Below are 143,018 nucleotides of genomic sequence, written 5' to 3'. Positions count from 1 at the left end.
CGACGCGATCGCCGAGGCGCTTGAGGAGCTGCGGCTGCAAACACCAGAGGCCCGCGCCCTTGGGAGCGACCAGCTTCTCGGTTTCGATTACAGGAGGCTAGAACACCAGCTCGACGCCTTCCTGGGACCCCAACCATCCCCGGAGGACCTAGGCCGCCTCACCTTCTCGTTCACCAACGTCATGACGCAGCTTGCCGGAAGAGAGCCGCTTTCCCCAGAATACCTCATCCAGCATGCCCCGACAGCGCTCCCATTCGGTCTGCGCAATGTCGCTGAGACCGTTGGCCACCTTGTGGCGCAACGCACGCCCCCATCCCCCACGAATGACGAGTTCATGGGGATAACCGAATATGTTGCAGAATCTTTCCACGACCTCCTCGCAGGAGAATCGGAGTCGCCCTCCAACTCTGACTCCAGTAGGAGGAGCCATCACCACTCTCATGAATGTTTTATGGCAGATACCCCTGAGGGGTACGTCGAAAGCATCCACGAGGGAGAGGCTACCCCAACGAACAGCTTCAACGACAAGGTCGAGGGGGATGCAGGGGGCCCCACCTCACCTGCGGGTAGAGCAGCTGAAGGCCCGGCACCAGGAGCTCGAGGAAGCACAACTCCAGCTCGAACAGGAACGCGCGGAGCTCGATCAAGAGATCAAGCGTAACCGAGACGGTGGATGTGCGCGCACCGTGGCCCGCGACGTGAACCAGAGGATCATCGAGGAAGATGAAGTCGTCCCACACTTCACCCGGGCAAGCTAGAACATCGCTGCTGCGGCGGCCTTGCTCCAGGGGCTTTCGGGCCCACAACACCCGAGAATCATCGGGCCCATCGCGAGATTCGCACTCTACTCGAGCATGCGGCGGCACAATAGGCCGAAAGCTCGCTGTCCCGACGACACGAGCTCGATGCTAGCCAGCGCGCGCCCTTAGAGCAACCCAACAGGGACGTGTCTGTCCACCAGACGCAGCAAGGCGGTAGGCCGTGCGCCGCGGTCCCGGTGCATGAGCGTCTCGGCTTCCACTGTGACGCGTGCGACACCCTCGATGCCCGTAGGTGTACCCTTGGCTATCACCCTCGTCGAAGCGGACGCTACGATAGCGGCGAGGACCGAAGCCCGAGCCCCGACTTGCTGGGACCTCAGGCCTTTGGCCGACACATCCTCAACACCGTCTTCCCACCACGGTACCGACCGGCGACCAACATCCCAAAATACTCTGGGGAAATGAACCCCGGACTGTGGCTCGAGGATTATCGGCTTGCTTGCCAAGCTGATGGAGCGGATAATGACGATTTCATTATCCGCAACCTTTCATTGTTCATGGCCGATTCGGCACGAACGTGGTTGGAACACCTTCCGCCCAACCAAAACCAAAGTTGGGTGGACCTAAAAGAGATCTTCGTGGGAAACTTCCAGGGCATATACGCACATCCTAGGAACCCATGGGATTTCAAAAATTGTCAACAGAAGTCCAGGGAAACTCTTCATGGGTACATCTGGCGCTTCTCTAGGCAATGCAACGAGCTGCCCAACGTCACCGATACCAACGTCATAGGAGCTTTTCTGTCTAGGACCACCTACGAGTCCCTAGTTCACAAGCTAGGATGTAAGGGCCCGTGAACCACCAAGGAGCTCCTCGACATTACCACCAGCCATGCCTCGGGCGAAGAGGCGGTCGAGGTGATTTTTGATAGCCTCAAAGGCAAGGCAAAGCCGGATGAGGACGTCGACGAAGGCGCGTCCAACCGTCCCAACAAAAAAAAGAACAAGCAGTGGCGCGAGGGCTTGCTCGTGGCCACTGCCGACTACAAAGGGGGTCGGAAGCCCATCAAGGGTACCCCAGACCACTTCTAGAAGCTGCTCGAAGGGCCATACTCGAACCATGCTTTCCCCATCAAGCACCTATACAAGGATTGCATCCTCATGAAGTGGTTCTTGTCTGGAGGCTCCAACAAGGGGGAGCATAGGAAGGAGCCCAAGTCGACCGTAGACGACGCCGAGGGGAAGGACGGTGGATTTCCGGCGCTGGATGGCTGCCTCATGATCTTTGGAGGGTCGGCGGCCTACGACTCCAAGCGTCGCTAGAAGCTTGCGCGCCGTTCCTACCTTCTTTTAATGGTCGAAGTCTGCCATAACCTTTGATCAGACCGACCACCCAAAAAGCATCCCACAGCCGAGAGGATATCCGCTCATGGCCGACCCAATCATTGGCATGAAGCGGCTCACCAAAGTGTTGATGGATGGAGGCAGCGGCCTCAACATCATGTACGCTGAAACGCTCAACGCCATGGGCATCGACCGAGCGTGCATCCAGCCGATCGGGGCGCCTTTTCACGGCATCGTGCTAGGAAAGCAGGTCGTACCACTTAGACAGATTGATCTACCCGTCACCTTCGGGGATCCAACCAATTACAGGATGGAGACCCTTACCTTCGAGGTGGTCGGGATCCACGAAACCTATCATGCCATCCAGGGACATCCATGCTACGTGAAGTTCATGGCCGTCCCCAACTACACCTATCTAAAGTTGAAGATGATGGGTCCACGCGGGGTCATCACCATTGGCACCTCCATCTAGCGCGCCTACGAGTGCGAGGTCGAGTGCTGCGAACACGCCACGCAATTATCGCCTCCAAAGAGTTTGCAGCCATCAGGAAGGAGATCGTCGAAGAAATGCCCAAACCTAAGTGGTTGGCCGGGTCTTTCGAGCTTGTAGAAGGTGCCAAAGAGGTCCTCATAGACCCTAGCGGCTCCGAGGGCAAAGTGGTGCACATTGGCACCACGCTTTCCTCTGAATAGGAAAGCGTGCTCGTTGATTTCCTCCACGCTAACAGAGACATCTTTGCGTGGAGACCCTCGGATATACCAGGCATTTCGAGAGAAGTCATTGAGCACACCTTGAAGCTCAGGCCAGGCTCCAAGCCGGTAAAGCAGCGCCTACGTCGCTTCGACAAGGAGAAACACAGGGCCATCGGTGAAGAGATTGCGAAGCTTTTGGTGGCTGGGTTCATCAAGGAAGTATACCATCCTGAGTCGTTAGCCAATCTCGTTCTTATATGAAAAAAGAGTGGAAAATCAAGAATGTGTGTTGACTACATGGGTCTCAACAAAGCGTGTCCAAAGGATCCGTTTCCTTTGCCACACATAGACCAAGTAGTCAACTCGACCTCAGGGTGCGAAACCCTTTGCTTCCTTGATGCGTACTCCGGGTACCATCAAATCGCGATGAAAGAGTCCGACCAGCTCGCGACGTCTTTCATCACCCCGTTCGGATCATTTTGCTATGTCACAATGCCATTTAGCCTGAAGAACTTGGGAGCTACGTACCAACGCTGCATGCTCAAGTGTTTTGGGGATCTCATCGGGCGGGTCGTTGAGGCCTACGTGAATGACATCATGGTCAAATCCAAATGGGCTGACCAGGTCGTAGCCGACCTAGAGAAGACCTTCGCAAAACTCTGAGCAAACGGCATTAAGCTCAACCCTGAGAAGTATGTTTTTGGAGTCCCAAGGGGTATGCTACTAGGTTTTATTGTCTCCGAGCATGGCATCGAGGCCAACCCGGAGATGATCTCGGCCATCACGAGGATGGGCCCGATTAAGAACACAAAGGGGGTACAGTGAGTTATAGGGTGCCTCGCCGCGCTCAGCCGCTTTATGAGGCACTTCGATGGATCACTGATGAAGAAAGGCGCCGGCACGGGGCTGGTCTTCGTTTCGCCCCTCGGGGTACGCATGAAGTACATGGTTCGCATCCATTTCCCCTCCTTCAACAATATGGCTGAGTATGAGGCACTCATCAATGGCCTATGCATCGCCATTGAGTTGGGTATCTGATGGCTCGAAGTCTGAGGTGACTCCCAGCTGGTCATCGACCAAGCCATGAAGGAGTCAAGCTGCCACAACACCAAGATGTCTGCATATTGTCGAGAAGTCCGCTAGCTAGAAGACAAGTTCGACGGTCTCGAGCTTAGTCACATTCGAGGCGTCTCAACGAAGCGGCCGACGCGCTGGCAAAAACGGCGTCCGGCCAAGAGCCGGTGCCAATGGGCATCTTCGCCAGTGATCAATACAAGCTCTCGGTCTGCTACGAGGAGCTGGAACAAACCGGTGACGGGCCACCTGCCCTAGGCTCAGGGGCTAACCAGCCGGTGGCTCCATCTGACCCTAAAGTCATGGAGCTTGACAAGGTTCCAGCGACAGAGCCTGACCCTTTGGCCGACTAGAGGACGTCCTACCTTGACTACCACCTCTATGAGGCCCTGCCGATGAACAAAATGGAGGCTCGACGGCTCACGCGTCATGCCAAGTCCTTTGTCCTTATTGAGGTTGAGCTCTACAGGCGAAGCCACACCGGGATCCAGCAACATTGCATTCCCATCAAACAAGGGAAGCAGTTGCTGAGTGATATCCACGGTGGGGTTTGTGGGCACCATGCCACGCCTAGGACCTTGGTCGAAAACATGTTTTGACAAGGCTTCTACTGGCCGACCGCAGTAGCTGATGCTGAACAGATTGTGCGCACCTGTGAAGGGTGTCAATACTACGCTCGATAGACCCACCTGCAGGCCCAAGCGCTCCAAACGATCCCCATCATGTGGCCATTCGTGGTCTGGGGGCTCAATCTGGTCGAACCTCTCAAGAGGGCGCCCGGGGGCTATACGCACTTGCTTGTCACCGTAGATAAGTTTACAAAGTGGATAGACGCTCGACCGATCTCCACGATCAAGTCCAAGCAAGCCGTGATGTTCTTCCTTGACATCGTCCATCGCTTTGGGGTCCCGAACTCCATCATCATGGACAACGACACATAGTTCACCGGAAAGAAGTTCCTCCGATTCTACGATGAATACCACATCCACATCGATTGGGCCACCATGGTGCACTCCCGCATGAACGGGTAGGTCGAGCGTGCAAACGGCCTAGTCCTACAAGGCTTCAAGCCTAGGATCTTCAACTGGTTGAACAAGTTTGGCGGACGATGGTTCGTGAAGCTTCCTGCGGTGCTCTGGAGCCTAAGGCTGACCCCTAGCCGGGCCACCGGCTACACACCATTCTTCATGGTCTATGGTTCCAAGGCTATCCTCCTGACACAATTATGGAGCGTCGAGGGTCAGGGCGTACGATGAACAGGGAGATGAGGCGTCCCTTGAGGATGCCATGGACCAGCTAGATGAAGCACGCGACGCCGCCCTCCTCCACTCGGCCAAGTACCCGCAAGCATTGTGCCGGTACCACAGCTGTCGAGTACGGGGTCGGGCCTTCAATGTCAGGGACCTTGTGCTCCACCTCGTCTAGAGCAACAAGAACCGCCACAAGCTCTCTCCGCCGTGGGAGGGACCATACGTCGTCACGGAGATGCTCTGACCAGGCACCTACAAGCACAAGACCATCGACAGCGAAGTCTTCATCAACGCCTGGAACATCGAACAGCTACGTCGCTTTTACCCTTAATTTACGCACACTTTCTCTTATCAGTTTTGCTATCAACTCCTCGATCTTTAGTGACACCTGACCCCAGCAATGGCAGGGGGTCGAGCCTCACTCGGGGGCTGATAAGAGCATATCTATCCTTAGACATTCTCTACGCCCGACCCTTTATCACGTTAAGACCTAGAAGCGAGGGTCGCGGAAACAAACGCTGAGTAAAACTAGTTGGACTGCAAGAAACCTACACCCTAGCGGCTACGATATTTTTGCTCACCAGCGTGATTAGAGTTTTTTCCGCACCATGAGCTTTTTAGCCTTAACTTTGGAAAGAGTCGGTATGCGTTTAAAAGTATATCCACCTGGCAAACATTCTATGTGCCCGACCCTCTCTCACGTTGAGACCTAAAAGCAAGGGTTGCAGAAACAAACGCTGAGTAAAACTGGTTGGATAGCAAGAAACATACGCTCCAGCGGCTACGGCATTTTTGCTCACCAGCGTGATCAGAGTTTGTTCACCCGCACCTTGAGCTTTACAGCCTTAATGACAGAAAGAGTCAGAACGCATTAACCTTTTTATACAAAAAGGGAGAAGGTCTAAAAATATGTTTGGCTGTAACGAAATTTAAGAACTTGTCCATTTATTACAAGTTCGCCGCCTGGATTATCTACCAAACTAATTTCTTGGGCGGGATGATCTCATCCTCTATCTCCATAGGTAAGTCATGTGCTTGCGGGTCACCCAAGTCGATCGGATGGCTCGGCCCGCTACCGAGAGATGGGTAAGGAGCAACAGGATGCCACATGCGGGTTACGCCAACTCCATCATGAACAACGGACCCAGATTCCACTTAGACATATCCGATAAGAGCTCCCCGAACCCGTCACTCGAGCCATCGAGGTAACTTTACCAACCCCCACTTTACTTTTCCAGTGCATGATCATTCATTCATCCATTCTCATACATCCAAGCATCACATATGCAATTATTGCATCACAATGCTTCGCGTCGCGTCATGAAGCGGTAGTCGTCTCATTCTATATGAGCGGCGACCGACTGAGGTTCGAAGGCTGACCCGCGAAGGGCTCGAGGCCACCTCGCGTCGAATAGAGCCAGGGGAGAAAACGCAGATGAGCCCAGCGGCCCTTGCTCGACTCGCTCAGAAGCGGACATGCTCATCTCGACCTTCTCATTCGATCCTAACCTCGAGCCATACCCATAGAATCTCCATCGAGGGAAAGCCAGCGGGCCACCTGAGTCGGTCTCTAGAATGACTCAGGCATCTGTCAGGAGGTAGGTTAAGGAGTAGTGGAATCCAACATGAGGGCTACGCCGACCCTGTTATGAATGATGGACCCAGATTCCACTCTGACATGCCCATTAGCAAGCTCACTGAGCATGACACTCGAGCCATCGAGGCAAGTGACGTTAGCTCAACCCCTCCGGTTGCGGAAACCGCGAACAGGGTGACGATCACAAAGACGAGCCAACCCTCAACCAGACCCCGCTACGCGCGGGGGTTTGAGGAAAGTTGGACTCGCAAGGAGACAAAATGCATGGTCGCAGAATGATGGCTTGGATCCTAGGGAGGGGGTACGAATGAAAACTAAGAATAACGTTTCTAAAACAAAAAAAATGCTTTCTCCTACCAGTTTCGCTATCGTCTTCTCAATCTTTAGTGAAACCCTACCCCGGCAATGGCAAAGGGTCGAGTCTCACTCAGGGGCCAATAAGGGTATATATATATACCCTTTCTAAAATAGTCGCCATGACCAACCCCTTTCTCACGTTAAAAACCTAGAGGGAAGGTTTGTGGAAACAAACGACTGAGTAAGGCTGGTCGGACTACAAGAAACTTATGCCCCAGCGGCTATGGCACTCTTGCTTACCAGCGTGATCAGAGTTTCTTGCCCGCACCTCGAGCTCTACAATCTTAACAACAGGAAGGGTCAGAGCGCTTTACCCCTTTTTACACATAAAAAGGGGAGAAAGAACAAATTTGTTCAATCGAAACGAAAGAACAGACTTGTTCAAATGAAACAAAAGGGATGGAACTTGTCCGCTTATTACAAAAATGACCACCCGACCTATTTAACTAACGAGCCCCTCCAGGGGAGATCTATGCCTTCTATCCTATCCACCAAGTCTTGCGAAAGGGGAGCCACCGCCGTTTCCATCTCCTCCAGCTCATGAACTTCATAACCGAGCGCGTAGCCATGGCTCATCGCCTCTAGATCAAAGTTGTCCCCATAATGAGACTGAGCAATCCTCTCGAGCTGGTGCACCCGAGCCGTGATCTCGATGGCACAAGCTACGAACGAGCTGGTCCCCTTCGACCGCACCACCTCAAGGTCATCGCAGACCACTATGAGGGCGGCACTCAGGATACCGAGCTCGTCACTCTCCGCCTGAAGATTTCTCCTCACCTCGACGAGATCCATAGCCAGCCCAGCAGAAACACTCTCGACCTCCAGCTTCTGGGTCGTCTCCCTTTTGAGCTCAGCCTAGAAGGAGCCAACCTTCTGCTACGCATCATCGCGCTTTTGGCAGGCCTAGTCACGCTCTCGGAAAGCCTGGTCACGCTCCTTGCGAGCTGCACCGCATTCCAAGAAGAGCCTCTCTGCGGTTTGGATCGGCTCATCCCGCTCCTTACGCAGTCGAGCGACCGCCGCGGCATCCAGGCTCGCCATTTTCTCTAGGGCCACGAGCTTCTCCTCGGCCCCCAACTTCAGATCCCTTTCTTTCTCAACCTCGCCCGGAAGGTAAAGGATCCGCTGGCGGGCTTTGGCGTCCTTCTGGACCAACTCATCCCGCTCCTTCCTTCTGCAACCTCGCTGATAGGGCCTCAAACGCCTTCTTAGCCTTGTTAGCATCTCGATGGGCCTCGACCACCCACGACCAAAGATTGGCCACCTACTCGGCGAGGGGAGTCAGCTCGACCACCCTCTATTGGGCGGCAATGAGCTGAGCTGTCAACTCCCCGTGTAGTCGCGCCTCCTCAAGAGGCGGTCCTAGGCTTCCTTTCGTTGATGAAGGAACCGAGATTTCCCACTGCTGCGAGCTATAAGGTACTACAGGGAGACGATGGTCAGGATACAAAAAGTATATAGAGGAAGAAAAGGGCAAGAAGTAGGACCAAGCAGTACTCGACCGGAGGGAACAGCAACATCGCGCAATGCGCCCGTGACATGGTTTAGGGCCTCGAGCATGGACGCGATCCCTACATCGAGGCTCTCCCGCTCCATGCTCTCTGCGGCATCATCAAGGGTAAAAAGTGTCGACACCGGATCCTACAGATCCGTCCACTGGAGTAGGGGCTCGCCCTGCGTGGGCGAGCCGTTGCCCACCGACGTTAGGGTCTGGGATGACTCCCCGCCGGCCCCAAGCGCCGCTGACCCATCTTGTCATGACGTCCCCACTGGGACGCCCCCTTCAGCGATGGAAGGGGTCAGTGGTGCGGACGCGAACCTCTCTCCCAGCACCACGACTCCCGAGGACCCCTTGGCTACGTCCCCCTCCATCCAGCTCATGCCAGGCGTCATCGCTTGGGCCGCCGATGGCAGGGGTCACGCTGATGCTTTAGGCAATGCAGCTGTTGCGCCCGGCTGTGAACCATTTGTCACGGCCGCTGCCACCTCCACCTGTGCCAGCGGGGTCACGACCGGCTGCATCGCACCCGCCATGGTCGGTGCCATGAGCGCGGTCGGTAGCCCCGTCTGCCCTACCGTCAGCAGCGGTATCGCGGCCATCACTAGCTGCTCCACAACCTCTGAAGGCACCCCTTGAATGCCCGCGTCCGCCTGTCGCACAGAGGGCACAGGCGCCACCGTGGGCGGCGCCGCACCGGCCGACGATACGGTCACACTGGTGCCGCTCCGGCCCGAAATGGGCGCGACACCAGCCGAGTGCCATGGGCATCCCGGCCCATGTTCGAGTCTCGGTCAGATACGATCCATGGTTTTTCCTCAAAGAAAGGAAGAGAGCCCTCGGGACCGGTCAAATGGACTCGAGAACTATATTGATTGACCGTTGAGAATCTAGAGTCGGTCACCAGCGGACCCAAGCCGGACCCCTACGAACGGGATGCCAGGGCCCCACTCGGATTAGCCCGTTAATAGCTCACTGAGCACCATGATTCCTCCATAGAGGAAAATCATGGCACGGCTCAGTCCCTCCGTTTTTATCGGAAAAACACTTGAGGGAAGACGATCGCAAAGATGAGCCGACCCTCGACCTGACCCCTGCTACGGGCGGGGGCTCGAGGAAAGTTAGACTCGCAAGGAGACCGAACGTGCGGTCACAAAACGACAGACCTCCGTAGGGGTCAGAATTAGGAAAGACCTTTTCCGACCCACCAAATCTCAAGGCTATACCCCCGAGGGGTCCAATCACGACGAAAGGGAATCACTGTCCCTAGGACACGCCGTGGACCACAAAAGAAGGCAAAGGCTCTTAGAGTCCTCACATTCGGAAAAGCCTCCGATGGAGTATTCTACTCCTCTGCAGGCTTGGGGGCTACTGTCGGGGACCAATACTAGGGTACCCGAAGAGAAGCAGCAAATGGTCATCAACATTGATTCATCCGAGCAGTCAAGAGCGCGACTACAGCTCCAACTGACCCCAAGTGCGCGGGCTCCGCCTCGCCCAACCTCTGGGTCGGAGGCCCCGTCTCACCCGACCACTGGGTCGGGGGCTCCGCCTCGCCCGGCCTCTAGGTCGGGGGCTCCGTCTTGCCCGACCCTTAGGCGCGGCTCCTAAAGGAAGCCTGTACCACCGCCAACCACTACGGGACAGAAAGTACAACCCAAGGTCAAACTTCTGGCATCGTCCAGGGAGCGGGCATATCTCAACATGACCCATGCCTGTGACATGTCACTCCAGGGAACTCACATCACCAACAGTGATGGACACGTGGTCACTATGCTGCCTACTCCCTGTAGGGCCGCTGGTTCGCTGCATCGCCCGCCGGGATGAAATGGGATGTCACGACCCACTGACAATACCGGGGCGTGGCATCAGCGACGAATAGGCGCCCGGCGTGGAGCCGTCCCTGTCACCATCTGTTGTGTCGGCGGGACCCGCATAAAAGAGAAGAAAGGCCTGGCGGTCCTAGAAGCCTTCCTCTCCTTGGCTCTTCTCCCTCTTTCACTCTGTGTAACCTGCTCTTCCTCTTCGTCTATAAAAGGGGAAGTAGGACGCCCCAGGAGATGGGACGGCGGTTCACCACTCTACATGGCTGTAGACATCAAAACACACGACCTAAAACGCCTTAGGAGCACACGCACATCAGAGACTTGGGACATGTCTCTCTCTCTCACTCGTTTGTAACCCCTATTACAAACTTTCAGTGCTAGTAACATGAGTAGCAGCGACAAACTGGACGTAGGGACTTTCTGCCCGAACCAGTATAAACCTCTTGTCCTCTAAGCACACCATCCAAGCCAAACGCGCAATACTAGAAATTTACTAGTTGGTAACTCGAAACACCGACAACGCGTGTTTAGTGCGGTCAACCCACGTGGCGTTTTATTGGGGTGAGTGTGTGTGTTCGTGTTGTTTGGCTTTTGTAGCCTAAATCCTCTTCTCTTGATGCAATGATATGCAGCTCTCCTGCATGTTCGAGAAAAAAGAAATTCCAGTCACAATTGGTGGAGCTTGTACCAGAGGGGCAGGAGCTTCATTTGCAACATCTCGCACTTCATTCTCTATATTTGGAACAGCTGGCTCAGTTTCATGAATTCCATTAGTTGGTTGCCCTTCGAGTGATTGGTGTGCACTAACAAGAAAAACTCTTAATTTGCTTTCCTCGGTGTATCTGCCAGGTTCTTTGGAGAACTGATAAGAAAGAATTGGTGAGCATCACAGTTACAACAAATGACATGAAAACAACACTACGCAACTAAAGGTTATAGCTAGGTGCATACAAAAGCAGGAACGAATAGCTTGTCAGATGTACCATGAGGAACAACGACTGTGGTCTGTACCAAAAAATTGTCTTTTAACTGCATGCCTGGTGGAGCAGTTAGGAGCCCTTGCATGGTAACTACATATATAAGTAAAAAGCAAACACAAATAGAATAAGAGGAAAGAATAATGTAGCCAATATAAGAAAGAAAACTGACGAGGTATACAAAAGACAGAAAAGTTTAATAACGACTGCCCTTGTACCAATAGCAAGCACAAGTGTTTATTTAATGGGCAGTGAAAGTAAAGAAGGAATCCACTTGTAATGCACATCAAACAAGAATCAGAATTACTACCTCCGGTCTGAAACTTATCACTTTAGCTTTATGCACACCGACACCGAAGCAGGACTGAATTGCCTATTTTTTTTCTTTACTTGAAAATATTATTGTGCTTCCACCTCTCAAACGCCAATACCTGTAACCACATAGTGAATTTTGGTGGAAAATGTTGCCTTGAAACTCCAAACTGACTCGCCAAAATGGCATCGGACAAGATGGCTATGACATATATCTCTTTTAACTTCTAACCCCCAAGTAAGCACAATTCTTAGAAGTAGGTTCATATGATATCAAAGTATTATCAACATGGTTCTACTTCAATAAACACAGCCATTATCAATAACAGTGAATGTGGTTGCATACCTGTGAATTCACATGTTTTCCTCGGAAGGATAACCCCGGTATTTGGATGAACACCGTATCTTTTAGGACATGTTGCTTTAACCTAGCCAATTTGAGGAAAGAGGAAAACAAGATCAGAATTTGCTCAAAACAAGAAGAGAACAGAATAGACAAGGCACAAGCAACAAAACATCTAGTTCTAGCTATAGCATCATCAGAAACCAATCACTTAATTGGATAATAGCTTGTACTTATCTACTCAACATTATATCAAGTAATGGATAATTGGATATTCAATATTTCGATGTCTACACATCGCATATCAGCCATTAGCGCGTGATTGGAGAAAGACTTGAGAAGAAAATAGGACTTGTTTAAGATGCTAACTCAAAGTTGTTGACAAACCTTAAAAGCAACATATTCGTTGGAGTTGTTGACTAGCTGGACAACACATGAACTTTGTTTCTTCACCTCAACTGAAAACAACACAGAATCGGAAAAAGGGGGTCAGATTTACATTTTAAAATAAAGAAGAACAGTTATAGAGGGCAGGGCTTGAAATGAAATGACAAAACTAGTGGGAACAAAATAATGCACTTTAAAGCATGATTAGAAGTCCAGAACAAAGATGTAGCAATGCAGAAATGTTAAAAAAAAAGGTAACCCTTGGATTCTGCGAGGTGATTAGATGTCCAAAACAATGCAGCAATGATTAAATGTTAAAACTTCTACTTCTTCTTAATGAAATACGTGTCCAAGGGCATGGTCATGAAAAAGAGTACAATAGCGAAGCTGACCAGCCCAACAATTTTAAGGTTTCAACATGCATGGTAGGTTAGGTATCTGTGATTGTTCGAGACAGTTAGATATTTCCTGTGAAAATCACAAAGTCCATTTGAACGCAGATATTTTGGCAAGTGTACTGTTACCTGCATTCACACAGAGACCAAAGCAAAAATAGGGATGGGAAAAACTCAAGTGCACTTTCTTATAGATAGATCAATAACATAATATTTCACTACAGGTCCCCCAACTATTACTTTTAGCATATTCATTGTGCCTTTTTTATTCTCTTCCCAAAAAACACTCATAGGACCATTTTTCACTTAATAGTGTAACCCAACCTTTTTGAGACAAAATCAGTTACAGCTATGATTGTACTCAATCCAGGTCCAGCCCAAGCGCACTGCAACACATTTGCAGTATGGATGCAAAATAATTTGTCAAGTTCATAAAGCTTAACACATTTCCCTCTCATCAAGGTCCTTCTCTCTCAAGTCTCAACACAATTAATATCAGGCGTAGTGTGAGCCATTAGTGCACTTTCATTCATGTTAACAAGAGCCAACAGCCAAGCAGATCCTTCCCTCCATCCTGCTGGACTTTACAACCACTCGCACCACAAAATCTACCTGTCTGTAACCAAACGAACAGAGTGGAAGCAACCAACTATAAAGTAATAGGCTGGAAGAAAAGTTACGGGCTCTACAGTCTACACTGTTACACATTACTGAAGAAGTAAGTAATGGTTGAAAAAGCCTAGGTTTATTGCCTCGATTGGATTTGGATCCTCTTAATTAAGCTCATGGAACCGTTACAATTGAGACTGAGAAAGCGGTGGGGGGAAATCACAAAAGTGGACGAAACCGTTTGCTTCCCAAATTGACAAGGGGTTTAGCTTGGCTGGCTCCTACTCCATCGAGTACATCGCAGCAGCAGGTTCGGTAGCCGATCCCCAAACCAAACGCAACAACAGCAGCAGTTCACGGGTGGCCGGGCTACCCTCTACGTCTATGATCAATTCAATTCAACGCACGCCACAGGAAACCAACAAATCGGCAAAAGTTAACTCGAATCATCAGACAGCGTCACGCATAAACCTTAGCTTGGCACGACACACACAGACGATTCGCAATCGCAACGGGGAGAGAAAACGTGAGCCACGCCAGCAACAGAACACGGAATCGAAGCAGACGAGCGCCCCCCCCCCCCCCCCCCCCCCCCCCCCCCCCCCCCCCCCCGACAAACACGGAGTCAGGCATTAGACAGCGGAGCGGGGACTTACAGGTGAACTGTAGCTCGTGCAGCCGGATCTCGACGAGGTCCTGGCCCATCGCCGCCGGCCGCTGCATGGTCTCGGCCGGCCGCCAGCAGACACGCCGCACCGACAGCACAACAAGCACAAGCGCTCCGGCCGCATGGTACTCGGGAAGGGGCTGGGCCGGCGTGGGTCTTGACGGACTCAGATGGGGCACGGGTGAAAAAGTTAATTAATTATAATATCCTCTCAAAAAAATTATAATGTAACAATATCGCTTTTTCTAAAAAAAAACAATATCGCTTTAAGATTTGTGCAGTTTATTCAAAGAGGAGCACCGGAGAGGTTCTACCCAATAACCATGTGTTTTATGCAGTTTCAACACATGAATTTTTTTGCACCATAGAATTAAGATCCAACGGCCTCCATCCTCCTTTTTCCTCTAGCCTTCTTCTACCTCCAGACTTCTTCTACCTCTAGACAATCACAAATCATAAGATCACAGATCCACAAATCCACATATCACAAGAAACACTTTTTTTTCTATGGAAGAACAAATCACAAATGACAGAGGAGGAAAAATCCTAACATGCGCAATTCTAATAGGCTGGAGCAGCCAGAGAGGTTGAGGTGGTGCACCAGCTTTCCATGTGCAGCATATGAACGGGGCAGGTGGAGTACTGACGACCATCCGGACAAGTCCAGGTGCCGCAATTTTATTGATCACCGGCGCATCTGGCAGTACTGGAAGGACGTGGGCAGATCTTCCAGCCTCGAGCAGCATGACAGGTCACAAGAAACAGGATGGCGTGGCGGGACCTGATGGGCGAGCTTGCCGGAGCCGGTGATCACCGGTGAAAAAAGAGAGAAAAAATCCATGTGTTTTTTTCCCCTAAAACACATGTGTGTTGTATAGCATTTCTAAAAATTTATCGCACAAATCAGAAACTTTCTGCAGCAAATTCACTAGATTCTAATTACTATCAATATAAAGTAACATCCATTGGTCCTTATATAAAGAGCTACAAAGGTGTGAGACAGGGCGACCCATTGTCTCCCATCCTTTTCAACTTTGTGGCTGATGGTCTTACAAGAATGATACTGAAGGCCCAATCCAATAATCTCTTTTGTGGGCTAGTTGATCATATCATTAGCAATGGCATTGCCGTGTTACAATATGCTGATGATACTATCATTTGTCTAAAACACAATTTGGTGGGGGCAAGGAACCTGAAGCTTCTGTTATATATGTATGAATTGATGGCTGGTCTTAAAATCAACTTCATGAAAAATAAAATTATGACTATCAATGATGAGGGGAACTGGGCAGCAACCTATGCTGAGATTTTTAAATGTCAGATTGGCACTTTTCCTATCAAGTACCTGGGGGTACCTGTCAGTCCTAGTAGGCTTCACATTGCTGACTGGTTACCTCTCATTGAGAAAACCAACAGATCTATGTCCATAGCTGGTAGAAAGACTTTGATTGATTCTAGCTTAAGTAATGCACCTATCTACCAGATAAAACAATTGTGAACAAGCTGGATAAGATCAGAAGATCCTTTTTTGGCAAGGGGGAGTTACAAAGAAAAAAAATATCACCTCATCAGGTGGACCAAAATTTGTAAGAGTAAGAAGAAGGGGGGTTTGGGTATCAAAGATATTAGGAAAATGAATGTTAGCCTGCTTTGTAAATGGCCATGGAAGTTAGAAACTAAAGCTGGATTATGGCAAGAAATCATCAAGTTCAAATATCTCAAACATGATTCTGTCTGCACTGTGAAGCACAGGCAGACAGATTCTGCTATCTGGGCTGATTTACTGAAGATCATAGATGTTTACCTTCAGGGTAGGAAAATTGTTGTTGCAAATGGACAAAACAATTTGTTTTGGAAAGATAAATGGTTGTATGATAAATCCCTAAGTCAATTGTTCCCTGATCTTTTTGCTATGTGCTTGCAACAGAACATAACTGTAGAAAAAGTAAAATTAGACCCCACTGCTGTAACCTTTTCCAGATGGTTGATTGATGTCTGGAGAGATAACTGGGAACAGATTTTATATGACACTTCCAGTATAAACCTAGGTGTAGGTGATGATATAATATCTTGGAGGTTTGGTCTTAAGGGCCTCTTTTCTGTCAAGTCTGTATACAATGCTCTCACTGTAAATGAGTCTGGCAAGTATCATAAGAAAATTTGGAAAAGTAAATTCCTGAGAAATTAAAAATCTTTCTTTGGATGGCAATGAATGATGCTATTTTGACCAAAGATAATATGGTCAAGAGGAAATGGCATGGGGATCCTTCCTGCTACTTCTGTTCTCAACCTGAGACGGTTGATCATTTGCTTTTCCAGTGTAGTACGGCCAAAGTTGTATGGGCTACTGTGGCTGTGTGTATGGGTGCAATTAATGTCCCCAGATCATTGAATCAATGCTGGGACTGGTGTGAGAGATGGTTACCTTTAGGGGGGAAAAATTCATACTCTTGGGATTGCTGCCATATGTTAGGCAATCTGGAAAGCTAGGAACAAACTGTGCTTTGAGGGCAAATTGATACTTAATCCGATATCTATTGTATGTCATGCATAAGGATGAAAACGGATCGGATACGGACGGATATCACCGATATTACATTTGTTTTCATATTTCTGTCCGGATTCGGATTCGAATACGGATAGTGTCAACTATGTCGGATAGAATACGATTGGATATCGACATCATAAATATGCGATTTGAGTATTCGGATACGGATATGGTATCGGATGTTGGATATCCGGACTCGGATACGGACAGATGTCAACCCCTCTAAACGGATTCGGTTTCGAATACGGTCGGAAAATATCCGTACCGTTTTCATCCCTAGTCATGCATGTGCCCTGATGAGTTACTGGGCAGGACTATATGCAGGTATGGATAGAGAAGCTCTGGAGGAAGGAATCAACACAATGCTTCAGATTGCTACAGGATTGCTGAACAAGAAACCGAGGAGGGGTGGACAACTCTCGCTAAAGGATTCTGATGAGGACCACCGGGATGGTTGAGCCATCTCAAAATATTGCATGAAACTCTGATTGTTGATAGAGGCTGTTCGGTTTCCGGAAGATGACGCTGCTTTTGTAGTTGCTGTAATGCCTGGTGGTACTTCTTTGGTTCTCTGTATCGGGCGTTTAGTATGATACTGTTACGGGCGAACTCTTTTGTTTTTCCCTTAGTTCAGGCTCTAGCTCTCTGTCGTGGTAGTAGGTCAAGTTTAGTAAGTTTCGCCGGTATCCTTAGCTATCCTTTTTGTCTGATGGATGTCTTCTATGATACTCTGGAACAATGCATTTCCATTATTTTGGTAATGGAAATGGGGGTCAACCCTCGGTTCGAAAAAATATAGTAACATCCATTGAGATCAATTTTATTTTCTAAACAGTTATCCACCTTTGCCATTGTGGAAAGAGCCAAAAAAAACTCCCAAAAAATGTATATAAATTACTCATATGTGCCACGATGTAAAAAAAATTAAAATAAGCTCCTTAGTATTTGTCTTAATTATCCACATCTAACATTATCCAAATGATGATTGAAAATATATGGGCATATATCTGAATTGACCACAAGGCCACATTTGGCATTATGAAAGCAACCAAAGTCCCCAGAGTCTTCACTCCAGTCACTGCCAACGAGATGAACGCAATGCATGTTCTAGCTAGGTTGCTTTTATGGGGAAGCCGTGTCCACTGCTGTATGTTTTTCTCAATCGGTGAGCAGTGCCGGTCCTAGGATTTTCAGGGTCCTTTGGCGAACTCGTCACGACGGTCCTTCTAAAATCTTATAATATATAGGCGTTAATTTTACTTGCAAAGCGAAAACAATCCAATAATATATTTTTAATCTAATAACTAAATTAGAAGAAAAACATGACTATATGAGTATAAAATACTAAAAGTCTAGAATACTATACAAATAATTAATTTGGATTAAAAATGACTAAGGAAAAAAAACCTAGGGCCTGGACATGAACTGGATCGGCGATCACAATTCGCAAGAAGGCAGGAACCAAAATATCGTCGTCGTGGAGCCCTGTCTAGTTGCCGCCATCCTACACCATGTCCGTGTCTCCGATAGACCAGCTCTCCAAGGCGGCGTTGCTCGCCGACTCCGCGTGCGTGCTGCGGCGCGTCACGAACTCACGAGTCGCAATCATAGTGTGCGGCGTGGCTCCTCGCCTCCTCTCTGCCTAGGAAAGAAAGGCTGACATTGTCTTCTTCGGCCGCCTAGCCAGTTCTCTACCTCTCTTCTGTCTTCTCATTAATTTGTTGATGATGCCTAATGGACTATAGGGCCTAGGGGTTTGTATACCTGGGCTTCGGCTCCTCCCCCGCTTGGGCCCTCGGTCGTCGCACCCCATGCCCTCCCCCTAGGGCTGGCACTGTCGGTGAGCAATGAGAAGTCTAGCACTACTACAAAATTAGTTTGTAGCAACGGCATATTTTTTTTTGTAGGGGCGGCTCACTCTGCAGCCACTCCTACAGTGCCCCCACCGGGGTCCCACGAGCCCAGCAGCCCCTATAAATGGCACAGTAGGGGCGGCTGGTGATACGAGCCGCCCCTATAAATGGGTCGATTTGTTGGGGAGGCTCACTTACCAGCCGTCCCTACTATTCGATTTGTAGGGGCGGCTCAATCACCAGCCGCCCCTACAAATGCCCGACGTATCAATGGCTGCAGCCCCTTCTTCCTCCTCGGGTCACTCACTTCAACTCGTGAAAAAATGTAGGGAGGCCTTGGGCACCTCCCAAAAATTGCTCTAGTAAGGGGGGAGGTTTTGGTCTCATTTCCTTTGGTGGAGAGGTTGTAGAATGTAAGAAAATGCTATTCCAAACATTTTTTTTGAAGTTTAAATGGTTGGTTAGTGAGTAATTAGAGTTTTGCTTTTCTCTCTCTTCTATGGTGCTTGAGCCATATATGAAGCAAATTAGACCCTAGTTTTGAAGGTACTAGGGTAAATTAGTTAGAGGAATAAGATTACACCCTTTATTAGTCGATCTTTGTTGATTTTAGTGTACTATTAGTAAAGTTTTATGGATGTGTCATGTAGATTTAGATCTAGATCTAGATCTAGGGTTTGGGTTTTTTTTTGTAAATTTTTGTTTATCAAAATGGGACTAAGTTTGCATGAAGGTTAGTGGGTAAAATACTAATTGTTGCTAATTGTTGTCTTTGAATTTGTTTATTGTAATCAAGAAATGTATATTTTTAATTAGTTATGGATAAATAGGTCATTAATTAATTATTATCTAGCATGGTGTTATATGCATCATATCATTATATTTGCTAATAGGAACAATAATAATTATTTATTTCAATGAATTATTAATTTGATTCATGTATGTACATTTATATATACCCGAATAATTAGTCCTTTAATGTATTTTCTTTGATTGTTGTCGTAAAAGACGGAGTACAGTAAGTCTTGGATGTATGGTTCATTAAGGTGGAAGCCAGGTTTCCATGAGGAGGTGGATAAATTTATTGAAGCCGCAAAGAACCATGCAATGACATTGACACATAATAAGGATTCAATTATTTATCCGTGTCACGATTGCAAGAATCATATAGCATGGAGAGATGTGGATATCATTAGATCACATTTGATTATGCGAGGATTTATTAAGGACTACATTGTGTTGATTCATCATGATGAAATGGTTGTTGTTAACAATGATGATGATCCAGAAGACGATGACAAAACCTTAGAAACCATGTCCCAATATTCAGCAGAGCTTGATGCACGAATGGATCCCGAGTTTGGCAATGAACAAGGTGGTCTTGCTGGTGGTTGGGATGGTAACGACGAAGGTGGTGCCAATAATAATGGCGGAGCATGTGTTAGGGATGAAGATGATTTTGATGATTTGGAGGACATGATTCGGGCCCTTGGACAAGAGATTTTATTAAAGAGCCCAAAAGGTCTATAAAATTTGGAAAGAGTGAAAAAAAAACATCGAAGGAGACTGTGTATGGTGTTGACAACGGTTGTCCGACACACTGGACATTGCTACGTTTTGTGCTTGAGCTACTCATCTTGAAGGCTAAGTACGGCTGGTCAGATTGTAGTTTCAATGATCTATTGCGTCTCCTGTCATGGTTGCTGCCACAGCCAAACTTAGTTCCCGCCAACACATACCAAGCGAACAAGGTTACAAGTCCATTGACAATGGGGGTTAAAAAATCCATGCATGCCCCAACCACTGTATCCTTTTTCGTGGTGACACGTTCAAGTCACTAGACAAATGTCCAAGGTGTGGGGCCAGTCGGTACAAGAACAACGACCTTTACGACGGGGATGCAGCCTACCCAAGGAACAAGAGGAAGAAGGGTGGGGAAAAGGTGGTACAAGATTCTCAACCCCCAGAGGACACTCCATTAGGAAACAATGCAAAGCAGAGAAGATTCCTGCCTTGGTAATGTGGTACCTGCAAGTGGTCAACCGCTTGAGGCGTATCTTCCTAAACCCTAAGGAAGCCGCACTCATAACATGGTGGGATGATGAGCACAAGGTGGTTGATGATATGATTGCACACCCGACCGATGGTACTCAGTGGCAATGCTTCGATGAAAAGCACAAAGATTTCAGCGCTGACCCAAGGAATGTACGGTTTGGCTTGAACACCGATGGAATGAATCCATTCAATAAGAGGAGCAGCGACCACAGCACATGGCCAGTGATCTTGACCATGTACAACATCCCAACGTGGCTATGTCAGAAGAGAAAGTACCTTCTCCTCACTATTCTCTTTTTGGGTTCAAAACAAGCAGGCATTGATATAGATGTCTTCCTCGAGCCTTTGATGCAAGAAATGAAGAGGCTATGGAGGTATGGGGAGCCGATGTACAATGCATTTTGAAAGGAGGACTTCATATGTAGAGCCATGATCTTTGTTACTACCAATGATTACCCCGTGCTGTTTGCTTTGTCTGGACTGATCAAAGGGAAGACGTGATGCTTAGTCTGCTTGGATGGTACTACATGGGTGTACCTAGATACATCCAAGAAGACAGTTTACCTAAGGTACCGACGCTTCTTAAAGACAAATCACAAATACCGCAGCAAGATATACTTTAGATATTATGACAACAAGCCGAAGAATGAACCCCCTCTAGAGAGACATAAAAACGGGCAACACGTGTTCAAAATGGTGAAAAACATACGTGTGGTCCTCGGAAAGAAGAATCCAGATGGGATGAAGAAAGATAGAAGCACACCTCCTGTCGACGGCATACCTTTCAAGAAACAGACGATCTTCTTTTAGTATCTGCCTTATTGGCTGGACTTGGAGGTCCCCCATGCCATTGATGCTATGCACGTGCAGAAGAATGTCTTTGAGAGTCTCATTGCTACCTTGATGGACACAGGCAAGACAAAGGATGGTCCGAAATCACTGAAAGACATGGTGCAACTAAATGCGAAGGCAGAGCTTCACTCGTTACCTGAGGGTAATGGAAAATACACTCTACCCATGGCTAGATTCAACCTGACCCTAGAAGAGAGGAGGGTGATATGCACTTTCCTTAGGGGGATCAAAGTTTTGACTGGGTTTTCATCGAACATGAAGAGGCTAGTGTCGATGAAGGACTTGTCAGTAAAAAACTTCAAGGCTCACGATTGTCATGTGATGCTAACAGTGTTTCTACCCATTACAATCAGGGTTATAAAGCTAGAGTTCTTGAAAATGGCCATCACTCACATGTGCTACTTCTTTACGAAGGTCTCATAGAAGATGATTGGCAAGAAAGAGCTGAGTGACCTACATGATTTCGTGGTGGAGACCTAGAACTAACTAGAGACGTGTTTATCTCACGCTTTTTTGATATAATACCACATCTCATGATTCACATGGTACATCAGATAGAGGCCCTGGGCCCTTGCTACTTTCATGAAATGTGGTCCTACGAGTGGTTCATGTTAGTTCTAAGTTGATACGTGCATAATCGAGCATACCCAGAGGGCTTCATGATAGAGGGTTACAGTACCAAAGAAGTCATCGAGTTCTGTCAAGAGTACCTAAAAGTATAGAGAGGGATTGGTAAACATGATTCTCGTCACAAGGATAGGCTGGCTAGGAAGGGCACCAATGGGAGAAAAGTGTTCATCGACCATGATTACAAAGAAGTGAGTCGGACGCATTACAGTGTCTTGTAGAGTACAGAACTGATGCAACCATACATTGATGAACACTTGGCTATCATTAATAAGGAGAGAAATGGTCGTATGGATGAGTGGGTTATGAAACAACACAAGCAACGATTAACTATATGGTTGAAGGACCAAAACATACCGACTAGAGGAACCACAGATGATATTACCATCAGTAGGTTGGCGGCGAGGCCATGAGACAAGTGACATCTTGGAAGGCTTATGAGATCAATAGGTACATGTACTATACCCATGCAAAGGATAATATATGTGTGAACTAAAACAGTGGCATTCGAATAGAAGCTCTCGACGGAATGAGACAAAAGATCCAATTCTTTGGAATCATTGAAGATATATGGGAACTTGACTATGGAAGGGATATACAGGTGGCCATGTTTCGATGCCGCTGGATCAAACAACACCAAGTGAACGAGGTTAGGTTGATAGTCATGGACCTCAATAATCTAGGCTACCAAGATAACCCTTGGGTGCTCGCTTCACATGTCGCACAAATTTTCTATTTACCTGACCCACAAACTAACCTTCCCCAAAAAAGAAGACAAAGCACATGGTTGCCTCCAAGAAATAGCACATTATCAGAGTTGATGGCTTGGATGATGTTGATGAGTACAACAACTACGCTGAAATGCAGTTATTCACATACTTCTCTAACAAGATCAGTGCTGTAGAAAAGAACCTACCCAAAGACATATTGTCATGGGAACAAAAAGTTATCATGGGGAAAGTTGTTATGGGTTAGTTGTCAACATGGAGTGTCTGTGTAAGTGTGTATCTCTAGGACTACATTTATCTATGTATGTGAGACTACATTTATGTATGTGTGTGGGACTACATTTATATATGTGTGTGAGACTACATTTATGTCTGTGTGTGAGACTATATGAGAGATATGTTAATTTGTGAACAATGTTTACTATCACTTTATCGGATGAAGAAATGACCAAAATAAAAGTTGTAGATCTTGATGAGTTCTACAACTTTGGTATTCATCACTTTTTCAGCTGAAATCATTTGGTGTTTCAAAATACTGTTTGAAGTTGAATTTTTTTGAAATACAAAATTTGAATTGTTCAAACTTTGTCACATGAAAAGGTGACAAAAAAATGATAGAGCATGATTTTAGAAAATTTAAAAAAAAAATCATCACATTTGGAGTTAGTATGAGGGAGAAAGACTGGTTACAAATTTTACGCATAGATTAAAAAGAGAAATCACAATTGTTCGAGAAATCACAATTGTTGTGATTTCCCTTTTTAATCTCTGGCTAAAACTTGTAATAAGTTTTTCTCCTTCGTACTAACTCCAAATGTGATGATTTTTTCCTAAAATTTTCTAAAATCATGCTCTATCAAGTTATCGTGTTGATTTTGTCAATCTTTTCGTGTGACAAAGTTTGAGCAATTTAAATTTTGAATTTTAAAAAATAATAAGTTCAAACCAGATTTTGAAACACCAAATGATTTCAGCTGAAAAAGTGATGAATAAGAAAGTTGTAGAACTCATCAATATCTACAACTTTTATTTTGGTCATTTTTTCATTCGACAAAGTGATAGTAAACATTGTTCACTAATTCATAAATCTCTCATATAGAGATATGTTGATTTATGAACAATGTGTACAAACACTTTTTTGGATGAAGAAATAACCAAAATAAAAGTAGTAGATCTTGATGAATACTATAACTTTTATATTCATGACTTTTTTAGTTGAAATAATTTAGTGTTTCAAATTCTTTTTTGAAGTTGTCATTTTTTGAGATTCAAAATTTAAATTGTTCAAACTTTGTCACATGAAAAGATGACCAAAATAAAAGTTGTACACCTAGATTAGTTCTACAACTTTCATTTTTACAACATTTTTATTTTAGTTCATTTATTGGCCTAAAATTATATTCAAAGTTTTGAAATTCAAATTTTCAATTTTTGAAATATATTTTTTATTTTTTAAAGAAGAATATGTAAAAATATATCTACATATATCATCAAATTGTTTTCTATACATATATTGCATAATAAAAGAATATTTACATTATTTTTTGGCATATATAAAATACAGAAATACCGATTAAAAAATTGGAAATTATTTGTAGGCGCGGTTGGATCAGGAGGCCGCGGGAGCCAAAATTTTCACTAAGTCTTGGGCGCTATTCTTCGTTTTGGACGTTGGCAGGCCGCCAAAATTTTCCACGCCGACGCCACTGCATCTCCGTGCCCTACCTCCGCCGTCCTCTCCCGATCCCCTCCGTGCCCTAACCACCGTCGTTCGGGCCGCCACAACGCGCGTGGCAGCTACGGTTTGCAAGCTTGTGCTTGGTCAGCCCCCGGTCTGCGCGGTCCCTACCCCGGCGGGCGGTGTGCCTTTCCTAGGTTGTCGTGCCCCTGTCCGGCGACCTATGCACCGCCATCGGCATCACTCTCTCTCTGGGCCTCCTTTCCGACCTTGAGGTCTCCTGACGGGCCCTCCCCCTGTTGGTTGTGCCCTCGCTCCGGCGTCGGCGCGGTCCCTCCACTGGCGGGCAGCAGGACTTTCCCTGGTTGTCACGCCCCTCCCCCGGCACGCCTAAAACGAAGGCCGACGATGCTGGTACGCCTAACCCTTCTCCTCTAGATCCTTGGCTACCAAGCTCAGCCACCGGCATCCCCTCTCTGCCAGGTCTTCTGCAGATATGCTGAACCCCTTCTTCTCCATTCCCTGGCCCTTCTCTAGTTTAGAGGGAGCTCAATCAGAGCATAAAAAGTATAAACAGTGGATAATTGAATGTTTGAACCCCGATTCATTGTGTAGTTGACATTTACATGCTTAGTTGCTGCTAAGATTAATGCTTTTTACCTTTACTTGTGGATGGATATGTTGTTTTGGTGCACTGAACATTTTCACTAGTATTCGGTAAACATGGATTCATACACTCTTGGATATTGACTTGTCTCAATACTAGTAATGTGGCATGATATGATGTCTGCAATATCACTAGTTTATTTCTAGGCATGCTGTGTTGCAAAATGGAACATCTTTGGTCCAATGTATATCTTGTTGCCATGATCTTCCACATTGGCATGGTCTCCATCTCTCTCTGTCCAGATTAGTGGTTACCAAGATGTTTTTGTTTATTTTGTTTCCATGGTCTCTGTTGTGGTGCCCAACCAAATCTGTTATTTGCTTGGTGGATAACTGAATGTCATTTTCTGACATATAGCTTGTGGATTAGTGAATGAATACTCTGAATTAGTGCTTAGTAGCTCGGACTGTGATTTTGGATATATATGATCACTAGACTGAATGTCACTAGTTTGTTGGCTTAGTTAATCATGTTTTCTGTGAATATGTTGTATACAAAAGTTGTAGCTAACTTCCATGTATTCCTTGTCCTAGAATTTCATGATTTTAGGCCTGCTAATTTAAGAGTTATAGATTTTGCAAGTTCCCAGTCAAGTTATGTTTTACTTTCTGTACAGATCTGATTGATGTTGCTTTTTGGCTTAGTTAATCATGTTTTCTATGAATATGTTGTATACAAAAGTTGTAGCTAACTTCCATGTATTGCTTGTCCTAGAATTTCATGATTTTAGGCCTGCTACTCCTACTTCTACTACTCCTACTAGTCCTACTTCTACTACTACTCTTCTCTCCTCTCCTACTACTCCAACTTCTACTACTGCTCTCCTCTCCTCTCCTCCTCCAACTACTTCTACTGCTACTCTCCTCTCCTCTCCTCTCCTCTCCTCTCCTACTACTCCTACTCCTCTTCGTACTACTACTACCCTACTACTAATACTACTATGTTTATATATGCTGACTGTTTTTGTTTGGCCTCTTCTCCTCTCCTGTACTACTACTTCTACTTCTCCTACTCCTCTATGTTTGGTAGCTGCTGCTATTTCTTTTTTGGAACAAGCAGCTGCTTTTTTTTGGCAAACTCTCATCTCCTCTCGTTTGTTTTGTCAATGATGAAATTGTCCAACTCCAGAAATTATCTAGAATATGAGCTGATGATCTTGAACATGTGAGGAACTTGACATCATTACCAGCCACCCCTACTGTCTTTTTCTATATGCTCACTATTTTTATATATGCTCACTGTGTTTATGATGCCTTTATGCTCCAAGTTCATGATCAAATGATGATTGACATGTTTCTGAGGCCTCTACTTTTACTTGTTTTGTGATCTATTAAAATTTAAATTTGAATTTATGATCTCACCTAATTCTTGAATCTTGACGTGCCCAATTCACCATTCCACTACTCCTCTACTACTTATACTACCCCTCTACCTCTTCCCTGTACTTCTACTACTACTAACTAGTACTACTTCTACTACTACTAACTAGTAGTACTACTACTATTACTATTGCTGTCCTACTATTAATACTACTGCTGCCACTACTACTCCTGATTGATGGCTATTTTCTTCAATTCCACTCATATATAGGAAACGGACCCTTGCTATGTTGTTTTCTAGGGAAGAAACCTAGGATTTACATGTCTTGTCATGAGGCTAGTGAACATGTGCTTGGGTTCAAAAATGCTATACACAAGAAGTATAATAACTATGACCATGCACTTAGAGATTTCAATGCCTATGTTGGAGAAGCAATCCCTCCTCTAAACCGGTCCCAGCTGATTGTGGTGAAAGCATCCCCCTTAGGGTGGTAAGACTGGTTCTTGGAAAAATATGGTGATTATCAGTCTGTTGGTGATGGTGCTTGGACTTTGGATGAGACTTTCCATGAGCTGCCAATACAACTGCAATACTTAGGCCTGTGATGACATAATTAGATGGTCGATGTAGTTGGATAACACAATTGTATGATGATTTAATTATGGTGTCTGAGGCCTATTAGTTTGTGTAACACTAATTGTTGCTGCTGCTGCTGTCCTACTACTACTACTCTCCATTGGCAGACAGCTGCTGCTTTGTAGACCATCCTCTTCTAGTCCTACTACTACTCTTCTCCTCTCCTGTCCTCTGCTCCTACTTCTTCTATTCCTCTCCTCTCCTATCCTCCTCTACTATAACTATTTTCCTTGACATAAATTTAGGAGAAGAGATGGCCAAACTTCCTTCGCCAGATCTACCAAATAATTATGCATATGATCTGGGCTTCCGACCACCATTGGGATGGGCAAACTACCCATATCCAAGCATAGTAAGTAACAAGTTTTAAAGACACCTCTGTAGATATTTTATTCTGATATATAATTCTTAAATATAGACAATTCATCCTATACCATGGTTCAGAGAGACACTCTCTAATTTTGGGGTTGATTTCCTTAGTGTTGGTATATTCCTTATAGATGGTGGACTCAAGCAATGTCGAATTAGCTTTTCTATTCTCGCTAGGGTGGGTAACCGACAACGTATGATTTTATACATCGATAGGACGAGCAGCGGTCAACCTCATGACATTAGTGCACAAAAATATGTTGTGCAAGCATGTTTAAGGCCACTTCAAAATATTGGGTACAATATTCCTACATACACCTCCACGATGATTGCTGCTTTGAATGTGGGCCTCCACCATGATATTGGACTGTTTTGTGCACAGCTCGGTGAGGACAACATAAATGATGTGGTCAGTCTCATAACTTATATCCAGATTAATTGTTATGTCTATATATATGCATGGTTCTGATAACCACATTTTTCTCAACACTTGCAGATTCAGGAGAATGACGTAACATACGCAAGTTGTAGCTTTGAAGCCACTTTAAACCAGGCCATGTATCAGTTGGGTCGTTATAAATGAGAATATGGTAGCCCCGTTCTCACTTCAAAGGGAAGCCAAGAAAAAATTCTTGTGACTAGGAGGGAAGGTTCATGACCAATGCTGATCGTCGTCAGTAGACCTTGTGAATGATCTTGTGAAGCAAGGGAGAGTGCACTAGTAAATACATTACGCTACATTAGTGACATTTTGGCATATGAAATGAATGATCTGCACTTCTCCGAATACGTGGCACGACGTTGGGAAGTTCTACGAAAATAAAATACCGTTGGTTGTAATAATGAACTGATCTAAATTATTATGGTTTGTAATGAACAAATTAATTTAAATTATTATGTGTTGTAATAAAGTAATTTAAATTATTGTGGTTCTCGTGAATTATTATGAGTTTGTAATGAAGTAATCTAAATTATTATGGTTCTTGTGAACTAATTCATATTCTGGTCGGATTTGAATTTTCAAATTTAATTTTTTTTGACCGGAAAGTTGACTGTAGGGACGGTTCTATATTTAACCGCCCCTACAAATGAAAACTATAGGGACGGTTGGTGTCACAGTCGTCCCTACAAATCTAAATTATAGAGGCGGCTGGTGTTATCGGCCGCCCCTGCAAATCCTTTTATAGGGGCGCGGCTCGTAACACCAACCGCCCCTATAATTCAATTTGTAGGGCGGCTTGGGAACCGCCCCTACAAATCAATAATTTGTAAATACGGTTGTTTAGGAGCAGCTAGGGAAATCGCTCCTACAAACCCTTACCAGCTGCCCCTACAAATCCTGACAGTAGTAGTGTAGATCAGATGGCATGACACCATTTGAGGTCTGGCATGAATGGCATGCCAATGGCACTACACTTCCTGAACAAGTTCGGTTTAATTGTATATGACAAGAATATCAGGCCGCATCTATGAATGTATATCCAAGTTAAATGATGGGAGTGTGTCAGTGGTCATCCTGGGCTACGAGCCAGCATGTTCAACTTTGCCATTGGGCATCTGCACATCTCTATGGACGTCATCTTCGACGAGAACAGACTTGCACCGGCACCAGCGTACCGCATGCAAGAGATGATGATGATGTGGGGTGCCAAGAGGTGTCAAGAGTTTTTCTTTAATATAAATGGGGGGCGTGTCAAGAGGTGACGACACACTACTGTAGGCGTGGTGACCATGTCCATGGTCACAGCCTACATTGATGCATGGGTCACCCTTGTCTTGGGCACCCCTCGAGGATCATGGGCTCACAGCAGATGCTAGAACGTTCAAGCCGGCCAGGCTAGCAACATCCCACCAATGCCGGTGGCCTGGATCACACCAGCACTAGTGCATGACCTAGCGCTCGATGTGGCATGGATGAAGTTAAGACTTCGGGCATAACGATGTTTGGTTGCCCACCACTGCCGGTCATGCCACAAGGCTGGCACGCCCTATCAAAGCAGAACGATGCTTGGTTCTTTAGGATAGCTTGGCGCGCCACAACCTGTTATACTAGCTAGCAGTAGTGATTTTAGCCACAGGCGTGGTGTCCGTTTTTATCGCCATAGGCTAGGCGTGCAGCATGCGTTGTGGCTAGCAAGCAAACGGGCCCTTCATGCCCCGCTACAGCTCCATGGATAATATGATAATAACGTCGACACCGCTGCAGCTCTGGTGCTGCTGCCACCGACGACACACAACTTCGCATCACTGCTAGAGAAAAGACTTTAGAACGTTGTCCTAATTTGACATTAGCCTCGGTATTTTTTGCCTTCGGGACTAAAGGTTCCTGCCCAACGGTCGTCCGCGGGGCAGGGATCTTTAGTCCCGGCTGGTATTACCAACCGGGACTAAAGGTTTACCTTTAGTCCCGGTTGGTAATACCAGCCGGGATTAAAGCTTTTAGTCCCGGTTTGGGTGATGTCCCGGGAATAAAGATTAATCTTTAGTCCTGGTTTGGCCCCCTAACCGGGACTAATTATCCCGGCCTATAGACCAGCTCATTTCTTCCTCCCCGAGCCCAAGCCATTCCATTCAAACTCGCTGCCTCTGTTCTTCAGCATGCTTTCTTGCTCTCTCCCCCTCCATTGGTGTTGCTCTTCGATTTTGGAGGTAACAAACTTAATCCTCTTATGTTTTATCAGTAGCTTATCTCATTTTGCGTTGTAGATGCATGTGTAACTTTATATGTTGGACTTTATTATGATTTTATGTCACTTTTAGCTCAAAATCACATGATGATTTGCATATATGTTTGGATAAACAAAAGTTAAATTAGTTCATCAAAATCACTTGATAGTTTAGTATTGCTAGTATATGTAGTACATTTCATGGTTTAGTTAGATAAATAAATATTTTTATTTTTTTTAATATATTACTTTAGAAATGAGAAATTTACAATAGTTTGCAAAAATAAGTATAGAAAGTAACTTGATATGGTGGATTTGATTATGATTTCTATGTCATTTTTAGCTCAAAATCACATGATGATTTACAATAGTAAAATCACTTGATAGTTTGGTATTTTACTATTATACATAGTACATATTTCATGGTTTAGTTAGATAAATAAATAATTTTAGTTTTGTTTAAATATATTATTTTAGAAAATGTGAAATTTACACTAGTTTGCAAAAATAAGTATAGAAAGTAGATGACAACTGGTACCGGATCCTCAGCCTCTCGTTCGGTTGCGAAACGACTGAGGCCAGAACTCCCTCTCATTATCTGTGGCAAGTGTAAGCAGAAGATTATGATGGAGTACCGAGTCAAGAGATAGGGACCCAACAAGGGTCGTGTTTTCTACAAGTGCCCGGATCGCGATGTGAGTTTCTTACGCATTTGATCATTATCTGCTTTTCTTGAATATTTTTGACTAAATATTTTTTGGCTTTAATTTCAGTGGGAGGGTAATGGATGCGATGGTTGGTACTAGGAGGGAGATTATGCTACATACGTGCAGAATTCGGGTGCGCTTGAGGTAGCGGCTGTTGATGATGAGGCAGTGAGCCAGCAGGAGAAGCTTATTGATATTCAATAGACGAATGATTTGTCTGTTTTAGTTGCGTACGGTCACGAAATAATTATGTTACTGAAATGCATTGTAGTTTTAGTTTGTTTAGTGATAGTTGGGATTGCTTACGTTGTAGCCAGGCTTAGTTAATTAATCAATCGTGTGTGTGTCATCTATGTTGTGTAATAAAATACTTAATTATGTTCAAGGTTTTCATAATTTGTCGTGTAATGCAGATTATATCACGCCATTGGATGTACAATGTCGATCGCCGCTTCCAAGACTTTATTGAGGGCGTGCACTATTTCTTAGGTTGGCCGAGGCAAATAAGCGGGATGGTTTCATGTGCTGTCCATGTGCCCCATGTAAGAATTTAAAGCAATATGCAAGCTCAATGAGACTTCATTCACATTTGCTTAAGTCAGGTTTTATGTCAAACTATATATGTTGGACTAAGCATGGAGAAAGCGGGGTCATGATGGAAGAAGGTGAAGGAGAAGATTTAGACATTGATGACATTATTGCTCAGTATGGTGCCTTTGATGATACTACAATGGGGGAAGATGAAGAAGAGGTAGCGGCAGAAGATGATCTCGGTGATGCTCCTGGCGATGCCATTCATGATGCACAACAAGAATGCAAAAGTGAAAAAGAGAAAGTTAAGTTTGAGCGCATGCTTGAGGATCATAGGAAGTTGCTATACCCGATGGCCGAAGAGGGGCAAAAAAAAGCTGGGTACAACACTGGAATTGCTACAGTAGAAGGCAAAGAATGGTGTATCCGACAAGGTATTTGGGAATTTATTGAACCTCATAAAGAAGATGCTTCCAAAGCTAAATGAATTGCCCACCACTACGTACGAAGCAAAAAAGGTTGTCTGCACTTTGGGATTAAAAATCCAGAAGATACATGCATGTCCTAATAACTGCATCCTCTACCATGGCAATGAATACGAGAATTTGGATGAATGCCTGGTATGTAAAGCATCACGGTATAAGATCAGGCGTGATGATCCTGGTGACGTCGAGGGTGAACAACGTCCTAGAAAGAAAATCCCTGCCAAGGTTATGTGGTACGCTCCTATAATACCATGCTTAAAACGTTTGTTCAGAAATAAAGACCATGCAAAGTTGTTGCGGTGGCATAAAGAAGACCGTAAGGTAGACAATATGCTGAGACACCCAGCTGATGGGTCCTAGTGGAGAGCGATAGATAGGGAATTTCTAGAGTTTGCAAATGAGGCTAGAAACTTAAGGTTCACCTTAAGTACAGATGGTATGAATCCTTTTGGGGAGCAGAGCACTAGTCATAGCACTTGGCCAATTACTCTATGTATCTACAACCTTCCTCCATGGTTATGCATGAAGCGGAAGTTCATTACGATGCCGATCCTCATCCAAGGTCCGAGGCAACCTTGCAACGACATTGATGTCTATCTGAAGCCATTAGTTGAAGAACTTCTAGTTTTATGGAACAACCAGGTGTACATGTCTGGGATGAGTACAAATAAGAACACTTTGACCTGCGAGCAATGTTGTTCGTAACAATCAATGATTGGCTTGCTTTAAGTAATCTTTCAGGTCAAACAAATAAAGGATATAATGCATGCACATATTGTTTTGATGACCTTGACAGTATATATTTGAAAGATGTCGAAAGGTCGTGTACCTTGGCCATCGTCAATTCCTTCCTTTGAATCACCAAGTAAGAAAGAAAGGGAAGCATTTTAAAGGTAAGCCAGATGACCGGAAGAAGCCTCATAACCGAACCGGGGAAGATGTACTCGCAATGGTCAAGGATGTGAAAGTAGTATTTGGAAAGGGACAAGGCAGCGAATCTGTTCCCAAAGATGCTAAGAGACACGCACCCATGTGGAAGAAGAAGTCCATCTTTTAGGAGCTACCCTATTGGCAAGTCCTAGAGGTCCACAACGCAATCGACGTGATGCACCTGACAAAGAATTTTTGTGTGAACCTGTTAGGATTCATGGGTGTGTACGGGAAGCCAAAGGATTCACTTGAAGCACGCCAGGACTTGTAGGGCATGAAAGAACGAGACAACCTTCATCCAGAGAAGACAGATGATGGACGTCATTACTTAAGTCCTGCTAGCTACACGCTTAGCAGAGAAGACATATGATGAACGTCATTACTTAAGTCCTGCATGTGTGTGGCAGGGGTGAGGAGTGGATCTTTGTCAGATTTAGAGACCATCATTACTTCCATGGCGATGACATCTTACATATTAGTTTCGAAAAATTGCATCAACTATACCACATGGACGCTCTGGACAAATCAATCATTAGCTGCTTTTGTTTGTAAGTGATTCTTACTTTTATTTAATAAACTCACTTCCATGTGTACGTGTATATAATTATCCTCACATGTAACTTATATTTATATACAGATTCCAGATGTCAGAGCTCCAAAGAATACAAGACACTAGTGTTGGCTTCATTGATCCTTATATCGTATTCAAAACCGATATTATTGTCAAGGAGCAGTGGGTATCTGAAGCACAGAAGAATATTATGAGGTTCTTCATGAAGCAGCACGACAAGACAACAATACTTTTCCCGTACAACTTTAAGTAAGTGTTAATAATAATGTAGTCTACACATTTTATGTAATATCAATACAACTTATATGCATGTACGTGTGTGTATAAACCAATGCAGGTTTCACTAGATACTCATTGTCATTGAGTTAAACTCAAGTCGGTTAGTAATCTTGGACTCGTTGAGAAAAGAGCGGGCACTATACCAAGATATGATAGACATTATCCAGGGGTAATTTCGATCCCTCGCGCACAACTATTATTGAATAGACTTTGCCATAATTTATTAACGATCGTACATTATTGGTCGTACAGGGTTTGGAAAGAGTTTATTCGACAACACCGCAAGGATTGCAAGGCACCACTTAATGTAGTTGAAATACCAGTAAGTTGTACTATATATACTTCCCCACGTGTTTAATTACTATATCGTACTTCAATTTACGTGTGATGCCGTAGCAGACCCGCTGTTACTATAGCAAAAACGCCGCTGAAAACCGCCCAGGGGGTAAAATAGACGGTTTTAGAAAGTTCAGGGGGTAAAATAGACGGTTTCATAGTTGAGGGGGTGAAGTAGATCAAGTATGAAAGGTGGGGGGGTCAAATAGACTTTTTCCAATATATATATATATGTATTAATACTTTTCCTTTTATTTCAAATGCAAGACTAAATGGTTGAAACAAAGGGTCATGCAAAAAGACCATCTGAAAGCAGTTCAAGAGTCAATAACAGGATTTCTTCTAGAAAAAGTGCTAAATCCCAACGGCGAGTTCTACTTTGATCCTAAGGAATAAATTATGTAAATTAAATGTTTATTGATATCGTTATTTTCGAGAACAAGATTATGAAAGTGTTGTATATATACATATATATCTATAATATATATAGTTTCATACTTTATTCGAATATAATAATGCTCGAGATGAGAATTAGATGTAATTATATTGCGTGCGTGTATTTATATTAGCAGCGTAAAATACATACATAAAAACATATTATATATTAAACAAATATGTGTAACTGAACTGAAAACAAATTAAACAAAAAAAAGAAAAAGAAAAGAAATCTTTAGTCCCGGTTGATGTTACCAACCGGGACTAAAGGGTGCGGCCACGTTTGCTCGGCTGGAGGGCCTTTAGTCCCGGTTGGAGTCCTGGCTCGATGACCCGAGACTGAAGGTTCCACCTTTAGTCCCGGGATCGTTGTCCCGGCGCGGTAACCGGGACTAAAGGCCGTTACCGCCCGGGACAACAAGGCCATCCTGTAGTAGTGCATGCATGTCAGTGCAGACGACCCAAATTAAAACATATTGTACTATTCAACTAATTAATACTCCATCCATTCCAAATTACAAGTAGTCTGCCTTTTCTATATACAAGCTTTTATTACGTATGTTGATGTAGTATATGTCTATATGCATAACAAAAACAATGTACCTAAAAAATCCAAAACAACTAATAATTTAGAATAGATGGAGTAATCCATATTACGCATCATATATATTATTCCCTCCTATCCATTCCAACGAGTAAGTCGTTTTGGCTTTTCAAGATACACTGCTTTTATTTTTGAACAAAAATACACTGCTTTTATTGTGTATCTAGGGATAATATATATCTAAGTGCATAGCAAAAGTGATGCATCTAAAATGTCAAAACATCTTACAATTTTGATCAAATTTTAAAAGCTTAATTTCTCAAAAACTAAGATGTACATTCTTTTTTGGACTGAGCGTGTAATAGATCAAGAACAACAGCCACACGGTTCATTTCTGTTCAAGACATGTTACATGAGATGCTCAAAGCTTGGATAAGCATAGCATCCAATAGGTCGATATTGATATCCATCCCATATTATTATTGGATTTCTAACTTTGAGAATTCAGATTTGGATACAGTATAGATATTGAATGTTTGGATTCATTTAGGATTATGTTTACACCAAAATTTGGGAGAAGAACGCGGGAACTCGTAGGCTTCCAGAATTATGCCAATCAAGGAGTCGATGGAGTAAAGATTGATATCTGCTGGATCGAATATGACACTGGATCGATTCTTTCCGAATGACGTCAGCAGATAACGATGGCAGGATATGATTGGCATCAAGAAAATACATGTCGGACTCTACAAAAGGGAAAAGATTAGAGTCCAAGTTATCTTAAGATAGGAATATTTGCTTCATACCAAAGATTGTATTAAGTCGTACTCGAGTAGGGTTCGTTTTAGGCTTCGGGTATAAATACCAAACCCCGGCTATTGTAAAGAACATCAACCAATCAATCAAATACAAGTCAATTACTTTTTTCGGCTCCGACCACCCCTTAGGAGTAGGAGTAGAGTAGATCTCGGCGAGTTCTTCAGCAAGTACTGCTGCATCGATCCGGTCGACCTCCACTGCTTGTTGTAAGTACTGTCATGGTTTATACCTCTGTTCGTATGGCTGCATCGATCCGATCGACCCCCACTGCGGCTCTGGTATAAGCTAGTTATCGACTCTTGCCTAATTCAAGTATGGCCTGTGTGATCCTGCCTCACACCCCACTGCTTGAATTGGATCAAGGTCAAGTTATCAGCTCTATCTTAGAGTGGCAGTCTTTGGTAGATTCATTAAGTTACCGATATTGCTTATTGCTTTCATTGCTTATCTAATTACAGCAATATCACTCTACCCGATTGAGGTTGATCTGGATCGGCCTCATATCTTGTTTAACTCATCATTTGCTAATCTAAAACTGATCTAATCTACATCTTAAGCGATGAGTTATGTTTTTATCGGCTGTTTTGCGTCAATCTTAATCATGCATAGCGTGTGGTTAAGGCATGTTCGATCTTGAGTAGATCTATCGGTTAGCAAGAACCGTTTCATGGCCCGTCATCATGGCCTGTGGGATTCTGCCTCTCACCCCACTGTTGGCACCGTGGAGTGGGGATCATTGGTGGATAGACCCGTTCCTAAGAAGACATGACCTTAACTGTGCGCTATGCCTGAATCGGCTTTTTAGCCGATATCGAATGCTTTCACGAATAGTTCACATCATGAGATCGTTGAAGTAGAGATAAGTTGAAAGATGTGTTAGCCCCATGATCTTGTTATTGTATTACGACCTGCATGATTCTGCCTCATGCCCCACTGGTCATGGCGATAGATGAGATCTAACATGTTCATTAGATTTATCTTTATTAAATGATTAAGTGATGTTGAATTGTTTCTTTATATAAAAAGGAGTTCAGTTACTCGTAATCATTGGCTCAGTATGGACCGATCATCATTGATATCTTATTGCCATTGATTAATATTCATTTAAATGATGTTTATCCTGAATGATAACCGATTCTCATCACACGACCCCATGAGGTCTAACTAACTTATTCTCATGAATATACTGGAATCGGCTATTTAGTCGATTTCCTTTCATATCGGCTCTCACAGCTGTACATTCGGGACTATCTGGCAACACCGGCAAGTTCCGCCCTTAACTACTGATGAACTTTCTCTCCTTGTCAATTACAGGGTCAAATTGACTGGCATGCCTCAGGAGGATTGCGTAGGATCGACCACCCCTGCGCTGAAGCTAGGCGGATCTGCTCTATCGAGCAGACCCTTCTGGCTTGCTGCGTGTGTCCTCGGCACAGGACGAAATTATGTGTCGACACACGTTTCTGGCACGCCTGGTGGGACACCACAATCGTCATGGCGGTTCACAACAACGACAGCATCCTTATGGTACATTATGAAGACCTGCCTGATGAAGATAAGGATACCATCAACAAAGCTATGGAAGAATTTCAGAAGAAGTGTTTGTTGTCCTACACCAAAACACGTGACAGCATAATTATTCAGAAATTTCCACTACCAAGAGTTCTACTACATGGGCAGACAGATATGGTCGAAGCTGAAGACAGGTGTTTCTTTATGGAATCCGTAAACAAGTCTGTTCCTGATGCCATAACAAGCCGCAATGAAGCTTTCGTTGACGCGTTTCACAACACCATGAAAGAGGCGATTCATGGAATTCCAGTTGGTCAGGTTGGATCGACTTGTTATAATATTCTAGATTCGTCAACTCAAGGGACTAATCAAGTCGGTACCAGCCATCAAGAAGCAGCACCAGCTGGTAATGGTGACGTCCAAACGCTTCAAGGTTCATCTGAACAAACTCCGGGTACTGCTACAAATCAGATATAGTATAATCCTGGACCGTCAGTACAGTATGTGCAGCAGCCGGTGGGGCAAAGTCAAAACCAGATGATCAATTTTGGCACATCAGGCCACATACCATCGTCGGCTCAGAAGATAGCACCATTAATTCAAAGGATCCATAGAGATATAGATCATTATGTCTATAATCAGAGACTTCAAGCAGCAAGCCAGCAAATAACCCAACGGATTGAGATTCCACAAGGCTATCACTATGGCACGGATTATAACACCCTCCACATGATACCAAATCCAGGATATCAAGGCACACGGGATTTCAATCCACAGATGGGTCAGCAAGTATCGAGAAATCCAAATCTGCGGGCTGACGAGTTGCTGCTCAAGGTGACCGAGATGATGAAGAATCAGTTCGGTCTGAAGCCAAAAGGAATGACTTTTTCATACAAACGCCCATATCCAGAATTGTATGATTTGGTTGCTCTTCCTACAAATTATAGGCTCCCAGAGTTCGCCAAGTTCACTAGTCAAGACGGTACAAGCACAATAGAACATGTCAGTCGGTATCTTACAAATTGGGCGAAGCATCAGTTGAGGATGCCCATCGAGTTCGTTTCTTCTCCTTGTCTCTATCAGGGCCGGCCTTCACTTGGTTCTCGTCATTACCAGTCAACTCCATTGCCAATTGGGCCGACCTGAAGAAGAAGTTTCATACATATTTTTACACTAGGACTGGAGAGAAGAAAATAACCGATTTGACAACCATGAGACAAAGGACTAATGAATCGGGCACTGAGTTTCTTCAGAGATTCTAAGAGACTAAGAATATGTGTTTCTCATTGAGCTTGGTCGATGACCAACTAGCTGCTTTAGCCATCCAAGGAATGCTGCCAATGTGGAAAAAAAGCTGCTAGAACAAGAGTTTGACAACTTGGGACAATTGGCTCAATGGGTAGCAGCTCTCAATAGCCAATTCCAGAGTATATGCAGAGATACCCAATTCTAGAAGAACACCATAGTAGCCAAAGCTTACGATCCATATTCAGTCGATGACGGCTATGAAGATGAAGAAGAAGAGGTTGCTGCAGCTGAATGGAATTGGGGCAAGAAGACAATGATGGTGCCAAATCCTTGGGGAAGAGGAGTTGAGGAGAGTTATGACTTTGATGTTACCAAATCGGACAAGCTCTTTGATTTCTTGCTTGAGAAGGGGCAGATCAAGTTGCCCAATGGTCATGTCATGTTGCCCCCTGATCAGTTGAAGAACAAGAAGTTCTGCAAATTCCATAACGCTACTTCTCTTTCCACTAATGAGTACAGAATTTTCCGGCAGCATATACAGAGGGCTATTCAGCAAGGGAGGTTCAAGTTTGATATGCCTCTGAAGATGAAAGTAGATGATAATCCTTTCCCAGGAGATCAAAATATAGTTGATGTTGAGATATTGAAAGGAAAAACTAAGGTTCTAACATCGGCCAAATCAAGAGAAGCTAGAACAATTGATCCCAAGATGCAAATATCGGCTGATGAATGCAGAGAGATTAGACGATGTCATGATCAGTAGAAGAGCCGATATGAGCAAGGGGAAACATCAAAGAGTGGAGCGACGAAGCCATGAGTTACATCTCGGATCATGTTGAATAAGTGGCAGTGGCAGAAGGAAAAGGATTATCAGCAATGGTTAGAGGGTCAAGAATACCAGCATCAACTGGAAGAAGAAAGGTATGAAAGGAGGCAAGCCGAATCACACTGAAATTGTCCTTTCTTCAGATATTGCTGGAACGAAGGTTTGAAATTGTCTACCATACATGATTGTCCAGAATGCAGCAATCGATATTGGGAGTTTAGGCAATCTCAAATCAATCGCCGGTCAATCCATGTCCGGGACTCACATCATCATAATAACATGGATCGGCGCTTAAAAAATAAAAGTATTCATGATCGGCTGGGAAAAAGAGTTGTTGACCAAGACTGGGCTAATCATGAAGAAGGAAGCAACAAGAAAGAATACATTTGGCAGGAAGGCCAATGGTGCCCTGGAGGACTAACAAGGAGCTAGAAGAGAAGGATGCAGCGCCTAAGGAATGAAGAGTTGGAATAGGCTCAGGTATCCGGTAAACTTCGAGTATGGCGTGCAAGGCAAACAGCCGATAGAGGGCAACCATCGGCTAATATCCAAATGGCTTTTCTGTTGCCATCGGAATTCAGAGCTCCAGTAGATCAAGAGATTTATTCAGATTTCGATGAATTGGAGTATGAGAAAATAGTTGCCAAGTTGACGGTTGTACAACAGGCAATATTTGATAAGCCAGTCAAACATCGGCACTTAAAGGCTTTATACATGAAAGGTTTTGTTGATGGAAAGCCGATGAACAAAATGTTGGTAGATGGAGGTGCTTCTATCAACCTTATGCCATACACCACTTTCTGTAAGCTTGGCAAGGGACCAGGAGATTTGCTTGAAACCGACATGATGCTTAGAGACTTCGGAGGTAATACGTCTAAGACCTGGGGGGCAATGAACGTCGAACTGACAATCGGGAGTAAAACTCTGCTCACCACGTTCTTTGTCATCGATGGAAAAGGATCATACAGTTTACTCCTCGGTCATGACTGGATTCACGCAAACTGTTATGTGCCATCGACCATGCATCAGTGTTTGATTCAATGCCATGGAGATGATGTTGAGGTGGTTCGCGCTGATGAGTCTATAAGTATTGCGACAGCCGATCCAGTCTTTTGGGAACTAGGAGATTTCGAATGTTTCTCTAGCAAGACATGGGAAGGAGGCTTTATTAAAATCAGCAATAAAAGCCAACAACCAATGCAGGCGATCGGCTCTGAGAGTTTGTTTTAGTAGAAAAGTCACAGCTTCACGTCGGCCGTTGGATCAAAGAAAAAATGAGTATTAAGTCTTGGAGATGGGTTTAGGCCGACGTATGTGAAGGCTGAGTTAAAGTGTGAGTGCGATTCAGAGTTATTGGATTTTTTAAGAGAAGTTCTATTTCGCTTAATAGGACGCTTGACCTAGGATGATTACTCGTCTGACCTTTTATATTGAAAGTTCTGCAGGGCGTTATCCTAGCATCTGAACAACACTTGGTAGCCGATTCATTCTCGGCTCTAATAGCCGATACTAGGAGGATATCGCCTCTAGTTCAAAAAAGTAAACATCTTCAAAGACAGTAATAGCCGATATGTATCGCCTATAGAGCAAAAAACAAAAAGAGCAAGAAACATTCATAGTCATACATGAAGGCATTGCATTGAAACACAATCATGAAAGAACAGGATTCTTCATTCATTGATTTATCCTAAATACAAACTAATCGAAGACCTTGTTCGCCACATCTTGGGCGGATGTGATGTCCACTTTGGCCTCCGCTGCCATAACGAACTCTTCGAGCAAGTCTTCATGTTCTTCAGGGCCATCGCCCATTGGGAAACCAGTTTCCATGGCATGGAGCTCGTGCCCGGTCTGAACTTGCACCGCGGTCAGCGCCACCGCCGCGCCATGACGAACGTCGTGGAGGGCGATCTCCTGAATGCGGGCCCGAACATCGTGGAGGCGAGCATCGATGAGGGAGCCGCGGGCATTGACGGCATCCACAGCCATGTTTGCCGTGAGTTGGAGAGACTCCAACTGCATCGTTAAGGCTGATGATCACAGAAACGGGGGAACTATCAAGATAAAGACTGTTGAAATCAGAATAAAGATATCCCTGAAGCCCGTCTTACCTCCCCAAAACTGGTCCCAGCTGATTGTGGTGAAAGCATCCCCCTTAGGGTGGTAAGACTGGTTCTTGGAAAATGTGGTGATTATCAGTATGTTGGTGATGGTGCTTGGACTTTGGATGAGACTTTCCATGAGCTGCCATTGCAACTACAATACTTAGGCCTGTGATGACACAATTAGATGTTCGATGTAGTTGGATAACACAATTGTATGATGATTTAATTATGTTGTCTGAGGCCTATTAGTTTGGATAACACTAATTGTATATTGACTGCTATATTTTGGTTGTAATGCAACTCCATCTATTAATACTACTGTTGTTGCTGCTGTCCTACTACTACTACTACTCTCCATTGGCAGGCAGCTGCTGCTTTGTAGACTCTCCCCTTCTAGTCCTACTACTTCTACTCTTCTCCTCTCCTGTCCTCTACTCCTACTTCTTCTACTCCTCTCCTCTCCTATCCTCCTCTACTATAATTATTTTCCTTGACATAAATTTAGAAGAAGAGATGGCCGAACTCCCTTCGCCAGATCTGCCAAATAATTATGCATATGATCTGGGCTTCCGACCACCATTGGGGAGGGCAAACTACTCATATCCATGCATAGGAAGTAACATGTTTTAAAGACACCTCTATAGATATTTTATTCTGATATATATAATTCTTAAATGTAGACAATTCATTCTATACCATGGTTTAGAGAGACACTCTAATTTTGGGGTTGATTTCATCAATGTTGGTACATTCCTTATAGATGGTGGACTCAAGCAATGTCGAATTAGCTTTTCTATTCTCGCTAGGGTGGGTAACCGACAACGTATGATTTTATACATCGATAGGACGAGCAGCGGTCAACCTCATGACATTAGTGCACAAAAATATGTTGTGCAAGCATGTTTAAGGCCGCTTCAAAATATTGGGTACAATATTCCTACATACACCTCCACGATGATTGCTGCTTTGAATGTGGGCCTCCACCACGATATTGGACTGTTTTGTGCACAGCTCGGTGAGGACAACATAAATGATGTGGTCAGTCTCATAACTTATATCCAGATTAATTGTTATGTCTATATATATGCATGGTTCTGATAACCACATTTTTCTCAACACTTGCAGATACAGGAGAATGACGTAACATACGCAAGTTGTAGCTTTGAAGCCACTTTAAACCAGGCCATGTATCAGTTGGGTCGTTATAAATGGGAATATGGTAGCCCCGTTCTCACTTCAAAGGGAAGCCAAGAAAAAATTCTTGTGACTAGGAGGGAAGGTTCATGACCAATGCTGATCGTCGTCAGTAGACCTTGTGAATGATCTTGTGAAGCAAGGGAGAGTGCACTAGTAAATACATTACGCTACATTAGTGACATTTTGACATATAAAATGAATGATCTGCACTTCTCCGAATACGTGGCACGACGTTGGAAAGTTCTACGAAAATAAAATACCGTTGGTTGTAATAATGAACTAATCTAAATTATTATGGTTTGTAATGAACAAATTAATTTAAATTATTATGTGTTGTAATAAAGTAATTTAAATTATTGTGGTTCTCGTGAATTATTATGAGTTTGTAATGAAGTAATCTAAATTATTATGGTTCTTGTGAACTAATTCATATTCTGGTCGGATTTGAATTTTCAAATTAAATTTTTTTTTGACCGAAAAGTTGACTGTAGGGACGGTTCTATATTTAACCGCCCCTACAAATGAAAACTATAGGGACGGTTGGTGTCACAGTCGTCCCTACAAATCTAAATTATAGAGGCGGCTGGTGTTATCGGCCGCCCCTGCAAATCCTTTTATAGGGGCGCGGCTCGTAACACCAACCGCCCCTACAAATCAATTTGTAGGGCGGCTTGGGAACCGCCCCTACAAATCAATAATTTGTAAATACGGTTGTTTAGGAGCAGCTAGGGAAATCGCTCCTACAAACCCTTATCAGCTGCCCCTACAAATCCTGACAGTAGTAGTGTAGATCAGATGGCATGACACCGTTTGAGGTCTGGCATGAATGGCATGCCAATGGCACTACACTTCCTGAACAAGTTCGGTTTAATTGTATATGACAAGAATATCAGGCCGCATCTATGAATGTATATCCAAGTTAAATGATGGGAGTGTGTCAATGGTCATCCTGGGCTACGAGCCAGCATGTTCAACTTTGCCATTGGGCATCTGCACATCTCTATGGACGTCATCTTCGACGAGAACAGACTTGCACCGGCACCAGCATACCGCATGCAAGAGATGATGATGATGTGGGGTGCCAAGAGGTGTCAAGAGTTTTTCTTTAATATAAATGGGGGGCGTGTCAAGAGGTGACGACACACTACTGTAGGCGTGGTGACCATGTCCATGGTCACAGCCTACATTGATGCATGGGTCACCCTTGTCTTGGGCACCCCTCGAGGATCATGGGCTCACAGCAGATGCTAGAACGTTCAAGCCAGCCAGGCTAGCAACATCCCACCAATGCCGTTGGCCTGGATCACACCAGCACTAGTGCATGACCTAGCGCTCGATGTGGCATGGATGAAGTTAAGACTTCGGGCATAACGATGTTTGGTTGCCCACCACTGCCGGTCATGCCACAAGTAAGGCTGGCACGCCCTATCAAAGCAGAACGATGCTTGGTTCTTTAGGATAGCTTGGCGCGCCACAACCTGTTATACTAGCTAGCAGTAGTGATTTTAGCCACAGGCGTGGTGTCCGTTTTTATCGCCATAGGCTAGGCGTGCTGCATGCGTTGTGGCTAGCAAGCAAGCGGGCCCTTCATGCCCCGCTACAGCTCCATGGATAATATGATAATAACGTCGACACCGCTGCAGCTCTGGTGCTGCTGCCACCGACGACACACAACTTCGCATGCATGTCAGTGCAGACGACCCAAATTAAAACATATTGTACTATTCAACTAATTAATACTCCATCCATTCCAAATTATAAGTAGTCTGGCTTTTCTAGATACAAAAGCTTTTATTATGTATGTTGATGTAGTCTATGTCTATATGCATAACAAAAACAATGTACCTAAAAAATCCAAAACAACTAATAATTTGGAATAGATGGAGTAATCCATATTACACATCATATATATTATTCCCTCCGATCCATTCCAACGAGTAAGTTGTTTTGGCTTTTCAAAATACACTGCTTTTATTTTTGAACGAAGATACACTGCTTTTATTGTGTATCTAGGGATAGTATATATCTAAGTGCACAGCAAAAGTGATCCATCTAAAATGTCAAAACATCTTACAGTTTTGATCAAATTTTAAAAGCTTAATTTCTCAAAAACTAAGATGTACATTCTTTTTTGGATTGAGCGTGTAATAGATCAAGAACAACAGCCACACGGTTCATTTCTGTTCAAGACATGTTACATGAGATGCTCAAAGCTTGGATAAGCATAGCATCCAATACGTCAGATATTGATATCCATCCCATATTATTATTGGATTTCTGACTTTGAGAATTCAGATTTGGATACGGTATAGATATTGAATGTTTGGATTCATTTAGGATTAATTATTTAGTGTTTGAACACCTTTCTTGATAGATGCATAACCAAAATGTATTCGTCCTTTTTTAATCATCTGGGACAACAATTACATTTCAACACCTTTTTTACAAGATAGTTAGATTGTAAATAAATAGACCTAGACAACAATTTTAGAGAACAGCATTTTGAGCAAAATAGCCGTGGTCCACATGTCATCCACTGTTTTAAAATAAACATACTATATGCCTCGGTCCACAAGTCATTTGACTTTTTTACAGTAAGGTATGGTATGGTTGTTCTTATCTTGTCACATGGTTGAATAGCATGCTGATTTGACACAATCAACTATACCGCAACTGGTTGATGGTAAACGGAGCACAAAATAAAAGTTCACTAGAAACCCATAGCAGATATCGGAATCACTACCAGTTTAAACCCAATTATTAACCGAATCTTAGCCTAACAACCTGGCAGCGAAGTGTAATCACTCTCGGCTCCAGCATAACTAGCAGTGACGGTCCGATGGTGATTGTCTGTTCTGTAGAAGTGTGGCAAGCTTAGGGGTAAATGATTTGGAGCCTACCTAGTTTAGTTTAGAGCACGGACCGACTGTAGTAGCAAAAAAGAAATGATGCTTCGCTCCTCTCTCCTAAAGTTGAGGATCTCAAGCTTTCACCACTGTGCCAATCAGGCTATGGATGCTCAATAGAGAAATGCTAGCATTGAATATATAAGCAATTTGTTCCATGCAACATCAATTATGTATTTTTGCCCTGTTCGCTTAGCTTATAAGCCGTACTTTTTCAGCTAACGAACAGTATTTTTCTCTCACAACAAATCAGCCGATACTTTCAGTCATGACTTATCAGCTAAACGAACAGGGCATTTAAAGAATTATACCACCTAAAATTATATTATACTAAACCCATACAAGATCATGCAAGGGTTGATCGAACAACAACACTACTGAAACAGTTACGCCTACCTTGAGCGGCATTTGTCCCGGTCGGTTGGCATGACGGTGCCGTTACCGGGGAAGAAGAAGCGGAGGCGGCACGAGATGCGCGTCCAGAACCGGAGGTTGGCAAAGACGCCCACCTTCCACCGTGTGCGCGCCTTGCCAAACAGGTCGAACGGCACCACGCCTGCCTTGAGCGCCTTATCCATTGCCTCCGTCCCGGCGGCGTCCAGCGCCCGCCCCGCCGACACGACATGGTACGGCAGCGGCAGTGAGCTCTCTCGCGGCACCACGAACGGCTGCGCCCGCAGCAGTGCCACGTCGGCGCCTTGGAACCCGACGACGAGGTCCATGCTGGAGAAGGACGCGTCGGCCTTGGAGTTGTTGTTCACAGCCACGACGGTGATGGACGCCTGCAGGTAGTCGATGGCACCATCCTGGCCGTACTCGAGCCGCTCCAGGCGCGCGTCGGAGACGGTCAGGTACGGCATGCTGGGCCTGTAGATGAGGTACACGGCGAACACCGCCACGCCGGCCAGGATGACTCCGACGGCCAGCGCCGTGCACAGGAGGACCGTCGCCCACGCCCACCCGGAGCTGCTGTGCTCACGCGGCGACCCTGCCCAGACCCTCCAAGCCCGCCGCGGCTGCTCCTGGGGACGCCGATGCCGATCATCCGCCTCCGCCATGCTGCTCTCCTCCTCCACCGACGGCGGCGGCCTGCTGGGGTCCTGGTCGAACTTCCTGGCCTGGTCCACGTAATCATTCATGCGCCTCGGTTGGTAGATGGTGACGCCGACGTCGCCCCTCGACGCGAAGCGCTGGAAGTCGTGCGACCTCTTGGATGCCCGGAGGGAGGCGACGAGCTTCACCCACGTGGTGAGCGTGAGGAGCTTGGCGAGCTCGGCCTTGAGCAGGTCGATCAAGGGGTGCCTGGACCGCTCTGCGCGCAACGCCGTGTCGGCCTCCACGAGCTTGCCGCGGGCGCCGTTCGTTGCTATGGCCTCCCCTGACTTGTTCGCGTGACGGCGGCGGATCAGCTCGACCTTCACCTCCTCCGGTTCCATGGCGCCCGCTCTGGCTGATCCTGTGCGGCTTATAGAGCAACTCAAGTAACGATCACGAGGAGAGTAGAACTTTCTTCCTTTGATGCTGAAAAGGCACGTGAATGTATTGGTATGGCGTCAGTTTTTTTTTCATTTATTATAATAGTGGTAAAACTATGCATATATAAATGAAAAAGACATATATCGAGTAAAAATATCTTATATTATCTTATCTTACTCTTATATTAACTAAAGGCTCCAATCAAGTCTCCACAATAATTCTCACTAGACATGCTAAAAAAACATAAATCCTAGAAATTGCCATAATAATAAAAACTATTCGGTGTTTAAATTATAGACGCTAATCATCATCTCCAATGGCTGTGGATCTTTTCCTAATTGAAGGTTCCACATTATTTTACTCCGCACACATTAAAAAAAATTCTAAAAATTCTTACAAAAATCAGAAACATCCGGCCCTTCATTTGGTAGACCTAAAGACCATCTCTAATGATAGCCACTAGATCTATTCTCTTATATATAAAAAATTACCCACAATTACTATTATGAAAAATGAATAAAGAAATCTTCAAAAGTTACATCCAAATTACCCACCTATGTCATTATAAAAAATAATTTAAAGTAACCCCCTAAATTTATATCTAAATTACTTAGTTTTGCTATTATGAAAGATAACACAAAGAAACTACTAAATTTGTATATAAATTACTCACCTCTGCCATTCTAAAAGATCGTTTAAAATAACTCCTTCAATTTCTAAATCAGCTACGTATGACATTATGAAAGTTAAAGTAAATTATCGCTTAGATCGCATTGAAATTACCCATATATATCATTACAAAAAAAATAATATAAATTAACATCTTTTAATTTATATCCAAATTATCCACATCGTCCATTACAAAAAATAAAAAAGCATCCCTCAAATCAACATGTAAATACTAATATAAGACTATTATAAAAAAACTAATTTAACAACTATAAAAGTACATTATATATTTCTAAATTACACACTTTTAGCACAACATAGACCAAGTAAACATAATGATGTGTTTCACAACATAGACCAAGCAAACATCTATACTTCAGAATAAATATTTATTTTGATAGCTTAATGAATGAGGAAAAATGTTCTATTAACAAAACCCGTAGCAATGACATTGACAATCGACATTAAGTTATATTAATATTCCATAATAATAAATTCCTTAAGTTGTTATTTTAAATAAGGTTATACATTTGACTGAAAATTTATGTCATATCAATATTGGTAATTAAATTTTGAGAGATCTATGTTTTATAAAATACTACTACTACATATATAGTTTGTTGATATAACAAATTCAACATCTTGAGTGTTGTGGGGCAAGCTAAAAGGACTATTTATAGGCCCCGTTCGGCTTACCTTATATTCGGCTTGTTCGGCTTCTTTTTTCAGCTGGAACAGTATTTTTCTCTCACAACATTTCAGCCAGAATAGTATTTTTCAGCCACTTTCAGCCAAGTTTCAGCAAGCCGAATGGGGCTACAAGAAATAAGAGGCTAGCCGAAGACCTAGAATCTTATTTTAATAAAATTAAAAATATAAATTAGGAATAAAAGATACAATAAACACTATAGTTTCAACTTAACATGTGGTTTCAAATTGCTACAACTAGATTTAAGTTTTAAGTTAAAATATAAATTCATGACGTGGAAAGGAATGAAATAAGACCTTATATAACATAAACTTAGGTGTCCACTAAATAAATATCATGATTAAAAAAGATAAATCCGGAATATTCTAAATAAAAGAGCTGAAAGGAGCTTGCAGGTTAATCGTAACGAAATCTGCTAGAAAAAAAATAAAACATAGAAATTCTCACAAAAATTAGAAACTTCTAACCACCAATTCTGTAGACTCTAAAACCATTTATAATAATTCCCACTAAATCTATTTTTATTTTCTAAATAATTTCCCACCTCCGCCTATTTCTAAAACAACATAAAGAAACCATAAATCTATAAATAAATTATCCATCTATGTGCCATTAAAAAACATGATCCAAGTAAACCTAAATCACATCTAATTACCATCTTGCTATTATGATTGATAACCTACATAACCCCTTAAATATGCCATCGTGCAGATCATATGCATTAATGTAAATATATTTAAGTTATGTTTCAACAATCAGAAAATATTTCCTTAACGACTCATTTACTAATGATACTAACAAAATATTTAAAAAATATATAAATAAACATGATATATAATTTACATAAGCTATGATTTAGATGTATTAATACATATTAACTAAAATATCTTCATGGCTTTTTTAGATTCATTTAGTTAATAGTCATCGTAAGGCTTAAATATTAATATCTTACATATCAATATCCTCTTGAGGTTTGCATTGTTGTCTCGTAGTAGATCTTACTTTAAACTCTGCCATCGATGTTAAGCAACATGGTGCAGGTTTTGAACGTTTATTTATGCCATTATCATAGGGACTTAATAGTGTAGTTTATTATGACCTAAATCCTTATTTTTAAGAAGTATCAAAGGAGAGTTAATAAAAGGATACAACAAGCATAAAAGCTTTAACTTAATTTGAGGATAAAAATCTGTAGCAACTAATAATAAGAATAAAATAAAAAAATAGATTCATAAAGACATGGACCGCAGCAAGAGACACCATAGTTAGGTTTAGTTTTCAACTAAATGTATCGAAGATACACAGAAGTATCATGTAAAGAAAAAACCATAGATACGGATGAAAGAACACATAAGTAAGTAAATGATAAGTTTATCACAGTATATAATATAACTGTTGTGTTAGAAAATGAACAAAAGAGGAAAAAAAACATGTCATTTAATATAAGTAACTTTTATTTATCAGTGGTTTTAAACTGTATTTAATGCTTCTGTCTCTTAAAATTGTGTAGCTTGTGCGACAGCCCGAGTTGATGGACTAGCATAAATAAAGATAAGTAATGAGACTTTTCCCTGTGTGCCATTATAAAAGATCGCAATCCCCTGTGTGCCCCTGAAAAAATTCAGCGGTCTTCAGCGCCACTACTCTAACTTTTTCGGGTCCTCCATGCCACTTCCGTCAGTTCAGGCTCTAACGCCGTCAAACTGCAGGTGTGAAAAGACGAAAATGCCCTTAAGTTCAAATATGTTATTAATTTTTTTGAGCATCTTAACGACTTCAAATGAAAAAACTCAAAACTAGAAAGTTGTAGATCTCGTCGAGATCTATAATTTTCATATAAAAATTATTTTCATTTAATTTCGCAAAAAAACTATGATGATTTTTCTAAGATATATTAATCATATCAAATCATATTTTTTTTACGGAATTAAATGAAAATAATTTTTATATGAAAATTATAGATCTCGACGAGATCTACAACTTTCTAGTTTTGAGTTTTTTCATTTGAAGTCGTTAATATGCTCAAAAAAAATTAATAACATATTTGAACTTAAGGGCATTTTCGTCTTTTCACACCTGTAGTTTGACGGCGTTAGAGCCTGAACTGACGGAAGTGGCATGGAGGACCCGAAAAAGTTGAAGTAGTGACGCTGAAGACCGCTGAATTTTTCCAGGGGCACAGAGGGGATTACGATCTTTTATAATGGCACACAGGGAAAAGTCTCATAAGTAATGTACGCAATGGGGATATCATGTAACACACATGTAGGTGCAGTGGGCGGTGAGCACTGGCACCCGATACGCCCTGCCGATGGCCGGGAGGACGAGGTCGACCATTACGTTGCGCACTTCACCGCCGTAGAGATAACCAAAGTCGACGACGAACGAGCCGGCGTCGCTGCCCGCCTTCGTCGGGTAGCTGCCGGCGTCCACCTTGTCCTTGTCCAGTATCTTAGAATGGCCTGGCTGTTCCCAGACGGTGAGCTTCAGGTCCTGGACCACGACGGTGAGGAGGCCAGCCAGGAGCGCCGAGAAGTGCTCGCTCAGGTTCTCCTCGTCGTCGACGTTGTAGAAGGTTCCTCCGAGGCTGTTGCCCGCGATGGCCTCCAGCACCGCCGTCGACCGCTCCTTGTCGTGCTGGCCTGCACCGAAACCGAACGTGTACACAGCCACGGCGCCGATACTGAGAGCCATAACATCGGGATAGTCGCCTTTCGGCCTGCCATCGGACATGAAGAGGACGCTGCCCACGCGGCCGGTTTTCTGCTGGCGGCCGTTGAGGACCTCGAGCCCGGTGTCGAGGCCGGCGTGCATGTTGGTCAATCCGTCGGCCACCAGACCATTTTGGACCATGTCCTTCAGTTCTTCCTTGGCGGCGTCCGTTATGGATCGCAACTCGCACAGCCTAGTGGCGGCGTCGGAGAAGGAGACGATGGAGAGGCGGTCCAAGGGGCCGAGCTTGCTGATGACGAACTTCATGGCCGTCTTCAGCTTGTCGAGCTTCCCGTGCCGGCGCATGCTTCCGCTGACGTCCAGGACAGCCACTAGGTCCAGCCCGGATCGCTCGGCAGCGGAAGATGTGTCGGTGAGCTGCAGCAGCACCTGCTGCCTGTTCTCCTCCAGTGGCGCCTTGTCGTTGCAGTAGGCCACCAGCCGAACCCTTTCGGCGTTCATGCTCAGCCTTGGCCCTGCTGCACCTGCATAAATAAATATCATCTGAGTGAATGAACTGGTGTTCCATATCTTTTATATAAGAATTGAGCAAACTTGTAGTGGGACCTGCTGATGGATTTTCAGGAGGAGGTTCATCATCATTGAAGGATGACATTCCGGTTCGACTTCTACCCAAACAAGAAGCAGCACTTGCTAGAGCTAGCTGATATAATGATGTGTACTAGGTTAACTAAAATGTATTGATATATACTCCCTCCATACTGATTCGTACAAGAGGAATGAAGTGGCGCATAGGGAAAGGAATGTAATAGTGGTCCTAGGAAGCGACTAATGGATGCTGATTCGTACGACGTAAAGGTTTCAGAAGGGAGGGTGCACTTCTACGGTTTGGTATCTTCTTTGCTCTCCCTCGCATGCAGCATCCATTGAAAAACAGGACCAAGCAAAGCAAGGGATAAATCAAAACAAAGAAAACCAAGATTTGCTCAGGACAACTCCCCACCACCACCCTAAGGCCTAAGCCAAGCTCCCCTTTCATTATCTTCTCCATGCCGCGCCGCAGGCCCTCGCTGTCGCTGCTCACCTCATGCATCACCTTTGGCACCGTTGTTTCGCGAGGGCACGCCGTGCAACTGTGCAAGATTGGCAGTTCCTAGACCTTGCTGTCCTCAGCGGCGTTCCCCCGATCCGAACACTACGACGCGGGCGATGGTTCCTCCATGCATATCAGATTTATGGTGAGCAGTTTCAGTATGGTCGTGATCCCGGGCGACCGAGCTCCAGGTGCCCCTCTCAGCTCGTTACCCTCTCCACCCCAGCCAGTGCTTCTAGTCATTGTGCAAGTGAAATTTTCGTATTTTGGTCTCTTTTGAAAACAATTTTTAGAAAAATACCAACGCCAAAACATTTTCTGAAAATAGACCATTTTTAGGCGTCTTAGCACATGACGCCGAGATATGAGGCTCGGCGTCGTGTCACTCGACACCGAGGTATTGCCACGTCACGGACGACCGGGGTCGTTGTCGACACGTTGGCGCGTGGGTCCGAGACGTCGGCGTCGTGTCAGCCGACGCCAAGTCCCCAACCTCGGCGCGGTTGGACTGCGCGCCGAGCTCTGGCCCCATCCGGAGCGCGGCCCAGGCGGCCCAACAAAGCACGGTGGCCCAGAAGCTCGGCGTTGGGTCACTTAACGCCGAGCCTCCAGACCTCGGCGTGACCCGACTCAACGCCGAGGTCTGGACCCTTTAGGCCGCGCCGAGGCCCCTTCTTCTTCTTCCCTCCCCTCCTCCATTCCCCCACGGCTCCCAAATCCCCCACGGCCCCCACGAAACTCTAACCTCCAAAATCGACCCCCGGTGCCCGGATCTTGTCGCCCGAAGCTTCCTCGAGGTAATGGTCCCTCCCCTCTCCATTCTATCCGCGTAGATGTGCTTACATTGTCCCTAATCATTTGGAATCATGGTTGTTTGGTGATTTGGTATATTTGTGTTTGCATTTGCAAAATGTATGGCTTAGGATGATTGAGTGCATTGTTGTTTAACTGTTTTATGTGATGAACATGTTAGGTTAGTTTGGTTTCTAGTTATTTTGGTCATTAGGGTTATTTGTTTATTGTAGGTGTCATTAGGGTTAGTTATTTGTTGGTCATTAGGGTTACTATGTATTTTATTTATTTGTTGGTCATTACATTTCAATTTGTTATGACCAAGGCGTTTTGCCAAGGTACTCCTCTTTCCCCTCTTTCAATTCATCCATTTAGATTCGTTTGTTTTTGAACTTGGCATTATAGGTTTGGTTCATGTTCATGTCATTCGTGCAATGTATGGTGGTTCAAATGATTGAATGACCCAAATGTATGGTTGTTGGTGTTGTTGTTGTTGTATATGTTATGGTTTATAATCATTGAGTTAAATTTTGTGTTTGTTGGGATTCAAATTTGTTTAGGGTTTGTAATGAAAAGCTTATTTGGGAGGTATGGTGATGTAGTATTAGTACCTTTACATTTGTTGCAAGGTACTTTGGATTGATTTTTTTTCTACGTAATGTTAGGATGCCAAGGCGTGGTAAAGCTCGTATTCCAAGGTAATCCCAATGTTTATTCATTATCTGTGCAACAAATAGAAAACCCTAGGTTTAGGTTTGGTTCTCCGTTAATATGACTAAATTCTTTCAATTGTAGCTATGGTCGCCAGAGGGCAAATCCCTACGACCTAAAGCCTCTCCCTGAAGGTGTTCCTCGACCAATGTGCTTTTGTGGTGATCCTTGCAAGATAGACATCTCTGAAGATGAGGAAACATATAGGCAGAGGTACTGGATGTGTCCCAATTATGCATGGGAACCTACAAAGCAACAGCGCCGTGCATCGTTTGTGAGGAATTTTTATTGTGTTAATTAATTTTCTTGTGATATTAAGTATTGCTTATTTATTTGTTTTGTAACAATTTGTTTTTCTTGCAGACCGTTCCACCACTGTGTGACTTTGAGCAGTGGATTGACACTGAGATCAAGGAGTCGGACAAGCAGCGTCTAGAAGGCCTGAAGGAGTGGGATGCGGAGGTTAAGGAGAGGTTTGAGCAGAGACGCAGACTGTAGGCTATAGAAAAGGAGCATAAGGAAGAGGAGGAAAGGAGGCGTGTTGCTGCGTACAGGGCGGAGAGGGAGAAGAAGCTTGAGCGTGTGCGCCGAGCGAAGGCAGCGATGGAGGAGAATCCCGATGCCGAGAGGAAGGGAAAGTGGCCTCGTTGCACTCAGTAGGTATTTGGTTTATTCACGAGCGATGTCGTGTAGCCCTGGACTTTTTTTACTATGTTGTAATGCACTCTGCTTTTATTTCAGATGAACTTATTCCCTGGACTTTTTTTATTATGTTGTAATGCACTATGATTTTATTTCAGATGGTCTTATGCCCTGTACTTCGTTAACTATCCTAAGACTGTAGTGGTACTGTTTGTATCACTGAAAAGACTACTTGTGTTGTTGCAGTCACTGAAAGGGCTACAAGTACTGTTGCAGTCACTGAAAGGGCTACAAGTCTATTTGAAAACTCACTGAAAAGCCTAGATTCGTTTACTGTTGTATCCGTATACGCAATGAATTAATATCAGAGTGATGTACTGCATTTAGATGAAGTGACAAAACACAGGTGTAGCCTTTTCAGATGAAATGACCAGTCATGGTTGTAGGCTTTTCAGATGAAGCATCTAGCCTTTTCAGATTCAATAAATGAGTACGCACACATGTTTTTTGTCAAGTAGCATTCATGGTGAACCTGCCTTCATCTCTATATATAGTGCTCCATGTCTTGCTCCACATCCACACAACTTGTTTTCTGGTTTAGTTTTAGCAAATGTCGAGCGGAGGTTCCTCGAGTGGAAAGGGTTTCGGCGGAGGGAGAGGAAAGAGGGTGAGGAAGGGACCTCCGATTGTGTGGGAGGGTTCTCTGGGTCCTGATTCTTTTGAAGAAGCAATAGAGGAATTTCCTTTGGAGAGGAAGAGTGACTTCACCCGTGAGAGACCTCTTAGATCATACGAGAAGCGCATTGAAGATTGGCCAAAATGCCGCCACGGTTTGGATTGCGTTGTGCAGATGTACAACGACTGTGACGGTGGAGGCCGTCGTTTCTTTAGATGCCCGCGAGGATTTGTATTGCCTTTGAACTCTCTCCTTTTTTAGATTTGCATTTGGTTTCTAGTAGTACTTATTGGTAGATGGGTTTTCAGGATTCAAGCTGTCCAGATAACTGTGGCTTCACTAGATGGGTTGACCCTCCTCCTATCTATCCCCATCAACAGTACATCACATATCTACAGGGACGCATCTTTGACCTAGAGTATGGCCCTGGAAGTGGTAACAGGGACAAGTCGGACGACGACAACAGCAATGATGCAGAGGAGGCACTATGCAATAATCCGTACTGCGAGTGCCCGTACCATAAGAAGGACGGACCTCCTTCTCCACCGCCACCGCCACCGCCACCACCACCGCCTCCGTCAACTGGAGGATACTATGGGGAAGGCGCAACTTAGTTCAATATGTGGGAGCATTATTAGGACCAACATTTGTTAGTCAATCCGAATGTGGAATGTTTGTATGAGTTGTTCTTTTCAATCTCGTAAGGCATGCTAGGTTTAGTTTGCAACATGCCATTGTTAGTTTTTATGTGAGTGTGTACCCTTTGCAATGTCTGTATCACTTGTTTCTTTCAATCCCCTAAGGCATGCTAGGTTTAGTTTGCGACATGCCATTGTTACTTTTGATGTGAGTGTAATCGTTGTGCCTCCGCTATTTCATAAATTGCAGTTTACCTACCTCTAAGTTTCATGTACTATGGTTGATTCCCAAACTGAAAAAAAGATTTGAGTCTCTCTAAAAATAGGGGATTGAAATCGAACCAACAATCGGTTTTTCCTGCAGGAACAAACATACAAACATAAATATAACTTGTCTACTCTTATTAGTATAACTCGTGTTAGTCGAAGAGGAATCGTTGAGAAAGATTTTTCATTTGAATCATGCAAATAGGATCGCAACATATACCAAATGGTTTGGGTCGGCGTTTACGTGTTGGGCTGAGGCTCGGCGTTGAGTCGGCCCACGCCGACCCTAGGGTTTGGCTCGGCCGTGTGTGAGGTGGGCTGAGGCTCGGCGTTGAGTCGTCCCACGCCGACCCTAGGGTTTGGCTCGGCCGTTTACGAGTTGGGCTGAGGCTCGGCGTCGAGTCGGCCCACGCCAACCCTAGGGTTTGGCAACGGCCGTGGCCCGGTTTGGGCCGAACCTTGGCGCTTAGTCGTAACACACTGAGGTTCATGGCTCGGCGTCAATTTACCACACGCCGAGCTTGGGCACCTCGGCGCTTCGATGCAAGGGTTTCCAGTATGTACCAGGGGTCGGCGTGAAATGACTAAACGCCGAGGTTGGGCACCTCGGCGCTTCGATGAAATGTTTTCCAGTATGTACCAGGGGTCGGCATCAAATGACTAAATGCCGAGCCCCTGGGTTCACCAAAATATATCATCTCTTCTTTGATTTGCTTCACTATTGCCCACTACTCTAATCAGCCGACGATGACCTTGTGCCAACAACGGACCTGAGCTCGCTAGCTCCCCGACTCTCCTAAGCCGCTTCGTCCCCTTTGCGTGCTTGCCATGTCACCGTGGATCCAACAGAGGTTGATCGTAACATGGAGGATGGGGATGATGACACCCCTTCTTCCTTGTGAGTTGCGACGGAGGCCCTTAATAGCTGGAAACATGAAACATGGTGACGTTCCACACATTCACATAACACATGACCACACCGACAGACACATTCATTCAACATCCGTACATACAAAAGGTCCAACACATTAAGCATCCAACATAGTCCAACACATTCAACATCCAACATAGTCCATACATATGCTTCATCAATCAACAAACATAGTCCAAACATAGTACAAGGTCCAATGCATACATAGTCCATGCACAAAATAAAGCATATGAAGTATTTGGATTTTTTATCGCTCCTTGTACCTTAACGTGGATGGCGAGCGTAACGCTTTCCCCTCCCAAACAGATAGGTACCTAGAGTGTACCTGTCCACTGGTCTGAGCGTCCTATGTGGACGTCCAGAACCGGAGGGGCCTTGAGTTCCTTGGGGTGCATCTCCAAGCTGGGACATGCCAATCTCATCATACTCATGATCATAGTACTCTCCCTGTCCTTCATCATCTTCATCATCATAATGACCATGTCCTTGACCACCCTCTGCAGTAGTTGCTGCACCATGTGAAGAAGAAGTCCTGCCACCATGTGCACCATGTGAAGATGAAGTCCCTCCAACATGTGCAGTAGAAGGTCCAGCACCAAGCTGTTGTGGGACTGCCACATCCGGGGAATGTCTACATCCAAGGCGTGCAGCTACCTTTCGTAGGCGATGCATGGCACGCTGCATTTTGAAAGCACTATTAGTAAGTGGGGTTGGTCGCAAAACTATATAAAGATGTAACATCAACTGAATGAGAGGAGACTACCTGAATGTGCTGTCGTAACATGGAGGCCTCATCAGGATCGCCCACAGGAATCATCAATGCCCTTCCTTGGTCGGCCACTGTCCTCATTATCTCCATGCTCTATGCAACAAAAACAATAATTTAAGTCTCCATCACAGTAAAGACCTCAGAGATGGAAATAGTTGTATCACTTACAGCTCTGGCTAACGCAGGGGCGATCTCAACTTGCCTGCCTTCTCGGGTAGCTTGGTCATATGGGTTGTTGCCCTCATCCTCGCTCGCAATGTCAGCAATGTCTTGCTCCGTCCAAGCGGGCCTCAATTGAAGCCTTGTTCGTTGACCAAACCAAACAAGGTAATCATGGAATGCCTTGTCACGATGGACGGCGTGGATGCCCATGTTGTTCTACTCCATCAACATCCACTCATCAATGTAGCGCTGGTGCTCCAGCTGCCAGTTGGTGATCTTCTTATTTTTTTGTCTGTTGAACCTGCAAATTTTACACCAAATCGGCAATATGAAGGCCTACTCAATGATTCTTTCATGTGAAACGAACAAAATATTGTATGTTACGTACTTGTGGAGCTGCCAACCGGTGGAGAAATCATCGGGCGGAGAAGGCTGCAGCCTACCAAACTGCCGTCCTACACGGTGAGGGAGATGGTACTCCACTGCATAGAAACAAATAAGGGGGGTCCTCATCGTCCAGACGTCCTCGTCTGCCATGCACAAGGCGCTCAAGTTGAGATCCGTTACTTGCCTCCGCCGATATGGGCTCCATTGAACCTGTACACAACGTCGTCATCAACTAGTCGACGCTCAATTTGTGCACATATCCTCGATTAGGACAAAAGGGTGGGAAACTTACATGCTGTGGCAAAAGGGTGTCCAGCTCGTTGGTGAAGCTGATGTACGCGTGGCGTGACACGTGGTATGTTCCATGGGCTCGCTCGTAGAGGTGTGCCATGGTAGGGGCGACAACTGCGTCTCCTTGAGGAAACCAAGGTTGTGGGGGATCAAGCTGATGCGGTCTCCCAACTGGAAGCCTCTCCCACATCCAAATCTGCAAAAAAAAGAGTGGAAACATGAATGTTAATCACTTTTGTTAAGAAAAAACATTGAATTGTAGTGGAAACCTGTACAACTTTGCTTTATTACCTGCAACAGTGTGATGCACCCTGACATTGTAGCGTGCGCGCCTCCAGGACGGCGGTAAGCCTCGCAAAGCTGACGGTATAGGAAGGCAAGTATAGCCGAGCCCCAACTCCTATTGCCGGCATCCTCCCAGTTCAAAAGGCACGGGATGTACATCCAGGACGCCATGTCTCCAGTGCCGTCAGGGAAGAGAACCGTACCTAACATGTGGAGGACGTAGGCCCGACAGTAGTATGTCACGGTCTCGGCGTCTACGTTGGGTGGGCACTCCCGAAACTGCTGACGAAGCCACCTCAGGGACACCCCACTGCTGCGCCGTTTCTTGCCAGCCTCAACTGCCGCTAGGGGCCGTCCCAAGAAGTGCTCAACCCGCTGCTGCCATCCTTCAGACTCCGTGTCTCCTGTCACTGGGAATCCTCGGATTTTGACTCCAAGGATCATGGCAACGTCCTCGAGAGTGACCGTCATCTCCCTGCATGGTAGGTGAAAGCTGTGTGTCTCCGGATGCCACCGATCTATCAACGCTGTCAGCGCCGCTGGGTTGAAAGGTGGCGTGCCTCGACGACAAACACGAGCAACGGTAGCAAGGTTCGCCAGCTTCAGGAGGGGCGTGTACCTCTCGTCGTAGACCATGGTCATAGAGGCCTCATGTGTCATTGGCCTCAGCACATTCAAAACCTGCAAAAAAAAGACAAGCATGAAAAAGTATTAGTTCATGTCACTTTATAAAGAGCATGGACTATAGAGCAAAACATGAACAATGCAATGTTTTCATACGAATTGTTGAATATACCTCTCCGTTCTCGATCCTCCGAGCCCGGTGGTGCTCATCGAACCTTGGATCAAGAAGGGGGAACCGATCCATCCTGCAACATAAGCAATGCCAAACCATTAGTATAAGTTAAAGCATGTGTATGTGGTACGAAGTAGCATAAAAATAAAAAAACAAAAGTAAACCAATGTACCATTACACAAAGCAATTCTAGTAGCTAGCTTGATGGATACCTGTTGTCTAAGTAGTTCAGGACATTTTCTCTTATTGTGGCCCGGCTTATGGCAACCAGAGCAACGGCTCTTTTGGGTGTCCTCTACAAAATGTCTCCCAACCTTACTCGTGGTTGATCTACCTTTCGTGGCTCGGTCCATGTCCATCCTGAACCGCTTCCACCGCCTAGGTCCTCTACTCTTCCAGAGTAAACCAAGATCAGCCACATACTTAGGGCCATCATAAGTAGGCCATTGACTCTCGTCAAGAAATGGCTCGAACTGAGGATTCTAGGTGCTCATTAGGTTCCTCAAAGAGAACTCCGCGGCCATACGGGGAGGGACCTCAGGGTCAACACGTCTAAGGCGACAGGCTGTAATCATGTGGGAGCAAGGCCTATGGTATATGATCGGTTTTCCACACGTACACTTGTTCTCATTGATCACTACTTTATGTTTTCGAGCACCCCGGTCTTCACCACCAATGTTAGTTCCGCCACCCTCTAGAATCTCATATCCATGGTTGATCGGATCGAAACATGAACCCTTCTGTCGTTTAGACTTTTTCTTTGAGAAAGCTAGTTCCTGAGATGCTAAAAGTGGCCAAGCTTTGCCTGCTGTCCATAGAGACCTCGCATGCTTCTTCCTCAAAACGAACCAAGAATTCAACTTGTAGAAGGTGAATGAGGCAATAGCAGTCACAGGCAGACCACGACAACCTCTTAGAAGGTTGTTGAACATCTCTGCCATGTTACTAGTCATGAAGCCCCATCTCCAACCACCCGTGTCATATGCAAGTGACCACTTATCCTTCGACGCCATCAACTCGCTCAAGAATTGCTTGCCATCAACATTTGTGGCTAACTTCAGGGCATCTAACTTGTCTTTGAATAATTGAACCTCTTGCTGCCTGCAAACCTCCTCAAATAATTTGAAGTTGTCCTTTGTGTGATCACGCCTTATAAGATTCTGAGCAAGGTGTCTGGTGCACCACCGGTGATGTATTTGGCCGTAACCAGGAATCTCTTGTTCTACGGCATTCAGAATGCCAGCATGCCTATCGGATATCACACAAACATCACGTCCCAGACCAATTATCACTTGTCTTACTAGCCTGAGAAACCAACACCAACTATCCGTGTCCTCCTTCCGAACAATCGCAAAGGCCAATGGCACAAGCTGGTCCTCTGCATCTGTCCCAATACAAATAAGCATTGTGCCTTCAAATTTCCCTGTAAGAAAGGTCCCGTCAATTGAGACGACGGGCCTGCAATGCTTGAATGCTTCGATGCTCTGCCCGAATGCCCAAAACGCCCTTCCAAATACCTGGCTACCATTCCTTGTTTCACCCTCCTTAGGTAAATACTCGAAGTGCATCCCAGGATTTACAGCCCTCATTGCGTTCAACATTACAGGGAGGCGCCCATAAGCTTCTTCCCAATTTCCAAATATTATTTCCAGTGCACGCTGCTTTGCCCTCCATGCTTTCCCATACTTGACATAGTAATTGTACCGTTGGAAGATGATCTCAACCAACGCAGACACCGTAATGGTGGCATATGCTTCACCACGGGGCATAATTGCCTTGCAATGAACCTAGAATTGAGCTGCAGATGGTTCTCTTCTGCCTCAGTAGTGGCACAAACATGTGGTTGCTTCACTGAGGTAATCTTCCATTTGCCTGCCTTCGTCTTCCTAGCACATACTCTCCAACCACACTGTTGTTCTTCACAAGCAACAGTGTACCTCTTCTCCTTGAATGAATTGATGACCCTAAAAGGTCGGTTGTGTACAATGGAGTACTCTTGCAACCATGATTTCAACTCATCCATGGTAGCAAACAATATGCCCTTCCGTATGATGAGGCAACCGCTAACATCAGACACAGTTGTATCACTTGGCCCACCATCAGCTACTGCCCTATGACCATGGCTAAGGTCCTCGAAATCACCAACTAGTGGATCTCTCCAAGGCAAGACCCTAGACAATATCTCTATTTCCCTAAAATTCAGACGACCAACAGGGCGATCGTCATCAGAGTCTTCGGCTATCTCCTCTACGAAGGACTCATCATCTCCAGCTATCTCCATGTCAAAACGGTTCGTAGCCCTAGCATCACCAAAGTCTTCTTCACTACTAAGATCATCTTCGTCGCTAAGCTCATCCTCAATAGAAAAGTCTCCGCTAGCGTCGTCCAAACCTTCTTCTGCATCAACAATTACATAATCATCATCCTCTTCATCACTATCATGATTGCCCTCACCATCGGCAATCGGATTCTCTTCCTCATCTCCACCGTAGCCTAGTTGTGTGACAAGTATTTCTTCTTCAGGCAAAGGACCATAACCTATGTGAGCAGGGGAAGATGGCCATGCTTCGAAGTTATCATTTCCTAAGCCGGACTCCTTACTTACTACTAAATCCAAAGATCGCACTTCTGAGGCCAATACAACTGCCTTGTAATCATTCCATTCAGTCTCGCTTGTAATTTTGAGCAACCGCTTGATCCGAGGACCCTTCGATGACCCAACATCTATGACACCTTCAAACTGAACATGCACGTCTCCTTCATTCCAGCCTAACATAACCTTCACTCGCTCCACTAACTGGGTCAAAGATGGTGTTTCAGAAAAAATCAACAACTCCTCACACATGTCCAGAAATTTCAAACTATCATCTCTTGTCCTAACAATACGGCCTCCATGATGCAACCTCACTAATTTATCCATCTACAGCCATCACACAACAAGTAGTGTAACATATGAATATATCATGCGAGTTTCAATCCAATAAGTATAAACTAAAATATATCATTTCATTGTTTTTCAACGCCAACAACATAATCATTTCTAGTCATAACAAATTGAAATGTAATGACCAACAAATAAATAAAATACATAGTAACCCTAATGACCAACAAATAACTAACCCTAATGACACCTACAATAAACAAATAACCCTAATGACCAAAATAACTAGAAACCAAACTAACCTAACATGTTCATCACATAAAACAGTTAAACAACAATGCACTCAATCATCCTAAGCCATACATTTTGCAAATGCAAACACAAATATACCAAATCACCAAACATCCATGATTCCACATGATTAGGGACAATGTAAGCACATCTACGCGGATAGAATGGAGGAGGGGAGGGACCATTACCTCGAGGAAGCTTCGGGAGCCGAGATCATGGCACCGGGGGTCGATTTTGGAGGTTAGGGTTTGCTGGCGGCGCGTGGGAGAAGAGAAAGAGAGGGAGGCCGGCGGTTTCAAAATGGAGGGAGGAAGAAGAAGGGGCCTCGGCGCGGCCTAAAGGGTCCAGACCTCGGCGTTGAGTCGGGTCACGCCGAGGTCTGAAGGCTCGGCGTTAAGTGACCCAACGCCGAGCTTTTGGGGCCAGAGCTCGGCGCGCAGTCCAACCGCGCCGAGGTTGGGGACTTGGCGTCGGCTGACACGACGCCGACGTCTCGGACCCACGCGCCAACGTGTCGACGACGACCCCGGTCGTCCGTGACGTGGCAATACCTCGGCGTCGAGTGACACGACGCCGAGCCTCATATCTCGGCGTCATGTGCTAAGACGCCTAAAAATGGTCTATTTTCAGAAAATGTTTTGGCGTTGGTATTTTTCTAAAAATTGTTTTCAAAAGAGACCAAAATACGAAAATTTCACCATTGTGCAAGGGGGCTCGTCTCATGGGTGCTGGATCTGGTAGGGGACAACGAGGGTGGAGCCAGAACGGTTGGGCCATGGCACAGATCCAGGACATGCTGATGAATATGAAAGAGGAGCCTCATCATCATGGATGGACAGTTCGATTGACCAAAACACGGCGTTGATAGCTTACTGATATATAGTAATAATATGTACTAGTAGGTTAATAATTAAGATACACATAACACATACTACTAATCAAACCGAGCGTAGCTCAGCTAGTTAGGTTTCTTTTAGTGAAATATATCCATAATTTAACGAGATCTGTGAGTCCAACCCAATCTTTTGAAGCTCATTGGATATGGTGTGCACGTGCGCTCATAGAGATAAGTAAGGTATGAAGCATCCTTTTGGAAACACTACCAAGCAAGGTATGAAGCAGGCATACATCAGACTCCATGTAAGAGATGTGCAAAAGAATTATCATCAGTTATTATGTGGTGCAGAGGATTATAATCAAGAGATATTTTGCAGAGGTAGCGTCTGAGGGAGTGGCTGGTCTGGAGAGGCCAATATATGGGCCTTGGGCCTACATTTACACAGCCTGTTGTTTTACATGGCCCCTCTAAAAATAGATTTTCAGGGGATGTCCATGACTCTATCTGTAAATAAAAATAGAAGTCTCCTAAAATCAATTTTTTATGTGTTGACTGATTAAACACAAATGAGGTGGATCCAAAAAGACACACAAATGAGGTGACTCTTTTCTACTTGACCCAGTCTCCACTTTATATAACCAATCTTGCTGTTGGAATTGAAACCATAGGCAGCTCTGTCAACGTGCATTATGAAATTCATGCAACTTTCATATGCATGTATAGGCTTGTAAATTTCAATTACAACAGCATTGATGAAGTGCATTTCATCTAGATTTCTTCTTTCAAAGATACTACTTTAAAAATAAGGGACTAGCATACAGCAAAAGTCTATGAAGATGTGTTTTACAGAACATTATGCAAAGTTTCATGTGCCATTCTTATTGAAGTGAAATGTGGTTTCCGCAGACAATGTTTATTCAGCTTCCTCCAACATCGATAGTTTGGAACATCAATGAAGCTTGCTGGAAGAAGGAAGGGTGTATCAATGAACAGAAAATTGCCTCCTATATGTCAAAACTTCTCAATATTCACTCCCTTCAATTTTCATGTAAGCATAGGTTGAGCAAACAAAGCTTCGAGTCTTTATGTAATGATGAATAGAGTGTCTCGAGCCTTTTCCTTAGTTCTGCAATAATATATATAACAGTTCTTGTAGTGTGCGTTGTGTGCTAAATCATGAATTATACATGTGACCTCGAAAACAGAAATGATGAGTACCTCTTGCACTATGTGTTCAACAATCCATAGGTAAGCTGACATGTCCTTTAGTTGATATAGCAGCTGTAGTTGTTTTTTTTTTTTTTTGTTTCTATCGATCATCTAGGACAAAATATGTTGCTTAAAAAATTGTATCAAACTACAAAGTTTTATGGCAATCGTTCTTAGGACATTGAAAAAACATGAATCTTTCTCAATACTACTGTAGAGATTATTTATAGAGGCACCATAATTTTCTTAAAAAATGATTGTCATTCCGGTCAGCCCTAAAAATAGTTTGTGCAATGGACCGTCCCTGAAAATCAATTTCTACATATAGGATGCTATCCGTTTGTATTCAATTTGCAAATCTTTATTTAGGCCTCCAAATTATCTTAAATAAAAGGTTTTCAACTATAAAGTTTTAGATCTTGTCTAGTATAATTTTCATAGGGCATGCCGCCATCCGAGGTCCTTTCAACAAGTAAATTTGAATTTAAAATGTACATTTGGGCCATTAAACAATCCCAAATTGAAAACTATCAACTACTATGTTTAAACTGGTCTAGATATACAATGTTGATATAAAATTTTCTCCATCCAAATTCATATGAAAAAAGTATGATTTTTTCTGTACGAACCACCCCTAAAATTCGAATTTTAAGGGTTGTCCATCTATAGAACTATTTTAGGAACGGTAGGTATTACAACCGTTTACAAAAAAATAATAGCTTTATTCTGAAATGCAAGTTCTTTTGGTTTTGTCATTTGTTAAATTTCCCTAACTTTGACAAGATTTATAAAAATAATAGGTCCATATACAATATCAATTAGTTTCATCAAACCCACCACGAAATATATCGTAATAGTGCATTTGTTTGGTATTTTATATGTTAATATATTTCCATTAAACTACATCAAAGTTAGAGAAATTTTAATCCCACAATTTTGCTTGCTTGATCTGATAATATGGTTTGCCTATAGTAGAGAAGTAAAAGATAATGTGAGTTCTGTAGAGCAAAGATTTAAAAGATCATCATCTCAAAAATGGTCAGCTGCTAGGAAGTTTTCAGGTGATGTGGGATTTTATTTTATCATTTCACAGCACAGCTACTACTTGTGAAAGATATGCACAAAACAAATGGTTATGTCCCCAGCAGGCCTGCAGCACTATGTGATTTGCATATTTTCATCTGTTGTGCTGCCAAATTGAAGTGATTTTTGAGCCTAGCCATTTTCCTAGCATTTCTAATCATTGTGATGATCAGGTACTGCAATCTTGGTGACCTGCCGTGTGTGGCACAACCTATTGAAACTTGTCAAATAATGTCTTCAGTTTCCACCACCATCTTGACTATGTATCTTTGTTGGCTGGTCTAACTAAATCTATAAAGACGTTTGTTGTTTCATCATGTAGTCTTCGCAGATTTGCAATACCACCATGCGATTTGCCTATTTCCTTTAGTGCTGCCAAACCAAAGTGATATGTCAGCTTAGACCATTTCCCAATGGACACCTAATCATTGTGGTGATCAGTTACTATAATCATGGTGTTCTATCGTAGATGGCACAAGCTATTGAAAATCATAAAATTATATGCACTCTTCAGTTTTCACCACCATCTTAAACTATGTGTCTTTGTTGAGTCGTCTAATTCTATGGAAACATTTGTTGTTTCTTCATATGCAATCTTTGCAGAGGATCTGGGGCTAGATGCACAGCTACCAATGCTCATTTATATATTGACAAATGGCCAATGCTATTTAACTATATCTTGGGAGGAGGTATTTGTTACTAGAAAAGAAATGCGATACAGACTTAAGTTCATACTTTCCACCACCATCTTATGACGAAAACATTTGCTGTGTTTCTTCATTCTAGGAGATTTCAGACAGAATACAGAGCTACCGATGCACAATGATTGATAGATGGCCATCAATATTTATGCAAAGGAGTCTCTTAATAGAAAAGTTACCCGAAACTGACTTGGAGTTCACACTTTTGGGACACGAACATGTGGCTGGTCATCCTTTTTCGTCAAGTTGCAAAACCAATGAACTGAAAAATCATGCATCGGTTGCTTCTCTCACTCGAAATTTCATGCGAGAGTTATTGGAAACCAACAATCCATAAGATCCATGCTACCTATATTGAGGTGCAGTCTGCTACTGCAGTCCAGTTTTAATTTATGAAGATAGGGACAAGTGGGCCAGTCTGCATTGTTGGCACAACCTGTTTACTGACCGGTGAGCTGCAGCACTCTAACAAAAACAAAACTGTGGGCCCCTATCATGGCCAGGCACGCACATATGGGCCCCTATCATGCACCAGAAACTGTGTCATGCCAATTTTTATTTGCCAACAAAACTTGGTACTAGAGGTTCTGTTTTGACCACTTCATTTAATAACTCTCGTATAGATCCATGGTACATATGTTCCAGCACCGTTTTTACATATTTAGCAGCTTATGTCATATGTAATTAGCTACTTATGTATTGTCCACATAGCAGTTTATTATGTTGATACTACAACTGCATTTAAGCTAATAAGTCCATGATACATAGTATCTCTATAATTGTTGCAATTTATGTTGATAGTTGCAAAGTTTGGATGCGGTATAATAGCCCTTGTACATAGGGGTCATCATGGGTTATGATTAGGGGTTACACAGGTTTTGTGTTTAGGGTTTTGTTGTTCTATCCATTCTTCGCACAACCTTCAACTTTTAGTTTTCTTCACCACCGACCCCGTGTATTAGACCATTTTAATTAGGTGTCATGAAGACTTTGACTTTAGGGTTTGTGGGGTTATTGCCTTAATGTTTGTATGGACTGCATCTTGAAGTTTTCATATTATGGACCTCGTATACTTGGCCTTTCTGTTTGGGGGTCCGTACGGGTTGTAACTAGGGATCAACATAGAATGTGATCAGGGGTGGTGCAAGGGCTTTGAATCCATCAGCAGGGTTGTGATTAGGCATAGGGGATGTGGTTCAGGATTGTGGGTTCTGACCCCATCATCTACATGCATGGATCGTAACTTTTATTGGAAAATCAATTTTTAACACTTTGATGAGACAACGGAGGTGAAACATGTAAGTCAATTTCCTTTTTCACGAACATAAAAGGTATATTCAACTTTAAACTCAAATATAAATCAATTTAAGATCCTAGCAGCTCATTTAATTTGTAGATGCAAACTATAGCTCCTCTAGAAAAATAAACAATCCATTTTTCCGAGACATCTTGCTGTTAATCAAGTTCAAGTTCAATGAGAATGCAACGGAGAATGGGCATGTTACATCAACCAATTTAAATTAAACAAAACTAAAACTATGACTCAAATAGAACACGAACAAACATGAATAGTGCTATCATCATGAACTTTCTCAATAATGATTGTCAAAGTCTTCCTTTCCATCTTAGCAACAAAACCCTTTACTTCAGAAGGGTTGGGTTCTCCAATAGTAAATGGTGAAAGAATGTATGAAAAACATGTGTAGACCTGTAGAATGCAAAGCTTCCTCTGTAATTTGATACTTTCTTAGTTTCCTCTAACATCTCAATTTTCTATCTTAACAATGTTGTCCCCATATGTGGTCTCAACTATAAAATCTTTTATATAGCTATCAGCCTCAATGTTGTCTCAACTATGAACTCTTTTATATAGCTATCAACCTCAATGTTCACAGGATGAGTTTCTATAGATCAGATGTATACAAATGATGTTTCATGTTCATCCATGCAGACTAGGCATGAGAAATAACAATACTCAGTAGTTAGTTCAACAAATGCATACCTGGTTTCTTCAGCTATTTAAGGCATGAAGCAGATATCACAAGTTTGTAGCCCTAAGTTGGATACATCATACATTCCTAGCCCTGAGATTTTTTTTTTGAGGGAAACAAGAGGGGTTGCCCCCCTACTGAACTTTATTAAAATTTAAATGCCCAAATCTCAAAGTACAGCTCATGACACAAAGAATGAAACAAAGAAAATAAGCAAAATTACACAAAGTTGTCTAGCCATAATTGTAACTGAAGGCCTATATCTCCCTTAGCTCTGAGCTTAACCCAAGCTAACTCCTGCTTGAAAACCAGCTTGCAAGCTTGCACAAAGTGACTATGATTCCTCAAGATGACATCATTATGGGTAGACCAGATGGCCAAGAACATTGCAACAATTACTTCCATGAAGAAGGGCCTGTTGATTTGAGTTTTAAACAAAGGAATTGAGTCTAACATGTTTCCTTGAATTAGATGTGCTAGTCCCAGCAAATTCCAGCAAGTCATGGCAAAAGGACAGTCCATGAAGAGATGATGAAGAGATTCCTCTGCATCTAGGTGACAAAGCACACAGTTGTAACTTTGTAATTCCATATGTTTTTCCTTTTCAAAAGCTCTCTAGTACTGATTATGTCCTTTATGGCTAACCAGAAGAAGACTTTCCTTTTTGGAAGACAATTCGAGTTCCATAGCCAATTCGAGTTCCTAGCCCTGAGATTTAAACAGTAGTCTCAATGGGTCATTTTTTTCAATCATTCGAGGTCATGATTGGTCATGCAATAGAGGCTTCAAAGGGATCCATGGATTATAATGTATTTCTCATCTGGAGTTAATTCATTACCATACTTCTATAAGTCAAACTGCCTTTTTTTACTAACACAAAAGGTATATTTAGCTTTGAACTCAATTACAGATCCATTTGTGATCCTAGCAGCTCATCAGATTTGGAAATGAAATATAAACTTGTGGAAAAATAAACAAGACATGAAGGGATGAACTTATGCTCCATCACTTCTATACACTATGATAAGTTGATAACCCACCTAATTAACAAACTTCTGAACAAGTGTGGAACATGAGAATTTGTGTGCAGCTGGTACCTACATATATATGGCAAAACCAGAAGCCAATTGCACATCTCTATATATTAATCCTGCTTCCAAAAGCGGGTTAACCATCGTGCCACGTCGCCCGTTAAGCCGCAAGCCGTTCGATCTGGCGAACTTGCGACGGTGGCCGTTCGATTGCAGATCGGTTTGGTCTCTACCCGTTTCGCTGTAAACCCGAAACCTCGGGAACCTTCTTGGGCTCATCCGTCGAGCGGCTGTTCGTCCAATTCCCCAACCTCGACGCAAACCCTAGCGCGCATCCGGCTCGGTGGGCGGCAGCTCCTGTTCGAGGCACGGCGGCGGCAGCGGGCGACGAGGCGAGGCGCAGCGGCGGCGGGCGACTGCGCGTGCGCGAGGCGCGAGGCACTGGCGGCGACAGCCGGCCGGCTCGGGCTTGGGGCCGCGACGCGAGCGGCTGCTGCGGTGCGCCGGGCCGGGGCTGCCGGCTGCGGCCTGTTGGCGCGACGAGACCTACGAGGGCATCGAGGCCCCGCACTGGGCCGACCTCACCGACCCCAACGCCGGCCGCGCCGACTTCGACGACAAGGCCTGGTTCTGCCGCCCCGGTACGCTCTCCCTTCCCTCCCGCTCTCTTGCTGGCTCCCCCCTCGCAGGCGAGCGCGCGGCCGGTGCTCCTGTTGCCTGTTGAATGTAATTTGCAAATAGTCATCCCAATGCAAACTTATGCGTATAGGTTGTACTGATTGTTGCTTACGGCGCTGATGTTGGTTCCTGCAGGAAGGGAAAGAAAGTGTGGCTGAAGGTGGAAGCAGGGAAGCAAAGGTCTCCCTCTGTGCTGAAGGAAGTGAAGGCAACACCGCCCACTCCGCAACGGTTTCCATCCCCATCGCCAAACCGCATTAAGAATGTTAAACCTGGAGGGGTGGCCACAGCAGGATCGCCACTCAAGAAGCCACTCAAGGTGAATCCAGCATGGCTATAGTATTTGCTTACTCGGTGTCCGTGGCTTTAAATCATGGTGTTTACTTGATTTTTACTGTCTTCATTTCTGGGACTTCAAATTCTTCAAGGGCATGTAATGTTCACAAAGAGCATGGTCCACTTTTGTAGATCTTAGTATGGAAGAATACGTTAGAGTGACTTCTGCTCTAAAATAAATGATTGGCTACGACTGCTTCTTCCCCTGATGATTTAATAGATCCTACGATGAGCTAAATTAGCATCACCCCAGTTCACCATACTTCACAAACTAAATTTGTTGAGCCATGTGAAAGATTAGGTCATGAGATGTTACCGAATGTACTAACTATATATGTCAAGGCATATTTTCTATAAATCCTAATAATGATGCTTGTTCATAACCTGGTATTCATTGTAAGCCTCGTAGTGGATGGCCTCAAATAGTTTTTCAACTTATCTTATGTTCATTGTGGATGATCTCATTAGTTGTGTGTGTCATGAATCATCTTAGAATTACCTATTCTAATAGTCTTTGCCTTACACCATGAGACATGAAGACTCAGTTTGGTAATTGTTTTCAATCGCCTCCGGTTATAATTTTATCTCCTCAATTTTGACTGAACAAAACATTTTCAACAGTGACAAAAGAGAAGTGGTAGATTATCCTGGAGATACTAAGACTAAGATACAATGTGTTGATGCTTCCATACTCTTCGACAAGACAGGCTAAATTTTAGCATACACGAAAACATGGAGTTGCTGCTGAAGAAACAACACAAGGTCGAACCCTTGCATCAGAGATCTTCCTGGCCACATTGGCTGCGTTGCCTTCAGCGTCAAATATACGTTTATTGTTTACTGAAAAACAACATAGCCTATTACAAAACTACTAGCTAGAACTGAATCCTGAAAAACATCACATATATCATACTGTGCATTTGTCCAAGGAGCATTGCCTTGCATACACTAGGATCATTGCAAGAGATGTCTACAGAGATAGTCTTCTCCAAACTTGTATGCTTACTCTGCCTCCAAATAATTTACAAGACTACTTGCTTGTGATCTTGAAGCTGTCATAGTTTGTTTCCAGAATGAGTGATAACAAGGGGATTGAATTCAGAAATTCCTAGAGACATATAAGTAATATATATAGAGGGGCTAGCTGCCTACTGCAACGGCGCGGCAAAGCCGCGCCTGTCTTTCTAGTCAACTTAGGAAAATGTCACCTTCCTTTGCCTTTGCATTGTTAGTCATGATGCCTGTTTGCATTTCTCCTTCACCTGTCATGACGATGATGATGGTTGGACCAGGCACCGAAGACATGGTGACTGATATGCCTAGCTAGAGGTAGCTGTAAGTAGTGGTCAACTTCAAATTTGTCACTACATGGGATGCAACGAGTCACATATGGCTATATAGGCATTCCTTGCAGGATTTCCGGAAAGACCTGCATGTACAAAATCAAAACCTTATTACTCTAGATATGTGGCATGATGTTTCAGGAAGATATGTAAATTACATGTGAAAAGGAACATCATTCATTAGACTATCTTAACTAGATTGATTGTAATCAAACTCCACATGTTTTGAGCAGTCACATTCATCCTAAAATGACCGGTAATAGGGGACTATATAAGCTGGTAGTGATAATAAATGGAGAATGGAAACAAATGGAGGGAGTAAAACAATTGACCTGATTATATGTCAACATCGAGCAAAGAGTTTGCACGTCTCTTTATTTCGGAGTACGACACTGTCGCCGATCCCAAATATCTGGACTGGTCGGAGCATCCTATCTCATTCAGTAGGGCCGACCAGTGGGCAGATATCCCATACCCTGGGCGTTTCCCACTCGTGCTGGATCCAACCATCCGCAACGTGCGGTTCAAGAAGGTCCTCATCGACGGTGGGAGTGCCCTCAATATCCTCTTCGCCGGAGCCTTAACTGAGTTAGGCCTCACAAAGGACGATCTCGTCCCTGTTGATTCTCCATTTTGGGGTATTGTACCTGGCAGAGCGTCCCAACCTTTGGGGCAGATCACCTTGCCAGTCTAGTTTGGCACCGCCGACCACTTCCGTATTGAGTATGTGAACTTCTTCGTGGCAGACTTCGACACCGCCTACCACGCCATCCTTGGCCGACCAGCTCTCGCCAAGTTCATGGTCGTGCCCCCATTATGTCTACATGGTGTTGAAGATCCCGACGGAGCAAGGCGTTCTCACCTTGCTCGCCAATGTCTCCACCGCCTACGACTGCGAACGAGAAGGAATCGCCATCGCCGAAGCAATGGACCTCTCAGCCAGAATGGAGGTTTGCATCGCCAACTCCAAGAAGACCCCAGCGGAGGAGCAGGCGATCCCGACTCAGGAGCTACCTCGGTCTGTGACTAAGTCCAAAGACACAAAGGAGGTTGAGCTCGTGATCGGCGACAGAAGCAGGACGGCCCAGATCGGTGATGAGTGGGATTAATTATTTGTGATGAGTGGGATTAATTAATCGCATAATTAATTCATTCATTTTACTACTACTACTTATATATGCCTTTAATTATTGGCATACTGACCACACCCATGAGCAGACCTATCGGACTCGCCAAACAAACCAACAAATTCAACAGTCGGCATCAGCCATGCCATCCAAAGTCCAAGTCAACGTCATCACACATTGGAGAAAAGGCAATAGAATTTTCTTGGCCACTAACAGCGGTACGTTGCAGGCACGAATTTGTTTTATATATAGCTACCAATCTCAATGTTCACAGAATGTGCTTCTACTGATCAGATGCATACAGATGTTGCATCATTTTCTTCCATGCAAATTTTACATGTGGAATAATAATTTCAGCAACTTGTTCATCAAATACATGCCTTTTTCTTCACTTATCTTTTGATCAAGACATTTACAAAGCAACAAAAATATGTTTTTAGGTATAGCACACTTTTCTAGAACAGAGCGTGAGCAGATAATCTCAATCGATTTTTTCTTTTCAAGTCATTCAAGTTCACAATAGTCATGCAATTTTTGCTTGGTCAAGGATCAATGGATTGGACTTTGCAACGAGTCAACTTCTTCTTTTCACGAACACAAATTTAGCTTTGAACTCAAATACAGAGTTCATTTAATTTACAAAGGTAAAGTACAGTTTTTTAACTGAACACTCCATTGATTGTTGTTATTGATCATGTTCAAGCATAGAGAGAAAGGTTACATTACATACATGAATAGTGATAACATCACGAACTTGTTCAACAATGGCTATCAAAGCTTTCATTTTCTTCTTACTGAAGTTTCCAAAAAAAAAATCCCTACTTTCTTTTTATTTTTCTTTGAAATTCCCTACTTTCTTCTCAGTTTCCTTCAACATCTCAAATTTCTATCTCAACAAAATGTTGTCACATCTCAAATTTCTATCTGAACAGTGTTGCCCCTAACTGTGGTCTATATAAAGTTGGAACACTAGTAGTCTCAACTGTAAACTCATCTATATAGCTATCAATCTCAATGTTCATGGAAGTATTTCTTCTGATTAGATGCATACAAATGTTGTTTCATGTTCATCCATCAGTGCTAATCAATTGCATACTAATGGCATGATGAGGAATAACTTGCTCAGAATAGTTCGTCAAATGCATGCCTAGTTTCTTCACATATTATTTCAGGCACGAAGCAACAGAAACTTGTTTCAGGATACTTCACACGTTTCTGGCCTTGAGCTTGAAACATATAGTCTCAATGGGTCTTTTTCTCAATCATTCGAGGTTGTGATTGTTCATGCAATTGAGGCTTCAATGGGGTCCATGGTATTTGTCGTCTGGAATTAATTCATTTCCACAATTCTATAAGTCATCCTCCATTATTTCATGAACACAAAAGGTATATTCAACTTTGAACTCAATTACAGATCCATTTGTGATCCAACAGGTCACTGGATATTTGAAAATGTAATACAACATTTATGGAAAAATAAACAGGATATAAAGTGATGAACTTATTCTCTATCTTTCCTATACACTATGATAACCCACCTAATTAACTAACTTTTGAACTAGTATTTATCAAACATGAAAATTTCTTGTGTAGCTGGTACCTAACCTACAGATGCCAACCCTAGAAACCAGTTATCCATCAACTTAAGAAACTGCTGTTTACACCAGCCCTGTACAGTTTCATGGACCTGGGGGACGAAGTGTAGAGCTTGACCTTGGTGTGAGCCGGCACAAAGAAAACGTCACCTTCCTTTGCCTTAGCGCTGTCAGTCATGAAGCCTGCCTGGATTTCTCCTTCTCCTGTCATGACGATGAATATGGATAGACCAGGCACCGGAGACATGGTGACTGATTTGCCAGGAGGTAGCAAGTAGCGGTCAACTTCAAATTCGTCAGTTGATGGGGCGTAACGAGTCACAAAAGGCTGTACAGGCATTCCTTGCTTAATTTCCGGGAAGGCCTGCAAGTAGAAAATCAAAACCTTATGACCTCTGTGGCAACATGTTTCAGGGAAGATGTGTAAGTTACATGCGAAAGCAACATCATTCATTAGACTATCTTAACTAAGACTGATTGTAATCAAACTCCACATGTTTTGAGCAATCGCATTTCCTCATCAAATGGTCAATAATGGGGGATTATGAGCTGGTAGTGATAATAAATGGAGAATGTAACAAATGGAGGGTGTAAAATAACTGACCTGATTATAAGTCAACATCGAGCAGAGAGTTTGCACATCTCTGTATTTCGGAGTTAGACCTGCACGGACAACGTTGTCTGAAGTGGCCATACATTCGATGCACTCCCCTGAGAGATATGCATGAGGTTCGTTGGCACTAACATAAAGTGCTTCACCAGGATTTAGCTTAACAAAATTTAGGAAGAACGCTGCCAGCACACCAACATCTCCTGGGTACTGCTTCTCCAATGACAAAACAAGTTGCTCCTTCTGTGTTAAACTTCTAGCCTGAATACATGGAAGCATCATCGGGATGAATTAGACAGTAGTATTAGATTAGCCAGAACAATTTTCATGAATTATTTCTTCAAACATTATATTTCTCTCCACTTTATATAAATCATGCCCTCACCCTGCATTAGAGATGAGCAGTGCCATAAACTACAGATGGAAGTAGCAGAACAAATGATGTAATTAACCCCTGGGAAAGATGATAAAGACAACATAGCACAAAGGACTATTCAATGGAATGTGGCGTAGAAAAATCGATGATAATTACACCAGACTAGCAACCATTTTTCAAGAGCACCGCTGGATGTGATTTGGACAGGACGTGCGTACAAGGGCCCATCAGCTAAGGTACCATTGGCCACAGGGTATATCCAGAACACTAGAACAGCTTTATTGGATAGCATAACTTGTCGGGGAACTGAAGGACACATCGTCAGAAGTTGACAACCTCACGAAAGACGTGCAATTAACTAGCATGTGCATGCTACTTGTTTATAAACCTCTGCTGACACTAGCTCAGAACAAGAATAAAAATGTTCAGATGATCCAATCGTTCGTTCAGCAGTTAATCTGAGTATCTATGCCATTAATTACTGGTATATTCCTATATAACTACCAAATGCTATTATTGTGATGATTCGGATTAATTAATTGCATAACTAATTCATTCATTTTACTACTACTGCTACTTATATATGCCATTAATTATTGGCATACTGAAACTGACCACACCCATGAGCAGACCCATCGGACTCACCAAACAAACCAACAAATTCAACGGCGTTAGCCAATGCTATCCAAAGTCCAAGTCAACGTCACCACACATTGGAGAAAATGCAATAGAATTTTCTTGGCCATTAACAGAGGTACGTTGGGTGTGCGAATTTGTTTTATATATAGCTACCAATCTCAACGTTCATAAAATGTGCTTCTGCTGATCAGATGCATACAGATGTTGCATCATTTTCTTCCATTCAAATTTTACATGTGGAATAATAATTTCAGCAATTTGTTCTTCAAATACATGCCTTTTTCTTCACGTATCTTTTGATCAAGACATTTACAAGGCAACAGAACTATGTTTTTAGGTACAGGTGTACAGCACACTTTTATAGAACAGAGGGTGAAACAGAGAATCTCAATCTTTTTTTTCTTTTTAAGTTATTCAATTTCGCAATGAGTCATGCAATTGATGCTTCATAAGATCAGAGAATCAGACTTCGCAACAAGTCAATTTCACTCAAGTACCACTCATTTAATTTGTAAAGGTAAAATACAGATTGTTGTCATTGATCAAGTTCAAGCTCAAGCTCAGAGAGAAAGGTTACATTACAAGAACACCGGCAATTTGAAAATAAGCAACACTATGACTCAAGCAGACATGAATAGTGATAACATCACGAATTTGCTCAACAATGGCCGCCAAAGCATCAGCAACAAAAACCCTTTACTTTAAGGCACAGCTTCCTCAGAAACTCTCTACTTTCTTTTTAGTTTTCTTTCGAATTACCTACTTTCTTCTCAGTTTCCTTCAACACCTCAAATTTCTATCTGAACAATGTTGTCACTAACTGTTTCTCAGCCTTCAACATCTCAAATTTCTATCTGAACAATTTTGTCCCTAAAGTTGGAACACTATAGGTCTATATAAAGTTGGAACACTACACGTCTCAATTGTAAACTCTTCTATATAGCTATCAATCTCAATGTTCACAGAATGTATTTCTTCTAATCAGATGCATACAAATGTTGTTTCATGTTCATCCATTCAGTGCTTATCAGATGCATACAAATGATGTTTCATGCTCATCTTTGTAGACTAGACATGCTGAGGAATAACTTACTCAACAATTAGTTTATCAAATGCATGCCAAGTTTCTTCACCTATTTCAGGTACGAAGCAACAGGAATTTGTTTCAGGATACATCACACCTTTCTAGCCTTGAGCTTCAAACAGAGTCTCAATGGGTCTTTTTCTAAGGCCGTGACCGCTCATGCAATTGAGGCTTTAATGGGGTCCATGGTATTTGCCATCTAGAATTAATTCATTTCTACACTTCTATAAGCCAACCTACATTTTTTTCACGGACACAAAAGGTATATTCAACTTTGAACTCAATTACATATCCATTTGTGATCTCAGCAGGTCACTGGATATTTGAAAATGTAATACAACATTTTAGAAAAATAAACAGGATATGAAGTGAACTTATTCTCCATCTTTCCTATACACTATGATAACCCACCTAATTAACTAACTTTTGAACAAGTGTAGAACATGAAAATTTCTTGTGTAGCTGGTACCTATCCTACAGATGCCAACCCTAGAAACCAGTTATCCATCAACTCAGGAAACTGCTGTTTACCCCAGCCCTGTACAGCTGCATGGACCTGGGGGACGAAGTGTAGAGCTTGACCTTGGTGTGAGCCGGCACAAAGAAAACGTCACCTTCCTTTGCCTTTGCGCTGTCAGTCATGAAGCCTGCCTGGATTTCTCCTTCTCCTGTCATGACGATGAATATGGATGGACCAGGCACCGGAGACATGGTGACTGATTTGCCAGGAGGTAGCAAGTAGCGGTCAACTTCAAATTCGTCAGTTGATGGGGTGTAACGAGTCACATAAGGCTGTACAGGCATTCCTTGCAAAATTTCTGGGAAGGCCTGCATGTAGAAAATCAAAACCTTATTACCTCTGCAGCAACATGTTACAGGGAAGATATGTAAGTTACATGCGAAAGGAACATCATTCATTAGACTATCTTAACTAAGACTGATTGTAATCAAACTCCCCATGTTTTGAGCAATCACATTTCATCATCAACAATAATGGGGGATTATAAGCTGGTAGTGATAACAAATGGAGAATGTAAACAAATGGAGGGAGTAAAACAACTGACCTGATTATAAGTCAACATCGAGCAGAGAGTTTGCACATCTCTGTATTTCGGAGTTAGACCTGCACGGACAACGTTGTCTGAAGTGGCCATACATTCGATGCACTCCCCTGAGAGATATGCATGAGGTTCGTTGGCACTAACATAAAGTGCTTCACCAGGATTTAGCTTAACAAAATTTAGGAAGAACGCTGCCAGCACACCAACATCTCCTGGGTACTGCTTCTCCAATGACAAAACAAGTTGCTCCTTCTGTGTTAAACTTCTAGCCTGAATACATGGAAGCATCATCAGGATGAATTAGACAGAGTATTAGATTAGCCATAACAAATTTCATGAATTATTTCTTCAAACAAACATTATATTTCTCTCCACTTTATATAAGTCATGCCCTCACCCTGCCTTACAGATGAGCAGTGCCATAAACAACAAGATGGAAGTAGCAGAACAGATGATGTAATTGACCCCTGGTAAAGAGGATGAAGATAACATAGCACAAAGGACTATTCTACCTCCACAGGCTTCTAATTTCTGTAGTTATTTCATGCATGTAATGGAAAAAATTCATAAGAGATATCTAGAAGATGTCCTCAAAAGCAGGCAAGGATGGATGAAAAGGCTAATAATATTCCAAAATTTGTATTGATTCCATGCTTTTCAAGAATACTTGGGACTTCCATTAGTTTTATGTTCAGAACTACAAGCAACAAATTGTTTCATTCGCACCACTAAATGACTATATATTCAGTAAGCATAAATATTACTTTGTTGGCTACGTTCAACCATATTTGCTTATATAGCTAAAAAAAATCTTTCAACCCCCTAAGAATGTAAAAAAGATAGAAACTGGATCAAAGTAGAGCACCACAGCAGGAAAATCACTGCCATCAATCTCTGGGATTACACAAGTAACTCAGATGACATAATACGGATACAGCAAGAATTGTTCAGAAAAGATCTTTACCTTGCTCTCACTGTTCAAGCGAGTCCTAAGGTTTGCAATTGCTTCAGAAACTGCCTCATCACTCGCTGTCATTAACTTGGTGAAAGCTGATTTCAGATACGACCTCACACCGATCCCCCCATCTTGCTCTTTGACACCCAAAAGCTTCCGAGATTCTTCTTTGCCAACTAATTCCTGAACCTCGGGTACAGTCCTCAATACTTCCTTGAGCTCCTGGACATCAGTATAAATAAGTCAGTAACTAATATGCATAGCTCACACTGATGATCTGCTGAAAATTTGAATGTCTTGAACACTTCGTCTTCCCTTCTGGATGGAATGCAATGGATTCAAACAACAGAATTCACAGCTATCAAAAAGAGATATAATATGACAATCATGTAAACCGAATATCTCCCAGAATATAGTATGCAGTAACCACTTCACTGTCCCTTACTGCCTAACCTATTATTAGTCGAAAAAAAAAGGAACATCTTCAAAATATCTCAAGGATCAATCTGAACTTGGTGATCTAATTTGTTCATTATGGAATGTGTCATAGAAAAGTCAGTGATAATGACACCACACTATGCTCTTTTGCCATCCTGCAAACGCCTCCCACCCACCAAACTAGCAAGCACTTTTCATGAGCACCGCTGGATGTGATGTGGACAGGAGCTGTGTATCACGACCAACCAGCTAAGATACCATTGGCCACCGGGTATGACATGTGTATCTAGAACGGCTTTAGTGGACAGTATGACTTGTCGTGGAACTTAGGCCACACAGTCAGAAGCTCAAAACCTCACGAAAGGCGTGCGATTAACCAGCATGTGCATACTAACTTGTTTATAAACCTCTACTGACAGACTGACATTAACTCAGAACAAGAATAAAAATGTTCAGAGGATCCAATCGATTGTTCTATGCCATTAATTACTGGTATATCTTACTACCAAATTCAATTGCCTGTCAAGAATGCGATTAATTATTCACATAATTGATTCATTCACTTACTACTTATGAATGCGATTAAGTATTGGCATAATGACCAAACCCATGAGCAGCTAGCAGCAGCCGGGGAGATCCCACCCCACCTGACCGTCAGTCAACTCCACCCACCTAACTATCCGGAATCATCTGCGGGATCCTGCTGCCACGTTCGATTAAAGAACGCAACTAAGCCAAACGAACCAACCAATTTAGCAGCCGGTGGCATCAGCTGATGCCATCCAAAGCTCCAAGTCAACGTCACCGCGGATTGGTTGGGAACCAAAAAAAAAATGAAATTTTCTGGGCCGTTAACCAGCGGCACGTCGCGCGCACGAACGCAGGGCCGCAGGAAAATGCGTTGGGCACAACGGCCGTCGTCGTCGTCGTCGTGGCGACCGTACGTGGGTACAACGTACCTGTGTGGCGGCGAAGCCGCAGAGCGCGTGGAACTCGGTAACGGCGACGGCCATCTCGGGCTTGTGGTTGGCGTCGCGGTACATGGCCGGGCGCAGCGCGTGCAGCGCCGCGGCGAGCTCCCGGTCCGGGTGCGCCTGGATCGACAGCGCCTTCGCCACCGACAGCACCTGCGAAGGAGACGGAGCGGTCAGCGCGCGGAGACAGGAAGGGACACGGGAGAAGGAAGGGGAATGGCGGAGGCGACGTCACGGACCTTGAAGAGGAAGGGGAGGTCGCCGCCCCATCGCGCAGCGACGTCGCGGCCGAGCGCGGCGGGGTTACGCGCGACCCAGTCGCGGAGCGAGACGTCGGGCGCGAGCGAGGATGGCGCGGCCGGGTGCGTGCCCATCCAGAGCTCGGCGCAGGGCCGTCCTCCGTCCCCGCCGCCCTCGCCGGCGAGGCGCGCGACGAGGGAGTCGGCGCCGCGGCGGCCCCACTCGTAGTGCTGCACGGCGCAGCACAGCGGGAGGAGCCCCGGGACGGCCTGGTGGTGGTCGTCCGCGGCGGCGTCGGTGGGCGCGACGCGGAGGCCCAGCCGCTCCAGCAGCGCGGCCGCGGGGGCGAGCGAGGCCGTGGACGACGCCATTCCGTTCTTCCGCGCGGACGGAGGGCCCGAGGGGAGGGAGGGGTGGGGCGAGGAGAGAGTCTAAGGGATGGCGGCGGGCGGCGGTTGTATGTGCGATGTACCAGTCTACCAGAGGAGGGAATGTGGAGTGGGTTGGGAGCGGTTGGGTTTTATGGCGGGTGGGGGAGGAGGAGGAGGAGGTGGTGGCGACGGCGAACGGCGAGAGAGCCAGCAGAGGAGGGGAGGCAGACAAACAGGGGAGGGGAGGAGGTTGGGTCACCGGCTCGCTTATCGCGCGGAAGAGCGGTCGGTTAGCCGGTTACGCGTAGCGCGGTTGTGGGCCCGGGTCTTTTCCCTTTTTTCCTCGCTGCCCTTTTTCCCGTGTAGAGATAGACAGGAGCAGTAACTGTATTTTTCTCTATTATTTTTTTCGTTCCATTTTCCTGTTTTTTTTTGTCATCATCAGACGGCGACAATGTTGTGGTCGTATTTGCAGCCGAATAACTAGTGACAAAGATGTACGGTACGTGTATACGTACACAACCCATCATAGTCGTTCGAGTCAAGTCGCTGGTGGTATCCAATCCACCAAAAAAAATTTTAAGTGTAGACAACCGGTGCTTTTATTAATAGGGAAACTCGGGGTTCATATACATTCAATTCACAAGCTAGAGAATTTTTCACAAAATTACACGCATGACTAGGATCCAATTGCTAAAATACATTGCTTTTAGCTTTTTCGTGCAGGGAATATCCATTTCGGGTCGCTTTTGGGACCGTGCTATGTACATCATATAAATTTTGTGCATTTAAGAGGAGGGGTAGAATAATACAACATCGGTCCCAATGCTTAGAAAAAATTAGCCATGGGATTCGTGGTTTAGTATATTGATTGATGAATTTATGTCTGAAAGTGCTTCTTCTTTTTTTTGTTATACCGATTTTATTCTGGTACTATGTATGTAGACGCGGAAGTGTGATGTATACGTGCGGCGTGCCTTGCGGCCAAGACAACGCATGGCCGCGCCGTACCGTACGTGGAGCAAAAACGAGATGAGAGATGGCAGGTGCGCATGCGCGACCTTGGCAGCGCCACGTGCCCACGTGCCTCCCGGCCGGTCCCACCCACCACGCGATCCCAGGAAGCGACGCCACGTCCCTCTCCCAGCCTCCCGCCTGCTGGCCGCCTCGCAAGGGCGGAGGCTCCCCGACGGCCGGACGCCAGACGGCGGCGTGGCCGTGCCTGGGCCGAGCGGCGTCGGGGCACGCTGCTGCGTAGCGGAGACGTCGGAGCGGCAGATCCTGCTGCTGGTCCGGTCCGGGCACCTCCCACTCCCACTCCCAGCTCCCACCCGGAGAAGCTCGCCGCCCGAAACGTGCCAGCCGCTGCTGACGGGACTCCGGTTACTGTACGTGACGTCCACAACTGTTTCAAGGCGATCAGATCGGATCGGATCGTTACATTATTTGAATCAATCGATATAATAACGTCTTGTTTGGATTTCATAGTTTAGATATTTCATGATCTATTAAAATTTAGCCGCTGAACTTTAGATCTCTTTCTCTCTTATAAAGGCTCTAAACAGAAGGTGTAACTATATAAAGTATAAAGTATTTTTTAAAGTTTAGCTAATTTTATAAATATTTTAGACCACACAAGTAAAGATAAAATGATTTAAATTTAGACTTGAAAATCCAAACATGCCTTAATAATGAATAGGGACACGCGTGTAAATTTAGCATGACCCGCAGTTTGCATAAGTACTATACTGTTGGCACGTGATGATCCGTGCGGATTCCTATCCGGTGATTAGGGCGTTAGCACGTGATCCGCGATTCCGCGTGGACTCCGTCACATTAAATGTTTAGACATGTACATTAAGTATTAAATATATATTAATTACGAAAATAATTACATAACTTACAACTAATTTGCGAGATAAATTTTTTAAGTATAATTAGTCAATGATTTGACAACGTGGTGCTACAGTAAACATATGCTAATGATAGATTAATTAGGCTTAAAAATCGTCTCGTAAATTAGCCTCCATCTATGTAATTGGTTTTATAATTAATCTATATTTAATGATCTTTATTAGTATCTAAATATTTAATGTGATATGAATTTTAGGAGCGACTAAAGAATCAAACACCCCCTACGCCTCTTGAGAGGTTAAAAATGTGAAAGGCTAGTCACATCTGCATGTGCCAAATCACGACACATATGTGCCCTGTTCGTTTGGACTTATTTAGCTGATAAGTCATGGCTAAAAGTACTGTTGGCTGATTTGGTGTAAGAGAAAAATACTGTCCGTTAGATGAAAAAATACGGCTTATAAACCAAATAAGCCTAAACGAATAGGGTGATGGGCTTTGGGCTTGACCGGGTTCTGCAATGATTTTTTGTTTTGAAGAAGTAACTTTCGTTTTTTTTATATTAATTAGGTATAGATAGATATATGAAAGTAGGGGTGTACTTGTACTTTTTTTTTTTTTTGGCAAGGAGGGATATATGTGTACTTAGGACGACGGGAGAGAGGATAAAGTGACTGTACTACTTCTATTTTTTCTCCCTCACTGAACAACCCACAAAAGCTTTGATATAGAAGGCCCAGCCTCACTCGGGCACATGCCGGCTACAGCTTCCTTATTGCCTTGTGTTTAGATCCGCCACGGTCTGAGAGGGCTTTGTATTATATCGGTTTTTCATTTTAATAAGCGCCGGTATCATGATCGCAACTCGTCTTGCAGACGGGCTCGTTCGCGGCCGGCCGCTAATCCGCATCGCTTGCCGCAAAAGTTTATTAGCGGGTTTGCGGCTAGCCACTAAGCTGCGGACCTTGTGGACAAATGCTCCGCGGACACAACAAACTTGACTGTAAAACCCGCAAGATCCGCAATAGCTCTCTGCAAATACGTTCTTCCTGGGTAAACAAGAATTTTTTAGCCACTGTAAAATTATACAAGACTAATTGAGTGTTCTTAACTTCTGTTTTGTCCTTGCCAATTGGCCGCGCCCACGCAGGCACCGCGGCAGGCTGCAGCTGTCTGCCGTTAGTGTAGTTTATGTTTCTCCCACAAAAAAAACTGTTTTTCCCACTTGGTCCTCGTCCTGTATGAAATGAACACAAGGATAGCGGTCTGAAGCAGAGTTCCGAGTGTCATGCCCAACCAAATCCCCTCCAGATTTCATTTGATCAGAATGTCATGTAATTATGTACATAGGTTACACACATTGATCAGAATGAACTTTCGAATTCCATTTCTTTTTTTGTTTTTATCATTGCATCCATGCTTACTAGCTTGAAGCCGAAGAGCGCTGCCAGCGGGATGCCGACGAAGTAGTAGCTGCCTATGTTAACGAAGGCGACGAGCGCCTGCTAGCTGGTTCTGATGGCCACGCCTGAGAGCACCGGCTGGATGCTGTTGAGGAAGATAGAGCCGGCGAGGAGGCAGCCTAGCCTGCAGGCCTCCCTCAGCACGTCGTCGTCAGTAACGACAGGTTTCAGGAGAGGAGCATGACATCGATAGCAGCGGAGACGGTACTTGCAGGTTTTTGCGGGTCTGTAGCAGGCTTTCGCTTTGGTTGCGGGCTCGGCAAGCTCAAAGGATAATAGTCCACGAACAATTAGCAGCTTAACCGCAATAGCCACAAACAATTCTTTTGTGGGGCGAGCAGGCGGGTAATGTTAAGAGCCCGCCCCGCCTGCATTTCTAATCGCAACATATATGCAGGCATGCCGGTAACTTACACAGGACTGCGTGCCTTGCGGCGACCTAGAGAGTGTGAGTGTTTGTTTGTCCATCGCGGTGCCATGCCATGATTCCTCGGACAAGAGGATCACATCAGGACGTACACCGACGAACGATGGGATGGAATCGTTCAGCCGTAGTACAGTACGTGGGGCCACAACGACCGAGGGAATGCGCCAGCGCCACCTTGGCAGTGCAACGCCACGTGGACCCGTTCCGATCCCAGGAACGGAATTTTTTATTTTTTTTTACTCTTTTTTGAAAAAATTTCACAAATATGCTTCTGGAGGAACGATTTTAAAATCTAGAGCTGAGCTCGGTACCATCATTGCTGGCACCGAGCTTACACGTCTCGGCGCCAGCATCCCACTCCACCTGCAACATGTCCAAACAAGATGTTAGATGGAGTACTAATCCATTTCAAATTAGTATGGGAAATAAAATTTACTTACACTAGACGCTGTGAGCGTGTCTAGCTCGTTCGTGAACTCAATGTACGCCCACTCTAACCTCGCGTGTGGAATCCTGACCTGGTCCCAGCCTCCACTCATACTCTCCAGCCTTCTGACCTGCACTGCCCGATGATTGGGTTGCCATGAATCCTCAGGCCTAGCATCTTCTAACAGTCCTGGAGCGTGACAGTCATCTCGCCGAAAGGTAGGTGGAAGTTGTAAGTCTCCGACCACCACTTATATTTTAGACAAAGCAAGATTATACGTCAAAAAGGCAAGCGCATGAATGGAGGCAATGATTGAATATAATACCTATCAACCAACGCAGTTATGGCCGCTGAGTTGTACTTGGGCAACCCACGATGAACGTGAAAAGAGATGACATCCAGGCCAGCTCTTTGTAGGAAATGAGTGTACTTGTCGTCGTACCGCATGTCCAAGAACCCATTGTAGGTTCTAGGACGAAGGAGCGGAAAGCCCTGTATGGAATAAAACATAGTCTCCTGTTACTTCATGAACATATGTACGCTCACTAAAATTTGAACAAAACATATAGATTATTACCTGCCCCTACGCTATGAGACGTCCTCGGTGAGTCGCCTCGTACGTCGGGGTTGAGCAGGTGGAATTACGACACCCTACAAAAAAAAGTCAATGAATTAGAAATTTAATATACAATGAAACATGAACTTATAAATGTACAAGTAATTGACACAATTACATGCATAAATTGAGACATGCATAATTAATTAAATGAATACGACAAATATAAAATAATAAAATCAACCAATAGTCGCACCTCACTAATCTGCCAATGGCAACTTCGTGAATTATGGCCAAGTCTACCACACTTGCCGCACTCGTACTACTCGGGATCAGTAACAAATGGGGTTCCTCTCCCACGTCTCGTTCTTCTGGGTATCTAATCCATAACCATCATATGCCTCGTCCTCTTCCTTGATCCACACTTGTTCCAACGGTAAGCTGGATTTGCAATGCACTTCGACCCATCATATGGAGGCCACTCTCTAGGGTCCTAGAAAGGGATGAAGCGGGGGCTCCATGTGTGCACAAGCGTGTCGACACTGAACTCGTGAGGTATCCTGCTCTCAATAGTATAGTTGTGATGCCTAGCTGCTGCCACCAAATGAGAACATAAAAAGTGGTATTGTCTTGGTTTACCACAAGTGCATTTGAAATCTTGGAGGACAACCACTTGCATCCTCGACTCTCGGACCTCGTCGTCGGACGTTGTACCGCCCCTATGCTCGACCTAATAAGTCCCTGTGGAGTGGTCAAAGCATGTAACCTCATGTGTGCCAGCCCTTTCATTTGCCTTCTCTAGGTGTGCCTTTGGTTTCGGAGCCCATATCTCTCCATCACTCCACAACTTCAATGCATGGGCATGTCTATCGTTGAACCAGGCAACAAGCTTATAGAAGGTGAATTGAACGATTGCATTTACGGGCATACCATGTATCCCCAATAGCAACTTTATTGAATGACTCCACCATGTTGCTGCACTGAAACTCGTACCTCCATCCACTGGCGTCGTGAGCTCTCATCCATTTCTCCAAACCCTCATTAAACCTGTGAGCCATTGTCTACCTTCTGCATTTGATGCAGTTCTGACCTGCTCCAACTTTTTCTTGAAGTACTTGTCCTCAAGCTGTCGAGCAGTCTTCTGGAACAAATCAAAGTTACCCTTCACACTATCCTTCTGGAGTAGATTCTCAGCAAGGTGCTAAGTACACCGATGATGGTGCAAAGGTGCATACCTTTCTATCCGCTCTCGCACGACATTAAGTATGCCCTGGTGCCTATCATATATGATGTCAACCTCCCTGCCGGAGCAAACCACGTGTATCCGGACTAGCCTCAAGAACCATCCCTAACTGTCATTGTTCTCCTTCTCAACCAAAGCAAATGCCAAAGGAACCAACTTGTTGTTCACGTCATAGGATATAGCTATAAGAAGTGTGTCCTGGTATTTGCCAATCAAGAACGTATCATCAATGGAGAAGACAGGACGACAGTGCCTAAAGGCCTTGACACACTGAGGGAAGCACCAGAAAGCACGGAAGAATATATGTCCCCCATCCTTCCATGCATTTGGTTTTGGGATGTACTCATAATGCATGCCTAGATTCACCTCTTTGATTGCATTGAAAAGTACTGGCAGCTGCTCATACCCATCCTCCCAGTCCCCATATATCATCTCTCCATGCTCGCTGCTTAGCCCTCCAAGCTTTACCATAAGTTATCACATAACCTCCATACAACCACTCAACGATCCTGGTAATTGTCTTAACCTTCATGTTCGGTTCTCCCTGCAATATTCTCATCAACCGTTTGACAATGAGGGTAGATGTCAACTGTCAATGCCTCAGTGTCAGCTCATGGTCAGCATAATTGTGTGGCCCGACAACTTTTGTGATCTTTCACTTTCTGGTTACCTTTTGCTTCCTTGCACAAACCCTCCATGGACAGCGTTCCTTGTCACACACAACTGTGTAATGGCGCTCCGCATATGAATGCAAGACCTTGTAAGGTCTCTTTAATATCACTGCAAACGCTTGCAACCACCTCTTCAATGTAAGGAGGTCATTGAACACCCTCCCATTCTCAATTACCATGTTAGGGCCGGCCTCAGGAGCTTCTAGAAGCTCATCATCACGTCCTTCTATACACGCCTGATCGGAATGAGCAAGATTGCTGAACTCATGAACTCTTGGATCACGGCGGCCGAGAAAGATACGCCTCAGTATCTCAACATCACTCTCTATCAGCTCTTCAACAGGGCGATCATCATCAGAATCAAGAGCCCTTGCCATCTTATATGGCTCTGAATCATGCATAATTTTAACACTATTGGAGCCACAGAATCCATCTCCAAAGTGCACTCAGGGGGCACATCTACATTATCAAGAATGTCTCCTGCAACATAAGTAGAAAATTTTGGAAAGAATAAAAGAAATGGATATAAGGAAGGGGGTAAACTCTCAATAACCATGCGGTTAAGACACTTACTTGGATAATTCTATGTCAAAGGGATCTCATGAGGAGGATCTGCCACAACAACATAAGTCTGACAAGCATCTTCAACTACCGCATTGGGGGCAGATTGAGTATTGGGAACCGTAGGTGCAACCTCCACATCCATATCAGGTTCCAGGATGGGAGGGTCGATGTGTGCCTGCTGACCCATTGGTGGGGAAAACCCATAAGGGATAAGATCAACTAACACCCGACGCACAACCATGTCCAAACATTGCAGCTGATTCTTCATAGCCGATCTCACATAGTTCTCCTACTAATCCGCATAACCAATTGGGATCATTCACTTGAGGATGTTGGGAGGAGAACCTAGGTGCCGTACACCCTCAACTGCAATGCCATCATCTCTAAGGCAATGCAGCTCCTCTCGAGCCCTTACAACCATCTCACTAAATGAAGGCCTATCATTGAATAACACAGGCACGTTTTGCATGTCAACAAACTCAACATATCCATAGCGATTGTATTCAATGGTGCCTCCATGATATATGGTCACTAGGTTGTACATCTAGTTCAAACACATAACGAAACACATGTCCTTTAGTCCAAATTAAACGATAGATAGTACCTAACAAGTACTTTCTAATTACAAACTAAGTAAATAAGATAATAACTACATACATAGATACAGTGTACTAACTAAATAGCTATATTCTATTTAGTTAACTAAATATGTAACAACCTATCTAAGTAGCTATCTAACTACGTCTATGTACCTATGTATCTATGTTTCTATCTATCTACATATCTATCTCACTAGATCACTAACTAAATCAACTACCTGAGTCATCACATTAACTAGTAAATAACAAATGCCAAAACTACTACACTACAATCAAAGCTAACTAAGTACGCACATTGCAAATTCATAATTTTTACCTGTCCGACGATGGAGTCGCGGATGTCGGTGGAGTCGCAGCGGACGCCGGGCGTGGGTCAGGCCGACGAGCCGGGCCGGCGGTGGCACGGCCGGGCGCTGCAGGTGCCAGGGCTTGCGGGAGCGCGGCCGAGGACGGCGGTGGCGCGCGGCGGGCGCGGGATGCCCGTCGCTCCGCGCAGCGAGGCCGGCTCGGTGGGCGCGAGCGGCATGACGGGCGCGGCCGAGGCCGGTAGTGGCGGACGGCACGGTCACGGTCACGGCACCGGTGCGGTGGGCAGCGACCAAGGTGGTGCGGCGCGGGCTCGGGGTGCGGCGCGGCACGGGTGGCCGAGCGCGGGGCGGTTGCGGGGACCGGCGAGGAGTTCGGCGCGGGCGCGGGGCACGGCGCGGCCGTGGTGGCGGTGTGGGGGCGGACGGCCGGGCGCGGGCGAGGGAGAGGCCGCGCGGGCTCGGGCGGCCGGGGGCGGGAGAGGGCGCGGGCGGCGGCGGCGGTGCGCTGCTCGGGCGAGGGAGGTGCGAGAGAGAGAAGGAGAGGAAGAGAGAAAGGATTGGGGCCCATACGTAAGAAAGGATCGTCGTCAAGATCTACAGCGCCGAGCTCGGTGCTAGGGTTGCTGGAGCCGAGATGCATGCCATGTCACCGCCATGTCTGCTTCGACCCAAGAGGCCAGCGTTAGAAATGCTGGCGCCGAGACGTGTAAGTTGGCGCTAGCAACAATGGTGCCGAGCTAAGGGTCCAGATTTTAAAATCTTTCCTCCAAGAACATATTTGTGAAAAAATTCAAAAAATGGCTAAAAATAAAAAATTCGGTCCCAGGAACCGACACACCCCTCTCCTCACCCTGGCCCCCTTTCCCCACGCCGCCGCGCATGGCCGCCCCGGCAAACGTGGCCATGCCTGGGCCGAGCGACAGGGGCGAGGGGCCCAATTTTTTACAATTTAATCCTTTTTAAAAAAAATTACATTTGGCCTCTTGGGAGACGTAAACTCATCTTTGGACTCCGAGGGTCGGCGCCAGGACTCTTGGCTCTGATGTAACACGTCTCAGCGCCACAAATCTTGACTCCGAGATGCCTGGCCATGCACAGCAGGACATCCTAGGTGTTGACATGGTCGGTAGCTCAGAGCCACAGATCTTGACTCCGAGCTCGGAGCCATGAATCCTAGCGTCGAGCATGAATTCAAAACCCACGGCCAAGTTTAGATGAGCCCTTCAACTCTTAAAAAAATGATGATGGAATACATTAACAAGAGAATGCTTCTCGAAACAAGCTGCTGCGCTGAACAATGCAAAGCATCAACAAACACATATCTACTGCGAACGGAACTGCACACGGGGGTTTATTAGAAATACAGTTCTACATGCGTGCGTGTATATGATGTCACGCCCGTCGACGGATGCTTCCCACGAATTCAGCAGCTGGGCGGGCGGAGCGGTGGTGTTCCACCGACAGCACGAGCCCGGCTTGTTCCAGGAGCTCCTTGGTCCGCAGGGCAAGTCAGGAGCGCCCGGAGCGGGGTACTTGAGCTGGAAGGGGACAACGGAGTTTATTGATACAGAAAATATTTCAGGAAGTTAAACAATATTATTGTTCGATCTTAAGTCTCAGCCTCCTATACAATACAACTTTACCTAAAAAATCATGTAAGCTCCACAGAAATTCCACTGCTGCGATATAGGTAGGGGGCTTGAGCCCGTTCAGACTTCAGAGCAATTCAATTCAAGCATGATGCCGAGAAGACTGAATGAGCTACTACAAACATCATCAAACACAACCAGCGTTTTATTAGCTGCTGCATCGAACTTTTTTGCAGCAGCGGCAAACATTTTTGTTTGTAGATTTACACACTGTGTTTAGACAAGCATAGAAAAGTGTAGCGATTTCATTCAGAAAGTTTCAGAGATGTGATATGATAGCAAAACAGCTAATCAGCATTGGTGCTGCAGGAAAAAAAAGGCAAGGGAAACTTGGCCGTGGGTTTTGAATCTATGTTCGGTGTCAGGATCCATGGCTCCGAGCACGGAGCCGAGATCCACGGCTCCGAGGTCAGAGTCACAGATTTTGACGTCGAGCTCGGAGTTAAGATCTGTGACTCTGAGGTATCGATCATATCAACGTCACCTAGGATGCCCTGCTGTGTACGGCCAGGTATCTCGGAGCCAAGATCTGTGGCGCCGAGACATATTACCCCGAAGCCATGAGTTCCGTCGTCGATCCCTATGATCCAAAGATGAGTTTACGTCTTCCAACAAGGCTAAAGGTAATTTTTCTTAAAAAACAAATTATAAAAAATTGGGGGAGGGGCGACCCAGATCGCATCCTGCAGGCTCGGGTCGTGGCACAGTGGCACCTCCCAGCTCTTCTACTTCACACCTAAAAATGGCAACGGGCACAGAATACCCGCATGCCCGCGGGCATGGAACATGATGGGCAAGGATACGGGCACCACTTCTTGCCCGCGGGCACGGACGCGGGCACCATCCTAAACCCAGAGGATAGTTCTTCGCAGGCAAAGAAATTTGCTATCCTCGTCCGCTTATCCGTCAGACCCGCTCCATAGGTCTGACATGTGGGACCTACAAGCAAATATATGTATATATACATGATTTGTTGTGAATATGTATCTTCGTATCTCTTCTAATGCACTATGATTTATGTATATGCTTAACCTGGCGGGTATACGGACATGCCCGCGGATGAAGGGCGCGGGCATGGTTTGTTGCCCGTAGCGGGTCGCGAGCGCAGGTGCGGGCGAGAGATTTAGTTGACGAACACGGGCCTAAGAAAGTAAGTAGTATCCGCGGGCACCACGCCGCTTGCCATCTTTATCCACACCCGGTGAAGCTCACCGCGCGAAAAGAACGTGTCGTGCGTGCCGCTGCTAGACTGCCAGCAGTTGATAGATTTGACTCCAGCTACGCGACATCCGCAACTGTTTATTTATTTCAAGGGTTCGGATCTGGATCGGTACATTATTGTTTCAAAAATCAATCAATTATACTATTAACTAAATTCGTTTTAAATTATAGTTGGTTTGACTTTTGTTTATCCCAATAGCCTGTTCACTTGTTGGTTTCAGTCAGCCCAAACCAACCAACCAACAGTATTTTTCTCTCACAACAAACCAGCACCAGCCAGCCCAAACCAGCCCAGAAACCAACCAGCGAACATGGTGCAAGTCTGATCACTCGTCTTATCCAAAAACTTGTGCTAAATATCACTTCTTCTGTTGTGGCTTGCTTTATTAGCCACATTTCTTTAAAAATAACTTAAATTTGACTATATTTGCATAGATTCTTTAAGTAAGACCAGCGGTCAAATTTGAGGTCAAAAAATCAAATGAATTATAATTTGAAACGAAAGGAGTATATATCAATATTAGTGGGGACCTGCGAGGCTACATCTGCAGCCATAATACGTACTGTACTCTTCCCGTCCAGTAAAGGATTAGTACAAGTCAAGCCGGTGTTAAGTTTGATACAATGACTATTAATGTTTATATATATATAGGGGCTCTTGCGTTTGTACCCTTGTTTTGTATCGAAATTATGATTTTTCCATATTTTTTTTTGACTTTGTGAATTTACCCCTACTGTGCCGTTCACGAAGCACCAGTTTGCCCCTGCTCCGTCATCCACCCCTAACGGTGTTAAACTTTGTATAAAAGGACATAAATGCCCATGCGATTTTGCCCCTATTTGTTATGCCTAATTGTGATTTTACCCTGATTTGGAATTAGACTTTTTTATTATATGCTGACAATTGATTAAATTTGGTCAAACATATTTGACACAACTTGCAATTATTTGAACTCAGATTTAATATTGATAAATGTTCAAAAATTTTGGGACCAAAATGTTCATAATGATGACAGATGTAACGAGCCGTGTGCACGAGCCGGCAGGTCGGCCCCGTGCTGGCTCCTCGATCTCTGCCCTTGAACCAAACTAGTAGAGTTATATACCAAAAACAAATTTGATTAAGGTCGACTAAAATTTTTACATGCAAAATTCAGAGAAATTTGACAAAGAACAGAGCTACTCCAATCAAACACAAGGCTCTGCTGGCCTGAAGAAACAGCGGCGCCGGCAGGAACTGCACAGCGGGCGGGGACGGAGCTCCGTGCGTGGCCGGGGATCCGAGGGAAACTGTAAACCACCAACTTGAACAGCTCCTTCTTTCATGGACACGGTAAAGGTGTTGCCACTCTCTTTTTTGCTGCAAGTGCAATTCAAAGCTGAGTCAGAACTGGAAACCAAAATGCACTTACGCACAATAATTTGTACAGCCTTGTACACCCTGTCTTACTGCAAAACGTTCATTTCCCTCCCTGTATGTGCACAGCTTATTTATATGTTTGCACTTACAAAAGTAAGTATAGCATAATGTTTCCTTCAGGTAGAAGGCAAACTGCTTCAACAATTATAGATCACGCATGCTAGAGGAGTAGAGTAAGGACTTCTGTTTTTTCTTCATTAAGATAAGATGGTCTTGCACAAATGCAAACTATCGTTGACAGGAAACACAAATAAACATGGGGCGATGAACATTGATTCTTGAAGGCTCTACAGACTTACCATATGTTGCCTGTTGCATTGAGGGTGAGACTATTAGTCATGTGAGATGCCCAGTGCCAATAAACACACTAAAGTATCACACTATCACTTTACTGTTTGAGTTCATTCTGAAACTGACCTCTGCATGAAGAGGAGTCAACTCCAACAAACGTCCTCTGCATGAAATGTGAACCAACAATAGATTTAGTCATCCATCTAGAGCTTTCACAATCCAAAGATGAAAGAATACAGATACAGATAGTAAATGGAGCATGTATTTTCAAACAAAAGCGTTTTGATTTACTCCACCTGAATGGGTGATGCTGTCCCTGGTCTCGTAGTGAAGATGAGCTGCCAGGTACTTTTCGATTAAACTAGAACTCGTCTACAGAGAAACAATAAAGCTAAGAAGGCAAGCTTTCCTCTAGTTTCAAGTAGAACATTTTGAGCTTTGTTGGGTGCACATATGGTAACATAGTTTTGAGTTTATTTTTTCCTAAACTAAAAACTCCCTGAGTCACTTATCTTAAATTCTAAATCAATGCAATACCTCACCAGAATTAGAGCTTAGCTGTTCCAGATATTCATTGTCACATCAAACCAATTCTACCAAAAGGAACAATAGTGTCATTCAGTTAAACTTGTGGAGTCTGTAATATTAATTACGTGTTGTTAACTGATTTATTCTGTGCAAGGATATATCATACGAAGCTCTAAACAATCTCCAAAGTAGGAAGCTTCGGCTCCAGCATATTATTGTTGTTAAGGCTGTAAACCCGCTAGTTCAAAGTTCAAACCTCACTAGAATTTCTCTGTACAGTCGGCTTCAACTTAAATATGGAAGATTTAAGCTAACCCATTTGATAATTGACACCTGAAGCATTAATCTTTGACAGTTGACTTCACTAATTAACCACTATCACGGGTAAGCTGATTAGATTATAATCGCACCGGATCAGGAATGCCTCCCAGGGCCTCGAGAGCCTGCACGGTGCTCTCCACTTCTTGCAACCACCACAAAAAGGCATCAGCCTCCAGTGACACGCCCACCTGCATGTCAGCAAGCACGTGGTGCGCTCGGCAGAGGTCTAGTGAATCGCGAGTCTCTTGCCTGGAGCTGGCGCGGTGCGACGGCGCTGCCGCGGCCCTGGACGCCGAGGAGGGCCTCGAGCAACACCAACTCAGGTTCCGTGTACGCCTCCGCCTCCGCGGACGCTACCGACGGCGCCTGGGGTGGAGAGCACCTCGCGCTCGCCGGAGGAAGCCGCCTGGAGAGGAGCTCGCCGGAGGAAGCTCGCACTCGCGTGGAGGGGAGCTCGCCGGAGAAAGCTTGCGCAACCCTAGCCGGCAACGCCGGGACGAGCGGGCGCCGGAGTGTGGCAGAGGGAGGAGGAGACGCGCCGGGGGGAGCAGGAAGGAGGGAGGATGAGCCACGCCGGGGGGGGGGGGGGGGGGGAAGGAGGGAGGACGAGCTGCGCCGCCGCCAGCAGCTGCACCTCTACCAGGCAGTGAAACCATGTGCGGGCCGCGACTTCTCGTCGGAACGGGTCGAGCGAACGGATGAGAAAGTAGAAAGGGACTGAGGGGTATCATTGTCTTTTTATATACATGTCTTTTCTTTTTCTTTTTTTTTATCATTTAATCCAAGCATTTTAGACGGTGTTACAAAACAGGGGTAGACGGAAGCTTCGTTTGAAAAAAACGAGGGTAAAATCACAAAGTTAAAAAAAGAGAGGCAAAATCACAATTGAAGTACTGGACAAGGACAAGAATATAATTCTCCCATATATATATATATATATATATCTTCACCTAGAGTTTCTACGAAAATAGATTTTATAATTAATTTGATTATACTATCTTATGTCGTAAGTGTAATATTCTTTCTATAATTTTGGTTGAAAAATGAGATCAGGTATGCATCCTATGTTTTGCATTGCATTGTAATGTAATATATAATCTTCAGGTCGGTCATCAGTTTTAGAATGGCACGCCCTCGGACAGTGAGGCTTTGTTGCTGCAGATACTGCCGTTCCGTAGCTTCAGGCTTGGCGCCTGCTGTCCGTCTATGGATGTAGCTTCGTGCTCCGCGCCTGCTGTCATGTCTATGAATACAGCTTTGTGCTCCGCACCCGCTTCGCTTACCGCATGCACGTAGTCCCCAGGTGCCACCTTCACCTGCGCCCCTTGCCGTGCCCGCTCATAAAACACTTGCAACATAAAAGCATTTGCTGCAACATACATCTGAAACAGATTAAATATTTACAACATACGTTTGCAATATAATCACCCTGTTCACTTATGCTGAAATTTGGGTTATGCTGATGCTTATGCTGAAATATTGTGAGAGGAAAACACTGTTCCATGGCTGAAAAGTAGCTCAAGTAACATAATATGTGTATGAGCACTGCAACATCAAGATAAAACATTTGCAACATACGTTTGAAACAGCTGAAATATTTAAAACATACGCTTGCAACATACGTGTATAGCCATTGCAATATATGCAACATACATTTGAATCAGCTAAAACATACACTTTGCAATATACGTGTATAGTCATTGCAAATATGTAACAGCAAATCTACTTTTATAACATTCAGATGAAACATATGCAGCATACATCTAAAACACATGAAACATACGATTGCAACATGTGGTCATCTATTTGCGTCCACCGAATGGATGCTCGTTGACATGGAGCTTGACACCGGCATGGAGCTCGATGTCACGGTGTGGAGGTTGGACCTCGACTGTGCGTAGCGCGAATCCGGGCAGGAGGTGCAAGGTGTGGCGGAACGCAGCGCGAGGTGTAAGCGACGTGCGACGCGGACAGCACGAGGTGAGAGTAGCGCGAGGCGTAAGGGTGGGGCGTGCAAGGCGCAGGGGCAGGCGGGTCCCTCCTGTTCGGCCGGCCGAACGCTCCGTAGAGAGCCTTAGCGTTGATTTATAGGCCTTGGGCTGCTTGGCAAGCGGTTCTATCAACAACACATAAAGGTGTTTTGGTTGACAAATGAACTAGTACATCTTTTCAATTCACTTTTTTATTTAATTTATGGAACGAATTCATTCATTACCATCTAATTTTTCACCAGCTAAGCTAAGCTAATAATTATTACTAATATGAGAAACTAAGTCATTCCACAAAATTTAACGATTAGACGCATGATGCATCACCTCATCTTGAATCAAATTATTTCTCAAACCAAAACACCCTATTAAGGTTCCACAATAAACATTGGATTCAACTGCAGGTTTCAATTTCCATACACCACATCGTCCACATCTATCAAAATAAGTTAGTGATACGTCCACCATATATAGAAAATAAATGGTAGTATTATGAAATACTGTACATCACAGTACACAACAGTTAATATTCATGCCGCAATAAGGAGGAGAAAAGCTGCAACAACAATGAATTTACATTAAATTCGGTATTCTTGGATTACACTCGGTCCAATACAAAGTACAGAAATTCAGGTGCAACGAATTGTGGGTGACACTGGCACCCAAATTGGCCACGGGAGGCAGAAGCCCAGGCTTAACCTTTGCGAGTCAGTATGATGCAAGACGGGCATCATCAACAACAAACGAACCAGGGGTTGTGTTGTTAGCCCCCTATTGCTGTTGCTGCGGCACTGGCTCGTGCTGTGGGGTGGCGGGGGAGTCTGGAGCGATGGTGAACTGGAGGGCGCGGCCCCTGGCTGACTGTAGGATGAAGGCCACCTCTGCTGCCGCCAGTGCAGCCTCTTCCTGCAGACAAAGGAACAAGAAGCATGGATAACTTAGATGGTGTGCCATATCAGCGACAAAAGTTTAGGACCAGTAGCTATAGAATGGTTTATCTAACCACCAACAGTTCAATGCTATGTTGAGCTTCCTATGCCAAAGAAATATTTGTTTGCAATTGGTTGAAAAGGATGCATATATAATATATTATTATAATGATGATTTGGAACAAACTTTTTCATGACCAATAGATCTCTTCAAAATTGCATCAAATCAGGTACCTGTCTTTGCCGCCGGCGATGCAAAATACTGAATATCCATGCCATGATGTAGCACGGCAGCAGAAACCCAGCAGCTCGGAGCAGAAAAAGCTGCAAAGGATTGAGTCAGCACAAAGCACTATCTGGACCGCCAACATTCCAAGTAAAAATGAAAGACTACAACACTCACCGAGAACATGGTAGAAGCATCATCATCATTTCCTTCGTTGTCTGAGATAGACAATGCATGCCTTAGAAGCAACAGCGCCATTAACTGCAAGACCAAGTAGGATTTTACGGTAGTCTACCTCGATATACTCGAAATCTGTTACTTGACATTCGGTAAATACTCGAGGAGAGCTAAGGTGATCAGACTAGGAGCAGAGCGGAAGAGGACTTCTTGTGAAAATCAACAACAATTTTCGTATTCTCTAAGCAATTAACCAAACTAAAAGCACTGTTTTTCCATCCACAAACAAGTTGTGACTTGTGAAGCAACCGTAAAATATATAAAAGCATTGTCCTTCAATCCAAAAACAAAACTGTCCTGAAATAGCTACTCCCTCCATTCCAAATTGCAAATGGTTTTAGCTTTTTTAGATAACACAATTTTTACCATGTATATCTAGATGCATAGCAAGAGCTATGTACCCAGAAAAGCCAAAACTACTTACAATGTGGTGGTGGTGGTGGGGGGGGGGGGGGGGGGGGGGGGAGGAGTAATATTCACACATCGGTTCAGCTAATAAAGGGCAATAAGATCATGAATTGATGGACAGTGCTTACAATAAGTGCAGCTGAACGGCAGAATGCAGCACCACTAGCATCTGTATTAGCATAACCATCATACTCTGCCTCAAGAAGACGACGTTGGGCAGCTGCTACAGCGAGAATTCTTGGGTCACGCAAATCCATAATCAAATCACCGCTGCAAAGTGATGACTTCTGCTTAGATATGTTCTAATTCTGTTCACTAAAATTAAAATGGCACAAAATGTCCAAAATAACTTACTCAATGTCTATGGTTGTCTCATCTGGCTGAACACGAGGGGGCGCAGTGTAACCAGGCTTGTATTCCTACAGGTTATCATCAAGCCTGGAAGGAATCAGTATACAAGAAAGGAAACTTTAAAATTTAAAATGCACATAGGGAAGGGCCAAAGCATGTTCTACAAGTCTAACACTGGAAAATTTAGAATTTTCAATAACAGTAAATAGAAAAAAAATCCTTGAATATTTTTATTATCTCAGAGGTTGTTAACCACAAAAGTGTGCGTGTGTGTTGGGGGTGGGGGGGTGGGGGGGGGGGGGGGGGTGCTGAAAAATAGCTAGAATCAATAGAAGCGATTCATACTAGAATAAGAATATTGAACATACAAATCCGTTTAACCAAAATTGGTGAACTAGATAAATAGCATTTAAAACACACACAGACTTATCATATGATTAGTCAGATTCTTAAAACACCATCCAAATTAAATCATTAGTCTAAACCACTAAAGCCTAATCACACATGGTACCAACCCTTCTAGTACAAACCCAGGTAGATAAGCAAACCAACTGCACATGGTGTGACAGCACATGGTCATGGGTCCTGGACCATTTTAGCTCTAGTTGTTTGTAGTGCATGATACTAGTGAGGTGATCATGAGAACAACCCTTCAAGTAAAGAAACATGGGCAAAAAGATTACAGAGATATATATATATCAACATATGTACTAAGCCAATTTTGTATCAGCACTAAAAAAACTATAACCAAAATGAAACATGTATCAGTGGAATGAACCTGAAAACAACTTAACCGACCTCATGGCAAATTTCACAAGTAGTGTCTCCTTTCTCATTGCACCAGCGTTGCACGCAAGCTCTGTGAGCATACTGCACAAGAAAAGTAAAGCTATAAGTTCTTGATTGCATCAGAGTTTCACGCAAAAGAAAATATTTAACTATATCACTCAGCATGAATAGAAAGAAAAAACTTTTAGATCACAAAAAGGTATAAAATAAATCCCAAGATCGTTTTTTCTAGGTAAAATTATATATAAGAATACAAAGTTCTACATTGACAATATTTGAACGCTTTCTATATTTGTCGTAGAAGTTGAAAAATGTCCATGAATAAATCATTAATAAAAAATGAGCAAAGTGACTAAATACAAAGAACATGAAAAATTGCAGCGAGGATAGTCAGTCCAGAAGTCGTTAATTACTATGCTCTATCCAAAGAACCGTCCAGACTCCAGATCGCAAATTCATATTGATTATGATAAACTTAAACTGATAGACCATAAAATTCAGCCAGCTACTGCTACAAGACTGAACTGGAATCATTGTGTTGCAATTGTGTAGTGATAACATGCCTAATTGCATAACATGGATCCACAGTAGCTGAATCAACTGGTTCATTCCTGTTAGCAATGTGGTAGAAATGTCGTGCAAGTTTATACTACATAGAAAACTTGCTAAAGTGAATAGCTGCTTTGGAGCTCTCCCAACAGAGAGGACATAAACAGGCAATATTACAGTATATGGTGCAGTAGCGATTGGGGATAGATGATTTGATTAACCTTGTATATTCCCACAAGAGTGTCTGACATTATGAAAGGCACAATATGATTATTTTGTGCTTTTTAAGCAAGAAAACATGTCAATGGCAATGACAGACACATGTTAATGCAGAATGAGAACCAGAAAGCGAAAACTTAGTTGTATGTGCACCTCACAAACAACTGCAAAGCTTAAAGCTGTACGGAGATAAGAATAGCATGCAATAATTTAATTAACAGGATGTAAACCTTGACGCTGCCGCTGCAAGCACAGGGTTTCTCGAGATTCTTGACGCTATCTTCCTCCTGGCATATGCGGCACTCTGCAGCCTGGATGAGCGGCTCCTCCTCCCCACCGCCCTCCTCCTCGTCGTCCTGGACCAAGTCAACAACAGCTGACGGAGACGCAGCAGCCGCAGCCGGGCCGTTCGCATCCTCAGACGGCTTCTTGGAAACCTCGTTCTCCTTGGATTTCGCTAAGCCGTCCACATCAACCACCACATGGTCGTCGCCGGCCATCCCAAATCCCCTCCTCTGCAGCCCTTGTTATCGCCTCTGCTCTCAGAAATCGGTCTCCTAAAAGGAAAATATGTTTAGCAACGGTAAGAATAATGAAATTCAGATGTTAGTATTTCTCAAGGTTCGCAAAAACGTCATTAAACGTCGATTAATCGTGTTTAAACGCTAAACGGAGGCCCAACGTCTCGTTTAGGGGGTAGACGCTCAATTAGACGCTGGGCGTGCCTAGGCACTCGTCTACACGCGCATCAGAGATTAAACGGCGATGAATCGGAGAAAAAACGGGGCTACGCGCCGGAAATCGCGCGGCTCGCGCGGGCTGGGAAGCGCGCGGCGCGTGGGTGGGAAGTGCGCCTGCGCGCGGGAAAGAAGCGCACCTGCGCGCGGGAAAGAGCAGGCGGGCCCGAGAGGGAGCAAAAGTCGCCGAAGCTGCCCTTCTTCCCCTCCGCCTCGATGCGGTTCGACCGAGCGACAAGGTCGATTCCTCCACCCGCCGCGCCACCACTCTGCTCTCTCCCCCTGCCGCTCCTCCGCTTGGATTCCTAGGTTTCCCCTCCAACGACGCCTACTCCTTCCCCGCGCGTCGATCCTCCGCGCCGGCGCAGGTTCCTCCTTGCGCGTCGGACTGAGGACGAGCGAGACAGCGAGTTAGCCGGGGTGCCCTGCCGGCTTCATCCACCCGACCGGCGAGGCGACAACGCCGCGACGGCGACCGCCGGCCCGCGCCCCTCCGCCTGCAATGGGACGTTGCCGTCCCCTTCGCCTGACGGGGTTGTCACCTGCAACAGAGGGCAGGCCGCAGGCACAGGAGTCGACTTCGCATAGGCCGTTGCAGACGTAGGGGTCGTCGCCGCCAACAAAGCCCCTCGGTCCTTCTCTCCAGGTGCTCCCACGGTCTCCCCCCATCTTCCCATGGTCTGTAGTTTTGATTTCTGCATGTGAATCACTCAATCGATGAATTGGATTGGGGATTTAGGGTTAAGATTGAATGTGTACTGCCTGTCTGCCTCTGTTGGTCCTTATTATGCTACTCTTGTTCTTGGATTGGGATTAGGATGTCGACGTCCGAAGCTGCAGCTGCTGCTGCTGCTGGGACTGCGGCAGCGGCTCCAGAAGCCGCCGAGGTTGCCTACCACCTGAAGAGGAAGTCATCTGATATAGGCTGGGAGTGGGGGCGTCTCTGTGATCCCAATGACAAGAACAGAGTCAAGTGTCTTCTTTGTGGACAAGAGAGCACAGCAGGAATTTATCGCCTTAAGCAGCATCTTGCACATGTTGGCACATCTATTGTGAAGTGCCCAAAAGTAAGTGAGGAAATTAAGCAGAAGTGCAAGAAGAATCTTGATGAAACAGCAAAGAAGAAGAAAGATAAGCAGCAACATGATGCTACAAAGAAAAAGAATCTTGATGAAGCAGCAAAGAAGACCAAGAAGGGCAAGGATGCTACAGCCACGGTGTTGAACATTCGTTTTTGGAAAGATGTGTCCCTTTGTTTGAAGGTCTTTGAGCCCTTGGTGAAAGTTCTACGTTTGGTTGATGGGGATGTGAAACCATCTATGGGTTATGTGTATGGAGAACTTCTCAAGGCAAAGAGGGAGATCAAGGAGGCCTTTGGAAATGTGGAAAAGAACTACAGAGAAGTGATGGCTATTGTTGACAAGAAGATGAAAGATAGGCTTGATTCTCCATTGCATGTGGCTGCATATATGCTGAATCCATACTATAGTTACAGCAATCCAGCAATCTTCTCTGATTCAATTGTAGGGGAAAAATTCATGCTATGTGTGGAGACCTTTTATCATGGTGAGGATGATAAGGAATATAGGGCTGTTAATGAGGACTTGGAAAAATTCCAAAAGAGACATGGATCCTTCTCAAAGAAGATGGCAAGGAGCTGTGAACGCTTTGAGTTCAATCCAGGTAAGCTTTTGCATCATTCTGTCCAGATTTTTTTCTGCAATCAATTCTGTCCAGATTTTTTTGCAATCAATTTTGCACATGTTTGATACATTTCACTTCATTTTATAGCATCTTGGTGGAGGCTTTATGGAGGAGGAGCACCAGATTTGCAAAGAATGGCTATTAGAATCCTCTCACTGACCTCTAGCTCTTCTGGATGTGAAAGGAATTGGAGCACCTTTGAACAGGTCAGTTTCTAGTCTCTACTAATTGTTCTCTAGTCCCAATTTAATGTACATGTGCTGGTTTTTTGTTTTAGCATCATACAAAGAGAAGGAATAGGCTGACAACAGAGCGCCTCAACTCTCTAGTATTCATCCAATTCAATAATAAGTTGATGTCCAAGAAGGAGAAGATTACCAGAAAGAGTAACTATGAAGTGCTCCTAAGTAGTGATGCTTCTGAAGCTCAAGGATTTTTCTTTGAGGGAGGGGATGATCATGCATTGGTTGTCTTTAGGGATGAGGAAGATGAGGGAGAAATGCCGGGGACAGGGATACCATGGAGTGTTCTTGGAGAAGCAATGGGAACTAATGAACAGCTTCAACCTAGGAGGAGTGCAAGAGTGGCTAGAGAGGTGCATGAAGAAGAGTGGGAGTCTGAATTTGAAGATCCTGATTATCAGGATGATGACATTGCCTTTGATGATGATGAGGATGAAGAAGCAATTCTAAACTCCTTTACATTGGCGGAGTGAGGACTTGCATGATGGCAGCATGCTGCCAAGTTATCTAAATATTAATATCTAGTTATCTACTTATCTTTAATTTGTGTGTGGACCATAAGACCATTATTGTGTGTTGTACTACTATTTAATTTCTGGACCATTAAGACACGTGATGAACTGCTAGTGTTGTCTGTATATTTTCTCGTGATCTTTTGCCTTGTGCTGCTGCCCTGATGTTTGGAAGCTTGGCTGTGCATGTACAATATTGAGCTACCCCTCGTAGATAAGTTTCTACTCTTTCCCTATTATTTGATTGTCTGGTTTTCAGATTATTAACTTGTCTCTCTTTAATGGTTAGCTGCTATTGGATGCAAGAAGCCAAGGAGAAAAGAAGCCAACAAGTGTGCAGCAACAGCAAGAGGTATGTTCACTACTTAGCAGTGTTATTACTTAGTACTTACTACTAATCTTGCTCTCAGCAGCACAAAAATAAAAAAACACACACAAACGATTAATCACGTTTAATCTACGTTTAATCCTCCTAGGCGCTAGTCAGTAGGCTAGCGCCTAGCGTTTTCTTGAACATTGGTATTTCTCAATAATAAACGTGATGGTAGTGTGGTTGAGAATAGCATCGACATATGTAAAGATGCAATACAGGGCAGTGCTGGTGACCCGTGCCTAAAAATGGAGAGCCTCCATTTCGAAGAGCACGGTAGCAGCAGAACCCCCTTATCCCTCCCCCGTTTACTGAAACTGGACTACTACTGGAGTCGAGAGCCGACTCTCCGAACCCTAGCAACATCCCCGCCTCCAAGTCCGTAGCTTCCCCAAGCCCAAGCGGAAACTGGACCTCTACAGGCGAATCCCACGATGCGGCGCGCCTGGCCCGAGCCGGCGGGCGGCGAGAACGAGGCGAACCCCCGCCCATCCCCCACGCGAGAACAGGCGGCAGCGAGAGAGGACATGAAGGGGACGACGCCCCCCCGCGCAGCGCCGCCGGTCGCGGGCGCGGGGAACCACCGCCGCCACCCAGGCGGCGGCGGCGGCGGATCTAGCGGCGGGAAAGCGGGGGAGGGGAACGGGGGACGTACCTCGGCGGCGGCAGCGGCGGTCCTCCCTCCCTCTCTCTCTCCCCCCCCTTCCTTCCGGCCGGGTCGTCGTCGCACGGGCACGGCTTGGAGACTGGAAATTCTGAGCTCTCTCTCTCTTTTTTTTTTCTTCGGCTCCTTTCTCCCAACCGATTTCTATTTTTCTTCACCCTCATCTTGTAGTAGTTGGAGGAGGGTTGGAAAAAAAAATAGAGAGGAGAAAGCGTCTGCGCGCAACGGTCAAACGCGTCGCGCGTCTTGATTGCAGGCCCTGTGGGCCCGGATGCCTGGAGCCTCCGTCCGGCGCGGGTCGGATCCCGCCCGGCCCGGTCTCCCCTCGCCGTCAGCCAGCCAGACTCACGGCTTCTAGGCTACCTGCTGTTGACGGCGCGTCAGGATACGACCTCCGAGTCCGTGGCCGGGCCGTGCACGCCCCGTGATCCCGTCAGCACACACGTACGCACGCGCGCTCCCGGCCCCGGGTCCAGCGTCCAGCCGGCCGTGCACCCGCTTCGGCTTAAATCCACCTGAGGCTCTGTTCGTGTGCACTTAAATCCGACTTGATCCGCTTTTTTTTATTCGGAATAGTGTTTTTCTCTCACAAATTCCTCCAGCATTCCTCTAAACTATTCAAATTCCTCCAAAATTCAATGTATTGGGGTGGATTTATGTGCAGCCAAACAAACCTTTTCGGGGGTTGCCGCGGTTCTTTTTCTAACCGTAATGCTACCATGTCTACAACGCTAGACGTCTTGCTTTACTCACTGTCGTATGTGCCGCTCGTCTAAGAAAACAAAATCAACTCCCACATGCGTCGCTTCGCTTCGCTTTTCTCTCCTGCACGTGGCGCTCGGCTGCCAGCTACCCAGCCCTACCAGATGCGGTGCGCGACTGCCCTCTCCTGCTTTCGGGGCATGTCTGCCTGCGAGTAGAGCGAAGTGGTTGCCGACCCTGCTAGGCGCGTAGCCACTTACGAGTCGTGGCGCTCGGCTACCACCCCTGCCAGGCGCGGCGCGCGGCCGCTGCTTCGCTACCCTGTCGCGCAGCCACCGCCGAGCTGCTACCTATAAGCACCGCCAGCCCACTGCCATCGGCGAACTCCACATGCCAATGAGTCTACATTCTCCCAAACAGCAAGGAGATGTTTGTGACGAAACTGCATGTTGTAAGCGTCTGTTTCAATTGTTTCAAATGTTTCAGAAGTATGTTGTAAGTGTATCATACGGATGTTGCACGCCTCGCCCCACTAATTGCCGCATGCGTCATTCATCTAAAAAACAAAAACAACTCCCGCATGCCTCGCTCTGCTCCGCTTCTCTTCCGCACGCGGCGCTCGTCTCCACTCCCGGATGTGGCGCTCGACTGCTAGCTGCGTAGCCCTACCAGATGCTACGCACAACTGCCCTTTCTGGTTTCAGCGTGCAGCTGCCTGCGAGTCACGGCGGCGCGGTTGCCAGCCCTGCCAGGAGCACAGCCGCTTGCGAGTCGCGGCGCTCGGTTACCGCCCCTGCCAGGGGCGGCGCGCGGCCGCTGCCGCCCTGCCCTATCACATAGCCACCATCGAGCTGCCGACAAGCACCGCCTGCCCGCTGCTGCCGACGAACTCCACATGTCGACAAGCCTCCATTCTCCTAGCAGCAACTAAATGTTTGTGATGAAACTACATGCTGCATGCGTCTGTTTCAAGTGTTTTAAATGTTTTAGATGTACGTTGGAAGTGTATCGTACGAATGTTGCAAAAGTAGATCTGGATATTGCACATGTTGCAATGATTGTACACGTATGTTGCAAGCTCATGTTCTCAATGTTTCATCTGTTTTTTTCGACATATATTGCAAATGCGTTTATCTGGATGTTGCATATGTTTTCACACATATAATGCAAGTGTTTTATCTGGATATTGCAGTACGTTTATAATAGTTTCAAGTGTTTTTAGGTGCTTTTTAAGTGTTTCAGACACATGTTTCAAATGTTTCATTTTTTTCCAGACGTATGTTCCATTTTGTTGCATTTGGATGTTTCAAAACTAGATCGAGTGTTGCATATCTCCCTCCTCTCCTTTCTACTGTCTCGGCTCTGTGTCAGACGCAGGATTGCGGAGGCGGTCCCCACTAGTGCGGCGGGCCTCACATGCTTGCGGACGGGCGCAACAGACGAGATGTGGGCGAGCAGGCACGGGACGGGGGCATATCCGGACATCCGGACGCTAGGCACTGCCTTTTTCTAATCTTTTGTTTTTCTCTTTTCTTTTCATTTCTTCTATCTATCTATGCGTCCGTTGAGGCCATGACTGAGGCGCCATTTTATAATAATAATTGAAAATTTTCACTAAAGCTCGACATGGCCGCATATACCATCGTGACGTATTTTGTATGCTTATAATGCTCGACACGGCCGGTAGGATCGATTGGCGTTTGGGGATAAATTTTGTATGAGTGGTCGCAGGTTAATTATTAGTACATATATAGGTAAACCTTATGAGGTTCGATCATGTTGCAATTTATTATAACGAAGAAATCATATAATATTAATAATAACCTCATAAAAATGATACCAACCGTGTGTGGTTGGGTTTAGTAGGCTAGACAAATAAGGGCGACAAGTCCTGTGGGCCACGCTGTACATCGTCACATATATTTTTCGTGTTGGGTTTCCCGTGTGCAAGCTGCACCACATGACAAGCTAGCTAAGAATTCGGAAATACTATTGTTTCTAGCTACTGTGGTGTATTAGCTTAACCAATTCTTGCACGCAAAGGCACACAAGCTGGCCTACCAAATGGCGGACGGTGCGTAGTTAACAAACATGTACAACCGTCTCGGCGTAGAACCGATCATCAGACATTCAGACCAATGTTTCGATCGGGCACTACTACGTGTGCGATTCACGTAGGACAGAAATTATTAGCTGCCAGTCATGCATCAGCATCGATCAGCCTAGGGAAAAAAACATGAAAAATAGCTGTGTACCAAATTGGAATTCTGTATTGTGACAGTGCAATGATCACAAGCATGAACAGGTCAGTAAAAAACGGCTAAAAAGCTGCATAACAGACGGTTTCCCTACCCCTTTGTCAGCAAATTAAGGCCGGTGATATATCTGATTATTCATGCACAAGTTGTGTTTGGTTTTAGGATAGATGGGGCGGCTCTATTCTTGGTTTTTTTAATTGAACGGTCCCTTTTAGAGTGTTCACTTCCTTTTAAAAGTGTTCACTTCATATTAAAGCCGCAACTGATGCGGCTTTTTTAATTCAATAATCTACAGTGTTTCAAACCGCAACAGCAACCGCTATGACTTGGCTTTAATCTAAAGCGAACGCCTCGTGAGACGGGACGAGGGACACTCCTTCCACACTATTAGTCACAAATCACAATTAACTTGGGCCCACATGTCATCTTCTATACGTATTGATCTGTTTCTCCTCATCCTCTCGCTCGCTTGAGGAGTTCAAACTTGCCCACCGCTATAGGGGTTCCGCCATCATTCGCTCGAAGAGCGTGACCTCGAGCATGCTAGGGGATCGGCCGCCATGCACTACAAGTCTACAACCTGCTTGCCCCCGTGCCGTGCCTACCACATTCGGAGAATACAAGGTCGGAGCAGGGGCCCTTGCCTGTTGGGGCGGAGTTGGCCCTAGTCGGCAACAGCCTAGGTGCTTGCGCGCGGGGTAACGAGTGATCGAGGGGCTAGACGAGCAAGCCATCCACTCATACATGCAAAACGGACACCAACAATGTTGCAAGAGGACGACACGGTCCACCCGATTTTAGGTATGAGAAGACAAGACATCTGAAAGGTATGTTCTCTTTTCGGGATTGTTCCATCCCTTATGTCCTGGAACCAAACATCGAGAGTCCCACCCCAATCAAACATAGCCTAAAATTATATTATTCAAGCAAAGCTCAGGGATTTTTCTTTTTTTTTCTTTTCTTTCTCTTCTTTGATTTTAAGTTGTCAAGAGTATGCAATCTGGCATGCAAAATCAAGGTATGATCCGTTGTTTAGTGGAGTAATGGTGTAGAGCTATGGCAAGATGGTGTTGCGTGGCACGTGTTGAGATCCAGTAGGCCACTATTGTTAGTTGGTTATGGTTGTTAGCTTAGCTGGTAACTGTTGTTGTTTTAGACGATAGAGGAGGTGCAACAAATCTCCAATCTCATCTCCTATACCTATCATTTTTAAGGGATCTCCTAGGAGAAGCATCATCTCTCCTAAATAAAGGAGAGAGCTCATAGGAGATACAATATGAAAGATCTAGTGGAGATGCTGTAAGTTCTTTAGGTCTAGGTATCTTGCATTGTTTTCTTCACAAGCACTTTTCTATTAATTAATTTGTCTAGTTCCACACACACACAAAGAAAATTGTCTTGAAGCAAGTCCACTGTAGTCTCTTCCAAGGGGTTTTGAGGAAAGCGAGAAGATGGTGCATGCCACGCGTATGGCACCTTAGGCCTTGTTAAGCTCTGTTTGGATCTATGAGGCTAATCTTTAGCCTTGGGGCTAGCCTTGGGTCTATTTGGATTCAGGAGCTAAAGATTAGCCATATACCCTACCATGACCCATTTGCCCCTAATTAATACTCATGCACAGGACTAGAAGGGGATGAGTGGGGGGTAATATGCGTCTTTTGCCATGAAGGAACCACTTTTAGCCCTCTTTAGCCCACGGTGAAGGGGCTAATGGAAAGAGGTGGGCTAAAGTTTAGGCCCCACACTTTTAGCCCTTCTATTTGGATCTATGAGCCTCGTGGATCCAAACTTGCCCTTATTATACTTAGGTTTCAAGCTGACTTGTATCCCTAGTCCAAACAACCGTTTGAATCCAACCCAACCTCCACAATAATCCAGCTTTCACAACCCATTCCCATTCCGAAGGGCACCCACAACTAACGTCTCCATCACACAGACAACGATCAACGAAAGGGACGGGAAATCATGCATCCCCCCGCCCCACATGAAAAATGGTTAATCAGCCCACCCAGATATTCCGTAGTCGCTCCACGGATAGTCCGGAAGCTAATAATTCAACACGCTTAGGCGACCTCTCACGTCAGTCATGGTAGAACTATTTTCAGTACGAGTATACGGCCGGCCTCATCTGCTTCAAGCACGCGTCCTGACAAGTCTGTATTTTTATATGAAAGAAAAAGAAAAGAAAATTGCAGTCAAAATAAAGTAGCTGAGCAAGCAGACGCTTGCTGTTGATGACTCTCGGCCGGCCATGCATGCTACGTGACAGTGAGACACACACAACACAAGTACCCCTGGACCCTGGTATTGGTATGTATGTAACGACAGCGTGTACAAAATACATATACAGTATAGTCATCGATCGTACAGTAGTGGAACTCTGAAGAAACTGCGGCTGTGGACGCAACAAAATGCAGAGAGAGAGAGAGAGAGAGGTCGTCTATCATGGATGCATCAGTTCCTTCGCTGCTGGGCCCAGGGCGAGTGGCGGTCGTTGGCGCCGGACCCCGGGTAGTCCTCCAGCTCCAGATCCATCCTCGTCCTCCCGCCGGCCGCCTACCGCCTCTCCGGCTACGACGGCCTGAAATGATACAAGACAAGACGAATCATGTCACTCACTGCATCTGCATGCGTCACTCAGTCTGAAACTACACGTACTGGAACATATAGCTAATTGAAGCCATCAGATTACAAGCACGGATAGTCCCAAAACAACAGCTGTGGTCAATTGATCTAACATAAGATTGAGAGAGACAATTGGTAAGCGAAGCCAGCCGACCACCTGATCGTCGTCCGCGCCGCACGACGACGATGGCGGAGCCACTGCCACTCTAGTATCCTCCTGCACCACCTCCAGTCCTGCTCAAATTGAAGTGAAAGGTGCATGCATGAGGAGAAACAGAAATATTCAGAGAACTGCTTTAGCACAACGATCGAGCAGAGCACACGGACGGAGGAGGATTCATTCATGAAGGGCCGGCGGGTCACCACTTACCAGGACGAGGAAATGAGGCGTCGACGGCAGCACCTGTCGTCGTCGGCGCGTGGATGAGGCAGCAGCAGCACAAGGCCAGGGCGACCACAGTCAAGCGTAGCCTCGCCATCTAGCTACCTGAGCTCTCTCCGATCCTCTCCAGGCACAGGCTTTCTTGAAATACTCAAACTAGTGTGGTCGTTGCGCTAGCCTGCTGGCAATCACTGTTCGGCTGCATCCATGGGGTTCACATGGAGCTCTGGATGACTGGATCGTGCTCGGCGGCTATTTTTATAGGGACTTTGCTGTGGACGAATGAACAAGGTGGGTCGCGATTGAGGCTTCTGAAGCAGCATCCATCCACGCACAGGCGTCAGGCACAGTGGTGGTGAGTAGCTGTAGCCCATCTTCGCTATATATCCGGCTTTTTCCACACACCAGAAGTGCTTTGTTATATATTAGTAGCACAAAGGATGAGCTTTTTTATACCTAGACTGGAAAAGTATAATAAAATACATGTACGGAGTAATGACCAATTGATCCGCATGCGCTACGTTGTTTCTTTCCTGTGCATGTGCATTTCCATTTGCATTGGCAGGGGGCCCTCTGATGACTGAACCTCCAAACGCAAGCAGACTGAATTTCCTCGATGGGCATGCATGCAGGCAAAAGGTGATTCAGAATGAGAAGGTTCATGTCATGTAAAAGGTGACTCAGAATGACATCTTTTTTTTTTACAGTATGTGACTCAAAAGAACCAAAAAAAAAAGTACAGGTACATTGTGATCAAGAGGAGATCTTATTGGCGTGCAAGTGCAGTGCATGCTGTTGCTGCTTGCGTATTGGATGCTGACGTGGTGCAGATCGATGATGCTGGGAGGGAATTTCCTGCTGCGACCTACTTGAGGACTGTGCTTCAGCTCAGCTATCCATTCCACCTGTTCGCTTGCTCGTAAACGATCGTAAATTTCCAGCCGGGAACAGTGTTTTTCTCTCACACCAAACCAGCTAGCAGTAAATAATCCACGATACGATACGACCTCCCGAACCAGTACGTACCGGCTTTTCATTTATATCTTCAAGAGCAGCTAGCGTGGGCTGCAATAACAAACTAAAGAGGGTCCATTTCCTTTAATCACATAGTGGATTCAGCACTCAAATAGGTAGCTTGTGACCCTCCACTGAACCTATTTTACCTTATCTCTGAACAAGTAAAAACAGTCCTTATATTAGCAGCTCTCAAGCCAGCTCTGTTCTGCCCAATTGGAGCTTGACAGCGTAAGTGTACACAAAAAGACATTCTCCATAGGCGCCTTCTCCATATTCCTAGCACCTAACTACCTAAGTGTTGTCTTCAGTGAAATCTACAGCGACATTTTGGTAGAACTTTTGTGGAAAGTTCTGAAAGAACTAAGGCTTAAACAAGTGCTGTATATGTCAGTGGTAGAGGTTACCACTGAATTGCATGTTTGATGAGTCACACACAGCCTTAAAGGCACCAGCTAGCATCTTGTTTATGGTACATCTAAAACCAGCAATGCATGGATTGTTTTAGACTTCGTTCAGACGTGAGAGTGAGACAGTCTCCCTGCCGTGCTATGAGGTTGTCATTTCTCTGAAAAAGAAAGGGTGAGTTGACAGACTTGGCCAAGTTGACACGCGCTTTCTTCGTTGAAGTTGTAACAAGGCATGCAGTCGGCACTCGGCAGACTCTCTCACTCTCACGAGGGGAAAAAAATGAATGAGAAGGTGACCCGGCCCTACAATTTGTTACTCTACCCAAGACGACAAGCATGCACCCAGACGTAAAGAAGTTGCAATAATGCAAAGATCAGGTCAATTTTTGCCCTTTCTACACTTGTTCTCAGGTCACGAAGTCTTCTTGGGACAAAATACCATCTCGATCAGCTTCTCAGGTCCTCAGACTAGGTCCATCTTAATAAACCAATACCGGTTTCCCTGAAATTTCTCGACAATCGTTGGTCCTCAGACTCAGTGTACTTCCTTTTCTTTAATTGCAGTTCAAACACGGACAGACCTGCTTGCCGGTTTTGATTTTTTCTTTATTTTTTTCATGATGACAAACACCACATGGATTCTGCTGTGAAAATGTAAAAGAATATTCATACACGTATTTGCAATTAGGATATCTGGGAAAGTATAGACAGAGGAAGGAAAATATATATATACATTAATTAAGAACATCACCTAGGGCCTGAAATAAACTATTGGACTGCCAGCCCAGGCTTGCCTGCTGGTTTGGACCGGTTCCAACCTGGCCTGGTGATCTTATTGGGTCAAATTTTTTTATTGCCATACCAGCCCACGCTTGGATTTTGTTTTTTTTTCTTGACCTATATAAAAGAAAAGACATAAAAATCTAATTATTTCAACATCACCAATGATACTAAGTTTGTTGTCCTGATTGTAATTAAGATGGCAGCTCACGTAAGCTTGCTATGAATGGGGGACCTCTCCAGTAGTTTCATTGGACTGCATGTGTTGCAAACAACTGTAATGGTTGGACTGCATGTGTTGCAAACAACTGTAATGGTTGAAATTCCTACTCCCTTGTTCCAAGTTATAAGATGTTTTTGTTTTTTTTAAACACTTTACCTTAATATGTATATATCTAAGGTCTCGTTTGGCACAACTTCTCTAGTAGCTTTACGAGCTGTCTGAAATTGATTTGTGCCAAACGGGTATTTTTGAAATAGCTTTACACGTGGAGCTCCTTAGAACGTGCTCTCACAAGAGGTTGGTGTGGGGTGAATCTGATAATAGCTATTTCTCCTAGCTTCAACTCGCTCTGCGGGCCCCTGTGTGGTATTATGTGAGATCATATTTTAATAAACAATATATGTAGAGCTGTTTTGCCAAATGATTCATCAAAATAGTTTCAATTCTATCGTAGAGATGCTCGTCGAGAGCTGAAAAGAAAAACTAACAGTTTCACTGGTGAAGGGGAGCTGTGCAAAACGGGACCTAAGTGCATAGCAAAAGCTAGGACTGAGGTAAGGGTTCAAAGGTAAATATAATTGACTTTTTTGCCCAATAAAAAATGTTTGCGTCTAAATGAAAAGAAACTGAAACAACATTTATTTGCAGCCGAAGAATGCAAATTTGTGCATTTTTTCTACAACGTTGTGGTCCATCTCTGTCTAAGAAAAAAACAGTTCATACTGCATGCGTCTTCCGCAACATCTACGCACAGCCCACGTCTAATAACCTTCTCTTCAAACTAGAACAAACATAACATCAGTGCTTACTCTAAAGGACTCTCAAAATGAAAAAAAAATGTATCAGACTTAAGTGAGTGAATGAGAGAGAGAGAGAGCAGAGAGTTGTTCACTCCTCACTTTCCCGGAAGCTTCCATGATCAGCGTGACGAAGGTTACAAGAAAGAATAAATACGAAGACCAAGACTTTGAATCTGTCAATCGCCATCATCTTGCTGTCCACACGTATTTTCAAAGAGGAAACATCTTGTCATCTGCTTCGATGTTTCAGATTAATTCTGCTGAGACAACAATCAGCAAAAGCTCAAGATGACCTTTACTTGATTCTAAAGAAAAAAAAAGATGACCTTGCTTCCTATATAACCTCCCGTGCTACGTTTCCCTTCTCCCATTCAATTTTCTGACCTTTACTTCCATTTTCTGACAACAGCCTATTCTCACCAAAGGAACAAGAACTTTCAGGTCGAGCCCAGAAGCTTACGAGGCAACAGCAATGGAGAATTCATCGTGCGCTGCAGCATGCCATTTTTTGGTTCTCCAAGAGGCATGTGGTATCAACCTCTTCCTCAAATTCCTCGCTTGGTCCGTCTCAGTGTTGCAGATTCTCCTCCCCTGCTCATGCAAATCATGCAACTGCATCTGCAACTGCAACCATAGCTCTGCTGAGAAGGTGACACAGACACCGGTTATTACCACAGACAAAGAAGAAATAGAGAGAAGGAATAAAGATCAAGACGATGAGAAGGAGCTGACACAAGAAGATATCAAGACGGTAATGAGAAACATAGGTTTTAATTTGGATCAAGAGAACAACATGGCCATTGGCAATGATTCTATAGCTCGGATTTTCGATGACGACGAGCCGAGCTTGCAGGAGGTACGGCAGGCATTCTTGGTGTTTGATCACAACAACAATGGGTACTTCGACGCGTTGGATTTGCAGCGAGTGCTCAAGAGTCTAGGACTAGGGGAAGGTGTAGGGATGGATGAGTGCGAGCAGATGATCGCCAAGTATGACACGAACAAGGACGGGAAAATAGATGTTGCAGAGTTTACCAAGGTTTTGGAGTCTGGCATTTGCTAAACTAATTTGTTTTTTTGTGTGTGTGTGTTTGCTTTCCCATGTTCGAGCAGAAAAGAGATTGATGATAACAGGATCCTGAGATTTTGGTCTTGAACAGTACCAGAAAAAGATACTTCTCTCTTGAATCCTGATTAAGCAGTTCTGTATGCTGCCCAAGGAAGAATTTTTTTTTTCAATCATATGTACCGTGTTAAGATTAGTTACGATTGACTTCATTATACTCAGACATTTGGCACTGTATAATGCCGTGATGGTAACAAAAAAGACAACATTGGCACAGTAGAACAGAAAATGTTTAACCAGGATATCAGTATTCAGGTGTTGGAGTATGATCCTAAAATTTGTCCTTTTGGCACTCCAGTAGATAAAAGTAAACAGATGTGGTTTTAAAATTAGGTAGAACCAGATCGGCAAGGTCCTGAATAGTCACATGTAGTTCTTTTGGATGGTGTCTATTTATAGTTTTATATACTCCAAAAGTTCCATTTAATTTGGATGCTTTATCTATATTTTTTTAGATAATGGAATGAGGTTCCAGCCTCTACATCGTTTGACGAAATACACATATAAAAGATACTTAATTGTTAGGATGTCAGAGGTGTAATGTTTTAGTTTAGTTGGTGATTCACTGTACTACCCAGTTTTAAGAACAAAATCAGATACACACCATATGTGAGTCCAGGAAGTCAAATTACACATATGGCTACAAATAGAGATAATATCAATAAACAATGCTTAATACATAACATACTATAAGACAACTCTGATCTTTGGGTGAAGACTCCACTCCACAGGGACAACTGACTAGTTGATCACAAGCCTAACTCCTCCAAACTCTAGCAATCTGGTACCCATCGGGATTTTTATCCAAGTAAAATGTAAAGGCAAGCGTAAGTACATGTCGTACTCAACAAATATAACATGGGGTTCATGAGGCTCAAAAGGTTAACACTGGTTTAACTGCGATTAACTTTTAGTGAGTCAAAATTTTAGCAGTAGAGTAGCAACAAGTTTATCACAAGCTCGTATAAACACATGATTAGGTAAACATGAATAATGAATAGCATAAACAAATAATTAATAGTGATCATCTATTCAAGGCCGCTCGTGACCGTGAGCACGGTTGATATACCAATTTTACACTCTTTAGAGGTTGTACACTTTCACTGTGAGTCGTGATTACCCATATGCCCGGGTTTATAACTCCCAAAACACTTCCAAGGTGAGCAGGCAGGGTTCACTATGAAGTCTTTCAAAGGTTCGTCTAACAAGTTAGGGCCGCTAGGTTTCCAATTGGCAAACAGATGTAGAGCTCCTCTTCCAAATGGCACATTCCGTGCAGGCTATACACATGAGGATAGAGGTAGCACTATACCTGATTCGTCAAGCCCCTCTTGCGCCTTTTCGGGTAACCACTAACAAGCTAGAAAAGTTCCTCATACTTGACTAAAGCTAGAGCCATGTGACCCTCACAGCTGTACTGTAAGTCTCGGATGATCACTTACAGATAAGTCCTTAGGAAGAGGAATCTAGAGCACCATAAAACCCAATGATCCAGCCCTCTTAAGCCAAGTTGCTAAAAAACATATTTTAACGTTTATTACATATACCATTAGTCAAGTTATAAGATCATGGTTTAAGTGGAGCACTAGCTTCATACTACCCAATACATTAACCCAAAGGTGTCAAGGTATAAGTTCAAGGCTAGGTAATCCTTAATGGTAACAAGGAAACACATGCAGTATGAAATTAAGTGATTAAGGCGAATAGGACAATAAGGATGATCCCATGCTATACTTGCCTTAAACTCATATCCTTCTTCCAGTCCAAAGCTTCAAAGGATTGCTTCTGGTTCACCACGTATAGCTTACCGACTAGACAAGATCATAATGCACCACAAGCATCCAAGCACAAACATGCATAACATACAAATATGACTAGATTAGAACAATACACCAATCAATGAAATTGCTTGAAAACTAAACTACGTATCGCTATGAACATATAGATGTGAAAAGCATGCTAATCGGAGCTGCGGTGAACAAGAAACATCTACTGTAAGATTTACTTCTTAAGAGAAAAAATGAAAGCTATGAACTTCATTATATAAAAGCATGTAGAAGATATTTCAGAGAAATATCTAAATTTAATTAAGCCAAATTATATTTGATTTGGAAAACTAAAATAGATCTAATCTTATTTTTACTTGAAAAGGTCGAACTAGAAAATGTAAGTTGCTTTTAATTGGAAAACTAATTGCATATAAATCGATCAGATTAATATTTAATTTTAAAGCACAAAACATGTTAAACATGGTTACTATCACGTAGATTGCATCATTATGAATCTAACGCAACTTGAACGGGTCAAAACGGAGCTAAAATGTAGAAGTTATGGCCTAAAGAAGGTAGTGGCAAAACTGTAAATAGTTGTAACTTAATTCAAATTAAAACAAATCCAAAATCAGATTTTAAACTCGGGCAGGGACTGCGGGTTTGAATTCAGAAAAAGGGAGGGGCTCTTTAACAAAAATTCCAGCCGAAGGGGTATTGGCCGTTCTCGGTCGCTGGATTTGAGATGAACGGCTCAGATTAGATGGGAGAGGGAGAGAGAGTGACAACCGGCCGCAACAGTGACCGCTGCGGCGGCTGCCATGGCCAGCGGGGTTTAGACCTCACCGGAGTTTGTCGAATCGGCGACTCCAGCCTTCATCGGTCACCGGGCTAGCACAGAAAGGGAGAGCAGGCGACGGTGAGCGTGACTGGGAGGTCTGAGAGGGCCGCGATGGCACCAAGGCGGCGTGGAGCTCTCTCGAGCGGCTCGGGGCTCCAGCGAAGCAACGACGGCAGCGTAGCGGTGATAGAAAATGAGACAGGACGAGGGCGGGTACTGGGGACCTCCCTACCATATTTCGAAGCGCGACAGGGGCTCCTCGTCGATAGCGAAGCGGCGGGTCGGCAAATCGAATGGCGGCGGCGGCTTTAGGGTTTCGAGCTCGGGTGCGGTGTGGTGAGCTATGGCTGGGACGGCGACGGCTTATATAGGGCGGCCTGGCGTTGCGCGCATGCCCAAAATCTTGGAAGATATGGGCGCGGTAGTGGAGATTTCCTTCCCTCGGTCGAGTCCTGCTCGAGCACGACGCGAGGAAGACGGTGCCGACAGGTGGGCCCAACTTGTCAGCGAGAGAAGGCACGGGTCCCAGATGTCAGACTGAGAGAGGGAGAGAAAGGGAGGGTCGCGCGCGGGCCTTCGGTCCTGGGCCGGGGCAGCGGGTGAAGACGGGGCGGCCAAAGAGGGAGAAAGGGAGGGGAGGAAGCGGGCCAGCGGGATGGAGGTGGAGCTAGGCTCGGCCTGGTGCTTGGGCCGCGTGAGGCGAGGGTGTGCGAGCTGGGCCTGCGGGCCAAAACCGAGAAGGGGAGATTTTTTTTCTTTTTAATTCCTTTTTCTTTTATTTCAAGGCCTTTTCAAATCATTTCAAACGCATTTGAAATCATTTTGAATTTTGGATCCAAACCACTCATTGAAATAAATCAAATGCACTAGCATGAATGCACAACAATGTTGCTACATCCTATGATGAATTTTAATTTAATGAAAATTTTTATTTTCCTATGTTTTCATGAGCATAAAAAATCCAAATTAAATCATTTTAGCTCTATTTCCAAAGAATCAAATTTTGGGGTGTTACATTCATGTCGAGGTGGTCTCTGCAGCTTCTCTTGTATATGGACTAATATTAGCTTTTTATACATATAAAAAAGCAGATGAAAACTGTTCTCCCAAAAATAGTACACAGTAGAGTAGCTCGAAACTTTTGTGTTACTTTGTAATCACTTCGCTGGCGTAGCAGAGTTTCAGAGAGCCATGTGCTGCATTTTAGGTAGCCTACAATCATTGTTTATTCATTGAAAATTAGAGTCAGAATGGAGAACCTACAACAAAACTGGAAAGTAAATATTAGACGGACACATTGATATATAGGAGTTGTTGCTTTTCTTCCATTATCCAAAAAAAATGAGTTGTTGCTTGCCTTGGACCAATAGAGTTCTACTTTGTATTCTGAAGATGCAACCTTAGAATGTCTATAGTTCCTAATAACTGATTCGTCCAGCGAATTTGTTACCTATCTGCACTGTAATAGTGGCCTTGGGAGGTATCAGGTAATTTGATCTGTTTTAGTAATAAGGTGCTGATGTAAATGAACTCTGTTGAAACTCAAAAGTGTCCGGTGTGTATAATGGACTCCTCCGTCATGCTTCTATCATCAAGAAGACCAGAAAACATACTTGGATCATCGCATTTGGAGCCCAGGTGAAGAAAACAGCTTTCGGAGGGCTGACCCAGTCGAAATCGTCTTAGCTGACTCCCAACTTTCTCAAATGCAAGAATGGACTGCACCATTACGTTCCTGTCGTCGAACTGATCAAAATATATATATGGATCATCTCGTTTGGAATCTGGATGAATCAATTCCTAAGTCGGCCTAGCCGACTTTGGCAGGTGCAGAACGGATCTGAAATGCGTTTTGACACGATTTGTAAGGGGTTTCAACTCCTTGAGGGATAAGGCCACCCCCACCTTATAAATATAAGGGCCATGACTGATTGAGGTGCCCAACACACACAATCATCACAAAAATCAATCTGCAACCTCTCTTCCCATCTTCTTCTCCTCGCTCTTCATGGGCGCTACATCGACGGTGGATTGATGACGGTGAAGCTCTAGATTGGCCAGGCCAGCTAGGGCAGCCCATAGCCACCGCATGCCTAGACAGGGTCCTTCCCGGGCATGTGGGGTTTCGGATTTCAAGAGACCTCGTCGGCGTGTCTTGCGTATCATGCTCCTGACGAGGTTCCTCCGGCGACATGTCTTGCGTATCGTGCTAGGCCCTACATCGAGCGATCTAGCTCCTTACCGGTGTGGTGACCCAACTCGGCGTCAACAAACTCATGAGTTCTCTCCAACAAGATTCTGTTATAAGCTCCGCTCGATCTATCGATGGTTCCACGCTCAACTTTCTCATGTAGTCCTATTATAGGTTGCAACACTGTTCAGCAAATCCCTGATGTGCTACATGGTGAACTCCACTTTGAGGTGTTCCTGCTTGAATTTCTTCTAAGGTATGATTCAAAAGAACGGAAAACCTTTTTAATAGTGGTAAACATGAACTAAAAACAAATCGTGTCATACTCAATGGATGCACGATGTATTTTTAATAAAGGAAGCTTTTATTAAATTCTCAAAGCATTACATAAAGATGATACAAAGCCTTAAAAACGTACTTCTGGCCTCTGCCTAACAAGAGGCACATAGCCACAAGACTAAAAAGAGACCAACACATTTGACTATCAATTTGTAGACTAGATCGCCACCCATGTGCTTGGGAGAAAATATCCTTGGCCACCTCGTAAACTGTTGCAAGACCACTATAACCAAGTCTGGTGAAGCCACCTTCTGTAGAATAGCTCAAGTACGTAGCTAGTGGATGACCGAATAGATACTTGCACTCAAAGAACATGTTTTTTTTTCTTTTCAAAGACAATATCATTTCTACTAAGCCAGAGTGACCAACAAGTAGCCGCAGCTCCATGCAGAAGTAGTGGTAGATACTTGCACTCAAAGAACATGTTTTTTTTCTTTTCATAGACAATATCATTTCTACTAAGCCAAAGTGATGACCAACAAGTAGCCGCCGCTCCAAGCAGAAGTAGTGGTTTCAATTCTTTACTAAATCCTCGTAACCAACCACCATACAAGTGAGAAACACTGCAGGGTTTAGTTAGTCCAGTAGCCACTTGAATACTCGACCAAATAGAACAAGCGATGTGGCCATTCCAAAAACAAGTGCCTAATTATCTCATCTTTATGATAAAAGCAACACGTTTTACTACCTTGCTAGTTGCGCCTAGCAAGATTATCCTTGGTCAATACAAATCCTCTTCATAAGTAACATAAAAAGATTTTGATTTCTAATGGGACTTCAGTTTCCATAAACTTTTGTTAAAATTTGGAACATGAACATTTATTAATGTTTGGTAGTGTGATTTCACTAAGAATTATCCATTGGATGTAAATTCCATTGGAATGCTTCTGGCTCTTGGGACAATTGTATGTTAGTAATGCATGGTAAAAGATTGTTCCAAGCTACTAACTTATAGGACATGTAAGATCCCTGTGCCAAGAGAGATTTAGTGGAGAAACGCAAAGGACTTCAACTATAGTGACATGTTTAAGCTTGGCTATGTTATAAAGACTATGAGTCACGTAATAATGTATCTGCGTGTGTTTTACTACTATTCCCCAATTTATGGTCATCCCGGAGAGCAATGGTATGTATAACTAAATTAATTATATTCTAAACTCTAACATGAAGAACCAAGATACTCCTATTTGAGAAAGTCCAAAAGCTGGAGAGCCATAACACGAATTCAAATCATCACATACTATTGCATAATGGATGGTAAAAATGAAATCTAGAAATATGCACATCTATTCTAAAGAATGAATAGTTTTGCACATAGCATAATTTACTGTGACGAGACATGGATTCACATTGATCTGTTATCCTAGAAGTTATTCATTCTAATGTGTAGATTATATAGTGTTTTTCAGTGCATTCCATAATTCGTACAGACAATTGTTTGAAATGACACCTGAAAACAACAATATGCTCCTTGTATTGCCAGATAAATTTGTGTTTATCTGAATGCAGCTTTAAGCGGAGCAAAGGTATTGATCTTGTTGACTTCCTATAAAAATAGAAGGTTTGAATTTGGCTAAGATGTGTCGTCCTTCTCTGCTCTAGGAAAACACAATGCATGGCCCAGAACACCACTTTGTCGCTGACCTCTCTGGTCAATCAAATCACTCAAGAGGCAGATCCATGGATCTTGGCCGGCACAAACACTTCAAGTGTAACTCGTGCTTCGGTCGTGTTTGCAAACTATCCTGCTGCAGAGTCTGTAATCAATATATAGTTCTGGTGCTCTGTCCTTGTTTTATAAATGGTTAGTCTAAGCTGACCATGCTTGAAAATACTATTATTAACGTGCTTCGCAGGGCCACACAAAATGTTTTGTCTTTCTGGAGTTGAGTACAAAAGAGCAGTTGGAAGATGTAAATGGATCTTGTTACAAGTTCACATTTATCATTTCTGCTAGTGTAGCAAAGTTGAATAATGGAGCCACGTGGTGCAGAAGGACTCTGTTTCGTAACACAACATTAGCCAGGATGTACATTTCATACATATAAGTAGAGAGAGATTGCTAGTTGCTTTCATTCTGCCACTGGACTTGTTAGTAGTGTCAAAACCGACGACCTTACAATAATGTTCAAAAATCCCTGGCACTCCATAGTTTTTAGGATGTACTATCTACACAGAGTCAGTGGGATTGGGAGGTATCAAGAAATTTGACTGGTTAGCATTATGGATGCCCTTCAAAAATTCCCACCATTCTAATGTTTTAGATAGTTTAAAATATTTCTGAACAAACTTGTCGATGTTTTCAGTTGCAGAAGGTTCTATTTTCGGAGAGCGGAACCCTGTGCAATCTGTAGCAGCCAACACAGAGGGCGGATTACAGAACCAGTGGCACAGAGCAGGCATACATTTTGTGGATACAGGTCTAAGGCCTCAGACATTCATGCCTCAGGCTTGGGAAGAACAAGGATAACTGGCAGGTAATTGTTACATGCCTATCATCAAAACATTTTCCTTGCTAGTACTTTTGAAGTTTTGAAGTGTTGGAGGTTAAATCATTAATTAGGATTGCACCTTTCTCTGAATGCTTGGCATGCAGGAGTGGAAGAATAGACACAGTTCTGTGGGCCTAGTGGGATACAGATTCAGCAATTTTGGTCGAAAGAGTCACACCGTGACTTCTCCCTTGACATCCACCCTCCAAGGGCCTGTATGCGTTTTCAAGCAAAGCTCCCAGATCTTGGCTTTTTGAGCAGGTAGCAGAGTAAAACACAAGTTTCATTATCCCAAATATAAAATCGAAGCAACTCCTAAAGCAAAAAAGGAATCAATGAAACATGCCTCATACAACACTACAATGAGCCAGCGAAATTTCGGCCTACAAAGCACAGTTTGACGAACCGGAGACACTGGGAGAGAGAGGGGGCGACGGCGGGCTCACCTACGGTTTCCCCGGCGGGGGAGAGGGGACCGAGCGGGCCCGGGACTCGATGAGGCGGCGACGGCTCTCCAAACTCGCGGTGGCGATGATGTAGAGCACGGGCGGCTGCGGATTGCTTCCAAAACATGATAGGGAGAGCAGCGGGCGCGGCTTCGGTATTTAAGAGGCTCGGGGGCTTGGGCGGCATGGCACACGTGGCGTAGCGGAGCTAGACACGGAGCGACGATGGTGTCCGAGCCGATCATGAGATGGTGGAAGAAGAGGCACCTGACAGGCGGGCCCGACACGTCAGCGGGGTAGGAGGTGCGGCGTGGCGTGCGGAGCTAGGCCGGCCGCTTTGCTGGGCCGCTGCGGAGAAGAAAGATGCGCGAGCGTAGGCCCAAGCGGGGGAAGAAAGACGGTAGCGGGCCGGGGTGGGGAAACGGCCAGCTAGGCCTTCGGTGGCGTGCTGGGCTTCGGCTTGAGCAGGGAAGAGAGGGGGAAAGGCCAAGCGGCCAGCTGGGCCGACGAAGAAGCAAGGCCGGTTGGGCCAAAAGGAGAGGGAGAGTGAGGAAGGAAGGGTTTGTCTTTTCTTTTTTTTCAAAACTTTTTCCAAAGAAAATTTCAAATGGATTTTGAATTTGAATCAAACCAAGCATCACAAAAACCCCAATGCGATAGCATGAATGCACAATAAATCATTTTCTCCTATTTCAAAATTATTGCAAATTTTAGGGTGTTACAATTCTACCCCCCTTAAAATGAATCTCATCCTCGAGATTCGGACGATGCTTACTCAAAAAGCTGCGGGTATGTTTTCCTTAGATCCTCTTCTCTTTCCCAAGTAGCCTCATCTTCTATATACCGATTCCACTGAACCTTACACATCTTTATAACTCGGCTCCTTGTAACTCTTTCTGCCGTCTCCAAAATCCTTACCGGAAACTCCTCATAAGTAAGATCTTCCTTAACTGTAAGTTCCTCTAATGGTATCTGCTTCTCGGGTACACGCAAACACTTCTTTAGTTGAGACACATGGAACACATCATATACACCTAACAAACTCTCAGGCAATTTCAACTGATAAGCTACTTCTCCACGTCTCTCTAAAATCTAGAAAGGTCCAATATACCTTGGTGCTAATTTTCCTTTCATGTTAAACCTTCTCACACTTCTCATAGGTGACACCTTCAAGTAAACATAATCCCCTATTTCAAAAACCAATTCCCCCCTCCGAGTGGCAGCATAACTCTTATGTCTAGACTGTGCCACTCTTAAGTTTTCCCTGATAGTCTGTACTTGCCTTTTAGCATCCTTGAGGATTTCTCAGGTCCAAACACTTGACTTTCTCCTGTCTGATTCCAGAACAATGGAGTTCTGCACTTTCTACCATATAGTGCCTCGAATGGTGCCATCTTGAGACTCTTCTGGTAACTGTTGTTGTAGAAGAACTCATCATAACACAAACTCTTATCCCAACTTGTACCATATTGCAAAGCACAAGCTCTCAACATATCATCTAAGATCTGATTAGTTCTCTTTGTTTGTCCATCTGTTTGTGGATGATAAGCTGAGCTGAAGTTCAACTTAGTGTCCATAGACTCATGCAATTTCTTCCAAAAGTGTGATGTAAACTGAGCACCTCTATCTGATACAATCTTCTTAGGAATTCCATGCAAACATACTATTCGTTGCATGTATAATTCTGCCAACTTTACACCTGTATATGTAGTCTTGATCGGTATCAAGTGAGCAACCTTAGTCAACCGATCTACTATTGCCCAAATTGAGTCATAACCACTTTGAGTGCATGGTAATCCAACAATGAAATCCATACCAACTTTTTCCCACTTCCACTGAGGTATCTTCATAGGTTGAAGTAAACCTACTGGTCTTTGATGTTCTGCCTTAACTCGCTGGTAGGTGTCACATATTGCTACATACTCGTCCACATCTCTTTTCAAACCATACCACCAGTACTTCTCCCTCAGATCTAGGTACATCTTAGTACTACCTAGATGGATAGAGTATGCTGAGTCATGAGCTTCTCTTAGAATCATCTCTCAAATGGACTTTATCTCTGGCACACATATTCTCTTGCTGAACCACACTGTTCTCTGATCATCCAATCGAAAACCCGGTGCTTTACCAATTGTGAGAAGCTCTGCTATCTCTTTGATTTTCTCATCTTCCAACTGACCCTTGCGGATCTCTTGTTCAAGTGTAGGTTCCACTTCCAATTCCATTGCATTAGCAACTATTCCCAGATTAAGATGCTCGAATTCAGCACATAACTCCTTAGGTAACTATGTCACTAGAGCTGCATTAACATAGCTCCTTTGGCTCAAAGCATCAGCTACAACATTTGCCTTGCTAGGGTGATAGTGTACCTCCAAATCATAGTCCTTGATTAGCTCTAACCAACGACGTTGCCTCAAGTTCAAATCTGACTGAGTGAAAATGTACTTCAAACTCTTGTCCAAATCTTTAATGCATGAACTACAGCTGCTAACTCCAAATCATGGGTGGGATAATTTAGTTCATGCTTCTTTAGTTGCTTAGATGCATAAGCCACTACTCGTCCTTCTTGCATAAGAACACAACCTAGACCAAGTCAAGATGCATCACAGTAGATGAAGAAACTCTTGTTTAGATCTGGTAGTACCAGCACCAGAGCTGTAGTCAACCTTTTCTTCAACTCTTCAAAACTAGCTTGGCATGGCTCAATCCATACAAACTTAGCATTCTTCTTAAGTAGAGATGTCATAGGCTTGGCAATCTTAGAAAAACCTTCAGTGAACCTCCGATAATATCCGACCATTCCTAGGAAACTCCAAACTTCACTTACATCTTGAGGTGGATTCCAACTCAACACATCACTAACCTTCTTAGGATCCACAACTACTCCACCATTAGAGATAACATGCCCAAGAAAAGAGACTTCCTTCAACCAAAACTCACACTTGCTTAGTTTAGCATACAGTTGATGTTCTCTAAGTTTCTGCAGAACCAATCTTAGATGCTCTTCATGTTTTGCTTCTGTTTTGGAGAAGACTAGAATATCATCAATGAAGACAACAACAAACTTGTCGAGATATTCCATAAACACCTTATTCATCATATACATGAAGTATGCAGGGGCATTAGTCAATCCAAAAGACATAACTGTGTACTCATATAATTCGTACCGAGTAGCAAAAGCAGTCTTGGGAATGTCCGATGAACAAATCCTCAACTAATGATAACCAGAGCGAAGATCAATCTTGGAGAACACACAAGCACCTCGTAATTGATCAAACAAATCATCAATACTAGGCAAAGGGTACTTGTTCTTGATGGTTACCTCACTGAGAGAGCGATAATCCACACACATCCTCTATGTACCATCTTTCTTCTCAATAAATATAACTGGGGCTCCCCAAGATGAAAAACTTGGACATATGAAACCTTTATCCTGTAGCTCCTTTAACTATTTCTTAAGTTCTTCTAGCTCATTGACTCCCATCCGATATGGTCTCTTAGCTATAGGTGCAATTCTAGGCAAAAGCTTAATAACAAACTCAATATCACGGTCTGGCGGCATACCTGGCAAATCATCAGGAAAAACATCTAGAAACTCATTAACAACCTTGGTCTTATCCATGGTTGCACCATTCATCTGATTAACACTGCACACCTCTCTTGTTAGTGTAGTTGCCTTGCATATAACTTGTTCTCCTGACTTGGATGTCAAGTGTACTATACCATTCTCACAGTGGATAATAGCTTTTCGTGGATTTAGCCAATCCATTCCAAGAATTACATCTATGCTTGAGGACTTCAGCACAACCAGATTTGCCAAAAACTCTACCCCTTATTTCAACTCTTACACTGGGACACATTAAAGTAGCTTGCATATCCCCACAAGGTGAGTCAACTAACATTTGTTTCTTCATAGGACATTTTGGTATATTGTGCTCCTTAACAAAATGATGTGTAATGAAGGAATGTGAAGCTCCAGAATCAAACACAACTGATGTAGGGCTAGATTTGACTAGACACGTGCCAAACACAACATCTCAGGCTTCTTGAGCAGATTCTACCTTCACATAATTGACACTACCTTGCACATGAGTTCGTTGTTTATGGTTTTCGTTGTGGGACTGTTGCTTGTTCAACTTCTTTGGACACTGACTCATATAATGACCGGGCTCACCACAACGGTAGCACTTCTTGCCTAAAGAGGGGGTGTTGGGCACACTATCCTTCATTGGGGAGTTGACGAGTGGTTCTTGGGGTGGACTCTGGTTCACATACTATTGCTCTTGCTGGTGTTGAGGGAGTTGTTGAGGAGAGTCAAAATCCCACTGACTAGTTGGTTCCTGGCATCTCTGCGGAAATTCTTGCTAGGGAGTGTAGTGGGGGCATGTGTTGCTACCTACAGATTGGCTTTGATTTCTCCTTTTCTTCTCTTCTATTTCCCGATGCTTGTTCTCAATCATAATGGCCCTATCCACCAAAGTTTGGAAATCCGGATACTCAATAGTCATTAACTACAGTTGAAGTCCATCATTTAATCCTTTCAAGAAGCATTTCTATTTCTTGGCATCATTAACCACCTCTCCTAGAGCATAACATGACAGCTGAGTGAACTTGTTACGATACTCACACACTGTGATGGAACCTTGTTTCAAGTTGAGGAACTCCTCTTCCTTGATCTCCACCAAAGCTTCTAGAACATGATAAGATCTAAAAGTAGTCTTGAAATCTTCCCAACAAATCTGATTTATATCTTCCCAATTTGAAATAATTCCCACCAGTCTGAAGCTACTCCTTGAAGTTGACCAGATGCATAAAGCACTTTCTGATGATCATTACACTAAGCTATGTTAAGTTGTCGCTCACAGCTCTAAGCTAGTCATCAGCTTCTAGTGGGTCACTTGCATGAGAGAATGTCGGCGGATGTCCCTTCATAAATTCACCACGCTTGACCCTTGGTGGTGTTTGATGTGGGTTGATGCATACATTCTGAACATAGGTTTCTAGCAATTGAGTCTTTGTCATCATAGATTGTTCTATAGTTGGAGGATTTGGTGTCGGTGGATTAGCATTAGGGGCATTCCTTCTAGCATCGCATGAAGCACTTCTCCTAGTAGAAACCATCTGTTTGCAACATTCAACACAATTATTGGTTGTAATCCATGATCCGGAAGAGTTCACATGGTAAAACAATCAATCTGAATTTTTTTGGCTGAGAACTACCAGTAGCCATATCTCAAGTTCCAAAAATCATATGAAGGCATTCCTTATTTGGCTAGAAAGCTTATGAAATTCTCTACAACTTTCATATAAGCCACCTTGCCAGATTCTACGATCAAGTTACTCAGAAATAGGCCACAACTGAAACTGTTCTGACTCCCAGATAGTGCAGCAACTTCAACTTGTAGAGGTCCTAACTCCCAATCCATAAAACTTTCATGACTTTTGGGCATCTACCTTTGGAGATATAACCCGATGAACACTGACTGCTCAGAAAACAACACGCGTAGAGATGAGAAAACCAACCCAACTATCTAACCATTGGTCCTTATACCTTATCATGTAAACTAAATGAAATTGTGAGCATAACCCACAAAATCATTGCAATCATTACAAAGATCCAAATCAAACATGAACATCAAGACAACCATTCAAACATTAAGGGTTCACAATTCAAGCATTAGGACTCAATGACTCTACTCATGTTACTAGCGTTCTTGTTATATTAAGGGCTCAAAACTCTATAGCTTCACCTTCATTTTGCGCAAGAATGTGGTAAGTGATAGCTCTAAAAGCAACTCAAAGCAAGGGGTGTAGATGGGGACAAAATTTATAGCATCAAGGGGAAGATGAACAGCAAAGACAAGAATATAGGGTAGGAGAAAATAGCAAGGTTTATAGACCAAGGATTTCATAGCAAATTCTGAACCTTAAAACGACCATTTTCAAACTAGGCTTGCGTCCTATAGTCGACATAGCTCTGATACCACTTTGTAGCACCTAGTTTTAAGGACAAAACCAGATACACACCATATGTGTGCCTAGAAATTCAATTCACACATATAGTTACAAATGAAGGGGTAATATCAAAGACAATGCCTTTATTACATAGCGCATAAATATTTGATACAATAGACATAGTCTCACATTACAATATATACTATAACTCTAATCTTTTGGCGAAGCCTCCAACACCACAGGAATTGTCAACTGGTTGATCACAAGCCTAACACCTCTTGGATAACTCCACTGAAGAACCTCCATCTAGTACCCATCTGGGATTTTGCCAAAGTATTAAAATGAAACAAGCGTAAGCTACTACCGCTTAGCAAGCATAACATGAGGGGATGCAGGCTCAAAAGGCTTGACATGGCTAAATTGCGGTAAGCACTTTTAGTTGGTCATATTTTATTATTAATCTTAAGTTGCTAAGTTATGCTTAGGCTCTCAAATATGAATAGTTAGAGATATCAACAATTTTAATCATAACCCAAACCATCCGAGTAACCAACTATTTAGTAAGGGTCCAGGCTGCTCGTGTCCGTGAGCACGGCTGATATATCAGTTTTACACTCTGCAAAGGTTGTACACTTTCACCACGAGTCGTGTTACCCATATACCCGGGTTAATTACTCCCAAAACACTTTCAAGGTGAGCAGGCAGGGTACACTACGAAGCTTTTCCCCAGTCGTTCTAATAAGGAGCAGCCACTAAGGATTCCATCTCCCAAGTGTTATGGAGTCATCTCCAAAAGTGGCACTGATACACGCAACATAGTACACACCCTGGGGATGAGACCCATACCCAGCCTGGTATGCCCCTCTTGCCCTTTCGGTAAACTGCTACAAACTAGAAAGAGCAAGGTACTGGACTAAGGCTAGAGCCATGTGGTCCTCATGGTTGTACAGTAAGTCCTGGGTTGTCACTTAAAGATGAGTCCTTATGGAGAGAAACTAAAGCACTATAAGAAAAGGCCCAATGCTCTAGCCCCCTTGGTTCCATGTTGCTAAAAAGCATCTTTTAATACCATGTTGCATATATCTTTAATTATATTCCTTAATCAATATTAGTTGGAGCAAACTGAGCATACTACCCACATGCAAAACCCATAGGTAAATCAAGGACAGGATGATCAATATCAAGGTAGGTAGACTCCAAGCTGTTCATTAACATATGCATATGAATTGAGATTGCATTAAAGTGAACAGGTAACAAGGAGCCTCATATTATACTTGCCTTAATTCAAAGTATCGCTGCTGGTCTTGATCTTCAAAAGTTGCTCTAGATCACCAACACAAAACTCACAGTCTACTCGAGGTCAAACAGCACCACACAAGCATCCATACAATCATGCAATAGCAAACAAAAGCTTTAGATTAGAATAGTGCACCAATCAGTATAAAATCAAGATGAAAAGTTTGTAAAATGAATCTACGTCTCGCTACGATCACACAGACGCGAAGATCACAAAAATCAAAGCTAAAACGAAGAAGTTATGAATTAAACAAGACTTTCTTTAGTAAAATAATAGATTAAATCTAACCTCAAATTTTAAAAGTTGAAAACCTTCATAACAGTAGTATGAACATGTAGATTATGGAATTATGAACCCAACGCAAGTTGAACGGATCGAATCGGAGTTAAAACGGAGATTTTATGGCTAAAACAAATTTAGTGGCAAAACTATAAATATCTGAAAATGTATTTTAGATTTAACCGAAACAAAATACGCTTTCAAAAAAAGAAAACAAAATATGAAAAGATGTTTTGGACTGTAGGTTAAGACCCAAATACTTGTAAGGGCCTTTTTGCAAAATTCACAGTGAAGAGGTATCCTTGATCTTGGGCCGTTGGATTAGAGTTGGATGGTGGTGATTGGATCGGGAGGGAGCTCGCCGGCCGGAACAGTCGGCCGCGGCGGCGCCATTGCCGGAGCGGGCGGCGCTCATGGCTTTCGGCCTACAAAGCACGGTTTGACGAACCGGAGACACTGGGAGAGAGAGGGGGCGACGGCGGGCTCACCTAGGGTTTCCCCGACGACAGAGAGGGGATAGAGCGGGCGCGTGACTCGACAAGGCGGCGACAGCTCTCCAAACTCGCGGTGGCGCTGATGTAGAGGACGGGCAGCTACGGCTTGCTTCCAAAACACGATAGGGAGAGCGGTGGGCACTGCTTCGGTATTTAAGAGGCTCGGGGGCTTGTGCGGCACGGCACACGCGGTGTAGCGGAGCCGGACACGGAGCGGCGATGGTGTCCGAGCCGGTCACGAGACGGAGGAAGAAGAGGCACCTGACGGGCGGGCCCGACGCGTCAGTGGGGTAGGAGGCGCGGCGTGGCGTGCGGAGCTGGGCCGCTGCGGAGAAGAAAGACGCGCGAGCGCATGCCCAAGCTGGGGAAGAAAGACGGTAGCGGGCCGGGGTGGGGAAATGGCCAGCTAGGCCTTCGGTGGCGTGCTGGGCTTCGGCCTGAGCGGGGAAGAGAGGGGGAAAGGCCAAGCGGCCAGCTGGGCCGGCGGAGAAGCAAGGCCAGTTGGGCCAAAAGGAGAGGGAGAGTGAGGAAGGAAGGCTTTGTCTTTTCTTTTTATTTTCAAAACTTTTTCCAAAGAAATTTTCAAATGGATTTTGAATTTGAATCAAACCAAACATCACAAAAACCCCAATGCGACAACATGAATGCACAATAAATCATTTTCTCCTATTTCAAAATTATTGCAAATTTTAGGGTGTTACAATCTAGGTTTTGAATTCCTAGACCACCTTGTTTTTTTAGTAGTTGGTGCTTCATGTCGAGGTAGTGTCTGTAGCTTCTCTTGTAATAGACTATTATTAACTTTTTATATATAAAAAAAAGTAGATGAAAATTGTTCTCTGAAAAATAGCACAGTAGATTAGCTAGAAAACTTCAGACTTGAGTGTTACTCTGTAATCATGTCGCTGGCGTAGCAGACTTTCAGAGAACCATGTGCTGCGTTGAAGGTAGCGTAGAATCTTTGTTTATTCATTGAAAATTACAGTCAGAATGGAGAACCTACAAAAAAACTGAAAAGTAAATATTACATGGCCACATTGATATATATGAGTTGTTGCTTGCCTTGTACCAAAAGAGTTCTGCTTCTTAGTATTCTGTCAATTCTGAAGCTGGAGTCTGGCAGTGTCAAAAGTTCCTAACTAATACTATCACACAGCATGGATTGGAAATGACAGTCTTCATTGGGCAAATTTGTTACCTACTATCACATAGTGGCCTTGGGAGGTATCAGGTAATTTGATTGGTTTAGTAAAATGTTGCTGATTTAAATGAACTCTTTCTTTTGCAATCTCCATAATGTCATATATGATATATCTTAGATGGTCAATATTTCCCAATGAAAATTCATCACTTAGGAGTTTTCTCCAACAAGATTTTTTTGTTTTAAGTTCTGCACTGTCGATGGTTCCATGGTTCCACGCTCAACTTTCTCCTGTACTCCTGTTGTAGGTGGCAACAAAGTTGAGCAAATCTCTGATGGGCTACATGGTCAACTGCACTTTCAGGTGTTCCTGCATGATTTTCTTATAGAGCTGCAGATATGAATTCCAAAGAGAACAGAACACGTTAATAACAGTGGTAAACATGAACTAAAAACAAAATGTGTCAGACTCAATGGCTGCACCATGTAAGGCACGTTATAATGTATCTGCATGTGGTTGCGCTATTCCTCAGTTTATGGTAATCTTGGAGAGCAATGGTAAGGATAACATGAAGAACAAAGATACTGCTCCTATTTGAGAGAGTCCAAAAGCTGGAGAGCCTGAATACGAATTCTAATCATCACATACTTTTGTACGATGGATAAAAAAACTGAAGTCTAGAATTATGCACACCTATTCTAAAGCACATAGCACAATTTACTATGATGAGACACGGATTTGTATTGATCTGTTATTCTAGAAGTTATTCATTCCAAGCGTGCAGATTATAAAAATGCACGTCTACCTCTCATAGTACGCATTGGCCAAAGATTGCCAGGTTGAAAGGGCAAACTTCTAAACAAAGCAGGATGGCTAACGTTGGTCACTTTAGTACTCTCTTCCATGCCTACATACCACCTGACTGTCTTCCCGCTCGCCGCTTGGGCCAAGAAGCAAATTGACAAAATTCAAAGGTCCTATCTATGGAAGGGATCGAGAGGAGAATGCAAATGGAGGTCACTGCCTTGTCAACTGGCCGTCAGTTTCCAAGCTAAAAGCCCTTGGAGGCCTGGGGGTGCCTGAGTTGGACAAATTCGGGAGAGCACTGCGATTGCGATGGCTATAGCATGAGTGGACGGATCCCTCCATGCCATGGGCTGGATCTGAACTCCCTTGCAAACCGGTTGACAGACTACTCTTCAACGCATCAACCATTGTCACGGTCGGGGATGGCATAAAAACAAAATTCTAGCATCATAGCTGGGTAGATTGAGAAGCTCCTAGGAACCTAGCACCGCATCTCTTTGAGTTGGCAAGAAGGAAGAATAGATCTGTGCAGCAAGAACTCCACAACCATGCCTGGACTCGGGCACTTCGGGGTAGGATCACAACGGCCACCCATGTGGAAGAATTCGTATCCTTCTTGGATCAGATTACAGAATGTTCAGCTGCAGCAGGAAGTGCAAGACTCCATTATATGGAAATGGATGCCTGATGGAAAATACTCGACTCGCTCGGCGTACCAAATTTAGTTCCAAGGGAGCTTCATAAAAATCCATCCAGAACTCATTTGGAAATCTCACATGGAAAATAAATGCAAGTTCTTTGCATGGATCCTTATCCAGAACAAAATCCTCACGGCAGATAATTTGCAACTAAGGAATTGGCCTCATCAAGATCATTGTGTCATGTGCAATGGGCCACTGGAAACCGGCCTTCACCTGTCTTGCTATGCCTTGTAGCTAAAGAGGTTTGGTGTCATGTGTTGTCATGGGAGCGCTTTGACATGGACTTAATCCGGCATCAAACCCAACCAACAGAGATAACAACATGTTGGGAACCAGCAGCAACCAAAGTCCCAAGGGAGTAATGATGACACTTCACGGGGTGGTGATATACACGATGTGAAATATTTGGAAGAAAAGAAACAGAAGGATTTTCCAAGACGCGGCCATGGATGCTCGACAAGTGGCCTTGAAAGCCAAGGAGGACATTAACATGTGCTTTAGGGTACTTAACAACCTGACTTAGCCTCCACTGTGTAACCCCACAAGAGGGGTAGGAGCTGGGTGTTTCCTCTTTTTTCTTGTGTGTGCCCGGTGGGGCTAGCCGGACCTCCGGACTTTCCTGTACATATAACTTCTTTTCTTCCTTAATTGAGAGGTAGAGCTCCTGTCAGGTTTTCGGAAAAAAACGTGCAGATTATATGAAATGCTGCCTGAAAACACCAATATGCTCCTTCATTGCCGTACAACTTCATATTTCCAACCATTTTAGAAGAGGTCCTATCTAAATGCAGCTCCTAGCAAAGTAAAGGTATTGAGCTGGTTAACTTCTTATAAAAATAATTTTTTTGAATTTGACTATGCATCATCCTGCTCTCGGCCTAGATCAACAGGAAGGAGAGAAACAATTGCATTTTCCATCACACGACTTCGTCCCCAACCTGTCTGGTCAATCAAATCACTCAAGAAGCAGAGCAATGGATCTTGGCTGGCTACAAACACTTGGATTCCATACCTGCAATCGCTAGGTCTCGGGGGTGGGGGGCTTTAAATGTAACTCATGCTTCAGTCGTGTTGCAGAGCATAGTCTCTAATCAATAGTTCCGGTGCCCAGTCCTTGTTTTATACTCCGCAAATGGTTAACCTAGGCTGACTGTGCTTCTAAGAACTTTTATTGCTTCCCTCTTAATACAAAACGTCACAAAAGAAGTTTTCCAGCTTTAGGTTCTTCTTTGTTGATTCTATCACTGTATCAATATGTTTGAGAACATTCTACAAGAAGATAGAAATGGAGTAATTATTATTTTAAAGTTTGTTCATATTCGAAGGGTGAAATAACACTTATCAAGCAATACTTTTGGCTTTCCGTTTAGGCTGTTTGGCCGGAACGATGCTTTCATAATTTTTTTCGCATGCATGAGTAGAACTGCAGTAACTGACCAATATAATTTGTCGTCCTCCATTTCTGGAACAGGCATATGGTGAAATTCAAGGGAGCCACAAGCTTTTACTCAGCAACTGAGTAGCATCCGTGAGGACAGACAACAGAGATTGCACCATAAAAATGGAAGGCCCACTGTGACGATTAATAACAGTAGTTTTTGTGCTTGTAGTACAGAGATAATTGTATCCCGTCCTAAAATGTTTTGCCTTTGTGGAATTGCGTACAAAAAAATTACAAAATAGGAGCTGGAAAATGTAAATGGAACATGTACTAGTTCACATTTACCATTTGTACTAATATAGAAAAAGTTGAATAATGAAGCCATTTAGTTTGGTGCATTGAAGGCCTCCGTTTGGTAACACAACACTAGCCACGACGCACATTTTATAGGGGCACATACATGTATATATGCAGAGAGATTGCTAGTTGCTTCCACTCTACCACTGCAGTTCTTAGTAGTATCAAAACCGAGGCCTTACAGTGTTCAGAAACCCCTGGCTCTCCATAGTTCATAGGATGTAGAGCAGTGGGCTTGGGCGGTGTCAAGGAATTTGACTGGTTAGTATTATACATGCCCTTCCAAAATCTCCGTCATTCAAACGTTTTAGATAGTTTAAAATATTTCTCAACGAACTCATGGATGCTTTCAGTTGCCGAAGGTTATATCTGTGGACTGCGGGCCCCAGTGCAATCTACACTTGTGTAGCAGCATGCACAAAGGGTGGATTTCCAGAACCAGTGGCACATAGCAGTCATACATGGTGTGGTTACAGGTCGAAGGCCTCAGACATTGATATCTCATGCTTGGGAAGACTAAGGATATTTGGCAGGTAAGTTACATGCCTATCATCGAAACATTTTCCTTGCTAGTACTTCTGAAGTTTTGATGTGTTGGAGGTTAAATAATTAATTAAGATTGCACCTTTCTCTGAATGCTTGGCCTTCAGGAGTGGAAGAATAGACACAGTTCTGTGGGCTTAGTGGGAAAAATTCAGTAATTTTGGTCGAAAGAGTCACACCATGACTTCGCCTTTCACATCCACCCTCAAAGGGCTGTATGCGTTTCCAAGCAAAGCTCCGAGATCTTAGCTTTTTGAGCAGGTAGCAGAGTAAAACACAAGTGTCATTATCCCAAATATAAAACTGAAGCAAATCTTGAAGCAAAAAAGGAATCACTGAAACATGCCTCATACAACACTACAATGAGCCAGCGAAATTTATCGCACTCTGCAAATGTACACAATAGCAAGTGAATGTTGTTGGAAAGATAATGATGCACGTATCCTCTGAGCTCCCATGCATCAAGTAATAAAACCGCTCAATCCATAAATTATGAAGCACATGTTCTGTCAGCTTGTAGGCATGAAGCAACTGGAAGCACTGAATCAATAAATCCAATAATCAAAATCGCAATCCAAAAATCCGATGAACCCTCCGCATGGTGCGACTGCTCCCACATGTCTCCCTCACATCATGTTTTTACTTTGAATGGGTAAGAGACTTCGGTTCTGTATTGGAAACATGTGATGAAACCAAAGTTGAGCCATGACACCGAATCTCAGTGTGGTTGAGTTGGATGGGACAGTATTGGGACCTCTTTACTTTCATAGTAAAGTTAGGCAATTAGGGGTTGAATGATTGTGAAAGGCAAACGATACCTTTTATGCGAGGGTTTAAAAATAAATTTAACACTTCATCTTATCACAAAACATTAAAATAAACTGGCAACTCCCAAACCTAGTCAACATGAATCATGTCAATACGAGGTCGTTAACTTGAGATACTAATAAAACAAGCCTGTTGTGTTTGCTAGTGACAAAAGTTGATGAAACTTGTTCGTGCCAACTTGATGCCCTAGCAAGGTTTTAGAAGAAAGTAAAGTCTAATACGTTCAACAATAAATCAGTTTAAATCTACAAACAAGCTTGCAAACCCACAGAAGATGAATAAGATTACACACACATAACCGGGTTTACAAGCAACTGTATGAGTTTCTTCATAGATCTCAAAACCTTAGATTGTGTTTTTCCTTCACAAAAAAGGAGATCCTCGAAAAAAAGGAGCAGCTGCCTCTGCCACTGTCGTCGGTTGCAGTGCTCACCCAAGCCAAGTAGCCAACCTTTCCCCTCTTCTTCCTTCTGATTTTTTAATTAGGCTTTCATGTAGCACAATGAATGAGTCCGCACTGATTAACACAATGCGGGCAAGAGGCTCTTTGGTGGACCTGCAATGGCGGTGCCAAGTCTTCTCATGCACGCCAGCTAACTGAGGTGGCTTCACAAGCTTGGAGGTCCCCGGTCAGATCAATATCTGAACCAACAGGATTTAAATTCCTGTTTGAACTAGCTCTCGAAATTTTAGAACAAATATTTAGTTTCAGTACTCCACTCGAAACTATCGTCTCATACAGCACCTGCACTTGAACTAAGGGATAAACGTGAGAATAATTCTACAGCTTGATTCAAGATCGGCCCATGCAACAACATTCAAATGAATATGTTGCATCAATACACATTTAATCATATAATCAATGATGCCATGAGCCTAGTTTCACTAAGCATGGCCACCCATGTGTGAAATTCAAAAAGACCCAACATGGTAGCAATAGAACTTAGCTGGTTCTCTATGTCGAGGTGGTATCTGTAGCTTCTCTTGTAATGGACATGTTTATATATATAGGACAAAAATAGATGAAAACTGTTCTCTTAAAAATAGTACATTAGAGTAGCTCAAAAACTTCAGTGTTAGCTTTGTTTGTTCATTGAAAATTACAGTCAGAACAGGGAACCTAAAACAAAATTGACAAGTTAATATTAGATGGCCACATTGGTATATATAAGTTGTTGTTTACCTTGGACCAACAGAGTTCTGCTTCTTTGTATTCTGAAGCTACAATCTGGCAATGTCAAAAGTTCCTAACTACTACTATCATATCACATAGCATGGATTGGAAATGGCTCTCTTCATCGAGCAAATTTGCTACATATCTGCATTGTATAGTGGCCTTGGGAGGTATCAGGTAATTTGATTGGTTTTAGTAATTTGTTGCTAATGTAAATGAACTCTTTCTTTTGCGATCTCCATTGTTTCATATATCTTAGATGGTCAATGTTTTCCAATGAAAATTCATCACTCAGGAGGTCTCTCCAAAAAGATTTTGTTATACACTCTGCACTGCCGATGGTCCCATGCTCAACTTCCTCCTGTTCAGGGTGCCAATATAGTTCAGCAATTCCCTGATGAGCCACACAGTGAACTCCTCTGTCATATGTTCCTGCTTGATTTTCTTCCGTTGCTAAAGATATGAATTCCAAAGAACAGAAAAACTTCATTAGCATTGGTATACATGAACTAAAAACAAATTGTGCCAGACTGACTTGGCTGCACCATGTAAGTCACATTATTATGTATCTGCATGTGATTCTACTATTCCTCAATTTATTGTAATCTTGGGGAACCAATAGTATGTATAACTAATAAGTTAATTATATTCTAAACTCTAACATGAAGAACCAAGATATTTGAGGGAGTCCAAAAGCTGGAGAGCTATAACACGATTTCAAATCATCACATACTTTTGCATGATGGATAAAAAAGAAATGAAGTCTAGAATTATGCAAACCTATTCTACAGAACGAACAATACTGCACACGTAGCACAATTTACTATGATGAGACACGGACTCATATATTGATCTGTCATCCTAGAAGTTTATTGATTCCAACGTGCAAATTTTTTTAGATGAAGGAAAAACATTCTGGCCATAGCTTATCAAAGCTTGAAAGCCTACAGCCAAAGTGGTACAGGACTGCAGTACTTAGACTGCCCAACCAAACACAAAACAAAAGAGAAGACATAGTTCCATCAAAACAAGAATCCTCTCTCATCACCCATCTAGTGCTCTATACGGTTTCTTTAACTCCAGCTAATCCCCTTGAAGATCTCCATTGCAATGACCTCCAGACGATGACAGATAGTCTTCAGGGTTCTCTCCTCTTCCTCTTTAGACATTTGTGACCAGCTCCTGATCCAATGCATCCCTCTGAAGATGACCTGCGCAAAAGAGTTAGGTACCCGTTGTTTGACGATAACCTCATTCCTACTTAACCAAAGAGCCCAACACAAGGCGGCTGCTCCAACGTGCATATTATATAGTGTTTTTCAGTCCACGCCATTCGTACAGACAACTATTAGCAATGCTTCTTGCATAGACAGATAACTACATATTTCTCTAAATGCAGCTCAACTCAAACGCCAATATGCTCTCTGGTCAATCAAATCGCTCAAGAAGCAGAGCAATGGATCTTGGCTGGCTAGAAACACTTGGAGTCCATAGATGCAATCACCAGGTCGTTGATGGGAGGCCTTGTGCTTCGATCAGTACTTATGGTTGCCGTTTAGGCTGTTGGGCAAGAACGATGCTTTCATAAATTTTCTCTTTCTCATATATATATGGAAAACATCAAAGTATAGATGAGTAAAACTGGAGTAACACATCAACATAATTTGTCCTCCATTTGTGGCGCACAGCCATACGGTGAAATTTAAGGGAGCCGCAAGCTTTTACTCAGTCAGCAACAGATGACAGAGATTGCACCATAAAAATGGAGAGCACACCGTGACGATTAATAGCAGTAGTTTTTGTCCATGTAGTAGAGAGATAATTGTATCCCATTCTAAAATGTGTTGCCTTTCTGGACTTGAGTACAAGAAAGTACAAAATAGCAGCTTGAAGATGTAAATGGAACCTGTACATGTTCACAGTTAACATCTCTACTAGTGTAGCAAAGTTGAATAATGGAGGCATGTGGTGCATTAAAGGCCTCCGTTTCGTAACACAACACTAGTTAGCCAGGACACACATTTTATAGAGTAGGGGCACATACATATATATAGAGACAGATTGCTAGTTCTTTCCATTCTACCACAGGAGTTCTTAGTAGTATTGAAACCGATGGCCTTACAATGTTCAGAAATATATCCCTGCCTCTCCATACTTCTTAGGATGTATGTACTATCTACATAGAGCAGTGCGCTTGGGAGGTATCAAGAAATTTGACTGGTTAGTATTATACACGGCTTTCCAAAACTTCCATCATTCAAATGTTTTAGATAGTTTAAGATATTTCTCAACGCACTTGTCAATGCTTTCAGTTGCAGAAGGTTCTGTGTGTGGACTGCATACCTCAGTGCAATGCACACTGAAGAAGCTCCACACTCGTGTAGCATCAAGCGCAGAGGGCTGACTACCAAAACCAGTGGCACAGATCAGCCATACATGGTGTGGATACAGGTCTAAGGCCTCAGAAATTGATGTCTCAGGCTTGGGATGAGCAAGGATATTTGACAGGTAAGTTACATGCCTATCATCGAAACATATCACTACCGGACTCAGAGAATTTGCCGAGTGCTAGGGGCACTCGGCAAAGCCCAATTTGCACTCGGTAAAGGCTTTGCCGAGTGCTGCACTCGGCAAAGACCACTCGGTAAAAAATGAGTCGGCAAAGACGTCTTTGCCGAGTGTCTTTTGTCGGGCACTCGGCAGCCCGACACTCGGCAAAGTTGGAACCGAAAAAAAACCCGAAAAAAATGGGAATTTTTTTTTAATTGGTGGAGGCCCCCACCGGTCAGCGCCCATCCATCTCCGGCTTTTTTCGCGTAAATTTCACGGCTACGCGGCCGACAGGATTCGAACCCGAGACCTCTCGCTGCACACAAACCTCCTCTACCACTACACCACACTGTCACTTGTGTCTGGATTCCGTTTTAGTTCCCAATATATTATACTAAACCGAGTGTAAATTATTTGTTTGAGGCCCTAAACGAATTCAAATAAAAAAGTTGTGAACTATAAAGTTTCATAACTTTTCGAGATCTACACTTTTAGTTTAGGAAGTTTTTCCATTCGAGGTCGTTTACAAAATTTGAATTTTAAAATTTGAAAATTCAAACGCAGTTTTGCATGACAAGATGTTTTCAAATCAAAAAGTTGCCAACTACAATGTTTCATAACTTTTCGAGATCTACAGAGTTTATTTTGGTTGTTTTTCCATCCGAGGTCGTTTATAAAATTTGAATTTTAAAATTTTGAAATTCAAACGCAGTTTTGCATGACAAGATGTTTTCAAATAAAAAAGTTGCCAACTACAATGTTTCATAACTTTTGGAGATCTACAATTTTTATTTAGGAAGTTTTTCCATCCGAGGTCTTTTGAAAAATTCAAATTTTAAAATTTTCAAATTCAAACGTCATTTTTGCATGACAAAATGATTTCAAATCAAAATGTTGCCAACTACAAAATTTCATAACTTCTCAAGATCTACAAAGTTTATTTTGGTCATTTGTTCATCCGACATAGTGGTAGTAACATTGTTCACAAATCATATATATCTCTCTTCTACTTTCATTAAACTAATATGAGAGATATATATTTTATGAACAACATTATTGTCGCTTTGTCAAATGAAGAAATGACCAAAATAAACTTTGTAGATCTTGAGAAGTTATACAACTTTGTAGTTGAAAAGTTTTTTATTTGAATTCATTTAGGGCCTCAAAAATTGATTAGAAAAACTGATTTGCCGAGGGCCAAAAAATGCACACGGCAAAATGCCTATTTGCTGAGGGCCAAAACATAGGCACACGGCAAAATGCCTCTTTGCCGAGTGCCAAAACATAGGCACTCGACAAAATACGGCTTTGCCGAGTGCCTGAAAAAAGGCACTCGGCAAACTTAGAGTAAATTGTTTGTTTGAGGCCCTAAATCAATTCAAATTAAAAAGTGGTCAACTACAAAGTTTCATAACTTTTTGAGATCTACAATTTTCATTTAGTAAGTTTTTCCATCCGAGGTCGTTTGAAAAATTTGAATTTTAAATTTGAGAGATTCAAACGTAGTTTTGCATGATAAGATGATTTCAAATCAAAAAGTTGTCAACTACATAGTTTCATAACTTTTGGAGATCTACAATTTTCATTTAGGAAGTTTTTCCATCCGAGGTCGTTTGAAAAATTCAAATTTTAAAATTTTCAAATTCAAACGTCGTTTTTGCATGACAAGATGATTTCAAATCAAAATGTTGCCAACTACAAAATTTCATAACTTATCAAGATCTACAAAGTTTATTTTGGTCATTTGTTCATCCGACATAGTGGTAGTAACATTGTTCACAAATCTTATATATCTGTCTTCTACTTTCATGAAACTAATATGAGAGATGTAGATTTTATGAACAACGTTATTGTCGCTTTGTCAAATGAAGAAATGACCAAAATAAACTTTGTAGATCTTGAGAAGTTATACAACTTTGTAGTTGAAAAGTTTTTCATTTGAATTCATTTAGGGCCTCAAAAATTGCTTCGAAAAACTGATTTGCCGAGGGCCAAAAAAATGCACACGGCAAAAAGCCTCTTTGCCGAGTGCCAAAACAAAGGCACTCGGCAAAATACATCTTTGCCGAGTGCCAGAAAAAAACACTCGGCAAAGACGTATTTTGCCGTGTATTTTTGTTTGCCGAGTGTATTTTATTTGGCACTCGGCAAACACGGTCTTTGCCGAGTGCCCGATAAAATACACTCGGCAAAGCCTCCGGCACTCGGCAAATCGCCGGTTTCCGGTAGTGTATATTTTTCTTGCTAGTATTTGTGAAGTTTTGGTAAGTTGGTGGTTGAATCCTTAATTAAGATTGCACCTTTCGC

At 44.0% G+C, this 143,018-nt stretch overlaps 11 protein-coding genes and 2 long non-coding RNA genes across 14 annotated transcripts; 5 read left to right on the top strand and 8 right to left on the bottom strand.

Moving 5' to 3' along the window:
- The first annotated feature begins 2,189 nt into the window (after window positions 1-2,189).
- Window positions 2,190-2,576, top strand: LOC136489305 (uncharacterized). The gene has a single exon (XM_066485988.1). The coding sequence runs from the start codon at window positions 2,190-2,192 to the stop codon at window positions 2,574-2,576; it is 387 nt and encodes a 128-aa protein (XP_066342085.1).
- Window positions 2,577-10,997: 8,421 nt separating this feature from the next.
- Window positions 10,998-14,127, bottom strand: LOC136489304 (vesicle-associated protein 2-2-like). The gene is made up of 6 exons (XM_066485987.1): window positions 14,079-14,127; window positions 12,419-12,489; window positions 12,035-12,116; window positions 11,351-11,469; window positions 11,088-11,261; window positions 10,998-11,036 (listed from the first exon to the last, which is right to left on the bottom strand). Exons 1-6 carry the CDS (start codon window positions 14,125-14,127, stop codon window positions 10,998-11,000), a joined length of 534 nt encoding a protein of 177 aa, XP_066342084.1.
- A 31,784-nt stretch (window positions 14,128-45,911) lies between these two features.
- LOC136489303 (uncharacterized) lies at window positions 45,912-51,744 on the bottom strand. Its single transcript, XM_066485986.1, has 3 exons — window positions 51,653-51,744; window positions 50,637-51,570; window positions 45,912-47,040 (listed from the first exon to the last, which is right to left on the bottom strand). Exons 1-3 carry the CDS (start codon window positions 51,699-51,701, stop codon window positions 45,912-45,914), a joined length of 2,112 nt encoding a protein of 703 aa, XP_066342083.1. The 5' UTR covers window positions 51,702-51,744.
- Window positions 51,745-52,984: 1,240 nt separating this feature from the next.
- LOC136485711 (uncharacterized) lies at window positions 52,985-54,296 on the top strand. The gene is made up of 3 exons (XM_066482550.1): window positions 52,985-53,629; window positions 53,727-53,916; window positions 54,006-54,296. Exons 1-3 carry the CDS (start codon window positions 53,598-53,600, stop codon window positions 54,138-54,140), a joined length of 357 nt encoding a protein of 118 aa, XP_066338647.1. The 5' UTR covers window positions 52,985-53,597; the 3' UTR covers window positions 54,141-54,296.
- Window positions 54,297-57,409: 3,113 nt separating this feature from the next.
- Window positions 57,410-58,022, bottom strand: LOC136485979 (uncharacterized). Its single transcript, XR_010766624.1, has 3 exons — window positions 57,734-58,022; window positions 57,560-57,658; window positions 57,410-57,474 (listed from the first exon to the last, which is right to left on the bottom strand). It is a non-coding gene; the product is annotated as an uncharacterized lncRNA (long non-coding RNA).
- A 608-nt stretch (window positions 58,023-58,630) lies between these two features.
- LOC136489302 (protein MAIN-LIKE 1-like) lies at window positions 58,631-60,209 on the bottom strand. The gene is made up of 3 exons (XM_066485985.1): window positions 59,699-60,209; window positions 59,487-59,559; window positions 58,631-59,371 (listed from the first exon to the last, which is right to left on the bottom strand). The coding sequence occupies exons 2-3, from the start codon at window positions 59,556-59,558 to the stop codon at window positions 58,631-58,633; spliced, it is 813 nt and encodes a 270-aa protein (XP_066342082.1). The 5' UTR covers window position 59,559; window positions 59,699-60,209.
- Window positions 60,210-69,760: 9,551 nt separating this feature from the next.
- LOC136485331 (uncharacterized) lies at window positions 69,761-71,601 on the top strand. Its single transcript, XR_010766416.1, has 3 exons — window positions 69,761-70,152; window positions 70,325-70,508; window positions 71,147-71,601. It is a non-coding gene; the product is annotated as an uncharacterized lncRNA (long non-coding RNA).
- Window positions 71,602-74,633: 3,032 nt separating this feature from the next.
- Window positions 74,634-75,482, bottom strand: LOC136489301 (mannose-6-phosphate isomerase 2-like). Its single transcript, XM_066485983.1, has 2 exons — window positions 75,195-75,482; window positions 74,634-74,954 (listed from the first exon to the last, which is right to left on the bottom strand). The coding sequence occupies exons 1-2, from the start codon at window positions 75,480-75,482 to the stop codon at window positions 74,634-74,636; spliced, it is 609 nt and encodes a 202-aa protein (XP_066342080.1).
- Window positions 75,483-77,451: 1,969 nt separating this feature from the next.
- Window positions 77,452-81,571, bottom strand: LOC136485330 (mannose-6-phosphate isomerase 1-like). The gene is made up of 5 exons (XM_066482239.1): window positions 80,967-81,571; window positions 80,713-80,880; window positions 79,325-79,537; window positions 78,364-78,630; window positions 77,452-78,127 (listed from the first exon to the last, which is right to left on the bottom strand). Exons 1-5 carry the CDS (start codon window positions 81,336-81,338, stop codon window positions 77,807-77,809), a joined length of 1,341 nt encoding a protein of 446 aa, XP_066338336.1. The 5' UTR covers window positions 81,339-81,571; the 3' UTR covers window positions 77,452-77,806.
- Window positions 81,572-97,236: 15,665 nt separating this feature from the next.
- LOC136486965 (uncharacterized) lies at window positions 97,237-104,952 on the bottom strand. 2 transcript variants are annotated; one of them, XM_066484055.1, is made up of 8 exons: window positions 104,797-104,952; window positions 100,807-101,133; window positions 99,818-99,889; window positions 99,023-99,087; window positions 98,797-98,938; window positions 98,201-98,284; window positions 98,032-98,121; window positions 97,237-97,774 (listed from the first exon to the last, which is right to left on the bottom strand). In XM_066484055.1, exons 2-8 carry the CDS (start codon window positions 101,074-101,076, stop codon window positions 97,640-97,642), a joined length of 858 nt encoding a protein of 285 aa, XP_066340152.1. In that variant the 5' UTR covers window positions 101,077-101,133; window positions 104,797-104,952; the 3' UTR covers window positions 97,237-97,639. The 2 variants fall into 2 exon arrangements, with proteins under 2 accessions (XP_066340152.1, XP_066340153.1); XM_066484056.1 differs by lacking the exon at window positions 104,797-104,952 and adding an exon at window positions 104,384-104,599.
- Window positions 102,132-103,732, top strand: LOC136489300 (uncharacterized). Its single transcript, XM_066485982.1, has 3 exons — window positions 102,132-102,996; window positions 103,105-103,223; window positions 103,295-103,732. Exons 1-3 carry the CDS (start codon window positions 102,132-102,134, stop codon window positions 103,730-103,732), a joined length of 1,422 nt encoding a protein of 473 aa, XP_066342079.1.
- A 5,095-nt stretch (window positions 104,953-110,047) lies between the features above and the next one.
- LOC136485329 (uncharacterized) lies at window positions 110,048-111,093 on the bottom strand. The gene is made up of 3 exons (XM_066482238.1): window positions 110,761-111,093; window positions 110,548-110,624; window positions 110,048-110,346 (listed from the first exon to the last, which is right to left on the bottom strand). The coding sequence occupies exons 1-3, from the start codon at window positions 110,867-110,869 to the stop codon at window positions 110,209-110,211; spliced, it is 324 nt and encodes a 107-aa protein (XP_066338335.1). The 5' UTR covers window positions 110,870-111,093; the 3' UTR covers window positions 110,048-110,208.
- A 3,315-nt stretch (window positions 111,094-114,408) lies between these two features.
- On the top strand, window positions 114,409-115,274 carry LOC136485328 (probable calcium-binding protein CML46). Its single transcript, XM_066482237.1, has one exon. It carries the CDS (start codon window positions 114,472-114,474, stop codon window positions 115,060-115,062), a length of 591 nt encoding a protein of 196 aa, XP_066338334.1. The 5' UTR covers window positions 114,409-114,471; the 3' UTR covers window positions 115,063-115,274.
- The last annotated feature ends 27,744 nt before the right edge of the window (window positions 115,275-143,018 follow it).

Source organism: Miscanthus floridulus, chromosome 10 (genome assembly GCF_019320115.1).
Source record: "Miscanthus floridulus cultivar M001 chromosome 10, ASM1932011v1, whole genome shotgun sequence".
NCBI classification, from domain to species: Eukaryota; Viridiplantae; Streptophyta; class Magnoliopsida; order Poales; family Poaceae; genus Miscanthus; species Miscanthus floridulus.
Note: the sequence above shows the minus strand (reverse complement) of the source record. Positions and strands in the feature narration are given on the sequence as shown.

Bases quoted from the DNA above. Each gene is read 5' to 3' on its own strand.
- LOC136489305 (XM_066485988.1), top strand. From the start codon at position 2,190: ATGGCCGACCCAATCATTGGCATGAAGCGGCTCACCAAAGTGTTGATG.
- LOC136489304 (XM_066485987.1), bottom strand. From the start codon at position 14,127: ATGGGCCAGGACCTCGTCGAGATCCGGCTGCACGAGCTACAGTTCACC. The intron at 12,490-14,078 runs GTAAGTCCCCGC...TGTTGTTTTCAG, and splicing joins GCACGAGCTACAGTTCACCT to TTGAGGTGAAGAAACAAAGT. The intron at 12,117-12,418 runs GTTTGTCAACAA...CAAATTGGCTAG, and splicing joins ACGAATATGTTGCTTTTAAG to GTTAAAGCAACATGTCCTAA.
- LOC136489303 (XM_066485986.1), bottom strand. From the start codon at position 51,701: ATGTCATCCTTCAATGATGATGAACCTCCTCCTGAAAATCCATCAGCA. The intron at 51,571-51,652 runs GTCCCACTACAA...TTATTTATGCAG, and splicing joins TCCTGAAAATCCATCAGCAG to GTGCAGCAGGGCCAAGGCTG. The intron at 47,041-50,636 runs GTGTGTTACATG...GTGCCTTTTCAG, and splicing joins ACCGCCCACTGCACCTACAT to CATCAAAGGAAGAAAGTTCT.
- LOC136485711 (XM_066482550.1), top strand. From the start codon at position 53,598: ATGCCAAGGCGTGGTAAAGCTCGTATTCCAAG. The intron at 53,630-53,726 runs GTAATCCCAATG...TTTCAATTGTAG, and splicing joins GGTAAAGCTCGTATTCCAAG to CTATGGTCGCCAGAGGGCAA. The intron at 53,917-54,005 runs GTGAGGAATTTT...TTTTTCTTGCAG, and splicing joins AACAGCGCCGTGCATCGTTT to ACCGTTCCACCACTGTGTGA.
- LOC136489302 (XM_066485985.1), bottom strand. From the start codon at position 59,558: ATGGATCGGTTCCCCCTTCTTGATCCAAGGTTCGATGAGCACCACCGG. The intron at 59,372-59,486 runs GTATATTCAACA...TTTTTTTTGCAG, and splicing joins GGAGGATCGAGAACGGAGAG to GTTTTGAATGTGCTGAGGCC.
- LOC136489301 (XM_066485983.1), bottom strand. From the start codon at position 75,482: ATGATGCTTCCATGTATTCAGGCTAGAAGTTTAACACAGAAGGAGCAA. The intron at 74,955-75,194 runs GTCAGTTATTTT...TTCTACTTGCAG, and splicing joins CGATGTTGACTTATAATCAG to GCCTTCCCGGAAATTAAGCA.
- LOC136485330 (XM_066482239.1), bottom strand. From the start codon at position 81,338: ATGGCGTCGTCCACGGCCTCGCTCGCCCCCGCGGCCGCGCTGCTGGAG. The intron at 79,538-80,712 runs GTACGTTGTACC...ACTGATGTCCAG, and splicing joins GCGGCTTCGCCGCCACACAG to GAGCTCAAGGAAGTATTGAG. The intron at 78,128-78,363 runs GTCAGTTGTTTT...TTCTACATGCAG, and splicing joins CGATGTTGACTTATAATCAG to GCCTTCCCAGAAATTTTGCA.
- LOC136486965 (XM_066484055.1), bottom strand. From the start codon at position 101,076: ATGGCCGGCGACGACCATGTGGTGGTTGATGTGGACGGCTTAGCGAAA. The intron at 98,285-98,796 runs GTAAGCACTGTC...TTGGTCTTGCAG, and splicing joins GCCGTTCAGCTGCACTTATT to TTAATGGCGCTGTTGCTTCT. The intron at 98,122-98,200 runs GTGAGTGTTGTA...AATCCTTTGCAG, and splicing joins ATGCTTCTACCATGTTCTCG to CTTTTTCTGCTCCGAGCTGC.
- LOC136489300 (XM_066485982.1), top strand. From the start codon at position 102,132: ATGTCGACGTCCGAAGCTGCAGCTGCTGCTGCTGCTGGGACTGCGGCA. The intron at 102,997-103,104 runs GTAAGCTTTTGC...TTCATTTTATAG, and splicing joins ACGCTTTGAGTTCAATCCAG to CATCTTGGTGGAGGCTTTAT. The intron at 103,224-103,294 runs GTCAGTTTCTAG...TTTTTGTTTTAG, and splicing joins ATTGGAGCACCTTTGAACAG to CATCATACAAAGAGAAGGAA.
- LOC136485329 (XM_066482238.1), bottom strand. From the start codon at position 110,869: ATGGCGAGGCTACGCTTGACTGTGGTCGCCCTGGCCTTGTGCTGCTGC. The intron at 110,625-110,760 runs GTAAGTGGTGAC...CAATTTGAGCAG, and splicing joins CGCCTCATTTCCTCGTCCTG to GACTGGAGGTGGTGCAGGAG. The intron at 110,347-110,547 runs GTGGTCGGCTGG...GTATCATTTCAG, and splicing joins GCGGCGCGGACGACGATCAG to GCCGTCGTAGCCGGAGAGGC.
- LOC136485328 (XM_066482237.1), top strand. From the start codon at position 114,472: ATGGAGAATTCATCGTGCGCTGCAGCATGCCATTTTTTGGTTCTCCAA.